The 121,896-nt window shown below is 40.7% G+C and overlaps 1 protein-coding gene across 1 annotated transcript; it reads left to right on the plus strand.

Annotated features, from left to right (window-relative positions):
- Positions 1-8,490: 8,490 nt before the first annotated feature.
- Positions 8,491-121,608, plus strand: dachd (dachshund d). Its single transcript, XM_083921861.1, has 12 exons — positions 8,491-8,609; positions 30,513-31,069; positions 77,920-78,035; positions 84,612-84,764; positions 98,380-98,552; positions 98,693-98,828; positions 98,980-99,111; positions 111,724-111,869; positions 114,297-114,444; positions 115,280-115,423; positions 117,010-117,078; positions 121,053-121,608. Exons 2-12 carry the CDS (start codon positions 30,519-30,521, stop codon positions 121,088-121,090), a joined length of 1,806 nt encoding a protein of 601 aa, XP_083777987.1. The 5' UTR covers positions 8,491-8,609; positions 30,513-30,518; the 3' UTR covers positions 121,091-121,608.
- Positions 121,609-121,896: the final 288 nt, after the last annotated feature.

Consider the following 121,896-nt stretch of genomic DNA (forward strand, 5'->3'; position numbering starts at 1 on the left):
TGAAAATATTCCACTTTGTGTCTGTTTAATCCATGAGAGCCACACACACACACACACACACACACACACACACACACACGCACACGCACACGCACACGCACACGCACACACACACACACACACACACACACACACACACACACACACACACACACACACACACACAGCAGTGTGGCAGCAAGGTCACTCCAAGTATTGATAAATCACCCAGCTGTGATTCCCTCCTGACAGCTCAAACTAACATCAAGCTGGATGGGGGAGAACAAAAGACCATCAAGCGGCCCTTTTCCTGACACTTTTATTCAATCACGGCCAGATTGCTTACGACAGCACCAGCAGCTGTTTCGTCTTCATCTTTCCCCATTTGATAAAGCGTGTCAAGTCATATTTCTGTAAGTACTTCACCTCACCCCATACTGTGCAGATCCGCAGCGATTCGGCATATGCACATTCCACATGAGGGGATCGTCAAATGGGTCAGGGAGTAATGACACCCCTCTGAAGGTCGCAGCACACTGGCGTGGGGGGTGGGAGCAGGTAGGTGGGTGGAGAGGGAGGGGGGGGACGACAAAGCAACAAGCTGAAGGTCAAAGATAAGAACAGCCGCAGAGATATCTAAGATAGCCAGCAGAAATTAAACAATGAGGGAAAGGCAGTCTGGCTTTGATTGCGTGATTGTGTTGTTTAAGAGAGGGGGGGGGGGGGGGGGGTTGGTGCTTGGGATTGTTATTTTGGGATCACCGTCCCATTCAGAGCTCTTCTGTTGACCTTGTTCCTCATGGGATGGAGGTCTGACAGGACAGAGAAATATTGCAGATGTCTATTGTTTGTTTGTGATCAGACATCAGCCTACGCAGAAAATGAGATTTCCATTTCGCAACTGCCTTTTAATGTTTACATTTAGATTGCCTTTACAGGCCCGGGGTTTCCTGTGCAAGTGTCTGATAACAAATACAGGTGTTTTAGTTTATTGTAGAGGGGATGAGGGCCATATTTATAAAGATGATGACTGCATCCAAGGACAGAGTACTCAACACTGCATGGCTCTGATTATTTTCATGCAATTATCTGTGGTCATTAAGCCGTGGACGTTTTTATATAGCTACAGCAAGGCCCCCTATTTGTGGCCTACTGAATTATTCAGCGATAACCTGCACAAACTTTCTGAAAAATGTATACAAATATTAATAAAAAAAAACTACAGCTACAGCTGCTTTTATCTTCTACTTCCAAACAGAAATAGCCTTCCCTGACAGGACAATATAGCATGTATCAAACTTCTATCATACATCATTAGAAGAAGAGTCCTACCACGAGAACCTACGCTGTAGCTCATGCAAACTGTGTCACTGGAAAGTAACACACCTGTGCAAGTCCCACTCCTATAGCACTTTATCTGAAATACGTGTCAGGATAACCTCTTCAGCATCTTTGGTCAGAAAAAAAAACGAGATCTTCTTACTCAGGTGCTATTTTGGCCAAAGTGAACGGACACAAGTTGGGTGGAAAAGGAGACATGTAAATCAGGTGGAATGTAGGAGACGCTCGTATCAAAAATGGGACAGCTCACTCCACTCAGACTTGGCCTGGCTCCCAGGAATGCAGTTAGCTAGCACACAATCACTGCCTATTCACGGTGGCACAGCTGCTGTGGACATATGTTCCCCACCAAAGGAGGAGGACATCAACCAGGCACACCTTGAACAGGTTAGCAGATGAATGGCGTTAAGTCCTTTGACAGTCTGCCCTCGTCTCGTTGTATTTTCCCTTGCTCAACAAATAAGTTCCTCTCCAGTGTGGCCTAAACTTTTCCCAATCATTCATCCATGACAAACTGGGGGCATAAAATATGACAGTAGCAACATTGGAGATTGGAAAACGCAAATCAGTTTTTATGTTTCTTCCGTAAATAAATCAGTGACATCGCTCAATCATTTAGGGTGTTTCAGAGGAACAATGAACCTCAAGGAACAGTAATAAGGAATATTAATAGTAAAAGTGCATACAAAGACTTTTTTCTTAGCTCTCAGCAAATGACCAAATGCGAGAGAAAAGATTACATTTATTCATAGCTGTCTTTCATCAAGAAGCTTAAAACCCAAACTTCCAATGTAACCCCAAATTATATGCATATTGAGCTGACCTCTTTCACCCTTTTTTCTTAAAGCCATGGAGGAGGCGTGATATGCAAAAACCCACAGATCCTTCAGCTCATCATTTAGACGATTTCAGCACTTTTGGTTTTCCAGCTGTCCAAGGGTGATCACGTTAGTCACTAATAGATAAAGAAGAGGCTCCTCCATTAGCATGGAGGTCATATGTGTAATGTAAAAATTCCCAAACCTTGCTGTCACTGCATTCAGAGGAAAAAAACAACGTGATTTACACTTGAAATCACATTTACACTTTGAATTGAGAGACGGAGAAAGCACTAGATAACTGCAATCCATTCTCACATTATCCATTGTTAACACCCGTGCTTTTGTCACCCATCTCTGCAGCTATGACCTATTAGCTTTAGTGAAGTGCTCTGAGGCCACGGAGGCATGTGAAGGTTGTTCACCCATCCAACAGGGCCATTTACAGGAGAGAGACCCCAGAGCTGCACCGCAGCAGCTCTCTAATGACTCTATCAGCTACACTGATGGGAGCAAATGGCACCCAGAGATTTCAACACATCTCCTGATCATGCATTACATTTGCTCTCCTTATTTCCCTTATTGTGTTGTAATGGTAAAACATAAGTATGCATGTAAGGGCATTGTAAAACATTTGAAAATACGCAATAGCAATATCAGATCACATGTGTGCGCACACACACACACACACAGTGCAAGTTTACTCTAAAGCAAGTCTAGCTCAATGGAAGAACAGTGCTGACATCTGGCGTGTGGAAGGATGTCAGGCTTTGTCTTTCCCCATCCAACATCTGTGTGTTACTGCTCTCAAAACCCCTTCGCTATGGGAAACAACAACAACAACAACAACACCCTACATTTACCTAGGCTGTATCGATTCTGAGTTTGCAGTTGCAGGACTAAAACAACTAGTGAACGCACATGGGAAAAGGCCACACTCCATACATTTCTGAAAGAGCGACACACAGCTAGCAAATCGTCTGTGGTTTTAACAAGTCCAGTGAGCTCCTTCAGAGCTTAAGTACAGGCAGGCTTTACCAAAGATCAAATACCACAGAGTTGACAAACCTCTTATATATTATTTGTGGTGTTTCCAGTTCCCTCTGGAGACTATTTTGCCAAGGCACCGTCACTGCATCCGGAGCTTAGCACTGCAGAGACAAGTGCGATTGGTTGAGAGAAATGCAAACAAGCTTGACGTCTTTTTTTATTCTTATCCTAAAATGTATGAGTGGTGTAGCAAAAGTGAGACTTCTCTGAAGTTGTTACAGTATGATGCCACTGCCATCTTAAGTTGCAAACATCTTCAAATGATCTGTTAGCTCTTTAACCCAAATACATTCAGGATAATTATTGTGGGAGGGAAGCAGGGTTGATCTTGCACCACAATCCAACAATTACAGGAAACTATGTGTAAGATAAAAACGGAATATGCGCTTCCCTTTGTGGGAGATGGTGCAAAGTCACAGGAGTATTCATTAAGGCCTTTGTGTCGTGTTTGAAATAGTGCAGTTAAAGGCTTTAGCTGTGGGCATCTCTCTGGTAGAGATATAATGATCCTCCAATTAGAGACAGAATCATGAGACCTGTTTATTAGTCCTAATTCATCTCCTCATTGTGCTGAGCATATCAAATACCACAGAGGAAAAAAAAAATCAACAATTTGCCCACCATAATTACAGATCTATTAATAGTTTCACAACAATGACAAGCAAAGCTATTCACATCATTTCCTACAGTCAAGAACAATGCCGCAGCACTGTCAATGCATCCATTAAAGCCAGCATTTATACCAGCTCAGTGACATCTTGCATTTCAAAGATGACTCTGAGCCACTTCAGATAAATTACACTTTTTCATTAACCAGAATGGTTTGGGTACTATTAATACTAAATGGATTTTCAGACACCTCTCTACATTTGTAGCTTATCATACAATAGCAGGCTTTTGTGGCTGTAAAGGTATTTTCAATTAAGAACAAGAAAATGAAAAGAAAAAAGAAGCCTGAAATGCATTGTTGAGGTTTCTGTTTCAAGAGTCTATAGGTAAAAAAGGATACAAGGCAGTACAATGGCAAATACTGATACCTATCTTTTAAATGCACATTGCACAAAGGTTAATACATTAACACTGGGACTGTCGTTATTATTGATTGGCGATTGAACCCTTTATTCACTATTTTAGCATTACTGTATGTGTATGAGTGTACGTGTACTAGCTGAAAAGGTCCAAATATAAAAAGAAATGTTTCCAAATAACCCTAATCATCATCATCATCATTATTATTATTATTATTATCTTAAATATCAAGCCAACCTTTCACTTTTTTTTGTTTAGCCAATACTTCCCTCCAACCAAGTAAAATTGTAATGCGAGTGCAGGATGGCATTTTCTTTTAAACTTGTATCATGGTAGATTATGTCATGGCACAAGTATTGTGTCATGGTACTGGCCATGGTACGATGTGAATAACAGACCATGCCACTGGTCATGGTGTAAATACAATTATATGGTAACAGCCAAGCCACAAAGAGGGTTATCAAATCATGTGTCCATGCAATGCAGTTTTACTGTATTGGCACTGCATGCTGGTTTGTGCTTAAATAGCACAATGACATTGCATACTGTAGGCTACATGGTGCAGATAGTTTACTGTATGTTACATGTGTCCATAACTAACGTTATGCATGCATTTGTACATCTAGTACCGGTGTTGTGCCGTATTCAGCAGCCCTGCCGTGAAATGCACCCCCTGGCATTATAGGTGATAGCCTGGATCAGAAGGCTGTTGTTTCCACCTATAGGAGTAGTTTATATACAGGTAACCCACAACGGTCAGAACATTGGTTACTTACAGTCTTTAAACTATTTTAAAGAGTTTAAAATCACAAACTTGGATAATAGCGAACACAAAACAACACCTTTATGTGTGTTCTGTGGAAATATACTGCAGCCATAATAACAAAATGAATTAAATGGATCTTTTGAGCAAGTTGAATGTATTTGATTTAGCGTTTCCTAAATATAATCTCAGCTTTTCTTGCAATTCATAGGTTCAAAAGTGTGCTTTTAATGGGGTTACCTGTATATAACCTACTCCTATAGGTGGAAACAACAGCCTTCTGATCCAGAATATCACCTATAATGTGAGGGGGTGCATTTCACGGTAGGGATGCTGAATACGGCACAACACCGTTGCCGCACCAGGTAAACTAGATGAGGCTACTGTGTTTACTGACCGTTAGTTTGAGGTCTGGTATTATGAGGTGTCTGACGTCCTGTAGCATTAAAAGAGGAGCCAGCAGGGTAAGCGCTTGTGAACTTCGGGTAACTTCGGGTAACTCCGGAGACGCGTCACGCACACAAACTTTTCACGGAAGTGCGCCAAGGTGCGTCGCAAGAATATTACGGTAGTGTCGAGGTCTGCTCGAGGTCTGCCTCCACGTCAGATGGTGTTACCCCCCCCCCCACTCAGAAAGGTTCCTACGTTAATGATAGCAATAAAGCGTTAGCTAGAAAACCTCAGCAGGAGTTAGCTTTAAAACTATTCACCTAGAAAATAACATTAAAGCTTGGCCATGCCAGTATTACAAGTACGAAGGGACCCGGTTTTTACCCCCTGTCAGCTAAGGTAACTTTAGAAAAGTTAGCTAATAAAACCGTTAGTTTATGTTTGGCTAAAGGCTTCACCACCTGCTAGTGTTTACTATGTTGCAGATATTTTAAGGTGGATAAAGTTAACCCAAACTGTTGTATTTAATTTTCTACTCTTGCTCTTTTTTCTTAGGCTATTGTCTATTTATATACTATGTCTTATAAAGTTAACTTATTTCATCAAAATATGCAAATTTAAAGGACAATTATTTATAGCTATTTTAAAAAGTATGATGGCGAAATGTTCAATGTGTCTGTCACGTTATGTTTAGCTATAAGAATTTGCAAATTTATAGTTGGGGGAGGGGGGGCACAAACCAAAACTGTTGTGAAAAGTTGATAGTAAATCTAGAAGAAGAAGAAGAATTACTTTATTAATTTTTCACTCTATTATTATTAATCATGTTACACACACACAGGCCCGAAATACACACACATGCACAGACAGGACCTATATACATGCAATTAATGGAGAGATGTTAGAGCGAGGGGGCTGCCAGTGACCACCGCCCCGAACATTTGGGAGTTCGGTGCCTTGCTCAACAGCACCTCGACAGTGCCCAGGAGATGAACTGGCACCTCTCCAGCCACCAGTCCACGCTCATTATATGGTCCACACACAGGGACTCGTACCTATGGACTGAGCTATTGCCACCCCAAATCTAGGTTCATTAAGTTGGCAGATTTCAGTAATTTCAAGTCGTTCAATATTGTAACTTCAAACCTAAAATGGCATTTGTTTTGTTTATGTTTTTTTCCCCCCAGTTGGTGGCTTATGGACTTCTTGACTATTTGACTAACTTTCCCACCCATGGGTTGGTACACAAATTATCTGCAACGCGCACACACTATTTTGGAGGAGCTGCCATTTCACAACTTTGAAGAATTCTGGTATGTATTAGTAGCCTATGCGTTTTCACAGATTCATCTTTTTTCCTGTTCACCATCCCACTAATTTTAGGGGACATTTATTATTATTATTTTTTTTTAGGATGCCCATTAGTGGGTACCATGGTAACAACTATTTGTCCCAGGGTCCACACAAAAGATTTAACAAAACAAAACATTCAACATTTCATAAATACTTCCACATTGTACATACAATAAATAAATAAATAAATACTATCAGTATATAGTAAGTAATTCCACATTATCAGTAAAATCTAGTTCTACTGATACATTCACATTTCCTTCTGAACAAACGTTTGAAACAAGTGATCATTGGACTCGTACCATACCAGTATCAATTCTTAGGTAAACAACACAAATTCAATCCTCATTCATATACTTTATCTACTCACTATCATATGAAGCTTAATATGATTTCTTTTTGAATTAACGCTCATTTTAGTTTCTTTTTAAAACTGATCTTACTTGTAATCTGTGTAAAATGCATTGGTAATATGTTACAATTTGACTTTGACCTATACATCACACGACAGCTCAATTTACTGAGATCTACTAGTTTTGCTGGAAGTTTGGACAGGATGATGAGAGGCAAACATCGGCCATATTGAATATGACCATGCATGGAACATTGGCCATATTCAAATACTTACATTTTACAGTCCAAATATTTTACAGTCAGCTACCAGAAAATATATGTCTTGTACAATTTAATGCTTCCCAGCACAAGAGCCTGGCCATAAATCCTAACTTGGTGAAAGTTAAAATATGACATTTTTCTTGAGACTGTGACAGAGAGGTGTTGATTCACCTTTATGGCTCACGGTACTTTATTGGGTGATTATATTTTCATTGCACGAGGTGACACAACGTCACTATCAACTCCTTCAAAACACCACAGGTACTACTTTGCTGCGAAGAAAGTAACTGATTTCAGGGTCAGGGGAAAGTTTGTCAGCATGAAACCCGTTTGGCAGCCTGTTAATATAAATATAGTCAATAACGGTAAAGTGCTATGTTATGGTTGAACCATAGCAATACAGAGTCATGTTCATGGCATACCCATGATGTTACAATACCGTTTTACTGTACCATCATACAGTCGTAGTTACCTAATCACCATACATTTTTTTTTTACCACAGTAATTTTTATATTTTACAATAAACTAGATATTACAGCAAGATTTTCATAATGCACTTTCACATACTAAGTACACTAAATGACATGACTTCAAATTAGCTTAAGCCCAAATTGCACTTTCCTCAACTACGTGGCTGTGAGTTTCCACCTGCTGTTCATTTTTATCATCTGCCCATGTCACACAGGGGCAGAACAATCCTTTACTGTAGTTATACAACCCTATTGATTTTTTTTTATAAAGGCTAGGATTAGTTTCACTGAGTTCTGGCTTTATAATTATAGTAGCTCATAACTGGTTAGAAAGTAAATATTGATGTGCTCATGGACAATCAATCCTTCTGTTTACTTAACGTTATTCATTCATTTATCTAAGGGTAGGAAGTTTCATTCTTTCTAAATAAATGATTTCCCCTTGTGTCTAAATGTCTGCTTATGACATACATGTTTGTAAGTGTTATGTGACTCATAGTTGTGTTTACATTCTGGATTTAAGGTTAAGAGCATAAAATGCTTGTACTGTAAGAGTGGACTTAACTTAAACAAAATTAATGAAATAGCTCAGTGCATGTGTGTTACTGTTTTATGTGTGATATAGGTAATAGGGGCATCCTAATGAGATAACATGCTTTAAATTTGCAGGGTCTAGGGTTTTCTGAGCAAAGCGACTGCAGCACCTTATGAGCACGGTCCACCCACTCCTCCTGGCTCGTGAGTGTTGGCACGCTGTTCCCAATCCCAAAAATGATGTGACAAGTTGACCTCAAGTCAAGGTAATACTCATTAACAGATAAAACACACATTCATAGTTGTTAACTTTAGAAAGCCACAGCGCCAGTTAAGCAGATGTGAAACTGTATTCAGTACAGCTATGAAGCGCAGTCCCAACTGTCATACACATTTAATGAATCTTTGCTGCCTCTATGAAAAATAGTACAGCTCACAACAGTAGAAGCAGAGGCTGCTGCCAGCTTTTGGAAACAAATTGTAGACCGCACCAGCACATCAGTTTTCTCCTGAACTCCATCATATTACCAGCCAGAATGAGGCCAATGTGTTGGCACAGCAGAGACAATGTGAGGTTGTCTTACCAGTATAGTTGAACTCAGCCCAGATCTTGCCACAACACAATGCAACATTATCCGGTAATGTAACTTGAACAGGGTAGTTCTAAAATGTATCCCATGATTGAGATAGTGGGGGTGCAGTTTTTGGATCTGATAAGCATTAAACTCTCAAAATCTTTTACTCAATTCGGTCTTCCTGGATTGTATTTCTCTTTCACTTGCATTTTCTATAAAACAGGGCTGTTTAAAGTCTGGATGTCCAGCTTATCGGAAACATTATATTTAAAAAAAAAATCCCCAGAATAATTAAACTTCATGGATGGGAATGGGTTTTTTTTTCTATTAGATTATGCAAAACTGGGGTTGGGATGGGTGGACCCTCTAGTAGGGGGGTCTGGGGGTCATTACCTTGCACTGCAGCTGAATTATTGAGATATTGCGAGATCATCGCAACAATCGATTCCAAAGCATGGTAAACGAGAAGGAGTTAACGCGCGCGTGTGCGTGTGCGTGTGCGTGTGTGTGTGCGCTCAGCAGCATGGTAACAATTGAGGAGCTGTGCGTTTATTTGTGCACAAATTGCAAACTCTGTTGTACTTACTGGTACTTGATAATTCACTGCTAAAATATTCTTCTCTGCTTCACCCGCTCTTTTGCCACATTCACTGTCACACACACTTCCTGCGCACTGGTTTTGTATCAACTCTGGCATCTCCCCTGTGCTTTTCGACCCCGTCGGGATTGAGAGATGCTTTGCTCAAGCACCAGCCCAAAACACAGTGTTAGAGATCTTTATTATGAGAAGTGTCAAAATATTTTCGGTTCATTATGAAACTGTAGGCAGGACAAATAAGACTGTGACCGGCTGTCACAGTCTAGGTATTTAATGGGGAAACACTGCGTTCATCCTGGATCTTGTGTTATTTTTTGTTGTTATTATTTGTGAATGATGGTTGTGTTCGGTGTCAGAATCTTATATGATCATATATGATATAATGGGCTTGAGAGACTGATTGACCCAAAAAGAGCATGGTGGTAGCTCTGTAACTTTTCCAAAAGTTTAATGAAACTACATCAAATATTGCCAACAACGATACCTGTAATTATATTCCACATATTGTTTGTTCTGTGGTGCATACTTTTATATACTTTAATACATGAGTAAAATATCCAGCAATGGATATTATTGGCCTACTGGATTGTGACATAAAGGATTTTGATACCATAACTTAATTTTACATAGCAACCTAACTTGAATTAAGTGTTGTAGTGGTATTTATATACATTCATGACATGGTTTGGTAATAAAAGTTAATTAATTATTAATTAGTGAGGTTAATCATTATCACTTACTCTTACTATGCGCCCACTATAAATGTGTTATAATAATAAACAAATTCTTATGAAGTGAAAGCATGTGTTCACCAGGCTTCTAAGTGAGACAGACTGAAGCTCGGCTGTCTGTTGGGACAGGGCAGCTCTACTTTGGACAAATTAATCTCCAGTAAAGATGACTTAGATCAACTTTGAAAAACACTAAGATGAAAACCCATAAAATGATTACGAACGGCGGCCAGAATGACAAGTATTATCAACAAAAATTAATCAGGTGCATCTTTTCATGAACTCAATTAATAATGTGCAACAACGGGGTCTTTTTTCCCTGGAATGAAAATTAATTAGCAGGGGAAGGTCACTCGGAGATGCTGACATCACTCATCAGGCCGCTGTGGCAGTTCTAATTATTTGTCTTCCAGGCTTGGCTGATCAAAAATTATTGCCATACCTGAGCAACATTTAGAAAAAAAGCTTTGTTTAAAGCGCTTTTAATTAGACCTGCTATTTGATTAATGCCGTGTAAGCGCCCAGGATCGGCCCTCTTATCAGCATTTCTGACAAGTTTGCTGGGTATTGTTGTGTGAAAGACATTTTACTGACGCTAACTGACTGTTTAGTATCTAATTCGTTCACTTTAGTTGCAATTAAAAAGCTATTTACTGCGAGGGCACTTGTTGATATTAATATAGATGTTGTAAACTTTGACAAAGCACTCTGTGTTGATACTTGAAATAAATGTGGCATTCATTTATAAGTAAATAAACTTGCATTATGTGGATTAGACCATATAAAGAGTGAAGTTACTAACAATCTACAGTATCACACATGAACACAGGGCTGTTTTGAATTGTGCAATGATCACCCAAGTTGCTCCCTGCACATTCTTAGAGTGAACAAGTGTAGCTCTAAGGTCCCACAATTTATTGCGTTTTTGTCAGCCATAATTAATAACAAAAGACAAAGGTCACAGCAAGCAAACATGATTACCTAACCCCGGCCTGATAACATACCTAGCCGCTACTGTGCTCCTTGGTCACATACTATACAGCAGAGAGAAGACTTCTCACTAGTCAGGGTTATGATCAAGGTTTTTTTCAAGCTCCTGCATGTTTCAACAGAGTTACCATGTTGACTCGTTGCCTGAACTATCTTCAACCCATACTACATCAATTCACATTACCTGCAAATTAGCAAAGTTCTACTTTCAAGCTCACAGTACATTTGATCCAAATAGACTCTAAATGCCATTTCTGTTCCTATTAACCTACGGATCGGTGTGGCAGATATTTTCATGAGGTTGCTGGGGAAAAAACACGAGGCTAATGGCTTGGTTGTGACAGCGCTATTCATGATGATTTATGATTCTGTGTTTAAGTTGATTACTCCACTGCTGACTCGGAATACTATTTCAATTAGTGCACTGAAGGTCACTCCACGAAATCCCTCCATAATCTATTCCTATTAACACTAATGCGCCGAGTATCCATATCTGTTCACCCTTGTTGATTCAAATCATCCCCACTCCTAACGGCCAGCTTGTTTACCAGTTTACTGGTTCGGACGTATCCTAGATGGTAATTTTCTCTCCTCCGTGTATCATTAATGTCTTCAGTCTTGACACATGGCTAGGAGGGACATCTCAATAGAGCTTGGGTGCATTTTTATTGCTTTTATTATTTCTAATTTGTTTTACAGATCAAGTGATATTTATGCTGAATGAAATTGATCCTGAAAGCCCTATAGGCAAACATGGTAATATTGTGAGGTTAGAAAGCAACAACCTCCTATTACTTGTCATCATGAGAACCAAAATAGCCTCAGTGTGATCAAAATTTTAGAGGTCTAAATTAATTTTACATCACTTTCATTCATACTCCCACTCACCCATGCAGAGGAGGAAATTAGCTACCTGTATTTAATCTAATATGTTCCCACTGTAAGCGCTGGTGGACATGATAGACTTAATCAGTTCACACTGAATCAAAAAGCTCACCAGACAGTGCTTTGCGATGAACAATGTATTAAGTTTCAAAGACAGGTCTCTAAGTTTATACCATCTAGAACTAATTATTTTACAGGATACATTACTCTGACAATACAAAAGACCTAGCCATCTGATTTAGTTATTCTGATTGCCAACAAGGCAAGTTATAAATGACACATTTGCAACACATATAGTACTGAAGGTTTATTGCATATTTGCCATCTATACTTCAGTCTTTCTAGTTGTTTGGATTAGCAGCAAAATATATTTTTTTACATTCTAAATAAGCAAACAACAATCAGTTATAAAAAAGGTCAAAACTCTAACAGCTCTTATCAGCCACAACAGGCCTCTTGGCCTTAGGAAAAGAAACATCCTTTTTTGAGAGAAGGGTAAAAGTGCTGACATTGTCACCAGTTGATGGGTCTCTATCCAAGGGATAGGTGAAAACACTTGGGCACAGTGACATCAATTTTCAAGATGATTTAACTCCATGCTCCTGTGTTGGAGGAAAGAAACTTCAGACCCCTGATTTACCTCCGATGACAGCCACACGGCCCCCGAAACAATGTTTCCAAGGCTACTAGCGAATGACGAGTGGTCACGTCTGTACAGCCGTCCCCATTGGTTTGATTTATGTGACCGGGATCCAATAAAAATGGCAATCAAATCAACCCAGCCACTTTACAGGTAGAGGGCTGTCTGATTGAGTTGTCGAAGGCATGGCTGAGGCTCAGAATGATTATGCTAGGAAACGGAGAAGGGTCCATCTCTCCGCACCCAACAAGGACACCATACATCTCCCCATGCAGCTTTCCTACTCCACTGTGAAATGTATCCAAAATAACTGCACACCTACTGCTTGCCTGCCTCCCCTCTCTGAAGGTTATTTGTCGTCTGAAGGACTCTCCCTGTCAGAGTATGATGAATACCATGTACACAGACAAGAGCAGCGTCAGGTCCAGGATTAGCCGGAAAACTCACTGATCTGTGAATAACCTAAAAAAGAGGAGCTGAAGATTAGCAATGATGCTTTTAGGAATGATCCATCAAACTCAACTACCTCAGTCACTCAAATGAATCATCTCACTTGATTCTTTAACCCAGGCGAAGTACGAGTGACTGCCGCGCTACCTGCAGGTCACAGAGATCATTTTGAGGATGTTTATTAAATCAGTGCTATCAATTTTCTTACTGATCATCTTTTATCTGTCCTGTCCTTGGGGATGAGTCAAGCACACAATGATGTTAAAGGTTGCGGTATTCAACTTATGGCTTTTCCATTCAACCTCCAGAGCTCCGCTGGCAATATTGAATTACAGCCATTGCCATAATGTACAAATTGATACCTGAAATACGCCCCATATTGAGAGTGCCTGTCACTGACGTTAACTCAGTTCTGTTAACAGAGCTACTGAACAAAGTAGAACAAAAAAAGGAGCAAACAATAATTGTGAACTATTTGCCTTGGCTTTGAACTAATGACAACTTAGGCAGGCCTGTTTACTGTGCATGAGGAAGCACACATTCAGGAAGTAAATTGGATCAAAGTACAAGCAGCTGCTGAAGTACTTACTCGCTTCGATAAGCAGAGTGAAATCACCATCATTGTTGCATTAGAGTGACTTGCTTCAGTCACCGCCAGGAAAGCAGACAGGAAGAGGAGAGGGGAGCTGATAGTGTACCAGCTCCATGTGTCATGAAGGAGCTGCTGGCTAACAGCCAGCCTGAGAGAGAACAATTGAACATCACTGTAGAGTCTTTTTGTGTTGGAAACACAATCACCTTGTGAGAGAACAGAATGCATTGTACAACAGGTATAAACACATCCTTTGGAATTATAGTAAAGCATGTGCAGTTAAATCAAATCAGTCCACATAGTTCAAGTCATACATTTATGAGTAAGATTTCGTTTTGTGTTTTTGCATTTCCCTGTAATAGTTACCTCAGTATCATTTCATAGAAAAGTATGCTTCCACAAGTCAATAGAATTCATATTTAAAACAAAACATGGAAAAGGCTCGTCAGTTGTGATAAGCAAACATGCAAACAATAGCATAGATATGAACCTGAGGCTCTTTCAATATTTTCTTTTTAAGGGTCAAGGCAGAGTGAAAACAAAAATCCTCTGATCCAAGGGATCCGAAATGACATCATCTTAAGTTTCCACTGAACTCTGAAGACCTTTCCTCTCCAGCAGTGAGGACACAAGGAAAGTTCAAGGATTGAGCAAGTCAGTTGGACTAACATGCCATGGAACAGGAAATAGCCATTCATTGATTTTGTGTGTGTCCAGAAAGATCAATTTTATTCTTCCTTTGTTTTCAGACTACAATGCACTAAAGCTCCTGCAGCAGCAGGATGTGTTTCGTACAAGCACAGTCCAAATGAAGCTATAAATCAAGTGTTGGAGCAGAAACACATAATGTCATCCCCCATAGACTACGGACTGTACACTACAGCACCTCAAACTCCTCCATTCTGCTTTCTTTCTGTCTGCACAAACAGCTTTACAATGTCAGACAATCTAAGTAATTTGACTGTCAAATATGAAAACAAAAAGGTAGCATGATGCACATTACTTTATTTAGATATGTAGGCGTGTTCTTATTCTAAACTTCTCATGAGAAAGTGTGTCATGGTTTGATTATATTGTAATACATTCACTCAACTATGACGAATATGTTATGTTATCTGGTTCAACATCATTCTGTTGTTATGCAGTTTGCTGATTGTGTGTGTGTGTGTGTGTGTGTGTGTGTGTGTGTGTGTGTGTGTGTGTGTTTGTGTGTGTGTGTGTACACTCACGCACGTATGCGTGTGTGCGTGTAAACTGACACTTCTTTAATTGTATTGCACTTGTGCTATCTGGAGCCGGAGTTAACTCGTAAAAGTGAAGTCTCAAGCAGATTCCCAGCGTCTGCCTATTTAAGATTCATAGAAAAGACCATCCACCCCAATCAATATCTACTTGAGATTTAAGTTGCATTATGTGTCCCCTTCACAGGCATGATTTAAAACATCAGCACAAAGTATTCTTAATTTTATTGCCTGCCGTAAATTAAAATTAATGATGCTGACATCCACAATTAACAATGAAAAATGCAGATTCTTATAATTACTTTAGCAGTAATATTGTTTTCAGCCCAGGCTCAAGGTGCTCCTCATATGCTCCTCAACATTCAGTAAAACACAAAAAGACAGCTTCATTACATTTTATTTGCTATAGGAAACAAAAAAAAAGGGTCTAACAAAAATCCACAGCTCATTTGGGAATATCTCGCCATGCATAATTAAGCAAATTTGATTGGAATTAAGCATGACTTCTTTTGGTTGGGTTTTAATGAATGCAAATCAGGCATCTACATCCCTAAGATTAATTTCAGCCAATTAAAAAACAAAGCTTGTTGGAAAGTGTAAAAGTGTTCAAAGCAGGGCAGCAAAGCAGTTTCTCTCTCTCTCTCTTTTCCATTCCCTCTCTCTCCTCATCTCATCTTCATAACTTGCACTCAGGAGAATCCCCCCTTCAACTTTGATCATTAGCATGAAGTTACAGGCAAACAGTATGAATTCAAATGTGGCAGAAATGCACTGCCAAGATCCTTGTGCCTTTTTAATCTCAAAGTCGCACCCCTTAATAGTTTCTTTACACAATTATTGTTTGAGTACTTCTGTTTTAACACTGACAGGACATTTAGGGAATACATTTGTCACACAGTAAATCAAAATATACTCAAATATTGATACTATATGCTAATTTCTTGCTTGGAATGCAAAGGCAAACTTTAAAGCGTTAAATATATCATTGTTCTGGGATTTGACGGGACAAAATATGACAATAATTCTGCATTAGTTTGCCCACAATAATGTTGGCACAACCTGAAATCAACCTTTATCAGTGTTCAAGAGCATTCAATCCATCTGACTTAAGGACTCAGGAGATCTCATCGTGGTATTTTCCATGTGAAGGCACCATTGCACACCAGACCAGTGACAAATAACGCTGCTCACACCAATAACAAATGCCAGTGTCAGGCAGTGTATATGGCTTATGTAGGTGTTAGTCTCATTATGACAGCCTTACATTATCCTCCATCTTAAATGCCATGCTGTTTTTGCACCTATCAGTGCAGCGCACAACAGCAATGAGTAAATCCTGATTACTTGGAGAGTCAGATGCAAACGCTAATGATTGAGGGCAAGCAGGCACCTTCAGGCTAATGCTAATCTGCCTGCACATTGCTCGGAGAACGCAGTGTACATTGATTTGATCTCTCACATCAAAAGACAAACAGTGGTGCAAGTCAGCACATCTCCAGTCAATGTCATTCCTTGAAGTGAATCCCCCACACGTGCATCTTCATGGGCCTTGGGAAGGAGGGAGAGAATAGAGAATTAGGTGATCGGATCTATTGGCATTTCTTTAAAGGAGATTCATGGTGGGAGGACACAGGAAAAGTGAGGAAAAGTGGTTCCCCATTCGCCTGCTAGCCACAGCCAGTTCTGAGAGGCTTGCTGTGTTTAGATTGCATTAATCCCTCTGTCTCTACCTGTTACAGAGCTTTCATTAATGTTGTCTTTTAACATCAAGTCTCCTGCAGAGTGGGGAATAAGTGGAGAGTTCTCAGAACTCTGCAGAAAGTTCAAAGCGCCACAAGAAACCCTTTATGTGTTCCCTTAATCATTCAAAACCCCATCCTAGTATGCCACTTGCGTAGCTCCTCCATATGACGAGAAGAATTAATATTTGGCCTCTGATGCATTCTTTTTGAAAGAATAAAGGAATGTGAAGGAAAAGCATTATCTATTCAAGGAGCGCAGGGAATACTCTGACTGTGTCTCAGTTCTGTTGTAGCTGCTGCGTCTCATTTTGTCTGTAGCAGATCACAGGGCTGCAGACTGGTACGTTTCTGAGGGAGAGTGGAGAGTGGGAAATTGTACTGTTTTATTAGAACCCTGTGGGAGAGTTTTGTAGAGGCAGGCATGCCATTGAGCCTATTTGCATCATGCTAGCAATGAATAGATATGATAATATTGTAATACTTTGGAATCACTCCCACAAAAGTGGTTTATGTGATGATTTTTATGTGGTGAGAGCCTCTAGCAAAAGCCCTCATAATATCAGAAAGATAAGTCCACATCCCTGTTATATTCATTTATTTTAGCTAAAACATATACACCTTTAGATCATAACTTATGATTGTCACTTCAATGTGAAAGAAAATACAAGCCAGAATAATACTTTTCTCTATCATTTGTTCTATTCTGCTTCTTAGCATTTGTGTCTGTTAGTCCTTCCTTGCGTTAATGTATTAACTCTGATGCCTTAGGCTTTTCATTTCATTCAGTAAAGCCTCATTGCTATAGAGTTGGCCTTATGCTTACTTTATGCACCAAAGACCACACATTCAAGTTCACTAGAGCAGACCTACGCGCCTTTTGAAGCATTTGGACCGCGTTATTATGAAAGTATAGTGTTCGTACATTTGTAACTGCAATTGCAACTCAGCCATCAGTGTAAAATGTGCTATTCTAAGTTTCCTGAATGCAACGAGACAGAGAGAGGGAAAAATGTGTGTACCCTTTATTTTCACACATAATAACACAACAGAGATTATTATTCAGGGGGTAAAACCAGTGAATGGCTATTCACAACATTTGTTTCAGACTGCCACACTAAAAAACTTAAAACTGGAGTCATTTTCACAAAGCCTTTTTCTATGCATTCAGCGGTGGCTTTTAAAAGCATTTTAATTAATTTTCATTAAATTGCACTGAATTATTTAAAAGAGGGTACTGTGGAAAATATGTCTGTCTGCTAGGTGTCGGGCTAAATTGTGTGAAGTGAAGAGATGTAACTGGGAGATGGGAAGCCCAAGGGACAAGCAGGAGGACAATGCTGTCTCTTGGGAGAATTTTATGCTGCTGAAGTGAATTTGAATACATAAAGGAGAACTCGGGTAAAAAGGAAAGGGGGGTACAACATAGCCTGTGTTCTCCTGGTCCCTTGTGTGGGAAAAGAGGCAGATTACCCTAGGTTTTTTTTTTCCATTCTGACCCTATTCTCAATGACTAATTTTGCATTTTAAGGTCTGCAATTGTGCCAAGAGTACATTATCTGAAGAATTGCATATTTTACCTCCCCACATCACACTTTCACATGTCAAACGTGCTGTTCCTCAGTGGTAGTTAATCTGTTTCTAATGAAAGTGGCCATTACCATTTCAGAAATCTGTTACAGATACATTGCATTGCAGTTAAAGTGTTGCAAGGATTTATTGCATTCACTAAAGAAGTTGCAAGTTTATGCCTAGTTAGTTCATTTCTCTGCCTCGCTGTCAGCTAGATATCTCAATACCTCAACAGATTAGCGCAAAATTCGGTGGACGGATGGGCCTTGTGCCAAGAAGTGAAGGATTAAATTCTAGTATTGCTCTGGATCCAGGATTTCCTGATACAAGATTGTCTTATGTTAGTTGTAAAACTAATGCACCTGATCCCAACCCTTATTTATAATGTCATAAAATCACAAATGGCATTGGAAGAGGTTTGAACTGTTCATATGCCTCATAGGCCTATTTATACTCTGACTGTGTTTGTATAAACTGATCTGGGATGTTTTTTGTGATACTTCAGTAAAAAAACATGCAGTGCAACATCACACGACAAAAAAAGAAAGCAACATATTCGTATCAGCAGATTTTCCTGCTCAGGCAGGCAACGCCCCGCACATTCTCCCTTCTTAGTTTTCCTGTTTGGTCTGCCCTCTTTACTTTGTGCCTTATCTAAGCATCATTCATTCCTCATCCGTGATCCTGCACTTGGCTGTGGTCTGCGTGGCTTGGCACCCTCCCATTCCTCTTCTACATCACTAAAGACACTGCTCTGCACTGTTCTTTGTCTTCAACTAAAAGCAGAGGGATTGGGGTGTGTAAGGGAATTACTTGTTGATATGCAGCAGCTTCACCTGTTCGAATTACACCTTGCCATAATGTCTTTCTGCGTCCCGATCTGCTACTTAATGCAGTTTATAGTATAACTAGGAGGCCATCAGCAATTCAGTTTTGAAAAGTAAAATATTCTGTTTATTTAGATTATGTAACATTTCTCAAAACCAAATCTGTTCAGGCCTTTTTTTAAATTGTGTAACCAAATGTGTCAGTATTTCTCAAGGAACATTCCATGGGTCATTGTTGGTCATTGTTGAACCAGCACCAAAGGCATCCCAAAGTAAATGAGGAATCATTTTATTTCATACTTATATCTTACCACTATACATCAAAACATCTCTAAGAATGACTTTCACACTCTGGTTGTGTGATGACATGAGAAATACAGTTTAACCTAATAATATATCAGTAGCAGAGATCTTTCTTTTGTACAACAAAACAATGCTTAATGCATCCATTTTGGCATCCTTGGAACAAAACCATCTGTGAAACGTGCAGAAGCATGAAACAGTATTACAATAAGCATGAAGAGATTACAGTTGATGTGTTCTGTGTTCCTGTAGAGGTCACTGTTGTGTGGTACCTCTGTGTCACATTTGGATTCTATCAACAGCCCTAATGCCTTCCCTAATGAAGTCTGCAGCAAGTTGTGTGACATTGAAATAGACTAAGAGAATGTGAGCAAGAGAATAATTACAAAGTTAATTTTGTTTGCAAAGCCATAATGTCTAGTACAAACAACATTTTAAAAGGGAAAAGTTTGTTGCCGCTTAATCTGTACAATGATTAACAGTAATTGTTTTTTGTGCCAGTGTTAATCATGCTGTACTAGTAGTAAGTTAATTTGGACCAAATAAAGAATTTTGTACATATGTCTGAAGGCATCTTAGAATTGTAGGATTAATTTCTCTGGAAGAAACACATTATGTTAATCGCAAAATCCCCATATTTGTGTATCTGGGAGATGATTGTAGTGAGCGATTATCAGTGGGCTTTATTACCAAGAACACAAATGAGACACTATGAATGAGTTCATCCAAGGCATTTGTATGTGCCATTTAACTCTGAAATCCTTGTTTATTAAACTCCAAATGCACATATGAATCAACTCTTTGGCATTAATCACGAAGTACAAGGGCCCAGATGGTACAATCTTAGCCAAGCTTGAATTAATACGAAAGGTTGAATCGCTGCTGCATCGAGATCCTCTCAAGGACCTTTGAAGAATGACATGAATAATCATTGTTGTTGGATGCATAGTTTACTAAGTCAGCAGAGCATAGTAACCTACTGCAAACTGAGAGATATTATAGCGCATCGTGCTGCCCTGCTAAGATTTTCTGATGTATTACAGTGTGGATACTAAAATAAAGAATGACTTCTGGCACTAACTCATAATATAATATTTTAGTATCATATTATGCACCATAGTATCAGTATCATACGGTGATCATGATAACTAAACATTAACATGGCCAATGTGACACACTGATGATGGTTACACACCACTGGTTCCTTCCATTGGCACATACTGCTGGTGCTGTTAGACTGATGAGCAGCGTTGCTTTAGCTTGGCTTGCATAACAGGAGAGTTATTTGAAGTTTGTCTTTTGGTGTTCATGTTAATAACCCAATAATTTGTTGTACTTGATTGGTATCAGTGCTGATACTGACCTTCGCTAATTGGGTACTGGCCAAACATGTGTGATGCACATTAAATGCAATATTTTTTTATAGTATTTAATATTTAATTTAACCTATAATAGCTAAGAAACAAAGTGTAGTTACAGCTTGATGTTAACTAACATGCAGAAAAGTATTCCCAATCAATTAGTTCAACACATTCAGAAATACATATTTTGAACTGGAAATGAAAACAAAACCCTGTTATAAGTGCGAATACCTTGATCGGATTGATCATCAGGGGATAAAAAGTAGATTTAGTTCATGAAGTAGCATTATTAGTATTAATAGATCTTGATATGCAGTCATTTAGTGATAGCAAATTAATGTCTAAAAATGCAGTCGACAAAAGGTCAACCTGACACTATTGATTACCATTTTCAATTGTAATCACTGTAATAAATAGCCCGATCTCACAGCAATAATTGTGCATGAAATGTCCACGATTCCGCACCGCATGCACGTGGCAGCATGTCACATGCCGGCACCAGGTAAAGAAAGGTTTTTTATATCAGCTTTTATCTCATCTGTAGTGTTACCATGAATAATTACCATTACTAGTCAGAAGACTAGAAAGGCACTAGATAAGTACAAGTCCATTTACCAATAATTCCATGTGTCTTACGTATATCAATATCATACAATAATAACAATAAAAGCAAAAGGGAGGTGAAGCAGAAACAGACTAACAAACAAGGGTCAAATGTCAAAGCTGGTGCATGTATGCTACTTTAGTGCAATTAAATGACACAGAAAACTGTGTAGGATCACCTATTACATGAAAATATAACCTGTCACTTTATTTTGTTCTCTACAAAAAACAGTCCCCCACTTTATTATGGCCTCACACTTAATGTATTCCAGCTTTGCTGATTTCCTGGTTCCAAAGGACATTGTATCTAATTTCTTGTCACTTGTCTCCTAAATTCCTGAAGGTACAATTAGCATTTTGTTTGACGAAATGTTGAAAGGTTCATAGATTGATATTTGCAAAAATGTAGCAGGGTGTTTTTTTCCAAATGCAAATTCTGACATTTATTAACTTTTATTACACATACTCTGTTTATGGATTATAAAACTCTGCATAGATTTAATGGAAATAAAGTAAAATTACAATGTTTAAACACAATCAGTGTGGCAAACCAGCAAGTGTGTAATTTAGTGTTGTGTGGCAATGAAATGTTTTACGGGCCCTGATTTATGTCCTGTGCATGGCATTTCTAATGAGAGAGACCAACATTGCAGTGCGCCTGTGTTCCAGGAAACTACATTTACAGCAGATCTTTTTTCTCAAGAGTGTTTTTCCCCTGTGAAATAATGTCAGCACTTTCCCACCTTCAAAGTCCTTTTGTTTCCAGATCTATTAACAATTCTAATTGTACAGGAACACTTGTTAAGTAAGGCTGGTAAATAAAGCAGGAAACGCATTATTTCCTTTTAGTGCAGATTAAAGGTACAGCTATGCTGGGTTGAAACACATTAATGAGGTTTTAAATAAAAATGCTGGCAGGGAATTTACACCGCTGACTGGTTTAACTGCAGTAAGCAGTTGATTTTCCTTGATGTTAAAGGGGAACATTATTTTACCCACTAATGAAAAATACATCTTTCCACCCTCCTATCTGTTAATTAACATGTTTGTGTTAAGGGATTTTCAAAAAGGGATACAATCGCTTTCGATCTGATTAAAGTAAGTGATACATAATAGGGAGGTTGTTTTTCTTGGGTCCTTCTGTTAATTGAATAGCTTTGTATGACTTGGAATGTTTTCCTAGTCACAATAGTTTGCCTGGACCTAGCTGCTCGGGATGCCCCTATCTTAATTACGGATCATTTTCCAAATGTGGTTCAATTTCCTCTGCAGGACAGTTTCTGTTAACTGCTATTTTAAGGCCAATAACAACGTCAAAGCTATGGATGATTAAAGCAATTAAAGTTTCCCTTTGTTTTCTAAGCACAGCGAGATAGGGCTGCGTGTTTGTACAGCATTTATTAAACATTTACTAAATGGAATTGAATCTGTCATCGATGAAGTTTTCCGAGACAATTACCTTTTAGCATGGCAAACACTGTTTCACTCAGCTAACGTCTCACAGCTTATGGCTGTGATTAGCCATTTGATTTCATCAAGCCAAACTAAAATCCTCTAACACACAGAGAGAGAGAGAGGGAGAGAGAGAGAGAGAGGGAGAGAGAGAGAGAGAGAGAGGGAGAGAGAGAGAGAGAGGGAGAGAGAGAGAGGGAGAGAGAGAGAGAGAGAGAGAGAGAGAGAGAGAGTGTGAGAGAGAGAGAGAGAGAGAGAGAGAGAGAGAGAGAGAGAGAGAGAGAGAGAGAGAGATGAGAGAGAGAGAGAGAGAGAGAGAGAGAGAGAGAGAGAGAGAGAGAGAGAGAGAGAGAGAGAGAGAGAGAGAGAGAGAGAGAGAGAGAGAATATAATTTTACCATCGGAATTTCTCAATTAGCATACCACATTTTCTCCATTAGATAAACTGCCTTTAGAGAGCGGGCTGGTTTAATCTGTTTAATGTCCGTGTAAACTATAATCTCCTGATTCTAAAAAGAAATCCCTTAAGGACATCATTCGCATACACTCTTCATAAGACAGTTTTTGAAAGACACGATCGAGTGCAGCTTTTAAAGAGGGATTGAACAGTGATGGGTTGTTATGCCTATCATGCTTTTCTTTTCTGTGGCACATGGATTGTGCAAGTTGTGCTTCCACTTGCTTAAGTTTAGCTAATCATTAGTAATTACGCTTTTACAAGCTTGTCCTTGCTCGACTATCAACTGAGCATACAGCAGGCTATGGTTGCATTTTAGATTGTTCCAATAATATATAGGTTTTGTGGTCGCTCAGTCTTCTGCTTAGTATCTATGAGTATCATGGCAACAGCATGTTGTCTCTGAAGTAATAGACTACATTAAGTCACTCTTCATTAAAGATGGCAGTTACCGTTCTCTGAGAGATTATTTAGAAGCAATATTACAACATGACATGATACATGAATCAAACTTTGATCTCAGATTCAACCAGAAATGTATCAGGCTGTGTCTACATGCACATCACTGCCAATCATAGCAGTGTATATGGATATAGAAATCAAGATTTGTTGTTATCCTATTGAACGATGAGCAGAGAGAAATCAGAGTGTTTACATGCATATCATTGCCTTCCATCATACACTGCAGGCTGTATGAATTAGGGCCAGCAAACACAGCCTCATTCTCCTTGCATCACGCCAAGAGTCACTCCATTGATTACCCTTCCCCGCTCCCAGGAAATGGCTCATGCATCTCGTGTACATTATAACAAATGTTCTCTTTGCATTACAATTGAATTGTGATTGTTATGTTCAATCAATGGGGAAAGGTCACGAGATCGCTCCTGCCAGCGCTTTAATGGAGAAGTCGATGAGGATTCATTTTAATCACTGCGGCTGTGGCAGAATGAGCACAACACTGAGAGACTGTCAATGGCCCGGTAATTACCGCTGTTTATACAGGTTTCTGCTTTAGCAATTTAGATATCCACAAATCTCTCTGTTTCTTGCACCCCAGTTATATTGGAAGCCGCGTGGCATCAAATGAAGTACTGTAGGATGTGGGCCGTGACTACTCTAATTGTTGGTGAGGCTGGCTCTTTGAATATGAAGTGAACTCAATTTGCTCCTCTTTTGAGCAGTCACATTACCAGAAAGCTGTTATTTTACATACTTTGTGTGAAGAAGCATTCTATTAGATCAGCTGAATCCTGCCTGTGACAGTTCAGTTCTATCAAGAGGTGAAGACTGTGTATCTAAACCACCCATATTCACAGGGAACGTCTGTCCAGGTTAACTCTACTATAACTGTGCAAATAAATACTAGTATTCAGTTGTCTTCAATAATGCATTTTTATGTAGACTACATTCCCCATATTCTCACTAAATGTGGAATCTGTTTCTATTTTCTGACTTTTCTAACTTTATTTTTTGTTTTCTCTGTTGCATACTCTCCTTTGGTCAACATTGGTTTCAAATATTCTTTATCACACAAGGTCTTGACTTTAACTTGACTTTGCATAACTTGACCAAAAAAACTGGTGAAAAGTAGTTGCCGAATTTTGTATAAGCAACAACTGTGAACTAGCAATGCGGTTTTTATGTAGACTAGGCCAGGAGCCATAGACTGTATATAAGATGTGGATGCCGCTACTGTGATGTCTACCCATTGGTTTGTGGACTGTCGTTTTGAAGCCAGGAGTTTGGCATTTTGGGCATCACCATCTGTTTTTTTTTAGTTCAGGTGTGACCTTATTTGACAAGTGGCGTAGCTGGGGAAGGGAGCTAAGCATCCTTAAGCTGTGCACTGCTGTCATTTGAAGTGCTAGCTAGCTAAGCTACATGCTAAAGAGGGAAACTTATGATTTTTCTGATCTTCCAATCAGCCAGACTGTTGCCTGCGGGGGAGCTAGCTAATGTTAGCTTTGTTAATAAGGTGTAACTGACTGCTGATCAAGACATTTCGAAAGTGACCACAATGTTGCAATTAAGTGAAAACACACCATGAAAGGGTCGAAGAATTGAACACAGACACCCACACACCCAGAAACAAGTATACACTATTTTAATGTATCAAGTTTACCCTGCTTTATTGTCTGTTTTACTCTAAGTGTGACCATAATTCACAAAATGAACATGCTGTATTGAAGAAGACGAACTAGCAGTCGAGACCATAAACTCATAAGAAAATCTTTACTGAGGTGATAAATCAAGTGAGAAGTAGGGTAAACAGACTTGTGTTTTAACCAGTGCACTTGGCACATTAGAAAGAATGCAGGTTTAAGGCACTTGCGCATTTGGCCTAATTTTCACGTCCATCAAAATTACAGTTTATCGCTGAAACTAATGATTATTTTCATTATTGATGAATAGTTATTTTGAATTTGCTAATTATTTTCTCGATTATTCATTTGGTCTATAAAATGCCAGAAATCCAGGGTGGTGTTTTCAAACACCTTGCGTTATTTGACCAACCGTTCAAAACCCAAATAGATGCAATCTGCAATTATATAAAACTGAAAAACTGAAAACAATTATCTGATTGGAAAAGCTGGAATAAGAGAATTCAATTCAGTTTGAACTTCAGGAATATTTTGAGTAGGAGGACTTAAAAGCTGAAGTCGGCAAGTCCAGCGGATTGAGGAGTGCCTTCAGATTTCAAATGTTTACAACTCTTACGCCCCTCTCCCACTACCAACGAGCTCCTCCGCACTCTCCAACCGAGGGCTCGTCGGTGCACGCGTGCCAGATTCCTGTGAACGCGCCTGTCTGTTCTCTCATCGGCAACTCTACGCAGAGGTAGGCTGGCTAACCTGATAGCAACTGCTGACGTCATTTAGCGTATGCTTAATTTGAGGTGTGTGCCTGTGATATTGTAACATGCGCCAGCGGGAAGGGGGGGCCTGTGGCGCGTGCATGAACTGTGCCTGAGAGTCAGCTCTGCGCTGATTGGACAGGATGACTCGGGCGCTGTGGATTTTTTCAAAACATTTAACCGGCTCTACGTGCACGTAGAGGCACGTTTTTGTTTTTTTTCTAAAGCTGGATGATTTATGTTGTTCTATCGGAGCAGATTGTCAGCTTCAGTGAATATGATTGAACGTATGTTGCAGACTGGGGCTTTAAATGATAAATCTATAATCAAAATAGTTGTTGATTCATATAGAATACAATAATGTTCATATATATTTTGGATTGTGACTGAAAAGTTTGTAGTTGGATCAGAAAAAGACAGAGACTGACACTAAACACTCCATTAGTTTACATCATAAGAGATGTCATACTGTTTTTTGTAATTAAAACGCAATTGATGTGGTCAGTGACAGTGTAGAAAATTATCAGTCAGCCTCCACCATTAGTGCGCTCTCTGACATCTCCCCTTCACCTCAAGTGGCATGTTTGTTTTGGACGGTGTCTAAGGATAGATGGGGTCAAGGCAGCGTAACCTTGGGGAAACAAATATTCATGATCAATAAGTGCTTTATTCCAAGCATCTAAATGATTCTTATGTCTGAGGTGCCCCACCCCCTCTCCTTATTTGCCCATGCGGAAAAAGCAGTCTGAAGATTAATGCAGACTAGGTAAAAGGACATTTTAAAAGACTACACAGTATCACTGCTTTCAAATGTCATGTAATCATAGGTTAGAGGAGAGCGCTGGGCACAGAGAGCTAAGTGATGTTGGAGATAATGAATTGTCTCTGAAATATAATACATCGTGAGTATGATTCTTTGTTCCAAGCTCTGTACACCAACTCTGTTCAATTAAAGTTATTTATCTCTCTTGTTTTTTAAGTTCATCAATTATATTGTGATACACTTAATGTCCATAAGAGGATGATGTATGATTGGTCTAATTATTTCTTATTCACCATGCTTTCTAAAGCATATCAATTTTGTTAATACCATGTAATTAAAACACGTCAGTGCGCTACAAGTTGCTGGCTGTATTAATGACTATGAAAATTATTTTAATTAAATAGCCAATTATAGAAAAATCCTAACCATGAGAATTGACATTTAAATGAATTCAATTTAAATTGCTTTTCAACATTGTTTTATCAAAGCTTTATGGGGTGAATAAATTATTACATCAAACAATATAGTGTGTCATTGATCATACACAAGTCTTGTCCCATATCCATACATTTTAGAACACTTTTCCTGATGCCATACATCATACTGGGTGATTACATTTTGACATAGTCATTTGTTTACTGCAATCTCCTCTGCATGTACTGTACTTCTGTGCACTTTTAGGAAAACTCTGTTAACTGTTTGTTACTTAGTTGACCAAGTATTCAGTCCCACTGGAAACTTCATTCAGGATAATTATTTCCAACTATTTTTGTATGGACAATTTGAAACCGCTACTACTTACATATATGATGTGTTTTTTGTCACAAGTAAACAATTTTCTCAGTAAGCTGTTTTCTTTCAAGATAGGTTTCCACTCAGGATTTCAACGTGCAGTGGTGATTTGAATTATATCAACAAAGTATCGTGGTGTAATGGACAGCACTAGTTTACAGTCTTTATTTTTGTCTTACGCTGTGTTTTCATAACCGGGGTCAGACTCATGCAGCCCACCCAGTCTGTTGAAAGGCCTTTGTATCTAAAACATCATACATATCCTGTGGTGCCTTTTAATACCTATTAGGCTACTCTGGCTCATATATTTTTTCTTGCATAATTTTAATGAAAGTCATTTTTCAGACATTACAAGCACAATGATTTGCAGTTAACCCATGCAAACAAGAGAAATAGTGGGCAAACTGTTGTGACATTCATTGTATATAATGAAATCTTAATATGGTGCATATTTAAGTGAAAGGTTAGCAACATAAAGGGCAAATGGATTGCCTGGCAATGAATTTTAAGCAGCTATTGATTTTACACTACAAGCTACCTCTTTCCCTGAATGATAATTTTTGAAATGGCACACTGCTTATCTTAAAGCTAATCTGACACAACAGGACAACATGAGTACACGGAATATTAAGGTGAATGCACACTACGATAAGCAACACCCTTCCTGATGTGCTTCACACTCATTCCACCTAATGAGAATACATGGTAAGTGCTGATGTACACAGCGCAGTACAAAGCAAATAGACACCTTCGATAGAAAAAAACTGCAAAGCAAAAGTAGAACTAAGAGAGCTGTGACTTAAACTTTTGTGAATGTGTCTCAAGACACGATGGTTATTTGGAAATATAATGTAACCTAATGGGTGCAAAGAAATTGAGGAAGAGAAAAGACACTTTAATCTTTCAAAAGTTCAGTAAGTCCACTTGTAGTTTTCTGCCATATAGTTAAAGTATTTTTACTGGTCCTATCTAAAATTTCTAAGTCTTATTTTTTAATAGTGCGATCTCTGTGAATTGTCCAAAATAGGATACTCCAGCCACATGTTTACATACTTCACTGTTTTACACTGACAGATTAATCTGGTAAGAAAGGCAGGAAGAAAAGGTAATTCATGATGTGCCACAGTGATTGAATACATGTGTAAACTCTATATGAGCTCTTATTTTACGTGGACTCGACCCCTATCCCCTTCATGCAGTGCTGCACTTCCTCCCCTTTGCTTATATCCTTCTTTCCTGTACTGTCTGAGGCTGAGACAAAGTTTGAGAGTTCATGTTCTTGCTGGGTTAAGCTTGACTCAGTAGCATCATAAAAAAGTACATGCTTTGAACAAGCCGGTGTTCTGTCCGGACGGAGGTTGTGCAGTATTTGTACAGTGGTTAAAGATGACACTGCAATACTGTGCAGGACACCCAAAAAGCGAATGTTGATGTAAATGTTGATATTTATTTATGTTTTTATACTTTGACTCAGTATTTGCAAATGTTCACACACCGCCTCCCATTCTTGGATGTAATGAGCTCCGGCAACAAGAAAGTTTGGATTTCTCTTATCCACAGTATTGCCTCTTTATCTACTGCTAATTTGAGTTCATTAACAAGTTTAAGACTATTACCATAGTTTGTTTGACATGGTCATCTGCACACCTCAGTCCTTACATAATGAAGTAATAGTTATGCTTTGAACTTGAAATGGGCGGTGAGTGGAAAAGCTGCATGAATCACTGCACATGTAGGATATTATGACTTTCACAATGCTTTCTGTTGGAGCTTAGTGACTACAGTCAAACTTCAATGAGTAACTGCTCCTTTATATACATGCAGTATACACTGTAATTTATTGTTTTAGTGTGCATACAGAACAAACCTAAAAACAACCACTGCCTCTTGTGTCATGCTCTTAATTCATATAAAAAGCCACTTTGACCGTGCAAATACAATAATCATAAAGGAGTGATTTAATGAGACATATTTTCCTTTTTCACATAGGGTGTACCTTGAACAGTGACTCACACTGGCATGCTCAGTCAGAAAATGTGACACACATGACATCAGAATTAAAGTTTTGATGCTTGGGGGGAAAAAAATAGGTTTGCAAAGGTTTTTATGTGTTTGAACAGTTGCAGGATCAAACAACAGTGCAAACGTTTCTCCAAACATTGTGATGCTTCGAGTGAATAAGATCACTGTGGTGCAGTGGGTTTGCCTGCTGCTCAATAGCAGGTGTAACCTGTGTGGCTGTTAATGTGTTGTTAAAACCAGAAATAACTGTTAACCGAAATGTCAGATATGACTTGAAGTGCATGACTTTTTGGCCACAAACAAACATGCAAATTTGTACAGGATTATTATCGGATACAACCGGGTCTCCTTTCTGTGGAATAAACAATTCTAACAGACCTGAAACATTTCAGTGTAGCCCAAGCCCAGTTATCTGTTCTTCAAAGGCTTCCACTGTCCCCTAGCTCCTCCCTCTCTGTACCGTGTGACAACAACAACTCATCCACAGAGCGGAGCTGCACTTTTCAGCTCATTTTCCTCCTGTCATTCCTCCTCCTATCTTTGATCATTGTCCCGCCGCTCGGCCCCCCCAAAACCCTCACCCAGCACGCCTTTTTTCGGCAGCTCTTTTTAGTTCCCAACTTATCTGAGGAGCTAAACTCTCGTGGATTCTTTCATTTAAGGGTGTCTCGGCAGGCTGGGTTTTATACTTTGAACTTCGGCTACTCTCTTCCCCTCCTGTAGGTGACCATGGCCGTACCGGCTGCTCTGATCCCACCAACTCCTCTGGTCCCACCGCCTCCGATCTCGACTTCCTCCGCGACGACGTCCCCGCCGTCGACAACTTCATCACCTTCTCCATCCCTGGCACCCCCATCCGGACCCGGACAGAACCTGTTCAGATCTGAGCTCCTCGTCACCAGCAGCCCGGGTATCCCGAACGCGGCTCTACCCCCCGGCAAACCCGTGTACTCGACCCCATCGCCTGTTGAAAACATACCGCAAAACAATGAGTGCAAGATGGTCGAGTTGCGCGGTGCCAAAGTGGCCTCTTTCACCGTTGACGGTTGCGAGCTCATCTGCCTTCCTCAGGCTTTCGACCTGTTCCTGAAGCACCTGGTCGGCGGACTGCACACGGTCTACACTAAGCTGAAGCGGCTGGAGATCACGCCGGTGGTGTGTAATGTGGAGCAAGTCCGCATCCTCAGAGGGCTCGGCGCCATCCAACCCGGCGTGAACCGCTGTAAACTCATCTCCAGAAAAGACTTCGAGACTCTGTACAACGACTGCACCAACGCGAGGTTAGTAGAGAGCACTGTGCGGCATTTTGGTTTAAATGTCTTTACTGACAGCCGTGCGTAAAGGCGCGGGAGCAAGGAAGGGGGAGACATTTTCCCCTCATTAAACGAGTGGTTCAAGTGATGTGATTAACTTATTACCAGCATTTAAAAAAAAATGAGCTGTTCGTCTGTCGGTACGTGTGTGAAAATGTGAACGTGGGTTTCACACATCCGAGCAAAATGCTCCGTTTTCCGTTGGACGGGGAGAGGCCAGCGCGCAACATCAGTGACAAAAGTTTAGTGAAAGTTTTTAACACGTGCAGGGCAAAGCTGTGCCATGATGGATAGCTTGTCTGCCTCAGAACAAGTGAATCGATAATGTAGGCTACACAGCGGCTGAGTTTCACAATTGTGTTGAATAAACTCCAGATGCAGAGCTGTCACTGCAAAGACAATAACAGAAAATAAGTCTTATTTTATGAGTCTCATTTTACTGTAATATCTCTTAATTTAAGGAAAGTTTTAGGTGAACTTTATTGAACAGACTGAAAGAAAACCAAGTTGTACCTTATTATATGCCCTCGCCACAGGGAATACAGTTTCAGACATGATAACTCAGAATTTTTAGAAAGTAAACTAAACAAACCAGATTAACAGAATGATTTGTCATGGGCTAATTTTTTATTGAGTAATTGTTTTCTCAGTATTGACAGCCAGTACATTTTTAAGGAAGTTACAGTAAACTCACCTCTCCTGTATGAGTGTATGAAGCCATGTCTTCCACACTGTAAATGCTAGGGATAATTGTCACACATATGAGAATGTACCTTAATCAGGGGTCCTTGATTTATATTAAACAGGGAAATTAATATACAGTAAGTGGGGTAAACAACCATACGTGTGACAATTAATGCATTAACCCATATTACCCAATAAAATATTTTGAGCTTTATATGTTTTAATATGGAGTGATTTAAGCGAAGATCAATATTTGATTAAAAGCCATTTTTACTGTCCTGTTGCTCCCAGCTTTGATGTATCGCTCAGTCTCACAGGATGGTTCAGCCTGGTCAAATTTACCATCTTACCTGTCACTATGATTGATTCCATATTGATCCGCTACCCAGAAATGAGCTGGAAATGCAAATATGATGGAAAGGCTCACATCACTGGGGAATAGCAATAAACACTTTGAGTTACTTGCTTATTTCAGTGTAAAAGCATACAGCCCTTTTAGAGAATGATATTGTGCAATTAAACTTAATTCTGACTTTTAGATGTGTGCTTAGTATCAAAAACACCTGTGACAAAACCCCTCAAATACACATGCACACAGATCATTTTTATGTACCTTTTTGTGCCATTAGGATCTATAAGTATGATGAGATGGAATACATTTTGACCCTCAAAGCACTGCTGTATCTGCAAAGTGCACTATTAGGCCTGGTCAGAAAATGAAAAAAATGAAATAAGTCACACAACATATTGAAGTAGAGAGAGGGATATTATTACAGTGAAACATTTTTATTTAATTTTTTTCCCCATGTAGTTAATTTAAATAAAAAGGTTTTGTAGCTTACATTTTATTTTTTAGTATTGCATGAAGAGAACAGTACCTCCTCTCTTTATGCTTGCTTCCAAACAGTCAGCCTCACACATCTACATACAATATTTGGAGCTTATAAATATGCTTCAGCTCCATATTTCCATTCCTTTTGCAACCATCTCAACAATTCACCTGTGCACTTTGGTGCTCAAGCATCATTTACATAAAGCGTCAAGGGATCACCCCCCCCATAGAGGAAAACGTACAGTGCGGTGATCCTCTCCTCAAGCCTGGCGTGGGGCTTCAGGTGACAAAGTATGTGGTTGAACTCTCCGGGTTGTCAATGGGGGGATGGCCAGCGATGGGGTTAAAGGATAATGCAGTGCCTCGCGTCGCTTTAATGACGCTAAAGTGGTGGGCTATTACAGGCACATGGACAGGACTGTAATTGTCTCTGAAAGCAGCCAGGTACTCCCGGTGCTCGGCTGAAATCAATCACTCACACCCGGCCTGCCCGCCTGCCTGCCCCATTTGGAGAATTACATCATGGAACAGTGAGGCATCCGCTGGATAAAAGGCTTCTGTTACTTAGTAAGAGTTGATTTTATTTGCAGGGATGTGTGCTTTACACTGTCTGTCATTGAATTGCTGCTGACAAAATGATCAGTCTGAGTAAACAGGACACAGGTTGCCCTGTAGGTGAAAACGAGTTCCCTCTCAAAAGTCGATGTTACGTTTTGCCCCGACTGACTGTCAGTTAAAAAGTATCTGAGTTCACCGGCTAACCCACTCAGGTTGCACAACAACAGCCTGCTGCCTGAGATAGTTTAGCTTTTCATCTCGCCCTTTTACCACAATGTCACTACTCTTATTATACAGTGGCAGAGTGGTAACAATGAAGTGAATAATACTCTTGTACAATGGGTCTTACTATTTCACATGCTGTTTTTTTCCCTCCCACGGTCTATTGTGTTAAAACAACACTACTCTCATTTTGCACACAGTGTGAATGTGAATAGCATCACAGAGCACCGCTGCATCCCGCTGTTTCAGTTTTGATGTGGACACAAACAAGCTCCAACCAAATTGTTCCCTACTATGCTTACTTTAGCATAACACTTTTTGAGCACATTAAATGAAAAACAGTGTTGTTCAGAAATGCAGAGTAGGATTTTTCTTTATTACGGTGATGAATTACAAAAAAAAATTGAATTCATAATGAAAAATTCCTTTCACATGAGTGTTTGAACTATGTGTACTTTGCCTAATAAGCAGCCCGGTATTTTAGTAATTATTGTTCATCTTTGAAGGCAGTATGAATATAGTCATTCTTGACCCCTTCATTTTCTTAAGGACTCTCGTGCCAGATTAGCAGTGTTCACTCTCGCTCCCGGACTGATCCAGGTTCAGTAATCTCTCTTACATTATGACTCTGGCCCTCCAGGAGCCCTCCAGGAGCCCTCTGTTCCAGCTACTTGTTTTCCTTTTCATTTTCCCCCTGGTGGGATGGAAAAGGTTCTTATTGCTGCGTGACACTTGAACTCTCTGAAAGGTTATTATAACACGGGGGGCGGTGCAGAGATATCGCATATCTCTCATTGGTCTGCTTTGTGGGGGCAGGCTATCCGATGCTGGGGCGCAGAAATGCAGCACTTAATTGACAATCATTGTCTACCCTTGAAGGTTAACCACACGCCCCAGACAATGTCCCACCACTGGGAATGGGACGGCTTTTCACTTACATGCCCTTCTTAAATAGATTTTCCCCGGCTTGTTTCAGTCAAACAGATCTTACCCTGAAATGTTGCGTGTGACAGGTCACAGTGGTACGACTTCTTCTTTAACAGATATATTTAATTGATACTGATGTGACAGAGAGCGTTATGAGAGCTATCACCTCTCTTGTTCCTATTTCAAGAGTGTTTATGCCTAAACACACATATTTGCAAATGACAGTAATTGTTTTGTTTAGCGCTCAGTGTGAGCTGCCACTGAGGGTGCCAGCTTGTCTCTCTCCCTCCTCTCCTCTGCTGAGCTCTTTTATAATATATTTGTTTTCTACAAGGCACGGATGTGTTTACAGGTACTCAGGGGAGATTTCTGGATTCCATTCAAATCATTCCCAGTCAGAGTGGGTGCTAAGATACCCGTCACCCAGCAACCACATCCAAGAGGGAGCTTGGGCGATAATAACTTCAAAAACAGAGTGACAGATGCCTGATTAGAGAGGGAGAGAGAGAGAGACAGAGAGAGAGAGGGAGAGGGAGAGAGAGAGAGAGAGAGGGAGAGAGAGAGGGCGAGAGAGAGGTAGGGGGTGGGGGGTGGGGGGGGGGGTAGTAGGGGTATACAAAGCTGTTTAAAATCCAAATCTATTCAAGTACTTTCTTGAAAGTCAAATTGGCCCTCATATTGTTTCTTTATGAAGGGAAAAAACATTTTAAGTTCTGTCTGTCTCTCTTTCTCTTTTTTACGTTTTAATCCTTCAGTGGGGCTCTGCTAAATTTGATTAGGTACAGTACATGTGCTCAAGTCAACTGTGCAGTTGGCAGATGGCGGCAAGGTGTTTTTTGCAAACAAATAGTCTCCTTGAAAATCAAAATTGCTTTATTGACTTGACATTCATTCAGCTGGAACAGGTGCAAATTAAACCATTTCTTTAGAAAATCCCAAAGACTAGCACAGTTAACAAAAATAACATTAATTTTCTTCATTTCTTTAAAGATCTTTTTTTTAAAAAAGCTTGCAATGAAGCTGAGCCAATACAGTTGAAAGCCGAGATTTCACTTGTTAAGGAGGCTTTGTTTGACACTGTCTAATGCCATTGGTGGATTTAGAGGCTATTTGCATGGCAAAGAAGCCTGTATTGTTAATTTGCCTGTTGGATGCATTAGTTGTCCAAGCTCCTATCTTATTTGCATGCCTTTACTGGATTGGCAACAGCAATTGAATCACCAATTAATTCCTCTACCAAATGCAATGGTATCACGTTGATCAGCATATTGAAATGACCTATTTTTACTATGCCCACTGACCATAAGGGGGTATTAGCTTTGATTTTTTATAGACAACAGATGTAAGCTGTTTAAAATCTATCTGTCAATATGACTTATCTAGCATATTAAACTAGATTTGCTAACAGTGATTTAACCTGATGATTTTACACTTGAGACTGATTACCTGACAGGCCAGCAATAGATTTTGGGTCACTCTGTTTTCCCTTTTCCTCTTTCCCCAGTCAGAGCTCCCTTGCTCGTCTTTACTCACAGGCTCCTTCACATTACAGCACATTTAGGGAGCATGGCTGAAGACACTGACGCTCGTACCAGGATGTTAAATGCTACTGACAGAAGTTAGAGGGAACAGATGAGATTTTCTGATTGGAGAAGGAATGCAGGCCCTTGCCTGGTTCTGTCTAATATGGTCACATAGAGAAATTGATTTTCCTCAGAAATTAATTAATTTTTCATATAGCCCAAAGCTGGAGTTTAAAAAAGGAGTGCACACTTGCTGGTTTCCTATTTTCCCCCTTTTTTAAAGAATTATTGCCTAATCATATTAATACTTTTGCCCCAAGGATGAAAAGATAATTGTACAAATGCATTTGGAAATATGTATCACTGAGTATTTATGATTAAATTATGCAAATAACTCTACTCCCATCCTTCGTGGGCCCAGATTGTCTAATTAGGATTGATATGGCGAATAGATGTTGGGGAATCTGAATACAAGCATGTCCAAAGAGCAGAAAATTGAAAATGACAAGGCTGGAATCCTTAAAAAGTGTGTAGGTTTTTTTTCCTTCTCTCTGTCTAATTCGGCGTAGCTGTATCAGGAGTTAATTTTCCCCGGCTTCATTTCTCGTCTGAGCTGACAGGAAAAGGAATCCATCAGGGAAGCAATCTCAGATGGGATTCCACAAATTTCCTTCACTTGTTTTTTCTCCCCCTCTTCATTTCGTGGAGGCTATCAGGGATGAATCTTCTCCTGAGTAAACATGCAGATGTTATTCCTCCAGTGTCAATGTTTTTGGAGCTCTCTACTCAATACAAAGGACTCCTCCTAATAATTGAAGTATATTAAGAAAGGAATGTCATCCAACAAAAAGCCCTTTGTAGTTTGGGAATTTCAGTGAATTAATACATATTATATTATGATAGCACAACTTATTTTACTGAAACTTAGGAATCACCCTACGCATATGCACCTTTATTTATATAAAGAGTATATTTGTCAAATATGCAATTACATCTCCTGCTGAATTTAATATGATATAATTAGCTTTTATGTGTTAATGGAAGGTGATTGCAGAGTGGATGCATGCAAAAGCCTTTTTGTTAAAATAACCAAAATATTAAAATATATCAAATTGATTTTCAAAATGTCTTCAATATATTGCAGCGTATTCCTATTTAATAAACCCTGGAAATCTATTTGTTCCCTCTTGTGCAGATTATAGAAAAAACAGCAAAATATCTTTACATGTCTATGCAGATGACACACATATTTATGTACCACGTGACAATGATCCCATACAAGCACTGAGTACGTGCATTCAACAGATAAATGATTGGACTGATGAGAATGTATAAAGGATAAAAAGATTTCTGGATCAGCAGGATTTAGAAAAAGTTGTCCATGCGTTTATCTTTAGTAGGCTTGACTCCTGTAATGCCATCTTTACAGGTCTCTAAATAGTCGATCAGACTTCTGCAGCTGTATCAGCTGCTAGTATCCTCATTAAGACCAGGAGAGGCCAAGTCAGTCTAGTGCTCAGATCTTTACAATGGCATCCTGTTCGTCAAATAGTTGATTTTTAAAACAAACTATTGCTTTATAAAGCACTGAATGGTTTTGGGCCAAAATACATTCATGATCTACATTATGAACGGTTCAGACCTCTGAGATACTCTGGAGCAGGTCCTTCTTACTGCACCAAAGTCAAGACTAAACATGGAGAAGCAGCAGTTAGTTTGTATGCAAATTTGAGATTTGCTCCAACTTTTGGTTCTTGTAAATCACAGCTTAACACTTTTCACATCTTCCACCGTGATTTTTTTTCAACTGTTTAACATTTATTATTCTATTTTTTTGTTTTAGTCTTTAAAAATCCTATTTATGTATTTATATATGTATTTCTATAATTCTGTTATATGTTGTCTTATCTTGTCTTCTTAGGTCCTATGTAAAGCACTTTGAATTGCCTTGACACACAGACAGACAGACAGACTGTACAGTACATTGACACTTGTATGAGCAAACAGTTACATGTAATTTAACAACAGCCGTGTTCCTCGCTGGGCTCAGCGGTACATCACAGAGAAGAAATCAGGGAGGAAATGACATCGGCCTCCACTCTCTTCTTCTGTTGTTAGCTTCAGATGAACGGCATTGCACAGAAACAGCTCCAGTGCCTCCAACAGTATCTATTAAAGGGCTGATTGTTATCTAATCTTTACCTGGCGCTAGCTGGAAAAGCCCTGAAGCTAATGACACTTGAGACTAGCAGCACATTCTATGGTGGTTCAAAGCATCTGCTCAGTCAATACCTTCTGATGAAAAACTAAGAAAAAGGCCCCACAGCTATTTACGTGAAATCTGAATTCACTTAGACACCAGAAACACTTTATGCAGTCAATTTGTTGCATTGAATTATAACTAACAATGTGCATAAAATGAGTTCCTGTTGAGCCAGCAGGCTAGACACTAAACTGCTCTCTCGTGTCTGGTTTTGGTGCTTAGGACTCTGATGTTCAGTTCAGGTTTAAGAAGTAAATCCATTATTTAAATTGAAATTGAGCTAAACCATTACAAGAGAAGAGTTATGATGACAACAAGGCAAATGTGAAAAAATACCATTCCTATTTCCCCCCCCCCCCCCCGCCCCCGTAACATGCCTCTTTCTACTCTAACATATGTTTAGTACAATAAGTGCAATGTAATGTCAGTGTGCCATGAATGCTAAATAACAGTTTGTTCTCTATACATTTAAAGGTCACATCTAAGGGAATGGTTCTAGCAACAGCATTGGACACTTATCAGGATATTGTTCCAGTTCTGTCTTTCAAAATATAGAAAAAATCACTATAACCTTGCTTAGTCTGCTCAATCAAGATCCAGTCATTAATCTTAAGGTCAATGTCAGCTGAATATTTCTTAAATTAGAAACTAAAAAAAAAGTAACAAATTAAAATGTTCCTCTTGTCAAAAAAAACCCGCTATAGAATATAAATGATGAAGACGGAAAGATCTTGTGCTGTGTATGAATGTTTTATCTGTACGGTAGCTTTATTGTCAATACAGAATCATTTCAGTTGTCAGCATTTCAAAGTGAACAAGGCAGCTCGTTCTCTGTATTGTAAAACGATAAGGTCTGCAATTTTGGCTGTTATCCATAGAGATAGCCACACCCAGAGCTGCTTCCTGACGGCATTGCACACCTGTAGAGGTTATGAGCGGGGTATCAATATCACCAGGTCAACACATTTTCATCTAACACTGACATCTCTCTTTGCCTTTCACCCCCTCTCTCTGTTTCTGTCTCTCCTTCTAAGCCTAGTGAGAATATTGGTGGGAGTCTTTATTGGTTGCAGCGCTTGGGTTTCTCTTCCAGTAGACTCAAATGTCACCGTATCCCTGATGTTTCTTTAAAATCGCCTGTGCCACCACTTGCTGTGGCGCCCGGCTATTATTACCCTCCCCTTAAAGAGTGACAGTCGGGTCCTCTGAGACGTGACACAAACCTCTGTGGATGGAGCTGTAGTGCTGTGTCAAGCCAATGCTCCCAGCCAATCAGATAGCACGAAACAGACTCCTGTACACCTGGTATGCTAGGAGGTTTGTAGAAAAGTCAGCACACTATTCATTTTTGTTTTATGCATTAGCAACTTGACTTCGGCTTGCCTCTACATAAAGATAACAAATCCAAATCATAGACTATTGTCAGCTGTAAGAAAAACAGAAAAATAAAGTTTGTGTGATAGGAATCACTGTAACTGTGATTTTAACTCGTCCATACATGTGATGATGCCTTGAAAGCAATGTGTTGGAACAGTTACTTGTGTATGTTCCCAGTAACTCCACAGTAATGCATAAAATACAGTGAGACATGTGTTCTATGTAAATAAACATAGTTACGATAATAAAGCGGCCCTTGGCTGAAATGGTGTGTCCACATATATTAACCCTCTGTAACTTTCACATTAGGAGTGTGTGAGTGTGTTTGCTTATGCAAGTGTATGTGAGTTGCTCCGTGAGAGAGAGAGTATGTGTGTGTGAGTGCGAGAGAGAGGGGGAGAGAGAGAGAAAGAGAGAGAGAGAGAGAGAGAGAGAGAGAGAGAGAGAGAGAGAGAGAGAGAGAGAGAGAGAGAGAGGGAGAGTGTAAAAGAGAGAGACACCCTTGCACAACTTCACATATGAATGGTCTTGTGTGAAAAGGAGGATGAATTGAGTCAAGCTGACATAGCATGCCAATAAGCTTTGTCTCATTTCCAATGCCGTATTCATTTGTGCCACAGAGAGATTTATTGCATGATTGACAATTATGAGAGGGTGACCTAGTTCTTTGTGATGGAACAAAAATGGTTTTCATCAGTTGCCTTTGCTGTCTTTTGCATTGTGTGTGTGTGTGTGTGTGTGTGTGTGTGTGTGTGTGTGTGTGTGTGTGTGTGTGTGTGTGTGTGTGTGTGTGTGTGTGTGTGTGTGTGTGTGTGTGTGTGTGTGTGTGTGTGTGTGTGTGTGTGTGTGCGTGTATATGTGTGTAGGTGTGTATGTGTGTATGTGTGTGTGTGTGTGAGACGCTCCCTGGTAAAGCATAGGGATAGTCTCCGTGCAATGAGACACTTTCCCCCCTCCAACTATTGAAACTCGTGCATTTTTTCTAGTAATGGCTTCATATATTTTGCATAGAATCACATCATCCACTATGTCTGTTCCACAGCAGAAAAAATGAATTTCCTACCCCATTAAGCAATGTGAGCTGTCCAAATGGATCACGTTAAAGTGACATTTTTACGAATGCTCTTCAATCTCTAACTTTGGTGTTGAAGTAAAAAGAAAAGGAAGTAATTTCGTTGTCTGTGAACATATATATCTTCAGCACGCTACCACTACTTACTGTACTGAATTAATGGCTGTTTTATTGTTGTTACCTGATCACTCAAATCACAAATACACTCATATTTTTACTGTTGTGTCAGTAAAGGGCTTCATTTGTGCCGTACATTTCCTGATTTCTTTATTCCTTTATGGTTCATTCTACCTGTCTATTAGCTGTGTGTTTTCTGTGTGGCTGTGTGTCTGTGTGCGTGTGTGTGTGTGTGTGCCCAGTCAAGCTTAGATTACTACGACTGTGAGGAGGAAGTCTCTGCTCCTCCTGGGACTCCTGCTTGACTGGCCCCACAAATGATACAAGCCAGGGTTTAGTTGGGAGTTAATATCCTGCAAAATTGTCCTGCACAGCCTCGGCAGAATGTGGATGATTAAATGACACAAGCATATCAAAAACATTTTTCTCAGACTAGTGGCTGTTAAGTGTTGCGCCGGTGCAGCCCGTCTCCCAAGGTTACCATTAAAAATAAAGGAATATTCAGTGGGAAGTCTGTGTCATTGAGCTATGATTGTGTGCGTCCGTGTGGTTTTGCATGTGTGCACCTGTATGAGTGTGTGTATGTGTGTATGTGTGTGTGTGTGTGTGTGCGTGCGTGTGCGTGTGTGCCTACTTTATATGTTTTGTGTAATGCCCTGTTTGAGTGGTAATAATATCTCAATAGGATTTCAGGGTCTCATTGAGAGGTTTGTTAGAAGGTTGAGAGGACATATGCTAATTGTGGCTGAGAAGACAGAAACACATCCCACAAGAGTTGTCCTTGTACACTGGATGCCAGGCTTTTCCCAGTGACAAAAAAGAGGCTTGAGGCTCCAAAGCGATCCATTTTATTCTTTCTTTTTCAAAGGATGCAATGCTTTGTTTTAACCTCCGCAGGAAAGGAGATGAAAGGCAGTGTAATAAAGCCAAAAGGTCTTTCTGTAGTTATCAAATGGCCTTTCACTCCTGACCTTTAAGATGCCACAGTAGGAACTGGAGACAATGCTAGAAATACAGATCGGATTTCATAGATCAAATGCCTCTTTGTATAGTTTACTAGCATGGAGAAGAAAGAACAACCTTTCACAGCCCATCATTTGAACATAGGAAACCTAAAACCAAACAAAAATTAATTTGGAACATAATGAACTGCCTTGTCAGTGCCTGCACAGATCAAACACTTAAAAAGTAATGCAGCAACAAATACATTTGGTTTCATACATTTATCTGATATTCTCTTGCCACAGCAATGGACTTTGTATAAGGGCATTCATGATCACCTGGGGCTTGTGTGTGTGTGTGTGTGTGTGTGTGTGTGTGTGTGCGTGTGTACATGCATTTACACTACTTTTGCATTGCCTTTTGCATTCAAATGTATGTCATTGACATATAATAGAACCTTCATATAGCAATTGTTTTTCTGTTGCTGCAAGTTAGATGGGCTAATATAATTTCAATTGATGCTTTCCACCAGAAAGGTTTTCACAATTCATACTTTGAAAATATAAACCAAAGAATGGTTAAGCTTTATATGAACAGGATGTGATGCTTAAAGATCTCAAATCCACTGCACTTCTATTAACAGCACTCAGGTAATCTTATGTTTCTGAGCTGTACTTACTGTACTCTGAATTCTTAATGCCTTAATTTACACACATAATCATGTTGCATTATCAGGCTACTGCAACAACACAATTGTGATGATTATATGTGTAACATGGGACATTCAGGATAAGGTGAATGTCAAGTAACAAGCTTCTGCATGGTAACATGCCTACAATACACTTCAGTCCATTTTTTTCAATCACATCCATACTGACTACAGAGACTTCTAATCATGCTCTTAGATGTAGAATGTTATCAGGATGCATGATGGCACCCAGCATTCCTGTCATTCTCGACATTCTACCAAACGGTACTCGCACTCTGAGCATGGAGTGTCGGTGCCTGTGGACCCTGAAGGGCTCTGTGTAAGAGGCCCAGTCAGGGCCCTGCTGGGCCAGGCCTGTTGACAGTTCCTTGGCACTGTTGTCTCAGCAGGAAGACATCAGTTGGAGAAACAGAGAGGCTGAGGATGAAGGCCGTCTGGTCAGCAGAGAGAATGGAGTTGGAGAAGATTAGGCTTCACCCACTGGTCACTTTGTTCCCAGAGCATGCCGAAACCCATCGGCCTCAGTATTGTTAACTGGAAAGGTCAGGTCCAACGACCAGGCTAAGCCTATTAAACAACCTGCACAGCTTCGTCCTGGAAACCTGACTGTGCTTTCTCTTAACTACCTAGCAGGGGAAAAATCAGCTTTGAACAGCTGAGGTCGGCCATACCCTGATGTGAATTGGAGAGTGCAGCTAATTGAAAATACTATAAATATATAGTAATATGAAAGCATTGTAATCATGCTTCTTCATAACACCAGGCAGCAATTTCATATTGCATGTTTTCATTTTCTAAAATACCTACCTACCTACCTAATTGTTTTACGGAGCTCTAAAGTTGATATGTTGTTCAGTATGTGCGCTAGGCTGCCGGAGGTTTGCACTGACAGATCCTGCCAGTGTCGAACAAATCCTCACATTTATATCCTCTCAGTACTAAATGCTTATGTACCGCATTCATAAGGTCGTCTGAGCCCCAACGCACTCCCATAAGTCTCCTTTAGCTGTAGTGATGGCTGATGTCAGGGATGTCTGCTGAATGAAAGGAAACACAGGCAGATAGCGTTTGATCCGTGATGGAGATGAGTCCACATAGGAGTAGAGCTAGTGATTAATAATGGTGCATCTGGGTAAAAAGGATGTCATCCCCTGGACGTCTAATGAAAGCTCTTGAACATATCTGGTAGAGGCGATATGTTGACAGTGGATGATGCAAATGAGGCTAAATGTGAGAGGAAACCTGAAATGAATCACCCCGCTGTCCTGGCGTTTGTGCGTTTGTGTGTGTGTGTGTGTGTGTGTGTGCGTGTGCGTGCATGTGTGTATGTGCCCCGACTAGCAGCCAGCCGTTTACGCCGTACAAAGCTCGGTGTGACACTCTCCCTCCTTTGTCTGAAACTGCTAACTGTATTTAATTTCACATCTTATCGGGCCGGGCTTTGTCTGTCTGTGAGTCTCTGCACAGTGGAGGCGACCCCCGGAGATAAACTCTGTCAGGCTCTGGGGTGATTTATTAAATTCTGATTTCTGTGAAGGACTTTAATGTCGAGGGGGTGGGAAGAGCGGGGAGGGTGTGGGGGGTGGGTGGTTGCGGGGGGGTGTGGGGGAGAAAATATGTCGCAGGTGTCTCTGCCAGCCCCGGGCACTGTTCTCTCTCCATTACCAGTATTGTTAGGTATAGAGAGTCAGGAGAAAAGAGAGAAGTAGGAATCTATGCTGAATTTCCTGTCTTTGTTGTGGCAGTGGGCTTGTTTTTTCCCTCTGTTCCAGGCCAGAACAGCCGTATCAAATCTCACTTGTTTGGACTGGAGATAGCGACCGGAGTGTGGAACGTGGGTTAGTTTCGTCGAGGGCTTGACCTAGCTCGGGTTTAGCGGTTATATTGTAATGCTTCTCCTTCTCTTTTTATGACACCTGAATGGGGGCTCAAGCCCTCCATCCAAATCTTTTAGGTAAATCCTTTGACCTTATCGGCCTCCTTATTCCCCCCGACATTTGAATAAAGCTCGATGTCAAGACACGCAACAATGTTTTTTGAAGATCTCAGCAAATTTTATGGCCAGCTATTATAGCCTATCTGGACCCAGCGCTTCAGTTTAAAATATTTCCTTGTTAAGCACACTTCACAGGTCAATTGTGACTGTGCCTAAGCTCAACATGTTAATTTTAATATCATTTTATTCATCTCAAATCCATCAGCTCCTCCCCCTTGAAACCTATTTTACATTTCTCTTTCATATCACCTTAATCTAAATTGATGTGTTATCATACATGGATCTCAGAGGAGGGGATCAAATAATGACTGTCAGTGGTGCATGGTGAACTGTGTTTTTGAACATAATTCAGTCCTCTACATTATAAAAAACACTTTAAAGCTAAATCACAAGGTGCTTTTCAAATGACCCTTCCCTTTGCGAGAATTGTTTTTTAAACAGTGAACAGAGCTGTAAAAGTGATGTGTTGCTTCCTCTGATATCTGTGAAGCAATTTGATCAAAAGGTAATATTGGTGAGGGGAGCTGCTGGGTCTTGTCTCCTACACGTTACTTCCCAAAGGGCTCTTTTCCCTCTGACACCTCGATTCTCTAAAGTGATGAGTGGATGATAAAGAGTTGTGGATTCCATATATTTATTTATTGCTCGTATTGAAGAAGTTAATAGAAGACTGTGGGCTGTGATGCGTGAAGGGCTGTATGGGACAGGACTTCTTTTCTTAGATGCAGAACTATAGAAAGCTAGGCTGAAGGCATACATCAAACCTCACAGACGTGCGTGTGCACAACTACCCACACAGACAAGGATGCACTATATCAAATAGTTTACCCCCTCTCTTTCTCTTCCCATTTTTCTTTTCAAACCAGGGCATATCCCACTCTCAGGGTGGCTATTAAATCAAACCAAGAAGATGAGTTTGCCAAGCCAGAAACTCAATCCTATTTGCACTTCTACAAAACTAAACAGTCAGAGGCTCAGCAGTCCCCAAATATAGCTCAACAAGAGGAGTTTAAATACACTCTCTCTCTTGCAGAAGCAGAGTTTGTTTGACCTAGTATGCAAACCCTGGTTAGCAGGTTTGATTGAGCGGAGCCGGGGATCGTAGGGCTGGCTCCTCTGATACCTACGTCTCCCTGTCTCCATTGTTCTCTGCAAGTCAGCATCTTTTGTCTTTGCCACTGATTTGTCTTTTGATCTGTGCGAGTGATTTATCTGCATGGAATCGTTTTTCTCTCTGTTCCCCCTCAGGAAATTTGGAATGAGGCTGGCCTAACCTTGCCAGGGCCAAACAAAGCTCGAGAGCTGATCTCATGTATTTTGATGCTGTTTGTGAAAACGACACACACAGCTCAGACTTTGAGAGGGCTAAAAAAAAAAAGGGGGGGGGGGGGGGGGGCATGCTGATGTTGTCCGTTGTTTTGTGTTTTTCTCAAGCAGATGAGTACCTCCAGCTATATTTCCATTTGGAAGTGACATGTTTTTCAAACTCAAAATTATTAAATGGTAGTAAGTGGATTTAAGTGGATACTTGTCATGCAGGCTACTAGGCCGCTCCACACAGAAACCCTCTGGGAGCGTAAACTCTGCTCGCGGTGGCTTAGATCACCTGGTAGGGCTAATGGAAGGGGGACCCTGATGTCTTCCAACTGCAACAGTTTTCCCTCTGTTTGCCTGGTTAAAAAACGCCAGAGGTTGGAGGGATTGGAGTTGACAACCCTGAGGGGATTGGAGCTGTTTGCCTTGTGCGCTTTTTTTTCCACCCGCCCTCATGTGCAGCTGTTATAGCGTCCTCCCTCCTCCTACCAGCTGCCAAAGAGAGAGAGAGAGACACACACATAGTAAGACAGAGAGAGAAAGGGAAAGAGAGCCTTAGTGAGAGGGAAGGGAGGGAAGGAGGCGGGGGGAGTAAACACAACCACTCAACACCTGCTGCCCGGTGAAGAGAAAAGGTGTGTGCAGGAAAGAAGGGCGAGGGGGGGGGACAGAGATACGTGGTTAGGGAGAGGCGACATGAGTACAAAAGCCTGAGAATGTGTTAATGTGGGAGTGAGGATTGTGAAAATACAAAGATTAAAGGCGAGACAGGTGGGGGGGATATGCAGGTAGGCTACAGTATCACACTCTAAACCTTTAGTTTTCCAAGTGCTCCCTCATGCGCACAGTTTGGTTATCTTTAGTTGTAATCTTGGAAAAATATAGATAGACGTCTTTGTTCCGAAGGCAGGAGTCTCATCGCTCCAGATGTTTACGTGCTTTGATCAACATTGTTTTGGGGTTGAGGCCCAGCATGTTTGTCTGAGATCTCAGAGAGAGGAAACTTTTCCTCAGCAACGCTAATTATTTTTCCATCACCACGCCGTCACCAGTGAGAATTCTTCACATCCACATCACCTCCCAGGCAGCAAATAGAGCACACAACACTAGGAAAGCACAAAGCTGTTGTGAGTGTGTTTGCACAATTAATGTTTCGGAGATAGCGTTCTTTCTTCAACAGTATACCTGTGAATTTAACAAATACTATAGTGTGATACCATTTAGACATTAGCGATAAGAACACCTCTGAAAGTTTGTGCATGCAAAGGTATTTGACTCCTGTCCAAAATATGCATATGCGTTTAAATCGAAATGAAGTAAGCAATCTTTTCAATCAGCCATTTTCTCTGTATCAGAGTAGTGCAGAGTTCCCCCCCTCCTGTTCCGTTTGGGGACCCAATTGTCAATTGGCTGACATTATCTAAACAAGAAATATTAAAACTAATTAAAGAAATGTCTCTGTAAAATCTTGATAAGGCTGAGGTTATTTTTTTTTTTTATGTCTCTCTCTCTCTCCGACTACTGCACTGTGCTCTGTTAGGAGACTTGCCACAGGCTTGTCTGAGCAGAGGAAGTTATGAAACTCCTACTGCCATATCATTTGCACAAGGAAGTTTCAGCCTGTTCCTCTGGCTCTGTTGACTGGAGTCCATAAAACAGCTTTATTAAAAATGACACCATTCCACTCTGTATTTGCTCAGTGGCTGCTCATCTAGATTAGGTCACATGTTGCTGTGTAGTGTGGCCAACAATAGCCAGAGTTTATGACAGATAGCAGCTGTCTGGGCTGACTGTGTTGTGATAACATATTGCATACTGTACATCTCTAAATCTGCTGCCTTCTCATCGAGATAATCTGCTTCTGTTTTCAACAGAAAACTGTCTCGACCACAATTCAAAAGCAAGTCAGCGCTGTTCCAATTTCCTGTAACCAACTGCACATGATAGTAAATCATGAAGCTGAAGTGACATGGCAAACGCTGTTCCAAATGTGTGGCTTGTTCTGCAGAATTGATGTAACACTGTAACTTTCTATTGCACAAGTTGAATACTAGTTAAATACTACAATGAAGAAACAGCCCTGTTTCTCAACCAAAGCATCGTTTCAGACCTAAAATCAGTACAATCTAGGTAACACAAAGCACTTCATAGTGTGTCATAAGTGTCTGCGGCAGTGTGTGCACTTCCAGGAGTGCTTGTGTGTGCATGCCCATGGATGTATAACATAACACCACAAAGGGAACACAGAAAGGGAGGGGTGAGCATTCAGAATTATGTTATGGCTGCCTCCTGTTTAGCTTTTCCCAGAGCCCCAGGCGACTGGAAGGCATCAAGGACACCTGGGTGCGACTTTATTAAAGTATGAAATGAGAGGTCAGTGACGCGACGGTCCCACACATGACATCCTGCTGCTGGCCCTTTCTTCCCTGCCTCCTCCCCTCAGCCCAGGGCTCTGATGACTCCTCTATGAAAGTCTGTTTCATTAATCCCCCTGAGGGACCCCTCAACTGCTCTTTCTGCCGCTGATACAAATTTAATTCCTGATAGGTCTGTTAGATGGAAGCAGCGTCTATCACGGCTTTTAATTAATGTGGCACTACTCTCGGTGTATCACAATGTTTATCTGTAATTCATGACCAGGGCGAGGACGGACGGGATTGTTCAAAGATGGCTTGTTTTCCCTTTTTGGTTGAAATGTGAATTTTAATTAGACGCGGTTGTTACTCTGAGGGGTTGTAAAAGGGGATCTGTGCTTGTTAGGCATGTGTGTGCATTGTGTGTGCGCAAGGTAACTGCACGCTTTATCTGTTCACTTACTGTCACATCTTTCCAATATGTTTATTTTTCTTTATTAATGTTCCAGTCTTTCTATGGAAAACAATATAGTGAATAGGTTGTGGAAACACAGGAAACTACAAAAGTGCAATTGACTAAATTCTTTGGGCTTCACTGTAAATCCAGAGCCTGACAATGGGCTGGCCTGACAACTGTTTGCATTGGCAGGCTATTTGTAGCCTAATAGCTGTACAGTATCATTGTCAGCCTCTTATCATGGCAGGCACAGCCCTTTCTGACACCTCAATGGCTTGTGTGTGTGTGTGTGTGTGTGTGTGTGTGTGTGTGTGTGTGTGTGTGTGTGTGTGTGTGTGTGTGTGTGTGTGTGTGTGTGTGTGTGTGTGTGTGTGTGTGTGTGTGTGTGTGTGTGTGTGTGTGTGTGCCTGTGCGTGTGCGTGCGCGTGCGTGCGTCTGTGTTTGCATGCACAACCCTATATCTGCAAATTATTTTAATGCTTCCTTGTTCTTGGTTGTTTTTATCTGTCTACAGCCAAAATGTGTTTGTCTAAGAAAAATGATTTTCTGCCCTTGTTAGCAGCTTTGAGAGAAAATGTCACAGATAAAGGAGAGATCATGAAAAGCCCATCTCCTGCTGTATCCTCAGTCTCTAATAGCGTTGACGGTGCCTTGCGATGGGTCTGATGAAAGATTATCATTTTGCAACGCACTTGTTAGTACCACCCTTGTCCCTCAGTCTCATTCGTGTTGAGCCTAATTTGTATGCTGTCCTTAATGGTTGTGTTTGGGTTAGTTCTGAGCAGCACAAAGCCTTTAATTGTGAGGTTTAACATTTTGCAATTAAAATCTCCCCTCATTGCTCTGAGGAATGAATGAGCCGTCTTTGATGTGCTTTAATCAGCCAAGATGTATTGTAGTTTAAGAGGCATAAAGATGCCAGATACATTTCTGATTTTAAATTGACACACTCTTCCACCTTTGAAGATGATAGTTTATTTTTTTCCTCCCGCTGGCTTAAAGCAGCGAAAGCTCAGTCCCTTGAACCCCACTCTCAGATTCTGGGGCACAGATCTCTATCTCCTATTCTAAAGTGGCCAAACAGGATTAGGAAGAGGATCGCTTCTATTTCACCAGGACCAAGGAAGCGTACACAATGATTCACCAGAGCTTGACTAAAGATCTTAGATGCACACTGTGACTGTATCAGCTGTTATTTTCTCACCTGTTAGAGGGGCTTTTAGTCATCCTCTGTAAGACATGCTGATGTGATCAAAAGAGCATACTCCAGTACAAATTCTTATTTAGATGTGATGCTTTTCCGTCTGTTATTTTTTGTGTTTTTTTTTTCTGCTGCACCATTAGCAAATGCTGGGGAATGCAGACTACGGTACCACTCTCCAGAGGTATCCTTTATTCACCGTATTATCGTTGAACAAAAAAAAACTCATTAAGATCCGGGTGAAAAAAGAAAAATATTCTTATTGGAGAAAAGAGGTGGCAGTTTGATGAAGGCTGATTGAGAGCATCTGGAGGCTGTTTTCAGAGGACATAACCCTGAGTGAGCAACCCTGGCATTTAAGTACGGCCCGCTCCTAGAAACTAAAAATCTCCCAGCAAGCAAATTAACAGGAGCAGAGATTTGGTAATAATGGAGCTTCTCGGCTTTTGTTTCACCGTGACAGATGGACAGTGTGTGTTCAAATTGAATTTGGCTTTAATTGCATTGTGGCGTTTATAATTTATCTGCTCCACAGATTTTGTTTACAGGTTTATGGGGTCTTGAAATGTGTGTTTGCTCTCTTTCCCTCTCCTCTACTTTTCTTCTCTTTTCTCTCTCGTTACTGTGTGTGTGTGTGTGTGTGTGTGTGTGTGTGTGTGCGTGTCTGTGTTCGTGTCAGCCAGATCCTTTTTCATCCTCCACTACAGCAGGATAAAGGACACTGTAATTCTCTGAGAGTGTGGTGTTCATTACCGTAGCAGTTTGCCCTCCAGGGTGAATGTGTTCAATAAGCGAGATTGTCTTTTTTTCCAATATACACTTAAATGGTATAAGATTGCAAATGTAAGCTCCGTAGTGCCCGTCTGCTCCAATGCTCAATGTTCAAATCACTTGGATCACTTGGATAGGTGAACACAATATAATCATATATCTCCCCTTTTGAATAACTCCTGCACATACACACAAGGACACCCATGTTAGCCGACAAGAGGGCACACTGGCACACACTTGGACATAGTACATAGGCACACAAACAGATCCGTTCAGTTGTCTTGTACCAGAGAAAAAGAGCCTACTTAAGTTATTTTCTCCTGCGTGCCTGTGATATTCTACATATCTTGAAGTGCTTCTTCTGTATCCAGGTGGGCTCTGTGATTGCTCCCATACCTTTCATGCAAATAAAGGAAGACACTCAAGAAGTAGAAAAGGCACATTTGTATTTTGTTAGAGAGAGAAACATGATACACAACTAAGCACAATGTATCCACTTTGACATGCTAAGCTTGACAAGCTAGTCTTTGCGATACAGTGATTACTCGAATCTCATTCTAGACACGAATATAAAACCAGTGCTTTGTCTTATTAATTTGTGCAATATTTTAGCTTTTCTGTTTTTTTTTCCTTTGGACAAACCTCCTGCTGCATCTCACAGTGGTGATAAAGATTATATGCTTGTCTCCTGCTCCATATAGCTATCTCTCCTCTCCTTATCCTAGCCTCTGCCACCCTCTAATTGATGCACCCCTGCCAATTTACACTTCAGCCCTGGCTCTGACCCCTATTAACTACCTGGCCTCACTCTCCCAGGGATTGCACTGTGTTCAGGGAGAATCCTGCACCCCCAATCAACTCCTCTTAAGACTGCCGCTAAACACATTTTCATACTTAGCCAGCGAGAGAGCTGCACTTCACACTCTCGCCAACTTTTATCTGGATGAGTGAAAGGGATAAGCCAACCTGTGCTGTTTCTCTAAAAGCATGGCATCCCACAACACAGCAATTTAATATGGCCAAACCTCACAGCCATTTGAAAAAGTTTTTTTTTTCTGTCCTCAGATTACTGTCTTGGTAACACTGCACCAGCCACTTGTCATTGTCTGTTTTTCACTTGTCCTAGATTGGGGGTATTTTGAGGAATGTCCGCTCTGTTCTCTGTAGCTGTCCCAGAAGTCAGCCCATGTGGGTTGTGTGAAAGGAAAGAGAAAGTGGTGTCTGTGTGCTCCAGCAGCAGCATTCAGGCTGAGTGTCTCTATCAGCTATGGCTTATGTGTAGTAGGCTTAGCCTGACATATCTACTCTGGGTTTTTACTTGACCCAATGTTATGTCATCATGGAAGTTCTTTGGGGGTCCCAACTCAGTGCTGATTAAAGGACAGAAGATAATCGTGTGTGTGTGTGTGTGTGTGTGTGTGTGAGAGAGAGTGAGAGAGTGAGACAGAGAGAGAGAGAGAGAGAGAGAGACACAGAGCTGCTGATCGTCTTCTGTTTATGTTTAGATAATATGACCAACTGAAGTGGACATATTTAGAATAGGAATTGCTGGGATGGGGACACTTAAGAGGGGGTTAGTCACGTAGTTGCATTTTTGCAGCAGACATGGTATGTGTACAGGGTAATGAAGTAGGGAATCATTCTGTGTTCTCGATTAACAGTAATCACAAAGCAATTGAAGCGTGAAAAATGAATTTGTTTCTTCCAATGCAGAACAGTCTAAGAAACACACACTGCAAACTTATTAATTATACAGGGCTGTTGAGCTAGCAGAATAATATTTTTAAATGCTGTCATGTTTTGTCTGCTTAATTGTAAGGTATTGCACACAGTTTCTTCCCATTAAAGTGGGAGAAAACCTGGCAGTCAGTTTTAGCTTTTTCCCCTTAGCTCCACTGAGTAGCATTGCGGCTGTTTAGCCACTTTTCTCTGGGCAAATTGTTTTTGTGACCCATGGAATGTTAGAGGAAATGCTTCTTTCTCATTGGCGGTCCCCCGGGTGTGGAGGCCATGGCCTCTGTCATCGGCCCGAGTGCACACACGGGCACACGCACGCAGACTCCCACAAACACACACATACACACACACACTCACTCACTCTTTGCTAGAGGAAAGCAATCCACCACAGGAGAGGGACCTCCAGGCCTTTTTATAGCACCAACCCCCCCCACCCCCCACCCCCCCCAGACTCCCAGACGTGACATCACAACAATTAGGGATCATTTTCAGTGGTATTATCATAACCACACTCACGTGCACTTTGAAGGATACCCACATTCTTTCTTCTTTCTCTATGAATCCCTTACTTTTTTAGTTTTGCTTTCAGTTTGTGTTATCGTTAATTAACCCTTGCTTTGCACAAATAAACAGACACCAGACAGTGATGATTTTTTTTCAACCCCCTTAAAGAGACGTTAAAAAGTAATCACGAACGGTCCCAATTCGAAAAGGATTTCCCTAGAATGTGCAGTGAAATATGCTCCTCAGATCAATTATGTGTTTACAGCCTGTAAGAATCAGCAGCACAATAGAGAAGCTGTCTCTTCTGGACCCCGGAGGCTACCGTAGCAATGTTTCATTAAGTGCACTCACTCCTGTGGCCCCCTATAAACACACATTAATTAAGGCACACAGAAACACAGCCTCTGAGCTTGCACTATGGTAATGATGATATGACCCCAAAAGGAGAGGTACACCAGGGGTCAGGGAATAAAGGCAGGGAGCGTTTAATGCCAGAGCTTGGCTGATCTGCAGAAACACGGTCTTAACTGGTCCAATTCAAATTAGGCCAAGATTTTCTTAACTGGCTAATTTAGATGTGCATGAATGTGGATTCATTTCCAGCAGTGAGCATGGCTATGTTGTGTTTTCCCTCTCCCATAAAAATAATGATAAGGGTCAAGATGATGAATTTTCTCTCTGTCAGCATACAATGCCTGATATAATAATTTATATACACTGAAAAAATGGTCTTATAATAATAATGTGGTAGTCTGTGTGGTAATCTATATAAAACTATAAAAGTTTATTATGCAGTGCTACATAACCAAACAAAGTGTTACAGATCGCAAACGCCAAACAGGTCTCTCAGAATTTTTAATAAACAGGCACGGAACATATGTTCTTTGACATGCTACTATATGAGATTGAAGATATCCAGAGCTGAGAGCTGTACTTTATAGCCTAATAGAAAACTTACCGTGTAGACATGCTGCAGCTGACCTAAGATTAGTGCTTGCTCATCCCTCAAATCACTCTCGTTTCAATAGCAGTCACCTCCCATAGACAATTTAGGTAGATTTGACAGTAGCAAATGGGTGTCATCAATATGATCCCAAACATTGACATTTTCTTTGGTGGGCTAAGTGGAAAGTCCCATCCCATCCTCTCAAGATCTGCAGCTAGAGGCCAGGGGGCTTGTATCCATCTTCGTAACAGTGACTATGTTGGAGGAGGAGGTGAAGGAAGAGGAGGCGAGGAGATGGAGGGGAGGGAGGCAGCATGTCAATGAGCCTGCCCAGTGTCACTGAGCACCACACAGAACAGCCATCTGGAGAATCAAAGACTCCTACCATCTGGCTGCCTCACCCACTCTCTACCCCCACAGAATAAGAATCAGCCAGATAGTACTTTGCCATAACACTCCTTGGACTCTTGGAGGAAAAAAAGGTAAAACTGCATTCAAGTAAAAAAAATGAAAAAATAAAATGCCTGTCATGATTCTTAAAGCCAATAAAAGAAAACAGGCTGTGTGTACACTGTCTTTTTTTTTTTAACCACTGGGAAGATACAGTTGACCCTCATTCATCAAGTCATCATATGTTAAAATCAGACTTTACAATGAACATATGTGCATTCTACTGCCAAACCCGACACTGACTAATTCCATCTTTGACTTACGCTTCAAATCAATCACACATCTGCTTGGAAAACACATGTTCATTTTTCAGGTCTGCGGTATATATATTAGAGTTATGCATAGAGAAGTTTTGCAATAACAGTATTTAAGATTCTCCTCATTCTTCACAACAAAATATACACATTTTTTTTCTTATCATACTTCAGTTATAAAATAAAATATATTAAAAGCTAAATTACTGATAATAAGCACAATTTTCTTTGTCGACCAACGCTTGCCAAACGTGCAGAATTTAAGGGACTGCTAACTGTAAATTATAGACTCTGACGTCTCTATCTATGATGTCACAGCATCCTCAGACTGTAGTTTTTTTTTCTTTTATTGGGGATGGATTTGTCCTTGATTCTTTGCTGATATTAAAGCTCCAAGTCTTTAGTGAAACTCAAAGTGCTGCTTAAAGAGCAAAAACAGTAATTCAATAAAAACTTGAAGCTTAAATGAGTTCTTTAACATTGAACCAGTCTCCCTGAGTGGAGCTTCAAAGTCTTGATTTAAATTATGTATGTTCAGTAAGTATGTATTTGGCAGGAAAGGGTGCAGAAAGGAGGAAGGATGAACGCTGAAAAGTCATCAGCCATATTCCAAAATGCCATTTCTGTGTTGCTGAGGTACCATTGTTTACAGGGCTTTGATGGAGAGGTGCCCTGATCGCCACTAGCTGTTTCTTTTCCTCTCTCTTTTTCTTCCCTCTCTTAGTTTGAGAGAAATCTCCTGACGCTGTAAAATGGGCAATGATGACATATGTGGATGCAGGCCTGTTCATATCTTTGTGGGGCCTTTAGGGAAATAAATATCTGAGAACATTCAGTGAAATGAAGCTCACTCAATAAATCACCATGACACAATAAACACTTCTGGCACATGAGCACCCCCCTACCCACCATCCCCTGGTGCCCAGCCCCCTCACACACATACACACAAACACACACATACGTGTACACACACACACACACACACACACACACACACACACACACACACACATACACACACACACACACACTCGTCTCAGACACCACCTACCTCTCCCCGCCTCTTCTTGTGCTACCAAATGGTGCCTCCCCACAGGCCAGTAAATCAAATCCCAGCACAAATACAGTGGGAATTTATTTGGAATGGGCTTTTGTTCTCTTTTACGCCTGATTGTTAGGCCGACTAGGTCGCATGATAAATTTTGGGCAGGTTGTTTCTTTGCAATAGCTGTGTTTGTTTCCTCCTTAACCTAATGTGAATCAAGCTTCTGTTAAAATCCACTCATTTGCCCATTGTATAGAAAAATACTTTTTAATAGGAGAAATGTAAAGGAAATGATTCGTCCTTCTCTAGAAAAGATGGCAGTACTTTATATGGAAGTGTGTTTTCATCCGACTGTTTTGTGTGCATTTTTGCAAAACCAAAAAGAAAGCAATAGAAACATCAGTAAACAGTTGATGTATTGATAAAATACAAAATTTGATAAAATGCAATGGAAGTAGACTTAGTGAAGTAATCATGACGTACATGAAGCCTTATATTTAAAACGTCCACCAAATCTTACGCTCAACTGTAGAGATGAAAAATTGTGACTGAAAAGTACATCAGATGGATCTGTAGTGATAAGTAACTAAAAAACAGAAATGGACATTTCCATCATGTTTTGCATATTGTTTTTTCCCCTTTTAATTACATCATGTCATTGTACCCTCTTCTTCTGCAGTGGTTTAATGACACCTGACTGGAAAATTAGCGCCACTCGCTGTGATTTTGTGGTGCCCACCTCCTAATATTCATATAACAGAATAACAAATTATCTTTGCATTATCTCTTGACGATTTTCCGGATTATTTTTTTTAAACTCGGCTCAATTTGAATGGAAACTTGGATATAGACACAAGAAAAGTTATTATTATACTAGTCGAAAGGACAATTATACAGTACATTTATTGTTATTCACACACAAAAAAATGAAATAGTAAATGGAAATGGAAAAGACTGTTTGGGCCTTGGCTGTGTTAACATCGTGTCTCGGCACCCCTGGAGCAACACTGTAAGAGGGATGCAGGTCTCAGCTTTTCCCTTGGCTCATGACACCCAGTCAGTCTCCTATGACAGCCGCTGTTTATGCAGAGGTAATATAAGCAGTAATATAACAGACTCTAATTGGTTTATCAGTGTTTGCTATGGTAACCCACATGGAAACAGCCCCTTAAACAATTATATTTTTAAACTGCTGGCCAGAATATATTTTGCTTTATCTATGGGCACTGTGGATATGATTGCTCACTGTTATAAATGGCACATAGTTAGTACACGGAGAGAAAGACATTGTTTACACTAGGCCTCATGCGGTGAATCTGTCCAGTGTAAGGTAATCTGCAGTAATAAGCTCCATTTGTTTTGTTTAGCTTTTAAGCTGAGGGAAAGAGGAAGGGAGAGGGGAGAGCGAAAAAAAAAAATCTCATTTCAAATCCTACCCACCTTCTTATCTCTATTTGTTCAGTTGTTTTTAATGCCACATACTGAAAGAATTTCAATGGCTGTTTTGCCATGAAGTCATTTGTTATCCTTCAGCGGGCTTTCGTCTCCCTATTGTGTGACAGCCCCTGAGTGCTCGAATCCTCCAGATGGAGCAGGTCAGACACACAAAGATACACACACAGAGACACAGACACAGAGACACACACACTCTCTCTCTCACACACACACACACACACACACACACACACCCAGGCAGGTTCACGCACTTTCTTTCTCAATGGTTGACATAGATCTACTTGCCTTGTGACATATACGGAAATGATAATGTCATTTTTGGCAATTTGTCTTTCCCCTACTTTTCTGTTAGTTGGAAATGTGGCTGTTAAGAGCTGCCTGGCAGTTATTCAGCTCGTGTCATGTTTACAAACAGTCCAAATGAAAATGTTTCACGACAATATTCTCATTTTACGCATATTGTCACTTGGACTGGTATTCACTTACAGATTTCCCTTCCAAAGAAATTGTGGAGGCCTAGGAGAACAGATGCATCTGCTTTGTCTCATTTGGCAATTACACTCATCTAAGGAGTTCTGCCCAAAAAAACAAAGCACAATATGAAACACTTTATTCTTGAGATGAAACACATTATGGTTCCTCTCGTTCATTTAGTAAAATACAGTTGATATGTTATACTCTCCCAAAAATTGGTTTATTTTACTGACTTTTTCCTCTTGCTTCTTTTCCATGTGGTGCGCTGCTGTGTCCCTGTTTGGCTCCTCTGATGTACAGGTTAGTATAACCACACCTACACCTAATACTTTGATATATTATTACTTCATATTTTTAAGTTTTTTAAAGTCATTATTATTTATCAATTTATTTTTTAAATATAGGGATTTTAAGATTTCCCATCTCACTCAATTTTTAAACTGACTATATTTTTCTCATGAGCCACTATCTAACCAAGTGCTGTTATGAAAAAACCCCAACGACTCATTTTGTATTATAATACTTAGAATATGTTCTCTGAATGTTTGTGAGAGACAGATGGCTTGCAAGTGCAGTGTCTCTGTTTCTCTGCATGAGAGACAATATACAGCAGAGTTCCAGGAAAATTTACAATACCGTTTTAACAGGAAAACAACAGGTGCAATCCGGTGATCGTTCACTTTCACTCGCCAGTGATGGCAATAAACGTAAGAGCAGGTTCCATAACAAGTAGAACGTAATAACTGTAACAGCCATCCTTAAATGATTTGATTGACTCACGCTAGACCTCATCGCTCTATTTTAAACCTAATGGAGTCTGGGTATAATTTGACCAAGCCTTGATTGACAGCCCCTTTCTCTATCTCAACAGTAACCCCTGACGATGTACATTAGAGTCGGATTAAGGCAAGGTGCTAACACATATTAAAAAATTAAGCCAAGCCAGTGGACTGGCAAAGCTCCTTTTTTTCTCCCCCTTTCCCCCACCGTACCGCATACCTCCTTTTGGATGGTCTAACATTAAAATTTCTATGGCATCAAGTAGTGATAGGGACTTGTTAATTCAGCCGCAGCTTGCCCTTGTGGAGGAAATCAAATGACACAGTGCAGCAGGCCACAGAGGAAAGACTGATAGGACATTATACTACTTACACAGAGCCACAGAGCCTCGCAGTAGATAGGCAAGGATACAACATCAAATATAACAATGCAGCCTTCGTAACTTGGTGCTTAATTTGTCAAAAGGCCTCACTTTTGTCTAGAGCATATTTTACAGTGCCTCAAGCCCTTGGCATATTTAAGAGGACCATGGCAGTTTTTCCTGCGGCAGGATACCACCATTATTGTACTGCTTCAGCTGCTGTAAATAGTAGTAAATCTTTAGTGTTGCATTTATTCTAGCATGACACCAAAGCCTCCCACTCAGAATGATTGAATGCAACTTATTTGATTCTGCTTCCCTTCATTTGGGGATTTTGTGAAGAGTCTGGTTTGAAGACAATGAACTAACAAAAGATTGTTTTAACAGCTGCGTGTCTTTGATTACACGCTTCTTTGAAGTATCACTTTAACTTAGCCTTTGAACTTGGATAGAGATCAGAAATGAATCGAGCTTCTTTTTGATGTAAGAGGAGGGGATTTTATTGTCGAAATGTTCATAAACCGCTTCCAACCGTTTAGAGAACAAGTTCAGTGTTGATTTTTAAATTGAGGCAGTAGAAAGGGAGGGCAGCATGGGGTTTGAAGTGAGGAGAGGAGGGTGAATTTAGGTTTCATGTTCATGTGCACCCAATGACAAGGGAAGGAAAACAGCAGATTATATTTATATATCCGTCAGTAAAGAAGAGTTCTTAGATACAGTCTTCGTGTTCAGTCTCCAGCTCCACTATCGCTTGTGTGGCTCATTAGGACAATATTCCATCCATATGTTTTACTAAATGATCGTTACATTAGTTTTCCCACTTGTGAAACACATGCACGTGCGCAGAATCTGAGTACTTCAACCTTCCTGTAGCAGTTATACTTAATCTCCTTGTTGCTTTTGACAGCAGTAATAATGTGCATTTGAGGTACTTTGTTGTTTTGGACAAAATTCCAATTCTATTAAAGGATTAAGTAATTGAACACTAATCTAAAGGACTTGCGGTTTCTGTTCTTTGGTAATGCCTTTAATCTTGGCACAGTTTTAGAAAAGGCAGTGAAGTACTGCGTCACTGAGGGAAAAGCAGATTAGTTCAATATCATGTATTTTAGGGGAGAACTACACTAGCTTAGATGGATTACTGTTGAATCAGTGAATAGAAATGTAATGACACAAATATTTCTCTATTTGCATAAGCATGCAGCAGTATCAACTCGATGTTTTCAAATTAACAACCCAAAACTGAATCATGGGAATTATGTGGGTTGTCTGTACTGTGACACAAGTAATGCTTTTATGTGTGCTGGTTTGGATCGTGAAATACCCAAACTACACATTTCACACAATACCAAATTTAGAAATATAATACAATCAGCTGTAGACCATTGTATTTTTTCTTCTTCATCATTTCCAAATTAATCATGCTCCAGATCCACTCCTATTGTTCAATTTTACAGTTACCAGTAACAATAAAGAAACAAAAGTTGAAGAAATTGCTTGCCCTACATCTGTCATTGTCATTGAAAGACTGGCCATAATACTTTATTTATATTCTGCTCTGCAGATACTGTATGTGGTTGCTGTTGTAAATGTTCATTGATTCAAGGGCAGACAAATATACCCCCAACACCCTTCATGACCCACATAGAGCAATATGTGCTCTTCACCATCCATTAAAATAACATGAGAGACGCAAATAAACTGTATTATACATTTCGTTACCCTTGCAGCTAACTCAAATTACATTTTCAATGTCGTCCACTCAATCTCCTCTCGTCTTTTGTGCTTTCTTTGATATAAATAGACAGACATTCAGGGGTCTGAAGAGTGGAAGTCAGAAGAATAAAAAAGGAAGAAGAAATTTAGATATTTTTAAATGATGTCCTACATTTTGTCAGCTAAAATCAGGATATTGCCTGAGCGGGTAGAAGCCATGTTCTTCAGTTGTCAAAAGGCAGTAAGTAATGATTAAAATAGCAGTGTGAAACGCGGGGAGATTAAAGTGATGCTAATGATAAGTGAGAGAAGAAAAGGGCAAGCTATATTTTAATTCCTGGGAGAATGGTTAATGACTTCTATTGCCTGAGATTAAACTAAACCTGTCTCATCAGCTTTTTCTGCTCGCTGAGGAAAAAAAAAACCCCTGCACTTTAATTTATTAAACTCTTTTAAGGAAGCACATTGATCTACATAGGTTAAACTTTCAAAATTTGGGCAAAAAGACGCCCCATAAAGCTGTCATGCAGGGCAAAGCTGTTGAGTTGCTCAAGGCACACTATAAAGAATTCATTATCTCCAAACTGCCACATTTAATCAGAAAATATCAATTATTTAAAAGGGGAGTTTGCTCCTGTTTAGAGCATCAGGTCTTACTGACACACTGGATTATACTGACACGTTGAATTTATTTTTCTGCTGTCACTGTGTTAATGCCGTGAACTTTTCCATTTTCAACACCCTTTCTTTATACCTTTGGCTGAGTAAATGTGCATTTGGCCAGTGTAAATGGATCCGTGTAATCTCGTCAACAGTATAATATCATCCAACAAGTAAAATGTTTATCTCCTGCTTTCAGCTTGTTGAAGGGACTAAGACTTGTGCTGTGAAAAATTTTCGCATGGCATTAACACAGAAGCACTGGTGACCTCTGTAATGAAATGTATGGTACTGTTGACATGGCATTACAGCGATTCAACACTGTTCATTAATCTTTGTTTTGCTAGAACCCTTCTGGCATGTCCTTCGCCAAGGTGCGGAGCAATGCCAGAAATTGTAAGGCTCACCACATATTTCTGATGGCAATTAGCATGCATTCCGATCCACTGAGCCCCTCACATAACAGCCCAATCCTTACAGCGGCCAGAGTCTTTATCAACTCCCGGGTGATAGGAGTCATTGAACATTCTGCTGACAGCAGATTATTTTTGTTTTTATACAGATGTCAGGCTTGAGTAGGTGGTGTTTTCCACTCTTTCTGTGGGACCATGGGCCCCGTTGTACTTTCTTTTCATCCGCAGAGGATGGAGCAATTCTACATTTTTATATTTTCTCACTCTGTATCTAAGTCTCCCTATTTGCCTCTCCCTTTATCTTTCCTTATCTTAACCTCTGTCATTTCAGGTCCTGAAATAGGTCTGATATTTAAAGCAGTGGTAAAGAGTAACTGTCATCTCTTAGAGGACAAATAACAACACTCTACTAGTGCTGAATCCTGTGTGCCACTAAATTCTCAGTGGATCTGTCAGCAGGAAGCAGGCATGCAATTAATAAGCCTTTTACCTCTAATATCACAGTTCCGCCAAATGGGGAAAAAATGAAGGGACATTCATATAAGAGAAGATTTCTGCAAATCTCTATGAAGAGCACATTTCTTAAGTGCCAAGTGATGGCCCAAGAACAGTCGTAGTAGCCATGATTCTGATCGATATCATCAATGGCTACAGCTACCGCGCAGAATTTGATCCAGGAGTCTCATGCTAATGTTCGCGCCTGTGTCAGACACAATGTAATCTCTTCTTTTGAATCAATGACACTTCGTTTTACGGTCTCATCGCTTTTCCAGTGTAGACAGTCACACTATTCTCGAATCACTTGAAATCAAGAAAAAAAGCTTCAGTGTGCTGCCAGCTGAGTTAACACTTGTACAAACTTGATGATGGCCAGCTTTCTCAACAGTCTCAAGATGTGCATTGTAGGGTAGATGTGTGCCTCTACAGTGTCTGTGGCACTATGCATAACCTCTAGCTTTTCTTTTTGACAAATTCAAATTTTTCTTTGGAATGGTAATGATTCAAATCTGTAGATTTGCCTGGAGTCAGAGGAAAATGTCTTTGTATTATTTTGTTGACATATTCGGGATGAAATGATCCTCCCCCTTGTTGCGTAAAGTAATATCTCTGTGTTTCTGGGGACACATTACAATAATGCATTAAGAAATCACATTAATAATGCACATATTTTGTCACATATTTATAACTATCCCCCAGACATCAACATGTCACAGTTGTTGTTAGATCCCCTTTGGTTTCAATTAAAATCTCGCTGAGGCAATAAAAATAGCCAATTAAATTGGAGCAGTCTCTTCAGAGGTACAATTGGTCTGATTAGATTAACCTTGAACATCAATTAGGGTTAAAAATAAGCTTAACTGTCTTTTAATAACTGCCCACCATATTTGATGCTAAACTATTCTACACTTGTATCACTCGTTTCCCCTGTATTGATTCCTTAAGTGTCGTTATTTTCCCTTGATTAGCCTGCATTATCTTTCATTTTCTCTCATGCTTATTTGTAGCTTGATTATTTAGACCAGAGTATTTTTTTTATAGCGCTCTTGTTGTGAAACATTGAGACTTCATTATCTAATTACAGGAATGTTTTTCCCAAGTTACAATAGAGATGTAATGATGTATAACAGGCATCGTTCTACATATTAATCAACTCGAGTCTCGAAAGCAGGGTCAAAATCCAGCTTTTACTGCTCTGCAACTTCTCCCGCTGACTCTTCCTCTCCTCTCTTTCACTCTCACACATGCATAAAAATACATGCTCACTTCTCCCTGATAGCTGCAGTGTGTCAAGCTTTTCTCACCACCACCACCACCACCACCACCACCACTACTGCCTGGCTGCCTTTAGTGATCCCATCCCACCTTTTAACTAAGAGCTGAGCATCCATGCGCTAAAAATATGCCTGATGCTAATGTCACACCCCCCTGCCACTTCCAGCACCCAGTTCCCAAAGCCCAGGCTGGTGTGAAGGGAGGGAGCAGAGCAGACATCTTTGTAATTCTTTTAATAACATGTGTAAATGGGCAAGGGGCCTATCGGTCTTTATCAGGCCTGGCGAGCGGAGCAGAGCAGCTGATACCACCTAGGGGCTGGAAAATGCCTGATTCATCTAACAGCCCGTGAAGCTGATTAATTTCACTCTTCATTAAGAATGTGTTGTGGCGTCTTCTCTGGACTTCAGCATATCTCTCTACCGCAACACAGTCTTTTGGTCATCTTTTTTGCTTCTTCTCAAGCCTTTTCTCTCACTTGAGCTCGCCTTCCTTCATTCCTGGGCAGCGTTAGCAGCAGCGGCCACCCTCCTCCTCCTCTCTTTGCGCCCTTGGCAAATGAAAGGTCAAAGACGCTGCAGTGATTAATGAGCAGTAGACTCTGGGATCTCTCTGTCAACCCCCTGCCAGCCCCCCTCCCCTCCTGCCCTCCCCACTCCTTGCATTATTTCATCTGCTAATCTCACACAACACTAGTTAGCATGTGGCGGAGAAAACAGTGTTTTGTCTCTCTGCCGAGCTGTATGGACACCAACTCTGGTGAACTTTTCTTTGAGGCATAAAGGGAGGGAAGAGAGCATTATTGAGGAAGGGGAGGCAGGGGGCAGCGCTCACAGAATATTTTTGGGCCAAAGAAAAGGTGCTGTAGTGTAAATGGTGGGCTCTCCACTCAGCTTTTCATCTCAAGATGTTGCTACTAAGTCTAATGATTTAAGTAGTGAGCTCTCAGCACAAAAACTCCACTTCAGAAGCTTGGCGGTTTTATGGTGTAATTGAATGTGAACGTCACCGCTCCTTTCACAGGATAGATGACACTTCATGGGCTCAGACCAACTGTTTATTTGAAAAAGTAATGAAATATTTACTCTCCATTGCATACAGATTAGCAGCCGTAATTGACTGCGACAGAGGTCTATGCACAAGTATGTGTGCGTTTTATAGTGCGGGAGAGAGAGAGAAAAAGAGAGTTAGAGTTAGAGGGCCCCTCATGTTTGAATGCAGATCTTCAGCACACAATGGGGCTGTTAGTGAGGCTGAGTTTCTGCCTGTCACTTTCTCTCCACATGTTGCTTTTTCTTTCAGAGATAAGTGGGCCTAATGCTGAACAAATAGTGGAAATCAGAAGCCACTGAGAATCATTTGCCTCTCCTTTTCCCATGGCTCCCAGACTCAGACGGAGAGAGTGACGATGAGAGAGGGCGAGCGAGACGGAAAGGGGGGGAAACAGAAGAAGAAGGAAAAAAACCTCAATGAGCAAAACAATTTTGTCACCACAAGCAGATCCAATTGAAAAGTCTCCTGGATGGGGAAGAGCTGGAGTTGTCAGATCAGGCCATGGCAATGAATAGATCCAAGCAGGCTAAATTGGCATCAGGTGTGGGCTTCCCCTGGCCGGTGATAGGCTCCCACATTGTGCTGGCTAGACATTTGGCCATTTTCAAATATAATGGGAGAAATGAATGCAAATGAGTGAGTGGACTGAAATGTATTTAAATGCAGATTGAATGGGGGGCTCTGCGTAGCGCCTGATAACAAGTTGCTTTAGGAGAAGGGCCACATTGTGTTGGATCATCCCTCCAACCCCCACCTCTCCGATCCTCACACCAGCAGTCCTGTTCTCTCTCCCTCTGTTGCACTTGTTTCTCATAAGGGGCCATTGTTCACTGGGTAAACTCTCTCAAAACTATTTACATTACTCATTTATTTGAATTTCAAATATTTTGGGTTCTTTCTTTCTCCCATATATAGCTGACACACATGCAGCCCGCCGCCTTGGGCTATCCAGTAAAACAGTAATTGCAAAAGGACGGGGATGTGGCAGAAAAAAAAGAAAGAGGAAAAAGCTGGAAAAGGAGGGGTTCAATCATTAATGATAATGTTGCTTATGTCCATAGCCTCATTAAAGGGAGTATAGCAGCTAGTAGCATGTGTTTCGCAAACAAGTTCCCCCTGCCCACTGCCGGTCGACCACTAGCCCACGGCGATCCATCTTCTCAAACGTCTCCTTCCCATATTTAAGGAGCTCTCGTTACAGCCTTTCCCAGACCTGTGAATTTATGGTGCACTCCAAGCGGTTAGCATAATCGCTGGGAATGCACTCATTTCAGCGGGAATGTGGGAATTGGGGCAGGAGAGAAAAGGAAAGCTGTTGGTGTGTTAATTGAATTTCATAAGACTCCATTGCAGTAGTTTGCCTTGTTCACATGGCAATGTGGACATCTATGGCTCTTATTCAAATTCCCTCTCACTATTTATTTGTAGTTTTTCCCCCTTGTTTTTCAAAGGCCTAATGGCAAAAATTAGTATTTCTCTAACTTTGATAATAGACTCCAGAGAAATAACTTACCTTTACAAACTGTTCATTTTTCTAGTCTCTGATCTCAGCAAATAGAACAAGAGGGTATATTCTCCTCCTGAACAGCCAAACATCCAAAACAGCTTTTTATTTTTTCCTCATCTGCATTTAAAATACAATTTACATGCAATTAAATTTGATTAATTAGAGACACTAACCTCTGCCCGTCCTGTGTGCACATAATGTATCATGCATTTCAATGTCAACCATTTGGATGTTGTGTTTATCAAGAGCCATCATTGTGTTTAGTTTTCACAAAGGCATAATTTGTGGCATTTAAAAAACAGATTTTGAAATATTTGACATATTGAACCCTTCAACATAATGACAGTCTTGGCTTGAGGGAGTTTACTTAGATAAACAAGTTGTCCAGGACTTAATGTTCCCAGTGGTGTCTGACTGCGTTAGTAACTTTAAATAAGATCATTTTCCGAATGCCAGTTATTTAAAGTTGGCCCTGTTAGCATAGGGGGCAGCTTGGGCAGTGACTGCAGAGATGTTTCAGTGTCCAGAAGTTTCCATGCGGTGATTAATAGTAGGGGTAATGTAGTGGGGAAATGAGTAAACACTCCCTTGCTCCTGGCTTTGTGCTTCAACGGCTTGATGACAAGGGCAGAGCAAGGTGAGAATTAAACAGACCCACAGAAGAAGAGAAAAAGAAAAAAGGAAAGGGAGCAGCGGGCTGGAGGGAGGAGTGAAGCATGACAGACCTGGGCAGTGAGTGGGAGTGAGGAAGGGACGACTGGGAAGAAAGAAGGCCGCCCTGACAAAAGTGGAAGTGGAAGTTTCTCCTGAAGAAGAATAATTAAAAGCGCTCAAGGGAGGGCAGTTTTAATTTCACATGTAAGGGGCTAAAGATTTCATTTAAAGGCGCGGCGAGCGGAGAGGAGGTTAATAAGATGAACAAAGCAGGGAATGTGAGAACATACAGTGTGAGGAAGCGCGTTGGACTTTCACCTGACACGTTTTTAATTATTGAACCTTTGATATTTCGCTGTTGAAGAGAGGGGGTAAAAAGAGAAGATTAACTGATTAATGGTCATGGTAACCTATTACTCACTCACAGGGAAATAGATGTAACTTCAACACAGTAACACGTCTCTTCAGCACTAAACGTCACAGAGTATTGCATCGCTTCCAACACTAAAGCTAAAAGCACACTTGGTTTTTTGCTGGCGGTCTCAGTAGCAGCCAACTGGGAAAAGAACCAGTGCATTGCATAATAAGTCCTTCTAAAAAGTGAACTTGCTTCTACAGTTGAATATGTGCTCTTGATCACTGAAATCTCACTCCATTAGTGCTATCTGAAGCTGATGTATCCCAATTATCATAATAAGATCAGCTTGGTCCCGTACTCCATGGGACTCCAAACTCTCTTACTGCCACAGAATGATCAAAAGGACTTTGTGAACTAGACCCAGAGTCCCAGCTGTGGGCTGATTTGTTCAGTAGTGGTGAAAAAAAGAACTTTAATTGAATATGATGTATTTCTTTTAGTTGTACTTTTGGGCCCAGTCTGCTCTAAGAGAACAACAGAGATATGGCAGCTTGTTTTATCTTGGCTAGATACCGACCCAAGAATACTTTTCTTTACTTAGATCACCGTTCAAGGATATAATACAATTTAATGTTTGCCAAGCTGCACCCTAGCGATAAACTTCCTCTCTGTGATGCCAGCAGCACGCTCCACAGGTCTTGATGTGTCCCCCGTACTCCTCCCTCTTTATGAAATTATTAATATCGTCAGTGTATGCATGGGAATGACTGTTGTACTGCAATCCCTAAATCCAGTTCCGCCACTGCATCGCACTGCACACACACTGTCTGACACTTATGTATTATATGTTTATCAGTCTCTAATGAAACACTGACAAGTTCCCTGCACAAGGGATACTGTGTTCCATTAATTGCCCTTAAGGAACCTTGGGCACTCACAAAAAGGCTGGTCCTATTGCAGCTGACAGCAGAGGGGCCCTCAGCTCCGGCCCCCTGGAGAGGGAAGATATTAAGCGTTAGCAACGTCTGCACTCTCTCCTTCAGTTTCTCTGTCATTCCTTTTCTCTCTCTCTCTCTCTCCCTATATGCATCCGTCTCCCTTGGAAGTAAAAGGTGTCTCATTCTATTTCTTCAGCCACACGTTACTTGACCACGGTGTTTAGCACGGAGCTTGACAAAGAGAGCTCTGTCAGTTAATTTGTCAGAGAGTGTTTGTGATTGATTTATTCATCCAGGGCTCAACAAATGTTTGTCTTGTGATGAATTCCCTGAACCATAATTTACTGCAAATTAAACTCAGGCTTCTAATGACACACCGATATATGTGAACCAATTGATTAGAAAACACTGTTTATTTGGACTTCTTTGAACACCTCCAAGATTTATTAAGCACAAAAGTTGCGATCACACCAAAAAAACAGGTAAGAAACATTTAAGAATGTTTTTTTACCCCATCCTTTTCTATGTTTGAGACCCCTTTTAATTATTGTGGACCTATTAATGGACCTCATTTTAAAGGACTGAGGTGAACTTCCTTTATGACATTTTATATTCACATACTTACTGGAAAATTCTCACTGGTATTACCTTATTTCTGTTATCTGCTGCAAATAATCTGTATTTTCATCTTTATTTCAGCGTTTTGCTCAAAGATATTTTTACCTTTTACGACCTGACTTTGTAGATCTCTTTTTTTTCATATGTGAATAACCCCTTTTTCCTGTTTTCCTTTCAAAAGCGCTGTCTCCCTCATGAGACCTGTGATCTCTCTATTAGAATGTGACAAAACATTTGTTATCACCAGAAATTACGGCCTGTAACATCCTCTAATGTGATTCACAGTTTATTTGCAAGTCCATCGCCGTGTTGAACAAGGGGTTATAGGTGCGTCACACATATGGATAATTTTAAGCAGATGCATCTGGCGTGGCTACCATGCTATGATTAGTTTCCAGAGCATTTGTGAGTGTGTAAACCATTGCTGACATGGATGAAATATAGCTCAGGTTCACTGGGAGTGCAGAGAGAAGAAATGTACCCCATCTGTAATACACTGTGTAGACTAATATCAGCTCCTTTTCTCTGATATTGCAGTGAGATATCGATCTGGTAAAATTGTCCCATATTGGAGCTGTCTGTTGTGATATTCATCATGCTGTCACCTCTCCCCAACACCTACGCGTTATTAGAAACCCGGGTTTGAAGAGGTTGAAGGGTTTTAGTCTCCAAGATGTAGCAAACAATTCATCATGAGAGAGAGAGAGAGAGAGAGAAAGAGAGAGAGGGAGAAAAGAATTCAGGTGAGGTGATGCTTGGGTAAGATTTATGTGTAGTCAGGCTGTACATTAAGAATTATATCATCAAGCGAGAGGACACCAGCAGCTTCACTGCTATCTGCTGAGCAGGCCTATTTGCTCTCCTGCCAGGCTTAAATGGAGTTTTTTTTCTATCTCTTATGAAGCTTTTAAGAGAAATCTGAAGACTCAAGGAGTGTAGTATCTCACCTAAACAGAGTTATTTGTGAAACGCACGACAGCATGTCGAAAGCAATTGTTATGTATGTGGGGATTTCAGTGGGCCTGACATTATAGTTTGCACTCAATGCCAGTCACTCATCAGAAATAAAGCCTGTAACTGGTACGTGCCACCTTCAATTTGGCCCACTTCAGGGTGGGACTCTAGTTGGAGTTCCTGTTATTTCCTCTCTTAGCTTGCAGTGAGAGATTCTTCCGGGAGGATCAGAGAGATGTACACAGACGGAATCCAATTCTTCCGTGTCTTGCAGAGGAGTCAGACTTTGATTCGTCTTTAACTCAGTACAAATGCTCGTCTGGGAATGTGAAGGCTGGGGGCTCCCTCTGAAGTTTTCCCTCTCTCTCTCTCTCTCTCTGTCTCTCTATCTCTCTCTCTCTCTCTCTCTCTCTCTCTCTCTCTCTCCCTCTCTCTCTCTCTATCTATCTCCGGGAAGTGCATGTACTTGCACGCTAGGCTCTGCTCTGTTAGCCACGATGTTATTGTTGTAAACAGCATTTAAAGCACAGCTGGCCAAATTGATCAGGGCTTGCGTTGGAGTGAACTTGAGCAGCAGAGAGTGGGGCTGCATAAACAGGGCTGCTTGTATCTAAATATGCAAACACTCTCACAGCAGTCCACACTCAGGGGAACAGACACTGTTACTTCTGATGGGGAAGCAGTGAGAAACAGACTCGAGCCCTAACCTTTCCGTGTATACAGAGAGAGAGAGAGAAAGAGAGAGAGAGAGAGAAGACAGGAACATTTTTCCTGATTATGTAAACATTTCTTTCCCTCCCTAGATCATTTTTGGACTCCACCAAGTATTTACTTTTCATTAATTATTGAAAAAAAGAAAATCTGGGAAAAAAAGCGAATAAACAGTAGATAATTTTTGTTTAATGTTTCACACAGGATTCCAATCCTCAGTGCAATTATTGCTAATCACCATGGTCTTCCTGTTTAACTTGAACTTGGAGTATGTTTGTGAGTCGTTGCTGTCTCTCTGTCCACATCTTTGTCTCTCTCTCTCTCTCTCTCTCGCTCTCTCTTGCTCCTCCATCTCTGCTGTTAGTCACCGTGTCTCCTCATGTTATGATTACATCACCCTTTCTGTCTGTTGTGTCCATTTAGACCTGAAATTAATCACATCCGACAATCTGGTGGTGCTATTCCCAAAGTTCAAAAGCTTTAGTGGTGAGAGTGATATACAGAGAGAGATGGAGGGAGAGACAGAGCAAGATGGAGCACATCAAGCATGTTGGAGGTACTTACCATTTGTAGAGTACAGTATATTAATTGCTTATCGGTTTTTGATTTCAGAGTCGTTTAGAGTCAATCGAACGCATAATTTTCACAGCTATTGTTCTATGGGGTTTGTTAATTGTCACCCCACTGGCAGAATTAAAAGCAAATTAAAAGCCTTAACTATTGACTCTATCTGAAGTCACTCTCCACAACAATTTCACAAAACAATGGGGAGGATTAATGAAAATGCAGCTTGATTTCTGTTCTCCAAAGCTTTTGCTATGGGGAACCAATTAACTACCCTTCAGGATGACTTTCACTTCTAACTGCCGGTCTGTTCCACTGCCAGAAACTGGGATTAATTCTCAATTAATCCCTCCACCAGAACAACTCTGCCTTTGTCTGCTGGGGAGGACATGAGCATACAACACGGAGGTTACCCCAAGCCTGTTTGGTGGAGGAACTCCACCCCTCCTAAGATTGATACACCCTGTAGACTAGCTCTTCTCAAGCTGAAAATAAGAGCCATTAAAAGGGAATGGTTGACAATGATTTTTGTTTTAGGATTTTGAGCTTTATTAGCCATGCATATTAATGAGTCAATTAATTCCATTCGTCCTCGCGAGTGGTCTGTTTGTTTTTGCCTGACCTTTTATCTTAGATGGGTTCACGCTTGGCTTGGTTTAAGCACTTACTCCATACTGTGTTTCCCATAGCTTCACGTCCAAAAGGGGAGTTTTTATGTGTTTAGCACTAAGATTCTCCCCCTCTCTTTTGTTTTCTCTCTGCAACTCTCTCGTTCTCATCCGTCCACCCTCCCCCTCTATCTTTTTCTCTCTTTCTCCCTCTGTCAGAATGCCTGCTGGATGTATTCCTCTGTAAATGTGACAGGAAATATGCTATTATAGCATGCAGAATATTTGCCTGATGGGATTTGCAATAAAATTACTACATTTCCTTTCCATTAGGGTCTCTAAAACCCCTCTCTCTAATTTATGATTACCCTGGCAAAAAGACATGTTATATACATAAAGAGTAAAGTAGCCCCCAGTCCACATTTAGCCTGTCTTGCTTTCAAAGTTAGTTGAGAGGACAGGAGAAATAATTGAAAAGTGCAGCTGGACTGTGTACAATCTTGTAAGGGATGCCTAGAAAATGAGATTAATCAGTGCACAGACATTGTGGGGAAAAGTTTGCAGTGAATGCCTGACAGTCGTGCTCTTTCTCTCATTTCAAATGTTGGCAGGCTAGCAGGCAGCTCCAAGGGAAATGCGCTCCTTTCATACTTGAGTAATTGATGAATTGTATGCAATATGCAAATGAGAATCCATAAATCTTATGAATGACAGCTTAATTTATGTGAGCCTTAATGAATGCAGGATTAGATTTTAATTAAATATCCTCAAAGGCACCCTGACTGGGTAAGTTTTTAAAGCCTTGTTTTGAAGACTTGTTTCATATGCATCGCAGTTCATGAAAAAGAGAGATCAGTGAGAGTGGTTAGATGAAATTTCCTCGCAGTTTGAAGATAAGACCTGTTCTGTTTTGCTAACCAAAGGCACTTGCAATTAATAAATATTGGAGCAAAATCATATCTAGCAATCTCATTTAGGCTTTCCTGGAACTGCTCATTCTCATACATTTGATTAACTGCATTTACTTTAAGCGCTATCTGATTTCTAACATTTGGTACAGTGTCTTTTTAATTAAGAGAATCATCCATTAGGCATGGAAAAGTCAACCAATTAGGCTTTCCTCATCAGTTCCCGTGATGTAGGAAGTGTGCTTACTCATTATCAGAGTCTGTCGATGTGATACTAAACAATCTTGGACTCTGTAGTTATGGGACGTACAATTATGAAATCAGCTTTTAACATTAATGATGCATGGGAATAATCAGCATTTTATCGTGTTTTAGATCTTTTTTAGATTCTATTTCACAGCTGAGAGGCTTCAAACAGCTCTAATAGAATGTGATTACAAGAGTAAGCTCTTTGTAGCTACTGTAACAGTGATTTTCTCCTGAAGCCCGGCTGCAGTTTCATGACACAGGCTTGAGGAAGAAGCGTGACTGACTCCGAGTTCCTCCGTAGCATCAGACACTGCGATGGTCTCACCCAGCGTGGTTCTAATCAGGCCTGAGCCCAGACAAAGGCACCAGGAAGGCACACACTCTCCCAACTACCACTGATCTCAACTCCGCACATTAGTCCACACAGGGATCAGAGCACAGACAGCACTTTAAAAGGGGTTTTAGCGGGATTGATGCTAACTCTCTGCCGCCTTTGATTTCACACCATTTGATCTTTGATATATTGTTCCATAACAAAGGTTCACAGTTTGCAGGCGGATGCAGCTGTTCCTAGCCCTAATAAATAAAAGTGTTTTTTTTTCTCCTCGCACTCACAGACTCGCTCTAATCCAGCTATCTAGATCAGATAAGCGCGATGTGGCTACCTGTGCGAGGCAGTGTTTGACAGGTGCAAGGGGAAGCTGATTGAGATAATCCAAGAATAGGCTCAATGCAAATACAGATACAAGATGAGGATGAGGATAGATGGATGAATGAAAAAGATGGATGAGTGAATGCATTCCCATGTATCACACTGTGACTCTGAGATTATGATCATCACAACCAATAGACTGCCAAGGTCAGCATGAAGTATAAATCATCTTTTTTTTCTCCGTTTTGTTGGAGGAAATATATATTCCTGTCATTTTCTGTGGGTTTTTTTGGTCAAATTATTATGATTGTTATTTCATATTATGGCGACTAATAATCATTCTTATTATCAGTTAATCTGATGATTAAATTTCAAATAATTTATCAATGATTTTGTCTATTAATTTACTCAAAATGCTCATATTGTCCATCCAGATTAAATCCCGAAGGACATATTACACATATAAAAACAGAGAAAGCACACATTTAGTATGCTAAAAAAAACGAGAACGCTTCATATTTTTGCTTGAGATTGATCGGTCTTTTAATAGTTGTTAATTCATTTTTGAATAATATTTAATATTGTAAGAAGTTTAAAAAAGAAAAGGAAACATGTCGATGGCTTATAAAATACTTCTCGGTTCCTCATCTGTTAGTTTGTATTGACAGGGATGTTATCTGCTCTTCTGGGTCTGCTTTCTTTTATTACCATGAGGCAGCTTTTTCTTCCAAGAAGAGAAAAAAAGAGTGGAGGTTGTTTCCAAAATAACTCATTTGTAGAATTAAAGTTAAAACATTTCATCTTTCCGTCTCAACCAAACTCCATTGTCTTATCCGTGGGGGGTTTAAGTTATCCCTGTCGGTCAACTAACCTCTCAGGTGAGTTGTGTGTATATTGTTAAACAGTTAAATTGAACCGAATAAATAAGAAACTATAATTTCAACATATTCAGACCCCTGCTGGTCTGAGGCCTCTGCATTTCTGCCTGACCTGGCACTTAGAAGGTAAGGTGCTGCTTTGTTTTATCAATAAGACCTTGTTTTCATGGCTGGTCACCAACCCCGGCGAACCAATCAATGGAGCATGCTCTGCTATCGCTGTGAGAGAAATGAAAAATAAACCCCAGATAATCCTTCAGTTAAAAGGTTACTCAGGGCGATAAAAGCTATTTTGTTAATTTATTTACTCTCTGCACTGGAGAGATAAAGAAAAGGAACAATTAGGGAATTCTAGGTGAGAGATTTTAAAAGGGCAATGACATTGGGTTAATATTTTATAAGGCCTGATTGGCAGAGACCTGGAGAGGCCTTTTGTTTACACAAGCCCCAGACGGAATGATTCACTCGCTTGTTTTGGCCGACTGGGCGGAAATGGAATAAATATCTTCATCCTTACCTTTTAGAAACGTCAAACAAAAGACTGAGATAAAAGGTTAATGGCTCAATCATAACCACCAGGAAATAATATTGTGCTCTTTCTCTGCACACCGGAGTCACTATTGACATAATCAGGGTTGAATTCCTAAAGATATCTGAAGATGGGAGGAGCAGATGATTTTTGTGTGTAACTAAATCCACTGAGGGAGTGTGCTCACTTGGGCTAAACATTACATTTGTGGTTTCAATTGATTTATAACAGATCATAATCACTGCATTAACAGCGTTCTGGGTAATAAGATCTCAGTCACTGCTTCCGTCGACAGAAAAGAGTCTGATAGTGAGATGTCAGTATTTTGCTATGAGATCAAAAAACCGTCCTGATATCTCATGCGATATTATGCCTCTTATTATACCTATCACCTCGTGTTGGCTTCCTGTAAACGGGGTGAGAACATGAATTTAATTATTGTGCTTTTATTGCATTGTAGCGCTGAAATTGGACTCGTGTGGAGTGTATTGTTGGGCCCTGTGTAATCTGATTGCCTGTGCAGCGTAGTGTGTTGGATAGTATCGGGTTCCAGCCGACTCTGCTGGGTCAACACACGGCCGGGCCATTAAAGGAAGTCTGGTTCAGGGAAAGTTCACCACTATTTTCTTTTCACCATGGTAGCCAAACAAAAAGGAGAGAATAGATGTGTAACATATTTGTGGCCCCCATCCCAAAGCGGGGCCTATTTTGTTTCCTTAATTGAAGCCAGCGATCTGAGGGCTCTGGATGTCTTTAGTAAAAATATAAATAAAGCAGGGAATCAAATTCTTTCATGATTGACCTCCGATACAGAAATAATATTGTCTACATAAGTCCATTTTAAAACCCAGAGGTTCCTGTTTTCTGAAACATTTTAAAATCAAGAAGAGGAAATGAAAATAAAGATTTGGAAAGACAACAGTAGATGGGGCATGAGAACAACCAAAATTCCAATCATAAATCCAGTTGTGTTAACCTTTTTTTTTCTTCCTTTTTTGCAATAATGGCCTAGTTTGGACTAGTTTCTGTGCCAGGCTATTTAGGGAATCAGCATCTGCTGCTTGATAAATAGCCTGGCTTTTTTGTTTTAGGCCAGGTTGAGTTCCTCTCTGGACCCAGCTTATTCGGCTGGATTTCTCTGACCAGATCTGCAGTGATGTTAGCATGCATACCTCAGCTGTGGCACTTCAGGAACTGAATTACATATTGTTAAGGAATGCACCAAACACAAGGCTGTGATAACATAGCATAAAAGTAGTCACAGCACTGTTCTAAACGCTATGCCTTTTCTGTAATTTTAGACACCTTCTAAGTCGTACGAATTTCTGAGATGCTTTCCTGTTGCTTGGAGGTTCTTCAGTTCAAAGCTCCTTTCAGTTAGTGTGTTGCTTTCATGGTTAGCCAGTGTTATTTGTGTGCAGAGAGTAGCTGAAATGCTATGCTTTAAACACACAGACACATTCTCTTGCAGCCTATCTAAACATTACCTCGACTTAACTGGGTCTTTGTACCTGGGTTCACATCCTTTGACATGATCCAAGGCTGAGGTGACATTTTTTTGTCCATTTGAGGGCCTTTTTGCTTTTAGTATTGTTGGTAAAAAGCCTTTTACCCATCACATACCCTCTATTGAGGTCTTTCATAAATAATTCAGCCAGAGTACAAGTGAAAGTGATGACAGCAAAACTGTGTGCGATCTCTCCTCTCATAAGATCAAAGAGGTGCTTCTATAGAAATAGGAATTACATTTCCAGACGTTCCTACATTGAGCGAGCGCTCATTTCTCTTTCTCCAACTCTCTCTCTCTCTCTGTCTCTGGCCTCCTCTCACTTTCTGTCATTCGCACTCCCTCTCGCTACTTCTTTCTATCACTTCTTGTATTTTCCCTCCAAAGGGACACAGTTGGGTGAATGTCTGCTTTTAGTCCTAAAACCTCCAGAGCCGCTATATGAAAGAGTCAGCACATTCAGACAGATAGAGCGAGTGCACTCTATTAGCAGGACTGAGGTAAATAAACCTCACAAGACATGGCTGAATAAATTCTACTGCTAAGGCTGCGTGTGTATCTGAACTAAAACACTGCATCACTCTGCAGATACCGCCTTTGGGATATGTAGTGAAATGTACTGTAACACAAACAGCCTCATATACTGTGCTGGCATATCAATTCCAGAATGAGCCATCATTGTTAAACACATCTGCTTATCACTTTGTTACATTGATTCATTTAATTGTGAAATTCATTTTTAAAAGTCTGAAAATCACGTTTGAGGAAGATTCAAATCATGACAAAGTAAAAAAACACATTTACATTTTAATAATTTAACAAACAATGTGATGAAATACTTTTTTATGAGTCAAGTGAGTGAGTATTGTATCATGCCACCAAAATGATTAGTACCAATTATTATGTATTTGTGGAGAGATCTAACTTAGAGATTTGACGAAAGAAATTACACGTTACAACAAACTTGACCGTGACATTACAGGAAAAGCATGCTGGCACACTCCATCAAATCTTATTAACAGAATAAAAATGAACTTAAACCGGTCTTCTGAAGGGGCAGGATAGAAGCTCAGCCAACACGTCCCAGGTTTGATTTCCTGCCCTTTTCTTTCTCTGTCAAATTCATCCTGTTTGTCCATGTTTCCTTTCATAGTTACAGCACGCTACGGAAGCCCTTTGGTGTTTTAAAGATGGATTAAACTCAGTTCATATTAGAGAGAACTTAGTATCCCCGGTAAAGCTTGAAAATGGACTATTGTATGTGAAATAATGTATGAAGCCAATATGTCACCTGTGTCAAGTCACCATAATTCATCTTCAGCTGACACATCCAGCTCCTTGTTCATAAAGAATATGCCTCTGTATGATCTTGGCCCCCTCATTATATGCTCATTGCATTTTTTTTTTTTTTTTACCCTGTAGGCTTTTCTTTGTAACTATAAGCCAGCAAAGTAGGTATTGATTGCAACTCGAAGCTGTATTAATAAGTGAATGAGTAAGATGTGTGGAGAGTCAGGGGTGTATCTGCTTTGAAGGCCTTTTCTCCTGCACAGTAAGGTGGCACAGTCATTTATCACGGCTAGATCTGTGCCCCTCGTTTGGTGTAATAAAACTCCCCCATCAGAACCGTCCAACAGGTCTGAATCACTCTGTCACACCACCTTCCAGCTAAGGCACGCATTAAATCAAGCAAGCAGAACATTTCCTAAGGCAGCCATTGCCTTTTAATTTCCTGAAGAACCTTAAAATATCATTCATTACCAGAACTACACATATTTGGTTTTTAAAAGTCTCATAAATCAATAGTGGCCTGACTGCAATAATTATAACAAGTTAACATGTAATTTCCAGGCCGAGGGCCGCGCACTGGATTTTAGCATATGCAAACGAGGCAATTCAAATAGTGTGGGGATATTAATACGGAGGAACAGGTAACGAGGTACGGGTTATGAATTATGCATCAAAAAGTGGTTGATCTTCAATAAAGGAAATGAATTCACCGTGTAATCTAATTAGTTATAGAAGTCTATTATGTTGAGCTGCAAAAAGCAACTGTCCTTGAAAAGAAATTTATTTACAGTACATGTTGGCTCTCTGGAATGGAATTGCATTCTGGAGTGCTCTAAATGTTAACACCCCCCCGCCACCACCACCACATCCACCACCCACACAACCCCTCCTCCCTCTGCCAGTCTCCTTCTCATCTCTCACCCGCGTTCTCCTTCTCTGCCCGGTGTTTTAGCTCCAGACCAGGCCGGCCTCCGAAGAGAACCCAGAGTGTGACATCACAGGAGAACCCCCACATCATGCCCCACTCAGTTCCTGGCCTCATGTCCCCTGGCATGATCCCACCATCAGGTATAGTCTTAGTGTGTAGCGCACTGTCATTGTTGCTTAGGCTCTAATTCACTTTGTCTGGCTTTCGTCTGTCTCTCTTGTTCTTTCTGTCACACACACATACACACACACACACACACACACACACACACACACAATCTCTCCACCGGTGGCCTCCCTGCAGCTTGTCCTCGAAATGGCAACCAGTCCAAAGTGACACATGCACCCAACCACCAGACACCAGCCGCTCACTCGTTTACCAAAAACAGATCCTCTGCTCAACCCCCGGAAACCAAGAGGGGGAGAATAAATTGGAGTGGAGATCTTTTCTCCCAGATTATTCCAGTAGATGTTGCATTTTGCCTTGAGTGCATTCTAATTAGTGCGATTAAATCCACTCCACTGGTATATGTACATAGGCAGTGATGATGCTAAAGCAAGCTTATCGCCACAAGAATCAACAACAACCGTTTGTGCCCTAACTTACCCCTGGGCCAAGTCTTATTGCAACCAATGCTTTTGTTCTATTTGTGGCTGGCTTCATTGTGACTGCTTTGATGTTGGTGGCTGTAAGTGCTCTGATTTGCATTTTTTGCTCTCCTTCTTGATATGTCTTTAATGATATTGTACTGTTGAATGGAGCTCTTTGAATGTTCATACAGTGTACAGTACACACTGTATTTAACCAGCTATTAACTATAGTACTTTACAAAGAGATTAAGCACTGCAGCTGGTTTTCCACAGTATTATTTGGTATATAACAATTTTATAACAATTATCCTACCCTCAGACGTTTTTTTCCATCGCTATAAAAACAGTCTGGAAGTGTTTTTTTTTCTCTCTTTGACCAAGATGCAGCAAAACAGCGTCTGTGAGGGGTTTGAAATACAATATAACACAGATTGGGCCATCCTTGTAATACTGTACAATGGAGGCTCACTGGCTAGAGCTTTGAACTCTGGGGATTAGGTGAGGTCACTGGCTATCTGCGGCATAGTGTAGAAGAAGAACTTAAAGGCCGAAGTGAACACAGACAGAGACAATGATGAGAAAGACCCGTGTTATTTAGTGGAACATAAAGCAACAGAAAAGCCTTTTGATATCGTTCCCTTTAGGCTCAGAGGGACTCTATGATCTTGACATTTAGTCAGGGTATTCAGGGGGCAGAGATAAAATAATTGAGGTTTTCGGTCTTCTCTTAACTGCCTTGAGCTTCCCAACTGTGGCGAGAGAGAACTTTTCCATCAATTTCAGTGTTATAATTAAACCATTTATTGTTTTGATTATAGTATTAAGCATTAAACGTCAAGGAAGTTACAGATTTTGACAGATTCATAATTAAGTATAATTGACCACACATAAGTTAGCATCTAAGTAGGCGACTAATTGATCTCCCTGTCATGTCCAAACGTACTGATTGATGATAAAAAAAACGACATTGAGAAACTGTCTTAAATAGTTACACTATCATGTCATGTCATATTAGTTCATTATTCAGATGAGTTACCGCCCGGCCTTCACACACAGACTGCACAGAATGTGGGCCGGCGGCATTTCCTGAGGCTTCACCAATACTCCAAGACTCCACGAAAAAGCCACCGCACCGTTTAATTTGGGCCGCAGAGAAGCATCGAAAACACTCCATTAAATGTTTGGTTCACAGTCGCCTGTCATTTCTCTCCTGGTGTTACATTTTCAAATGTACGATGCTGGTGCTTCTTCCCCTGCTCCTTATCACGCAGGAGGGCTTGATTGTTGCTCAAATTTAGCAAATGGGCTCACCTTATGATAGATGCAGGACGTTTTTCAAGTATCTAATCCCATAGCCTCAAAAGGCGGCATGCCGTGTCAAAACCAATGTGACATTCTTCACTCAATTTACTCTGTTTGAGGAATGCTGTGACTTCTTCATGCGGACTGTAATTAGCGAATGTTTTTTTTAGACATAGACATTAGTCATAGACACAAATCATATTAGATTAAAATCAATAACCATATTCAACACAGTGGAAAGATGTCTTCTTCACACTCTAACAGGACCAGAGAGGCCTATGTGAAACACATTGTTAACATATGTATCTTTGCCCTTGACACCAGTTCCATTTAGAAAAGGACAACTTAATATGCTTAGGTTTCCATTTAAGGAAATACCCTCTTATATGTGTGTGAATGCACGTTTGTGTATGTGCCAGTGTGCATGCTTGTATTCATGCCCCCCGGTGTGTGTGTGTGTGTGTGTGTGTGTGTGTGTGTGGGGGGGGGGGGGGGGGGGGGGGTCTCACTGGAGCCTTTCCAGTTGCTGATGCATTACAGGCAGATTGGCCCCCAAATCGGATTATTTGCTGTGGACTGACACCACACTGAGATGACATCTCCTTTAAAGTGGAGAGGGCCTCCACTCACACTCTGGCCACTACTTAAGCAGCAGCTTCAATATAATTCATTTATGTCCTGGATATGGCTTCAACCTTTTGAATAACGCAAGAGTACTGCATTTACCATTAGAGAAATGAATGTCACCTACATCTAACCAGGGAGCATCCTGTACTTTACTGATAAAAACAATATGTTCTAGTGTTGTCTGCCTCTGCCTTACTGTATAAGTATGCATGTGGATTACAGTACCTCGGAGAGCTGGTACTGTAGGAGGAGACACATTGTAATATTTATGTTCTTTTGATGTACAATTAGCACGTCAGCTTCTAGAGTGGATCATCTAATCCGGTGCCACTTCAAGCTGCTTTAAAATAGATCCAGTATGCGCCAGGTAATTTAGTGTCAGTTCTTTGTGTCTCTACCCCTCCTCTTTCAGTCCGCTGCTTGTCATAAGGTTAGCGCGCTGTGTAATTGATACTAAATTTGTCATGATGTGGATAGCACAGTTCAAGTGCTGCAGTGTACCTAAGAGTCGCGTTGTTCCCAACCCCAGTTTGTCATTGCTGTGCTGCCACCACTCCATGCATAAAATTAGGCGGCCATGCTCATTGACATGGAGTGTCTCTTCCCTACTTATCCTGCTTGCCCGATAAATAAAGTGTGTTTTCATTGTTGCCCATGGTGCAGTCCCTAACAGAGACAGAACAGAAACACAACAGATAAGCCCCGGCTATTTTTCTTTTTTTTTAATCACCGCTAGAGAAAGTCGTAAAAGTCAGTCTTTTGTGTACTGATGTGAAGTTAATCTGATTTTAATTTAATTATATGAGTTAGTTGCGGAGGGCACAGGCATTGGGGTGTTTGTTGTAAGAATGTTCTGACATTGGCGCAGGTATGGGGCAGCTAGCATGTTAATTAATGATGAAGATCCTGACAATATGCAGAGGCATGACAGCGTTAAGCCAGTCGGCTGCTGCTTCCTTTGCATATTAATAGATCCTTCATTATTATTTAATATGACAGCTGCTCCAAGGGCTACCATCAGACCTTGTCTCTGTTATTTGCTGTTTTGTGCTCCCCATGTGACAGTGCCATGCTATTCTCTATTTGTTGAAATGTTCCCCTTTTCTTTTCTTTGACTGGTGGGGCTCTCTACATGCAGCCATGATGCGCTGTTTGTTTTGTGCTCAGGAGGATTCGGACTCACCCGTATGTCTATATGAGAGAAGTGTCTGAATCTAAAGGTGACTTTGAAAGAATATAAGAGGCAGGTTTGTTTTGTTTGCATAGTAATGAATGCAGATTAGCACTGAGTGGGATTGGTCTTGTTGACGTTTAGACTTCTAGTGGCTTAATAGACTTGTTGCTGGGCGCCAACATCTCCCTGGCTTCCTTATTACATCCACTGTATTAAGGTGTGTGTTATGTGGATATGACAATTGATCTGGTGAAATGGAACAATTATCAGAACAAAGATTTCAATTTAGGGAGTGTGTCACTTAGTCAAAGACCGGGTGGAGGTTGGACAAAATGATAAATGGAAAATGGGAAAGCGATCATTCCATCTGTTTCACTACAGGACAAATCAATTTATTTACTCAATACACATTTGATCAAAAACCTGTCACCTGCTTTTTCTCGGATTAATTCCCTTCTTGTCCCTGTGTGTTTTGTTGTAACAATTTGTTCCTTACAATATAGTCCACTTTAAAAGAAATAATGGTGCGGACACATAGGCTGCAGTGCAATAAACCACAGTGTTCTCACCGCCAAAGTTAGAGAGCATCAGAAAGCACCACTGCGGCACTCCTTTGAGCGGCACCTGATTTGTGGGGGGAATTTATCACACAAACAGCCCAGAGGTGATTTCAATATTTACTCGGCAGTCTGTTCTGCATACGTCTCATTTGGAAAACAGTTGACTCTTGCCCATTATACACAAATGAAGGCTGACCTTCAGACTGGGCAGAGGCTACATTCATTATGTGGAGAAGTATCACCTTCTTATGAGGAAATGGCTTTTTTTCCCCTGCTCTGCCCATGCATATTGAACAGCAGCCAGGGCCCATTGCAAACGAGAGGGCCCTTGCTGACATGATGTATACAGTACGTCAATATGGTACTGATGTATTTTAAGATGCAAACAAGGCTTTAAATTATATGCACCTCCATGTCAGTGGCTCAGAGTGACTCTCGCCATCTGCCTATCAGCTGGGGATGAGAGGAGAGAGGGTGCCCAGGCCGGTATGTTCCTGTGTGCGTGTTTTGTCAGTGTGTGTTTGTGTCCGTCTGTGCGCACATTATCTTATGTATCTATTAGAGCCACATGTTCGATTTCCTACCTCTCCTTGTTCCCGTGTCTCTCCCCTCAGATGCATGGCTAATAGCTGCTCTTGAGTCCCATCACGGAGACGTGACAGCTTAGTGATGATAAACGCAGACGTCGCCTTGTTCTGCGTCAAACGTAAGGCAAACCTGCATATCCAGTACAAGCAGCCTCTGTGAAAGGGCAGGTGATATACCGTATTGTGGATATGAGTGATTTCACTAATAGCTGCATATCATTTCCTCGCCATGCATCTTTGATTTTGTTGCTTGGGTTGGCGAGAGGAGTCGTGGTACTCTCCTGAGACACACCAGGCCTAGAGGAGCTTTAGCACTATCTGTCCCTGCTGTTTGAGACCAGCCTCATGAATAAAGATTTCAGTCACGTTCGATACACCAGAACCCTGGAAATACCACAATGACAAACCAATGCTTTATGATCTCTGCAGTGTGCTCAGCATATGTATGTCTATAATCTCAGACTTACTATATCAATCATATCAAGTCCATTTTGATCTGGGGGTGGACAACCATGTCAAACAATGCTATTCCAGTGTATATTTTAGAGATGGCAGTGGAAATGTGAATGATAATTTGAAATGTGACGTCAATAGTCATTTAGTCTGTTCATGACAACAGCAGCCTCCAGCCTGAGAAGAATGCATGTAGAATTCTCAAAGATATTTGGCATGTCATCAGAATTTGATAGGAAGTGATATGCATTCTAAGTAATGTATTATAATTGTTGTGTTGTCAGATTAAAGCTAACATAGAACAGTGCAATCATTTGTGCAGCCAGTATTACAGAGTAGAGAGGGAAGACTGTCAGGATTAAAAACAAAACACTTTTTTATATTTCTTTATAGTTCTTTCCTGGGAATTGAAAACAGTTTCTTAAATTTAAGGGGCAGTTAAAAAAAAAACACTATTCTTTTTATGTCTTAAAAAAACCCCACCATGTTATGTTATAATCTATCTTCCTCTTTTCATTGGAATTTGTTGGTGCCCATATGCCCAATAGGATCTTTTTTTCCGTCGCCTCATTAATTTCATGAGCATGTCAGGTTTTTGTTTTGAAGAGTGTAATAGAGATTATATTGAATTGCATACATCCCTTAACATTTTTTGTGGAGCATATTCTTTGAATAGTTTTCACACATTGTCCTCCTAGTAATGAATATACTCAAAGCCATTTACAAGTAGAATAAAAGAAAAAAAAACATGAATCCTTGATACATTGTTTATAATTTTCCATTCTGCTTGATGACTGGCCTTGACTCTCAAAAGAGCTGTGTTATTATGAGAGACTTTGAATACCAATGTTAGGCATTATTCAGGGCGATTAGATGTGTTGAATACATTAAAAGGTATCATTGAAATGCCCTTGATAAAAAAATATTTTGAGACACAGTTCTCTCTGTATTTGTTCACATGTTGAAGCTGTCTCACTTTGTCTCACTTTTTATCTCCCTGAAGCCGAAATGTACTTTGTGTATTATGAGTTGTACAATGCTTGCATCATACACTATTATCTTGACTGTGTCTGTCCCCATCAAGGTATAAATACATCAATATATGGCAAGGAATACCAGAGTCTTTGAAACATTCTTAAAAATCAAATGCTGCCATACACACGTATCCATCCCATCAGCATGATAACCTGCTGTGAAGATATCCCCTGTCAGAAGATGAAAAACGAAGCTGTGATCTCATAGGCGCTTATTCCCCATAGTGTATACAATTATTCATTGGTTTATTATTTCAAAAGTCCTTTTTCTTAGTTTTTTTTTTCTCACCAGGGCAGGTTTCTGAAAGGTTTTGCAGGTGCAGTGGCTCAGCCCCAGTGGACATGTAGTGGCCTGTAAGCGCTCTGTCTCTTCTGCCTCTTCTCTCCAGGTCTGACAGCAGCAGCGGCAGCAGCTGCCAACGCAGCCATCGCAGAGGCCATGAAGGTCAAGAAGATCAAGCTGGAGGCGATGAGCGGCTACCACGGCAACGCCAACCACCATGGGGTCGACGTTGAGAATGGAGACCTCAGCTCCAGCGTCGGTGAGGATGCCCTTCACACACACTGTCAAAAAACACATTTGCACTCACAAAAACAAAAGACAAATACTCGTTCTAAACTATTTTACGTCACTGCACAGACACAAACACACACATTAAGACTTATCACCACAAATCATCAGTATGCTATTTAAATAATGGATACAAATCTGCATCAACCTACATTTAAAGTAATGCAGAGTGACTGTTGGGCAGCAATCAATTTTTTTTGGGCAGTTTTCAAGCCTTTATTATATAGGACAGACAGGAAATGGGGTGAGAAAGAGGGGGAGACATACAGAAAAGGGCCGCAGTTCAGACTCGAACTTGCAGCCGCTGCTTCAGGGACCTTCAGCCTCTTTACATGGGGCCACAGCTCTGACCACTGTGCCACCAGCCGCCCCGGGGCAGCAATAACTTTTAAGAAATCTTAAATCCTGTCGTAATTTTTTTTTTTAAACTGAGTTTGGACCATTTAAAACAATCAAGTTTTGTTAGCACCACCTACAGTATAGACAGAATAACACCAAAAATGGCAGGATGGCTCGCAAGGAGTAAATGTGCTTGCCTGTCATCTATATTTGGTTGCAGTCCATGTGTTGGAGGGTCCAGGCAGTTTTTATTAATGAGGCCATTTGTAAAAAATTGGCAACCAATTATTGAAAGATGGTACAAGCGTATCATAAAACTGACAAATAACTTTTCTTTCACGGCTCATGCAAATGTTTAATATTCCAACTTTGGGGACTATGGGAAAAGCTGCTCAAATTTAAAATGGTGACACTGTGTTTAAGCTGAAAAAGTGTTTTATGAATTGCAACATGGTCACGCTAGTTCTCTAGAACACAACCAAAAGCGTATCCCGTGTACCTTAACTCTCAAATCTATTCTTTCAAATTGAATTGAAATCTTTTAAGTAGATGATATTCTGCTCAACAAAAAGCCAAATAAATATACAGGACCAAAACCAAAAACCCCAGAGGTAGTGAATAATCCCTTACAAACCCAAAGAATTGCATGACTGTCTCCACTTTGCAGCTGTCTTTTAATAAAATGGAGAAATATTGTTTTTGTTGGGTTTGTATGCACTGTGAATACCCACCATGGTGAGGTAAGTCTTGTTTTCTTTGGAAGTGTTTGTGTTGAAGGATTAAAAAAACACATGGTTAATAGCTAAGTGAAACTGTGAACACAGTTTCCCAAAGCTATCAGCTTTTAACAAGGCTAATTGAATTGCTGCAAGAGCATTGGTTTTTCACAATGTGCCATTTCAATTAATTATTAGCCCGAAAATGCGGAAGGATTTTCCTAATATCACACAGAACCACTTAGTGTATTAAAGAGAATGATAATGTATGTTAGTGCGGATTCATGAGCCCATTCCAAATTATAAACCAAATGTAATCCCTGTAGCTTTGGTTGCTAAATGGAGATTTTGATTCACTTACAGTAATAAATGGCTCCACTCCTGAATACATTTCATCAGTAATTCTTGACACCACAGAGCTTATGGTGTGCGAGATGAAAACAGGATGTGTTTCTAAGCAGATTTAACAATGCAAAATTCATAAAGTGTGAGGTCATCACTCCTAGAGAATGGAGTATGTAAAAAAAAAAGAATACGAGCCTACGAGGTCACGGAAATAAAGATAAATGTGAGTACCAACAGCAAGGCTACGGCAATGGAGCTAATAAGAAACTGTTTTATCTTTTTACAATTTAAATTGTAACCTTGAGCCCACAGCCAGCCACACGGGCTCCCGGTAGAATCATAATTCTGGGAAGGGGGAGCAGCTCTAGGTGTGGGTGCATGGGCCACAGCATTAGCTCTCTGAGTGAAATATATGGCAGTGACGCCTCTCGGCCCCATCCACAATCAATTGGATTCTTTTCCTTTAATATTTACTCGCAGCGATGAGATGCTCGTCTGCATGGTGATGAACAGTCTGCCACTGGCGTTTGAAGGTGACCTGTCAGTGAGTATGGACAAATCTCTCGCTCGCAGAAATGTAGAAAATAAATCATTAGGGGCAGGCAGTCAGACAGGGGCCTCTCTCTCTCCCTCACTCTCCTCGGATTTAAATCAGCTCAGATTTATGATTTGAATTAATGCTTCGTTTGGTCAAAGAAATGGTCGCCGAGACAAATGATGTTTGGTACTGAAACCATCCTAATATTGATTACTGGGTGTCGCAGCAATCTCTTGTTTATATCAAGCACTCTCCTGTGACAGGGTGGCCAGCAGGAGTCATCCTGATAATACGCCGGAGAAATATGGCCTGCTCGGCACCGCAGGGCCATGAAACACAGCTAGCAGCACGCTGATTTCTTCAACTAGCCCCAGGCTTCCACTTGCATGTTTATTTTTGATAAAAGCATGTTGTAATTTCTCAAGGAAGTACTGATTTACAAGACAGCGGGATTACAGATTAACCCCAAAAGTGTCTCACTCTGGCCTGCTTTCACAAACCGCTTTCGAGTGTGAACGCCTAATATGTCCAACCATTATCCAATTGCAATCCAAACATATAAATCACTTGACTGATATAGCATGGAGTGGGCAGAGAGGGAAATATTTGGCTGCAGCTTTGTTGGGACTGGACTGACTGTTGTTCTGTTCACAGTGCTGACTAGGGTATGACTTCATGCTGTTTTTCTCAGACCACAGCTGCTCTGAGGAAATGGACTGGAATTTTATAATCACTCAGCTTAACTTAAGACTCACTCAAACGGATGTGTTTACTTACACAAATTATGTTGCTAACCATGATCGGAATTGATATGATAAAGAGTATGCTTCTGATAATACCACTAAGGACATAGATCCATTTAATCAGACAGAGCTCCTACATAAACCCATTGGAAAAAAAAAACCTCCTCCGGCAAAAATACAGGTGCCTCATCTCAGTGTTTGTGTGAAGCAGATCTGTGTGGGGAACAAGCCTTAAAGCAAAGCACAACAGAGCCAGCCAGTGAAGGACACTCTGTTCTGTTTGTAGAGGTGGATTGCCTGTCGCTGTCTTTGTGTTGATGTAAATTGAACAGACTAATATTTCCCCCTCACATTAAATATTCATCACAATTAGACCTTCCTGTTTGCATCAATGTTATTAATTATAAGGAAAAAACAGCCAGTTCAACGCTCAGCCAAAATAACCAAACATCCTGAGTGGGGGGTGGGGGCCGGGATAAATGTGTTTGTCGGAGTATATGAGGGAGAGAAATAAAAAAAAATAATGAGTAAGAGACATGATGATGGAGAAACATAAAAATATAAAGAGAAATAGAATGAGAGGCATGTGTGTGTGTAGGGAGGGGTGTGTGTGTGTGTGTGTGTGTGTGTGTGTGTGTGTGTGGGGGCCTTTCTTTGATTATTCCCTCACACCCTTTAGTTGGGCAGAGGGAGCCCTCTCAAAGCACAATGTGGATTGTTCCTGCGCCTCTCAGGAAATGCCACAATTACAGATCACAGACCAAGCAAAACACGTGTGGCGCTGGGCCTTTAGGGGGATAAACAGCCCGCCATTCCCTCCCAGTGCATTGACCCCAGCCACAACCTTCATTACTGGGAGAGAAAATATTGTCAGCTGCCCGCTAACAAACACCTGCCAATTTCAAGAGAAGGAATTGCTTTTTTCAGCCGTGGAAGGAAAATAAAGTGTTTCTTAGACCCACAAAAAAGGAATGGGAAGAAAAGATAAGGCAGCATTCACCCTTGTCTTCTTTTCTCTGTCTCATTTTTTTTTTCTTTTACATCTCCGACTTTCGCCCTCTGTCTCTGTTTGGCCACTGGGTGCTGCCCTGCCACTCATCTGACTCCTCACTACACAACTCTAATGGAGCTGAAATCCTGTTTGTAATTAGATATGGGAATTCCACTGTCATCAGCCAGATGATGCCACGACATGCCGACCAAATAACCCGCCGACAGTGAAAGGAGAAGACACAGCCACTGCTTTCAGTTTTGAATGTACATTTTTAATTAATCCTAAACCTGTAACACCATAACTAAGCTGTATAAGTGGTTACATTCTATCACTTTGATCACTATCAAAAGCTGAAAGCCCTTTGTCTCACATCTGTGGCTTCAGTCCAGGCTGTCTGCGCCCAACCAGGAGTGTGGAGCCACATGGTAGGCTGAAGCTGGACGGCTGGTGACAGGTACCTGGAGTGTTGCCTGACTGAGAGTTGAGAGAAGAGGTTCTGGGTGAGATGATGGGAAAGCATCATTCTCTCTTCCCAGGGTCATCAGGCTAATTTCTGCAAGCCCCACCCTCACACTTACGTATGTTTGCGTGTGTGAATGCATGTTTATGTGTGTGCGTGTGCGTGCACATGCGTGCATGCTCGCGTGAGAGAGAAAGAGGGGGCCTTGGCCCCTGAGAGCGTTCTGTGAGGAGACCACAGCTGTACACTCCCAGCAGCTAATTGGTCCTTATCTAGCTGTCCCATTCATCTTCATTTTTTACCAATTACTGAGCATTATCTGTGTTCTCAGTTGGGTATGGGACTTAATCCTTTTTGGTTAAGCTGGTGCTACAGCTTGCAAATTTCAAATGGAGAAGGGGGGTGATGGGGAGGGAGGGAAAGGTGGAGGGGAAGGGGATGGGTTTGGGGGAGGCAAAAGTCATAGAAAAAAAACAACTCTGAAACTTCCCATCATCCCTCCCTGGCAGGAAGCAATCAATAAACAATGACATCACACGAAGGAGAGAGGAAAAAATGGAAGAGATCAATTATCGGCGTTATAATTCAAGTCCTTGTTTGCAAACGTTGCAGCCTCATTGATTAGGCTGTTCTTGTTGCACTCACCATTATTGACTTGTTAAAACCATATTTTCTCATCATCAGTGGTTTTACGTTTGCGGTCACACAGATAACAACGCTTTAAGGAGGCATCATTAATTATTCAAGATGTATTCATTTTAAAGCACAGCGAGTCCAAATCATCCTGTTTACTCTACAAATAATACAAGTATAGTACATTGCTCATCCAGAAGGTACATCAAGACACTGCAATCTGGGGCAGTTAGCCTTAATTTTCTAAGATCAATGCATAACTAGGCTCCTCTCTATATGGGGTCCGTGCTTGGCCATGCCGCAGAGCTGAGTGGAGTCAGCCTGGAGACCATGCACTAATTACTGGAGTGTTTACTGCTCTGCTGGATAGCATTTGTACCATTTTGGATCATATCAGTGAGTCAATGTGCTCTGTTCTCGACAGATAAATAAGACATTAAGATGACAGTGTGTATGGACGAAATTACGGTGGAAAAAATGATAGTCATCAATTATAAAATAAACACAAGTCTAAAATGGGTAAAATTAGCAGCCACACACGTATGTATACAGAACATGCAGGCGTGTCAGCAGAAACAGACAGTCCTGCACAGAAAAGCAGGACACATATAGAGACACTGCTCGTGCACTTTGATAGGGATCTGTTTGGTCACACTCTCTGCGCCAGCTGTCAGCCCAGCTCCACTGCTGCGATTTAATTAGTCTGTTTATGTCCTTTCTAATAATAAAGCTCTCTGGGTGGAAGGACACATCCAACTAGCTTGCTGCACGCTCCAACCTGCTAGCTGTACTAGTGCTGGTGGCCCAGTGTAGTTAAATGTGGGCCATGATGGAGGATGGTGGCTACTTCCTGCTCTTCTACACGGAACAATGGCCCTAAGGCTCAGATCTAGTATCAGCCCCTACTCAATCCTAACCTTAACCATTAGGGGATAAAGCACATACTGACCTGATATGAGTGTCTAGGGGCAACTTCATCCATCTTCCTCTCTAGCTCTCTTGTGGGAGCCTTTGTCAGCCGAAGCTCTTGAGAGAGACTAGATTGTAGCCATAGGCTGAATAGAATTCATTTCACGAACATATCACAACACCTCTTCACTGCGACAGATTATTGTCTTGTCAGATTTATGCAATTACAATGTGGTTTGTTTTGAATGTCTTTACTCTGGTATCAAGGTTGCACTGGACAAAATAGGGTGTGTTTAAGCTGCAAGTGTTGTGGAAATGGGGAGTAGTGGTATTAACTGAATCAGACACACTGAGCTAGACAGAGAGTGGCAGAGCAGACAGACAGCCTTCCAGCCTGAGTAAAGAGCTTGATGGGTCTCTGTCTCTCTCTTGGGCTTTGGCCCTCACCATCTCTCTATTAGTCTGCCAGGCTCATGGGACCCAGGTGACAGATAAGTGAAGAACGACACACACATTTTAATAGACATTTCAAAAGATAAACCTGATAATCATTTCTCTTTTTAATGAAGTCTAATGTCCTCGTTCTAATTCCAGTTGCGTCGCCTGTTAAGCATCAGCGTAATACTTGAATATGCATGATTGGGAAATTGTGAAGCACACTGATGTTGCTACAAAATACACAAATGCAGACAACTGCAGAAATAGATTACAATAACAGAGGGGATTGATTAAACATTATTTCCGTAATGATCCATATCAAGTTCTATCATCTTTGAGTGGCAGCAGAGTTGCGGTGTTGTAAGAGAGGAATAGACACACGGAAAGAGACAACACGCTAGACAAACCTTGTGTGGTGGAGATATTTGTTTGATTGTCTCTTGTGGTTAGTTCACAATAGCAGGGGCAGAGCTATAAAAAACAACTGACCAGTCGAGTTGTCATCCCTCATCAACATTAGGCCTCATTCTTCATTAATTGGATAGATTAATTTGGAGCGCTTTGATGTGGGGGTGATGCATGCGTTCGGCTGTCCCCTCCTCACTATTCTCTGTCAGGTTGAATTTAGCCAGGGAAGGGGCTGACCTTTGAAAGTGAAGAGATCAACACAATTTGAAAAGACAATGTCACTTGGTGTAAATGTGATATGTGTAATAAATGACATACAACCTTTCAGTGATGATGAGCTTTCGCAGGTTGGAGTAATGTGAAATATGCAGGGTGTGTAATTGCATAGAATGAGGTGCAGTTTTCACATACACAGCTAAGATGGTGCAGCATTAGAGCCTGGATGTAATTTGCTCTTATTTCACTATGATTATGTCTAAGAGGAAACATTAGCATAGTGTAATATTATTACTGTGTACACAATCACAGTGATGACAGTACGATGATGAAAACAGCAAAATTACTCTTTTACTGTGATTACCCTGTAAAAATGTTCCATTGCCTGAGTACGCTGTAATCAGAGGGAGAATCAAAGAGCATTTTTTTTTTGATAGAAATATTTGGTTCTGTTCCACCAAAGCACTCTGTTGGTTGCCTGAACCAAAAGGTGTTTCTTCTCAATTATTATATGGGAACCCTCATCCAAATAGAGCTATCAGACGCTCTGAGGCCAGACATCTTCACCATCACACAGCCTCTCCTCTGGGACCAAGATAAAGAGGGTGAGCGTGGAGCAAGTTCAAACAATGTTAAGGAATTTAACAATCTCAGCATGTCCTTCAGGTGTGAACAAACAGAGGAAGGTAGTTGCTTTAAAAGTTGTGTTTAGAATCCCCAACAAAATGCTCATTCAAACAAAAATAATTGAAATAACCTCAACACAATGTTATTCTTTATTTCATCTATGCACTAACCACGTTTTTTTGGACTGCAGTCATAAAAATTATGTTACAGTCGGTTCACCTTGAACTCATTAGCACTATTGTAAACTATACACTGCATTACTGATTTTCTCTCAGGAGGTGATTGTAATGGAGGAAGTGAGAGCACAGGAGGTAGTGATGCTAATTTTGTAATTAAAACAGATGATCAGATGACCACATGCAAACCGATCCCCACCCCTCTTCCACCAAAGGGATATGACGGCCGAGTGGGACGTGATTGATAACGCTCGTCAATATATTTCATTTCAGGAGCCTTAGTCAAATGACAACTGGTTGTCATTGACTGAAAGCAATCTTTTTAAAAGGGGAGCCTTTGCTAAGTATCAGATGAAAATGATTCCTCTGTCTGCTTGGGTGTCACTGTCTGTAGGAGCTTTATTGATTGGGCTTGAATATATTGCACCCGCAGTAGTAACAGCTGCTAGTAATATCTCTCCTCTCCTTCTGCTCTCCTCTTTTGCTCACAGCACTTTCTGTGCCACGGCTTATTGTCAGTGATCAGATGTTGGTGCTCTCGTGCCGATGTTGCGTATTTATCAAGAGTGATGTGTGACAAATGTAAAGTGAGCTTGGTTCCGGCCCAAATTAGAGAAGTGAACAGTGTTGGCTAATGTGTCCTGAAGGCCTGGCTGTCCTGGCCACCCTCAGCCATGTGCATGATTGCGTTAACTAAACCCACCATTGTCCCCCCCCCCCACACTATACTCTCTGCGTTATCAAGCACAAGGATGTTGGCATTGGTTGGAAAAGGTCATTTACTGTAATGAGATTTGCCACATGCAAGCATATGGCTTGATTATTGCCCTGTTCATTAACATTTTCAGCAAAGAGACAAATAGACAGCTAAAACAGGGGCTAGTGCGGGTGGGGAGATGGTGAGACGTGTTTAGCATTTTCTCTTCAAAGATGGGAAGAACTTTTTGCACAACAGATCTGTCACAGAGATGATTGATCTTTCAATTTTCATAAGGAATGCATGCCATTAGAGCCGAGGATTGGAATTATCCTATAAAAGTTGCCTGCTTTAGATTTTATACACTTAAAGGACAAACACCTCTGTCTGTCTCCTTGATAATTTCTACCACATGTTACACTCCAGTGGTTTGGGTAGAAAAGCAATTATGTTACCTCATCAAACCAGAAATGTTTTCTTATCATGGTTACTCTTACATTGCATTAGGCATCTTGGCAGGAAATCTTCGCCCACCTGAATCATTGGAAAGTAAATCTCTTTATCCTGGTATGCAAAACACATTTTGTTTGTTGATGTGAATTAGCTTGAAATGTGTCCAATCATCGTGGCTCTTGGAATGTTAAGGCCGTTGTTTGCATATGTTTTTTATGTTTGGCTGGCTCCATGTGTGTAACATACCTATGCAGTTATCTATATGGCGTCATTGTCTGATTGTGGAGCAGTATGTTTTCATGTTGTTTACCTCCCCCTTGTTGCCGCGAGATGTATTCTTTTTATATGTCCATCTGCATGCTTGCTCGTGTTTGTGCACATACTGTAAGTGAGTCTACAGCATGTATTTAACAAAGGCAAGATGTTTGCTTTATTATCAACATTAACTGCGTAAACACAAAAGGCTTCAAAGTTTCATTCAATGACACTGTGGGGCTGTGGGTGGCTACATCAAAGCTCAATACCTTCCTCTCTCCCCCCATTTTAATGAGAAACAGGACTCACCAGCCTTGACTGAACCTGCCATCTGTGTGTGTCTGTTTTTTCTTGTTTGCATGTGTGTGTGTGTGTGTGTGTGTGTGTATGTATGTGTGTGTATGTGTGTGTGAGCAGTTGTGTTTCTGTCCATATGTAAGCATGCGCTTGTGTTGTGTAAAGTGGCACCACGATGCCAGACAACATATTTATGGAGGCTGGGCCTTATGTTTGATCTAACGGCTATAAGGCTCCCTCCATCTCACATGGCAGGGCTTCTGATTTTGGAAGAGATTAATAGTTATAGTAAAGATGAATAGCTGATTAGTGCTATGGAGAGACCTCTAAATGTCTTGCCGCATGACAGACACTTTTTCACGAGCCCTTCATTTCCTTTTGGGACTGGTGTGCAAATCCTTGATACGACCACAACAAAGACTCTCCATGTGTGTACCGCCGTCTCACCTTTGTTGGAGAAATGCATACACGACATGGGGGCATTTTACAAGCGCAATTAGGAGGGAAACTGAGATTGTTTTGCAGCGGCGGACTGCATATGCATTGTGCAGTCAGTCAGTTCATTTAGCTGCTTGACTGGAATGGTCCTGTTCAGTTTGACAGATCAGAAGAGAAAAAAAATGTCTCAACACGATGAAAAGCAAAGGCTTAGCAGTGAGCAAATCAGCCCTTTGTCTTGTTCGGTTCAAATCAAAGGATAACCAGGAATGTTTGTTTGACAACAGCATTTACAATGTATTGTTCTGAAGCCCAGAGCCTCCCAAACAAAGACAGATAGGCTTTAAACAAGTCATTTAATTAGCACCGGATCCCCAGCTTTGGCTGCGCCAACCAATTATACATTCCTGAGGCATGTGCAGGTCCTATTTCACAGGAGCGAGAGGCAGATCCTCTCCAGCCCTGTCTCTTACAGTACATCTCTCCCCTTCCATTTAAGAGAAGGTAAATAGCCAAGACAGACAGCTTCATTAGCCAGCGTCTGAAGAGCGCGGGGCCGATTGTCGCTTAAATAGTGCGCTTTTACTGCAGGCCCAGCCGGCGACCTCCGATCAATTACAGCTGACATTATTGTTTGTCGGGAGCTTTTTTTCCTGGACAGAGGGAGTAAAAAACGAGATCAGGTCTGAGCTTTGGCTGGAAATGTAATCTTCCCCCGCTCTTTGGTTATTTCGCTCCACAAACAATAAATCATTCAGTTGAAGAGATAATAAAGTGCCAAGTAGGAGCTAGTTTAATTTTTGTCAGGGGAAATCTGTCCACAACAGAGTTAAGGGTAAGGGGCTGGCTGCTACCTCCGTACCATTTTCAGTGACAATGGCTTAGTTCTTTTTTTCTTATTTTCCTCCAAAGGGTTAGGCGTCATGAAAGGCTGAAGTCCTGTTTAGATGAAGATTAACGGCTGCACAAATCACTGCAGGTTATCATTTCTGTCATCAAAATAAATTACTGCTCTCTTTTTAATCATTTTAAAGCATTCAACATTCAATCTTTTTTGGGTGTGATGCTTTTAAGTGTCGGACCTACCGTCAGTCGTGCGTTTTGGTTCCGATGTAACAGCTTTTTAATCATGCTGTTACCAAGGGCTGTTTTAATTCATTCAATACATCCTCTGTGATTCAGATCTTTGCTTATCCATGCGTGAACTCCCGAGCACTGCACAGCATAATAGCTGAGCTGTTTATATTGGTATTAAGTGATTTGTAGTTTTAATGATGGTAAATAGGAGTTCACCTTTGCAGGTCCCTCAGGCTTACTTCAGGTAAATTACTCCAAATGCATTGTTTATGCCCTTCAGGAGAGAGGGGGGCTTGTGGGAATTTACCTCTCAGGTCTGAACTTCTCATACAGAGATAAACACAAACTGACAATATGTTTCTAACGGTTTGCCCACTGGAATATCTCCATAATATCTAGGTGATTAATGAGTCAGACTAATGTTTGTTGATTCTGTTTTTGGAGAAGAAATACCCCAAAATCCTTGCTTATTAGAAGTACCAAGTTCAAAATCGTTCAGGCCTGTGTACTGCAGTTGCTTTGATTTAGCATGAATAAACCTGGCAAATAGTAGGGAATTGCATATGAATAAAAGAAAGAAAACACTTAAAGTCTTGCAAAAAATGCCAGTTTCCATGAATAAACCAATATCCTTCTCACCTGGCTCCTTTCAGCGAGAAATAAAGGGATTTTGTGGACCCTCATTGGACTGTGGCACATTCCCCTACAGTTGCCTGAATGGGCCTTTATGGGAGAAACACCGCTTTAGGATGGGGTGACATGAAAGGGGCTGGACAGGCACTGAGAGCGAAACTAATACCACTTAGAGAGAACAGAGTTCCAGTGTTTCCCCACCAGGCTGTCTGTCAGGTGGGGATATATCACACAAATGTATATACCATCAAGTACAACGTATAGCAAAGATACAAGAAGAATGTGATTAACAGTAGTCTTGCTTTATTTTTAGATGAGTCTCCTCCTTTTTGTCAGTTTACTGAATTGTTGATTTGGTGATGAAAGGTGGCTACTTGTGTCTTTTTGCATGTAGCTGTGTTTGACTGAATGGATGTAATGTATCCACCTCAAAGGCAGAATAAGTCTCTTCACTCTGGCCCTTGAGTGGCCTTGAAAGGCTGATAGGTAGCCCAAACCTCCCCATGTTGTCCTACAGTAAGTACCCCCGCAATCAGGCCCTCTGTGGTGTTTTTTTAATTGAGCTTAGCCTGCTGAGTGGTAATTGATTCAGTCTGAGCTACAGCAGAGGTGCTGATACAAGGTGCTGCTTGGCTTCCGCCTTTCTTTAATCTCCACTGCTTTATATTGTTTGGGAATACTCGCCACTGAGAAACTGCATGCCATCTTTCTTATGGAAATCAATGCTTCTTTTAGAAGAAGGGGAATGACAGAGAGGAGTACTTTTCATGTCCTTTCATTTTCAACCAGTGTCCTTCTCTTTGGAGGCGTCGCCATGCAGATCTCCTTGCCCTTTGGCTACTGATGTTTTGTTAGAAAAGAAGAGTGGAGTTGTTTTGTGGATCAGCCTTCTGTAGTGCAGTATCTTCTTTTCCCTCTTTTCTTTCACACAGTTTTTTCTAATTCTTTTTTTTACCTTGAACCGGGCTGCCAAGAAAAAGAGACAAAAAAGGAGTGAAAAATCAACAGAGAGGCTCAATCAGATCCAATAGTGTGTATGAGGTTTTCTTTAAAGTATTTGAGGAAAAGCATCTGAGTGGCAGAGGAATGAGACCAAACTGTTCCCAGTCACTTTTGATCCTTCCAGTTCAAAGTCCCCATAGAGCGGAGGGGGAGGAAGGGGGTGTTGTGGTTGGGGGGGGGTACAGACACCTAGCTTTGACCTTCTGTCTGCGCTCATGTCCTTTGAAAGTTGGCTTGTTTTCATTAAGCCATTCAGAAGCACAGTGCAGGGCCACAGTTTGACTAACTACTAACCCCCTATGGTATCTTTATAAGACATTCTTTACATTTTCGGACTACTAATGTCTTCAATTTTCCCAATTAGGCGTCTATTGCCAGACAGCAATTGAATAATTTAAAACATTTGTAAGACATCTCTGATGTTGTAATGGAATAATTTGTGTGCCTATAAAAAAAAAAAGAAAGAAATGAAAATCCCATTATTGTGCGAGCTGAAAGTGTCTTTACTCTTTTGGTCTTGCTCTTTTCTTCTATCTCTCTCTCTCTCTCTCTCTCTCTCTCTCTCTCTCTCTCTCTCTCTCTCTCTCTCTCTCTCTCTCTCTCTGGTCTGGAATATAGGCTGCTATAATTAGCCTGAAGCCATTGCCATACTGTGGTCTGATGGTACTTGTTTGTCATTAGCACATTTAACTAGTCATTTGGGTAATGGGTTTCAAGATTGCCTTTGTTTTTACAGAGATATTTTTTTATATGTAAATATTGAGACAATTTCCATAATGTGCACTTTTTATTCATCATAGAATAATTGATGCATCTTTATTGCTGTGTAAACTTTGGTCTTTGAATGACTGTGTATATAGTTATCATCCCCGTTTTCTTTATTATTATTGCAGTAGTATCTATTATTAACATATGTTGTAAAACATTTATGTGTATTATGTTAACATGGAAAGATACCCGAGAAGCGATTAATTTGGATTGTTCCATTTTTTTTCCTAATGGATGGCGGTGTAAAGCTTTAGTGTTATTGGACACCAATTTTAAAGGGTATCTCAGTGGTGGGAATTACTGATTGCTGAATTAACAGCAGCAGGTTTTGAGTTTTCAGTCAGAGCCTCAGAAGTTTCCCCCGTGGATACCTCACTCATAATATGCATCATTGAGTAACCAACGACCTCTTTATGTGTCTCAGGCCTGGAACTCCCCTTCATGATGATGCCACACCCCCTGATCCCAGTCAGCCTGCCCCCTGCCTCTGTCACCATGGCGATGAGCCAGATGAACCACCTCAGCACCATTGCAAACATGGCCGCCGCAGCACAGGGCCAGAGTCTGCCCTCCAGAATGGTCACCTCTGTTATAAAGGTAAATTTTAAAACTGAAAGCAATAATGTTATCATATGAAATGGTTAAACACAACTCCCCTCCTTCCTGTGCTGTAGTGTTTTAGTCTACATTGGATATTTATTTTTGGGTGTGTGTTTCTGGTGCTGCTGGGGTTTCAGGAACGGCTGCCGGACAGTCCCTCCCCTGCTCCTTCCTTAGAAGACCACAGGAGGCCAGGCAGTCACCCATCGTCTCACCGCAGCAGCAGTGTGTCCAGCTCCCCAGCCCACACAGAAAGCTCCTCAGACAGGATACGTACGTTTGTCACACAGATAAATGGTGAAGAAAAAAGCGAAAGTGCCGTGCAGATTGTTTTTTGTTTTATCCAATTTTTTAAGACGGACTAGAAATACGTCTTGTTAGCAATGTTCCTCATGCCACCCCTGTTTTGTCGTCCTCTCTTCAGCGATACACAATAATGGCTTGTCCATGAACCACGCCTTGCTAGGCCTGTCCCCCAACATTCCACCTGGGCCTAAAGAGGGAGACCTGGCCCACGACATGAGCCATGAAGTAAAAAGGATGCACACTGACAAAGGTGAGCCAGGTTTCATTTAAAAGAAAGTGGTGTAGTCTACATGATACACTGTATGCTGTGGAGGATTTCCACTATGCCCGCTCTATGCCTCACAATATAAGTTAAGGACTTATAATTAGCTTTTAGTTCCTTCTATTCAGTGTTCACAATGTATGAAAATGACAGATGTTATGCAAAACTACATTTGCGCTCCACTGGACCGGCTCCATTTAAGTAGCCTATAATATAAGTTGTTATTCTGAGAATTAAGTCTGATGAGAAAGACAAAGGCTCAAACCATTTAGTCACAATTTCAGTAGTTTGCAATTTTTTTTATATTTCACAATGTTTACAATTTATTTCCAGTTTAAGTTAAGATCACAAAAAAAAAGCAGAGGCAGGAGAATCCAATGAGCTTATAGTGAGAATACGAGCCCAAATTGGCTAAGGTATTTTAAGACTTTGAATATTGATGACACACTTGTAATTATTTGTAATCACCTTCTATATTCTTCTTGCTTCCAATTTACCCCAGTGATAGAGTGCATCACTGTAACAATACTCCTGAGCTACCCAGTTAATTAACCTAAGTTTTCTTTATAGGTTAATGTGTATTTTGTTAAAGACCACAAATCAAAAATGCAGTTAAGAAGAGGTAACATGTATAAATGTTTTGATAAAAAGTCACATACTTTTTCTTTGTTGTAGCTATCTTTGTTTTTGGACATTGTGACTGTGGTAAGCTGCTGTAGATGCTTTACATTTACAACACGTTAGTCTTCATATAACACATGCTATGATGCTGTTTAATGACATCTTACAATAAAAATCAACAGAAAAAAATGCAAAAAAAATCTTTTTTTTATTTAAAAAATGCTCAAATAACTTTCAACTAAATTTCACTCCAGTTTCATGTCCCCATGCACCAATGTCCTCTGCTGTAATAAGGCATTGTTGGTTGCACAGTTCATAACAGTAAACAGATGTGGACAGGTAAGAAAATGTGTTAATAAAAAAAGAAAAGAGCTGCTCTGTGTTGCCTTAAATATTTACAAAAAACGTGTCACTACTGAGTGTTAGCCCTAGGTTTCGTAAAGTCAGATTTCCAGATTTTTTCATCACAGATCTTTTAAAAAAATATATGATTTTTACACGTTTTGTATGTACAAAATGAATACTAATATTTTACCACAAATATGGGAAATAATAAGCCCTTTGTATAACAGTAGACTTGCTGACGTGCTATTTCCTATAAACCTCATTAACTGAACATGAGGAGAAACATTCAGAATGCTGAACCCCACATTGTCCAGAATAAATGTTTTTGTTATTAATTGCTGGCATTATTTCATTAGCGTTTTGCCTTGTAGAAAAAAAAGAAAAGACACAAGATAGAAATCTACTAAGCATGGCAGATTAAATACAAAATGAAGCAAATAATAGATTTTAGTATTCTCTGTTGGTTTTTTAGCAGAGCAGGGGCAGGCTGTGCTGTGCTGTACTGGGTGATTCAGGGTGGGGTGAGGCTGATAATGATATTAAAACCACTATGGAAATCATTGAGCTGTATGTTCCCTATTGGCTGGGCTGACGTGAAGATCAGTGTTAGACCTTCACTCACAGGGTGTGAAGCAGTGAATAGTAATAATTAGCAGGATCATGAGCTGAATTTATGGGTCACAAACTGTCTAACTGTCTGTGCCTGTGTGTGTGTGTGTGTGTGTGTGTGTGTGTGTGTGTGTGTGTGTGTGTGTGTGTGTGTGTGTGTGTGTGTGTGTGTGTGCGCAAACAGCAGTGGAAATAGAAAGAAGAAAAATTCTACATACTACACACATACTAAATTAACTGCATGTATTAGAAATTGTACTTTTTCACTGAAGAGCCTCCTCCATACTCCGATAATCAACACAAATTGAGTGTGATGTCTTAGCAATATTAGAGAAGAAAGCAAATGACCCAGCAATGCACGCCAATTCTAGCTAGTTGACCCACACACATCTACTCACAAACACGCGCTGCATTATCTTTGAGATTGTCAATTCCTAATATGTCACTGGACTTGATTAGGATTCTGAGCTCTCCAGTGTGTGCACCAGAGGTCTCGGGCTGTGGAAAACATTTTTATAAAATAACCCATTAATGCAGAGGAGTGCAACTAAATTAGTTACCAATTTGCTGAGCATGAATTAATGAAGAGAGCTTCTCCCGGCTCCCACAGTTGTAATTTTCATAATAACCCCAGACCTTTATTTGGCAGGTTGTTTAGTTTTTTCGTTTGAAGGTTTTCATTAGTCTAATGAGGACTGTGCAAGGGCGAGCAGTCAGCACAATTTACATGAGGAAGCTATCATAATAAATGAGGCAATTTGAATAACATGCACAGGTTTATGCAGCGAGATAAGAGAGATTGTAGCAGCCAGATTCAGAGGTAACCAATACATTAGAACAAACTAATAACCAAAGTAATTCCAATAAAAGCTTTAAGTGAAGGGAATAAAATTAATGATAGATATATTGAACTGTAATGATATGATACATGATGCATTAGATTAATAAAATAAATGTGTTCCATTGTTAAAGAGGGGTGAGGCCTCGCCATCCGAAGCTTTGTTTATAGTGAGCTTTTTAATTAGGCTTGTTCATCGCATCAGTTTGTTTAGATAAATGAGATAACATTCCAATGGTTTAATGATATCTCTCCACTTGTTTGATCTTTATGATCCTGGCAGAGCATTAAATTAATCTCTTGCAATGCACTCTTAGAGGAGAGCACAGTGAGCGCAGAGGAAGGATGCAGTGCTTTAAATAGCCAGACACCTCAGAGACAGCCACTATAATGTCACATCACTCATATCCTATGAACATGTCTCATCTTTTTCATGTCATCTCTGCTGATGAAGGACAAAGGCTGTTTGTTGTCGTCTAAAAAAGACCATTTCCAAAGTTGTGTCACCCAGTGCAGAGTAACCAGATGGTAGTTTTTTTGGGCTGTTGTTTGAACTTGATTATTTTTTGTCCAAATTTTCCCTTAGAAAAAAAGGGGAGATTAGATGATGCGGGAGAAAAAAGGCTAGTAGAAAGCTAAGTGTTATCTCACATGTGACTAATTGAATTGCTTCAAACAGAAAGTCTGTGGCGATCGCTTCCGACAAGCCTCTGTCTCGTGAAACAGCAGGTAGCTGACAAACAAGGGGGAAATTTGAAAGGTACGGAAGCCTTTGGCTGTAAACTCACTTTGGACTTCAAACACTTGACATCATTTTATTTCCTCGGGGAGAAGGTGTTTGAAACACAAGCCATATGTATGTACATCGAAGTATAAGAGTTTTCTGTAAATACCATGTGGCAGTTTAAGCATTTTGCCAACAACAAATTTCAGCACTTTACCTCAGCCCTCCCACTGCAGTTAAACATGCCACATCTCTTTTACGCAGAGCTAAAATGCCTGACAGGAGAGGCAGAGGCAACTACAGTATGTAAACTGATTCTGTAAACCATATTTTAAAAGCGGGTGATTCACTGGTAATGTGATATTGGCTCTTCCCTGGTAAACGTTATATATCCTTGTTGACACAACAGGAGATGCACTCATAATTTCCTCCCAAGCACAAATGGATGCTTGGGGTGTGTTATGTCACCGAGAGGTGCATCCTTTCATACCTGCTATCAACCGGGCAATCGTTGATGCATTGAGCGCCAGTGTGACCACAATGGACAAAGCTGATTTGCCACGCCTTTCCTTTGTCAGGATGCTACCTAGGTGTCCAGTGGCTGGTGTCTGCAGTCCCAGTTTACAGTCTGAATGATGAAGTGGAGCAGGTAGCGGTGCCACAGTCTATTACATACAGCTGCTTCAGGCAAGGACCTGTGGACACTGATGGGCTCATGTCGAGAGGGGGGTATATTTTTTTTATAAAAAGATGAGAAAGGCAAAAAAAAAGTGATTTCTAGCCTTTGTAGTCTTTGTTCTGCTCCTCCTTTGCATAAGCACTTGCAATGATAAAAAGGAAGTTGGGGGACTTTGGGTCAGGCAAAAGTTTCAGCATCAGTTGCGTGCTCTTTTTGTGCCGTAAATATTTCACTGACATTGATGGTATCTCCGTACAGTATCATTAAAAGTTCGATATGTTCGGTGTAAGCTTGTTCTCTTCATCTTTCTGACTTTAATGCATAGTGTTTTGTTCAGTCCTCCTGATGTCCTTGGCATTGCAAGCTTCAAACACATGCTGACTACCTGACTTTCCTTAAGTCAGGAGGCAAGATCATTAGCCATCACAACCCTGAAATGTGACTTGGCAGACAATAATGCTTTATGATCAAACAACTTGTCAGTGCGTCCTGTTGAAATGAAAGAGTGCAAAAAAATAATTCAATAGAGGATCAATCAAATTTCTCCAGCCCATGTGAGAGAGATTGCTGATGGTGCAGAGAGGGGCTATTCCTCGAGGACATGGGAGTTCATTTGGATATTTGTTCTCCCCCTCATGAATGTTCCATTGCGTGACACCATCTCCTGCTAATCACATTTCACTGAAAAGGGGGGATGCTTTTAGGGACGTTGAAAAGAGAGAGGTTCTTTTTAATCTTTGAAATGCCTCAAAAGTGACAGAATGCTTTCTCCTGCCAAGACGTGAGCCTCGGATGGGGAGATAAATATGCTGTGGTCAGCTAAGTGTATCTAGTGAGCAGAGAGGCAAATTTAATAATGCATTATCATTCACTGGCGAAGGTGAAATCTCCCTGTCCATCAGAAGGCTGAGGCCTGTTTCATGTTACCCTTCACTGCAAATGAACAAGTGCTTTACTCAGCCATACCAGAGATGCACAGTAGGCACCAGTGCTCTACTATATGTGCTGCCCTGGACTGTCAGGAAAACAGGTCTGTAATCAGAACGATCAACTCTCGGTCTTGACTGGAGACATTAATGATCACAGTCTTTATTCCTGATAAAAGTGTTCTGAACAATAACCTTCTTTTTTTTTTATGTTCTTCCTCCCTGGGAACACAAGGTGCGTTTTACATATCTGAGCATCTGCTATTATGCAGATTATGGGAACATATTTACCCGAATGCCCTTGGACAACAGCATTAAACAATTATGAAGATTATGTACAATGCAGAAAATTTGCGATTCAAAACAATTCGTATCTTAGCAGCGGCAACTGTTGCAGACAGATAAGGTTGACCCTGAATATGTATTTCTGTACTTTTGGAGACATTCTGTGGGGTTGTTTGTATAATTTAATATTTACATGTAAACAGTAATTAAGATGATGCTACCAACATGCCAGGGCCAGGCTCTGCCAAGGTAAACACAAGCCCTAGTAGTTTGCCACAGTCCATCATGTTTACAGACTTGCAGAGCCGAGTGCTGTTTGTGTGCTCTTCCTTGGCAAAGCCCATAAAACACAAGCAATTGGATGCCGAGTGTTGAACACAGTCACTCTTATCGTCTGGCAGTCTGCTCGATGACTTGAGGACATTGTGAGTCAAACCTTTAAATTTTCACTCTGCGATAATTACGCCGCTATACTTGAGCTTTTATATCCTTTCACTGAGAAAGTAAATCATTCCTAATAAAGAGTGGAAGAATAGGGGGCGGAGGGAAAAGTGCTTGAGGACTAATTCTCTTCACTCCCTCCCTCTCTGCTCTCTATTCTGCTTTTTGAAAGCCTTTCTCTGAGTATTCCAGTCACCTTGACTTTGCAGCTGCAGCCTTATAGTCTGTTGCTTATCCTTCCTAACCCCAGCCTGTCAATTAGGTGTTTAAAAATTAATCTCTTTAACTGGAAATACCATGCCAGCTTTCTTCTGTCTGTAAATGAAGTGTTATTAATTCACACAGCGCAAAGCCAGTGTTATGAATAATGTTATCAAAACAGATTTCCACACGTTTAACACGTCCATCCTATTAAAACCCCTTAAGTATTTTTATAACTGTGAAACCGGGACTACTAATGGATTTGCATCCATTTTTGAGCTTCTACACCAGGCAGACACAGACCAAGTGCTCCTAAGCCGGGCCTTTTAAAGTTTACATTTCCCACTTCCTCTCTTGTTCTTTCATCTTCATTTAAAAGCAGCTCAGTATATCCAGTCTGGATTAGCGCCAGCCTTCGTCGGAGCTCGTTCAGCAGCAACAGAACGGCATAGCCTCTCCCTGTAGGATTGCAATGCCAGGCAATGACACCAATGTGTCTCCCTGTCCCCCCCTCCCCTCCCAAACCCAGCGAAGCTCTGATCTAGCAGCAGGCTATCTGGCCAACCACACCAAGCTAATACTTGTTCCATTAAAACCTGGTGATTACGGGGGATTTCCTCTCTGTTTGTTTGTTTGAATGCTTAATTATCAATATGTAATTGGCATGTGTATTGTGATGTTGGGTGCATATTCGGTGGCATATTTTACTGGAATGCACATTGCTATCGGGTAGAAACAGGACTCCCCAGTCACTGTCTAAGTTAAGCTGCATGAGAAGTTGCTTTAATGAATTAATAAATGCTAAACAAAGGAGAACTAAACAAAGAGTGAAAAATAAATGGCTTGATGATTAGTGGGTCAGAGAGATTAGTAGGGTATACAGTACAAATGATCCCCTTCTGAAATGGGAATGATTCAGGCAAAATACCCAATCAATAGTTGAGGCCAATTTAATCTCTGGGATTCTTCTGTCAATAAACGGACCCGGTCAACGGAGGTCAATATGCAAAGACAAACTAAACACCTTCAAAGTGGCTCACTATAATGTCCTTCTCGGAGTATTATCTTCTTGACAGTTTGGGCTCACAGTCAATAGGTGAATTACAGAAATCTATTCGAGCCTGGCAGTCATTTTCTTTTCTGTGTCACAAGTTTATTTTAGCTTCTGCACAACGAGCCTTTTGCTCCTGGTTCGACTAAAAAACTGAGGTCATGGATTTATCGCTGCACTCTTTAGCCTTTTACCCCCCCCCCCCCCCCCCGTTCTGTTTCGACCATTCTAACTGGGATAGTCTCTCTGCAAAAAAACATTTTGTCTCCACTACTGTTTCGCTTTAAGAGCTCATTTGAAGGTGTGTGCTGGCAGAAACAAAAGTCCTGTATGCTTTTATGCAGTCATCACAGTCAGCCAAGCCTGTAATCCTCAGAGGTCCGATAATGACATAGCCCCTGCATTTATTACATGGAGGAGAGGAGAGAGGGAAAACGCTGACTTTGAACAAATGAACACTCTGACCTTTATGCAATAAATATGACATGGGCCGCATAAAAAGACAAGATATCTTCCTCCTGAATGGAAGTCAACATGGATTCTGCTCCCTTGCCTCTTGCTTTCTCTGTTTCTATTTCTCTCTCCCCCTCTCTCTCTCTCTTTCTCTCTCTCTCTCTCTCTCTCTCTCTCTCACTGTTTTTTCTCTCCCTCTTTTTCCAGCTAACAGTTAAACAAATGATGAAATCGATTTTAATTGTTTGCACCATAATATTGTAATCTATGCTTCAAAGGCACAATTTGTAGTCCATAATTTGCTCTGCTGTGGTAGTGGTATACATAATGTACATGGAAGAATATTATGGACAATCATCTGTCAGTATTCTAATCTACATGCGTGATTAGATTCTGAAATTTAACCATTAGCGGATGTTCTCTCAGCAATGAATGCAATAAAAGATATTCTTTATCCACAGCAGGAAAAGACAGCTTTAACAGAGAGAATCAACCTTTAACTGTGTCTTTTGTAATCTCTCTGGGATCCCAATTGAGCATCGCAATTGTCTCCTTTTGTCACCTCAGACCGCCTCTCTGACAGTAAAGGATTTATGGTTATTTCCTCCATGCAGCCTGTCCATCTGTGGCTCTATCTTCATGTGGCCTTGAGAATACGATTCAATTTATTAAGGCAAAGCAATGGACTCATTACTTTAAAAAGGTGGCAAGAGAGAGAGTGAGAGAGAGTGAGAAGTGACACACTGAATTGGTTATTAATGGAAAGGCACAGCCATAGGGCAGTTGAAATTTAATGATATCCTACAAGAAAATATGAGGGTGTCACTCTCCAAAAAGTCATGCTAAATGTCAACATTTTAAGGTCCCGGTGCTAATTTTATGCCTGTGCACAGTAATGTTTTGGAGAGCATTTAGGAAACACGGCCCAGTGGCCAGCCTGATTATCCCGCTCACCTTCTCTCCTCTCTCCAAATGGGTTTGTGCAGCAAGCGATTTCATCTCTAAGTGAAGGGAACATTAGGGAGGGGAGAAAGAGAGAGCGATAGAGGAAAACACGCGGTTTGATTTTCATGCTGTGATAAGAGAGTGGGAGCCAAATGTTACCTGTTAATCTAGCCCAAACCGACCGGGGCTCTTGACTTTGTCCCCCAGCAGGGATGGGGCAAACACTCATTTTCCTCTCTCCGTGATGAAAAGGAAATTAGCTTAAATGTGATGAGGGCACATTAGCGTGTGTGTTTGTGTGTGTGTGTGTGTGTGTGTGTGTGTGTGTGTGTGTGTGTGTGTGTGTGTGTGTGTGTGTGTGTGTGTGTGTGTGTGTGTGTGTGTGTGTGTGTGTGTGTGTGTGTGTGTGTGTGTGTGTGTGTGTGTGTATGTGTGTGTGTGTGTGTGTGTGTGTGTGTGTGTGTGACTTTAAGGGTTTTTGTTTGCATACATCTGCATGTGTTTTCTCTTTCTTCACAATGTATACAGGACATACACACATATGCACAACATATGCAAGTGATAATCATTCTAAAGGTGGAGTAGGCTCTGTTGTATAAATTTTTTCTGTCTAAATGCTAAGAATACATTTATTTCAAGCTTGCAATTTAAAAACAATAGACATAAAGTGCTATCTACAGTTACTAAAATAAGGCCAAGGGGTCTTGTTTAAAACTATCATACAGTTGTACAGTTACCATACAGTTATGCTATGTTATAACGATGACCTGGACCAATGAGAACATTCACAGGATCATACAGTGAAAGCAGAAACTTTTCAGAGTGCAGACATCATTTGCAAGATAAGCTGGGCTCATGTTTTTTTAAAGTGCTCAAATTGAATGCAACTACTTTTTTTCCTGCCCAGCTCTGCATCACTGCATTTGTACCAGAAGACAGATATTCCCCTTGACAAGATTTTCCAAATCCAGTGCTTTAAGTGCAGGTGGAATAAGGCTGTGTTAGCTGCTAATGGCTGTCCGATAGGTCATAACTACTCCATTTGAAGGAGGTTGGTTTCTCCGCAGCCCTGGCAGGTCAAATCAAATGTAATTGTGCAGTGAAAAGCAGTGCCTTGCTTTGTGTTGGCTGTGCTGACAACCTCCAGGTTTAGCATTCAGTTCTCCTGCTGGGAGGAACACAGGTTTGCAAGGACAAAGGCTTCACCTGTCAATATATCACAGTGACTGGCCAGCCAAATGTACCTCTGCTCTCCCTCTCTCTGTCCCCCCTCTCTCCCCTATCTCTCTTCCTCTCTGTCAGTCTTTCATTCTCTGCACACCCATTCTATTCCAGCCTCCTCTTCCTCAGACTGTGCCTCACCTATCTATCCATCCATCCATCTTCCGTCTTCAACCATCTATCTCTCATTCCTGGCATCCTTCTCGTCCTCTTTCTCTGTCTTTGTGTGTCTTTCTGTATCTTCCTCTCCTCTCGCTCACACTGCCTTCGTGTGAGGACTCAGCTCAAATGTCCTGAGGGACCCAGTTTCAAACACAGGAACCAGAAACATATGGCACATTTTCAACTCCCAAGGTCAATTACAGCTATTTATCCAGAGATTGCTGCTAAATTTCCCAAGGTTTCTTCTAGATTTACCACAGATTGCAATGTGTGTCTGTCACATTTTAAATCAGGCCAGTTTCCTCTGCTTCTCTCCGCTCCGTATGACTTTCCATCAAATATTTCAAAGGCTTTCAAGTGGGTTTTAGACATGTTTTATCTCTGGTTATCATGTGCCCCATCTTTTTTGCCTCAGTTTTGCTAGGTCCAAGTGCCGCTTGCGACACAAATCTAATAACATGTAAATTGGAGATAAGCCCAGATCCCTCCGAGTGATATTTTTTACATTCATAGTTTGTCAAGTCAATTCCTGGGCCCCTGTTTTAGCAGCACAACACATGAGGAGTGAGAAAATTAACTGGATAGGTGATTCATCATTGCTAGCACACTGTCAAGGACTCCCTCTGCAGCTATTGAGAGCAGGGTGGAGGAGGAGGACAGAGTGAGGAGGGGGGGCGTTGTTTTAAATTATGGCATTTCATTCAGAATGCATTGTATTTACAGCGTCCCATTTTTATTTGTGGCTCCTATTATCCGCCGAAACAGTTGTGCATGAAATGTTATTTGTGACAGGGGTGACCTGCGAGTGTTTTTCCACACAGTATTTCATAGTCGGGGGGCCTTAACTGTACCTTTACCGTACGGTAAGCACAAGAGGCTGTCACAGCTGCTGTTGGCAGCCTTGCTAGTGGAGAAATATCACCTGGAAACAGAGTACTCCATTCCACCGGCCCCCATCACTCCAACGCCTGTCGCTGTAATTAAGTTGAAGTCAATGATTCTGGAGCAATGGTGAGAAATAAACATGCAAACACATGCCAGCATTTGCAGCCAGGCATCGGGAAAAATACGTGGGTTGGGGGGGGGCAATAACATTAGAAGCACAGAAACCACAGATTTAGATCGTGTTTGGGTGGAATTTACATTTGAGTTTCATTAAGCCAGTTTTGATTATATTGATTAAATTAGTCACTTATTAGCTTCCCATTTCCTTTCTCTCTTTTTTTAGATGCCTGTATTTATGCATAGCTCCTGGTGGAAATGTTATCTGACAAGGGGTGCTGTACTGTAGTTGGAGTCTGTCGAACAAAACACGTTGTTTGCTTTTCCCAGAGCATGACAGGTTGTTTCCCCTGCAACAAAGCCATCAAATATTCTGTGTGATCCAACATTGTGTTGGAGGGGAGGCCTGCTGAGTGGGAAGCCAGAGTTTGTTAAAGCAATGATTTATGATTAATGCCAACACTAAATAAGGGACAAAGTGCCTACAGTACAAATCAATTACAAAGCTACAACAGCAGACCTTTCCCCGAGGTCTACTAACGTCTCCAGTTGTTATGGTGATTTTATTGGAGGTGGGTGATGCATGCATATAATACATGCAATACATCTATATCAACCTGAGCTGAAGCCAACTGTAATGCTTTTGATCTTTGATTAGCCATTTTATTGAGATAAAATGGGACTTTCATGTCGTGCCACTGTATAAGGAGAGTGCATTTTATATATCCACCCAGACGCCCACCTCAAAATGCAGACAGTACTGCACCAAACAAAAAAAATTACCACAGGAGTGGCTTCTTAAAGGTAGGCAATTCATTATTTTTATGAAGTCAAATTATAAACAAATTTTAATCCATTAGGCAACCATCCATTCTAATTAATCAACAGGAGTGAACTCCATCTGAAAAGGGAGAAAGGTTGTTTACTCTCTCCACGGACCAGCGGTGCATATTTCACCATCTTCCCCTCTTAGAAAAAAATCGTTCTTCAAATTACAAACCTAAACTGTGAATCCTAACACTCGACTTTTGGCGCAGAGATGTTTCCAGGGCATTTGCAGATGCTTGAAATAATCTCCAATGTTTTTGCTCAATCTGCTCTGAGGATGGGTGAAATAAATACTTTAAACTAATTAATGTAAGACCAGCTGTTCCCAGCACTTGGCTAGCGTTGGTGAATATTGATGGGAGGGAGAGGCAGGGCTGTTCAGCTCCACTCGCTGTTTGTACAAGATTCAGCCTGCCACATAAACAGATATGAATACTGGATGAGAGCAGAGAGGTGCTGTGCACAACACAGCCAGGGTTCCACATTACAAATAAAACTTTTTTCCCCCTTTTCATTAAATTAACAATTAAACAGCTGATGGTGCAGACTTCCTGTGGAGACCTTTTTAGACTGGATGTGTTTAATAAACTGGCTCTGTGCAAGATGGTAGCACTTACAAATTGTTGGCTTGATAAAAGCTCACTGGACAAAAACATGTGTCAGATCTGATGGGGCAACAAACGGCAGTGTCTGACATACTGTTTTAGTTTGACCAAGCTGTATTTGTGTCTGCCGGTTTGCCTCCTGCTTTCTCTCCCTCCCTCTTCTGCTCCTCTTTCCTCCTCTGAGGCCTGGTGGAGAGGCTGGACAGCAGATGGCAGGGCCCTACCCCTCTGCCGGTGATGAATGGAGGATGATGTCATCTTAGGTTTGACAGGCACCCGTGCGTGCATACACAAAGGAAGCCCAAGCCTCTGGGGTCGAACTACGGGCCTGCTTCTGATTTTGGAGTCCACATGACATCTCTTAAATGGAGGAAGCTGGATTTATGTCCTGTTAGATATTGTTTAACCCCACATTCAGGCCTTGAGAAGAAGCAATACAAAGAAATCTCCAAGGGACCAGTCAGTCCACTATTATCAGAGATGAGGAGGGCTGGGATTGGCTGCTGGAGATCAATATAGACCCAGTCATTGCTACTGGTCAATTCACGTCAGGGTCAATATCTGTCAGCATCGACAAAAACTACTCACACCACTTAGTTTGTTTTCAGGTTTCACAAATAGTATTCTATGAAGGATTAATCAATGTTATTATTTTTCTTTGCAGAGGACAACTCAATGTGCACCCCAACAGCAAGAGATAGCTACGAGAGGTTGTCATTGGCTGGACAGGGTCTGCCTCCAGGTTTCCCCTCACCATTTCTCTTCCCAGATGGCTTGTCGTCAATAGAAACTCTCCTCACCAACATACAGGTATTGTCCACTGTCCAATACACATTTTGACATAACTTTCTTTAAAACCCTATTAGGAGCAGTGACTTCAGCATCTTCTGATGGTTTATACAGTAAAGGATTTATGGACTATACCTTTAACCTCATTTAGCAAAGCCTACATTTTGTCATTCTCAAGGTAGCCTGGAGAAATTCACAAAATTGAATTGTTTCAAGCTGCGTTCCTGTAAAAATTCATGAGATTGGGACATATGAAATTATTCTGATGCGCGTGTTATAGAACAAGAACCCGATCCCGTGGCACCCTACAGTATGTGTTTGCCGCTGTGTCATTGTTTGAACTACCACTTGGGGGCGCCTAAGTGGAGTATTAATAAATTCTATACGTAATTGCTTTGAAAATTACATCGTTCAGATCAAGGCTGCTTTGGATTTTTGCGCTAACGTCTAAAAACATGTGTTCAATCAGCAGAAAGTATTGCATCTTCCGAAATGTTAACACGCAACATTGCAGTAATTAAGAGTGTTGAGGTCAGGTTGCATAATTATGCAGACAGAATATTTAACTTCTCTTATTTTCTCCCAACAAGAACCATTGCTTTACATTAACCATAACAGCAACCTTTCGATTAACTTAACTTTCACTGCAATCTTTTCTAAACATTACTCATTCTTGCCCTTGGATATCTTAACTCAAAGTGCACTAAGTAGCTTCTTCTAAAGCATTAAACAGCTGTTGTCCTTGACAATTGAGCGAACGGGGAAAATCTAAAGACCATGGTTAATGAAGATTTTGTTTGTTGTTGTCAAACTTAAGCAAGTTGTTTTGATCACGTCAACTAACCACACCATCACCAAAGGTGTGGTAGAGCCGAAGACACTCATTTGGGTCAAACAATCTATTTTGTTGTCAAGGCTTGATGACTAAATCAGTTTAAATACCCCCGTTTGTGCCCAAAGAGAAAGCTATGTTGGTGTTTTTACATTCAGTTTTCCACAATTGCTAAATTATGTTTGTACTGTAAAAGGAATTGTCACGATGTACACTCTCTACAAGAGCTTGTTTTTTTATAAAGGGCGGATATCAGCCACGTCCTCCTTCCAGTATACTTAACATGAACATCAGGATTACAGATACACTCAACTGTAAATCCGCATACCTTAACAATACCCATCCACTCAGAGTGCCATTTAGCCTTCAGCTCAAACACCCCCAGTCAGAAAGATGAATGTATTTGCCTTCTGTCAGAGTGTAATGATGTGTGTACACTGCTGCCCTTCTCATTGCACTTGTACCGTTGGCATCAGAGTCCTGCTTCTCCTTTGACTCCGTGTGGTAATTAGAAAAGCCACAAGTAAACCCGGCGCGAGCTCCAACACACCACTAAGTCATCTTTGATAATGATCTGCACATTGAATATTTATATACAAATCAACAAAATGAAACCAAGCAGAAAATTAAGATAAAGCAACTTAGAATAAATTGGGGTCAGAAGAATCAACAATTAGTAAGATATAGCCCAGTGCATTGATATAATTGCATATGGATGGGGAATAATTGTGATGAAAATGGCCGCGGTGCTACTGTACAGCTTTCACACGAGAACGCAGCATCTTTCAATTCAGGACTGTCAGGAGTATATTTGGATTGGCAGTAATGTAATTGATACATGATGAGATACTTGTCATTCATATTATTCATTCCTGCTGTGCTGTGTGAGGAGCTTGGAAATGTGCTACAGAGACTAATTCTGTATATCAATTCCAATCCAGTTAGAATTGTCAGCTGTGTTGTTCAGAGGGAAGTATAGAAAGAAACATGAAGATATAAAGAAGCAGCCTGTAGAGTAGAGATGCTGACCTTGCCTATAAACCTTTACTTGTCTACTTAGTAGACTGGAGCTTTGACCCGAACAGTGAGCTCCATCTCAAGCATTTGCTTCTCCTTTCTTACATTTTCTCCTTCAGCCCTCTCAATCAGGCGATGTTCAGTTTGGTTCTGTTCAGATACCGACACTTGTATTTCACAGCTTTGACCAAAAGGGGTCAGACATCCCCAGCACCCTCACATCAGCTGCCATTATTTAAAAAATGTATATTATTTCAAAAACTCTATGGTAGATCTTTGTTCATGTTTCTAGATCTTGTCGGATGTGCGTAGCAGCTGAAATCTAACAACTACTTCACGGATAAAAAAGACCTGCAAGGGTGGTTAAACGGAAATATGTAGCAGCAGCCAGCTTTTGGCCTTGTGTTCTGCTCCACTACTGTGGGCAGTACAAAGAACTGCTGTGACATACTTTCACTGTGGTTTGCTGTCACTTCATCTTGAAGCTCTTAAAAAGCCCACATCACTCTCTCTTTCCCTGCTCCCCGCTCTGGCTTTTTCTTTATATCACTGCATATATATATATATATTTATGTATAGATATGTTTGTGTGTGTGCAGGGCCTGCTCAAAGTGGCTATTGACAACGCGCGGGCTCAGGAGAAGCAGGTGCAGCTGGAAAAGACGGAGCTGAAGATGGAGCTGTTCAGAGAGAGGGAGCTCAGGGAGACTCTGGAGAAGCAGCTTGCCATGGAGCAGAAGAACAGAGGTACTGCTTGACGACTACCTGGCACTGAATCCTTCCTGTCAGTGTGTGTGTGTGTGTGTGTGTGTGTGTGTGTGTGTGTGTGTGTGTGTGTGTGTGTGTGTGTGTGTGTGTGTGTGTGTGTGTGTGTGTGTGTGTGTGTGTGTGTGTGTGTGTGTGTGTGTGTGTGTGTGTGTGTGTGTGTGTGTGTGTGTGTGTGTGTGTGTGTGTGTGTGTTTGAGTGCAGGGCATGCGTAAACGTGTGTACTTTCGCAGCACGCAGCACTTCAGGCTTCACAGGCCTGCGCTCATGTAGATGTGATAGCTTCTGAATGTACATACGCAGCCCTGCATGTATGTTTAATGTTTCTTATCGCAACACTGACATGCACGGCTGCGTTTCTTTGCTTACACATACAGTGATCTGCTTAGCGCCGGTTTTGCTGCTCTAAGTCAGTTAACTTAATTGGTAATACGCATTAACTTAGAGAAATTCACTCTCAGTCTCATGTTAAATGCATCAGTTTCATACGTTAACTGTGTCGTTTATGTTTAATGAGAGAAATTCAGGAAAAATATCCCAATACATTTTTCAATTTGCTTTAATTCCCTCTAGCAGTTTGTTAAGTCGCAGTCAGTATTGTCTTTTATTATGGGAGATCTTTATATTTAATAAAATATTTAGATATAATTGATTCCCCCTTTTTTCTATTATAGTGTTCTACATTTAAAAAATGAGGTTATTATCTTTTCCTGCTACAAAGCAATAGATACAATAATCAGATTCCAGTGTAAAGTGAGGCGCCGCTCATTTGCCCCGTAGCTCATTTATTGTCACTGTGGTCTTTCCCCATTTTAGCAATCATTCAGAAGCGCCTGAAGAAGGAGAAAAAGGCCAAGAGGAAACTCCAAGAAGCTCTGGAGTACGAATCCAAGAGGAGAGAGCAGGTCGAGCAGACTCTGAAGCAGCCCTCGCCCTCTGACAGCATGCGCTCACTCAACGGTCAGATGCTCCACAGTGAGACATTTCACTTTCAGCACTTTGAGACATTTAGTGTTTTTCCCAGTGGGACAAATGATGGTGAAAAGGGTAACACTTTATATTGAGGTCCTTGTAATTAGATCATTAACATTATTATATGTAAATAACACTATTACAGTGTTAATAATAGTATCAAATATGTTTATTGTTAAACTTTAAGAAAATGATAAGCATGTTTAAGAAACACAAATTCTTATGTATTTATGCATTTATTTTTATTTAACTACTGTGCGCTTTTTGGAACCCTAAAAGTGATAACAATGCCTTATTAAGGTTAATAAATCCTTTGTTATGCACTTATATAGGACCTCAATACACAGCGTTACCAAAAAAAAAGCAAATTCCAAATGGGATTTTTTGTGAGAGTAACATTTACCGAAAATAAATATTGTTGTTATAATAATAATAATAACAATAACTGAGGTAACTGACTAACTAACTAACTAAAACTCTAGCGGCCAAAGGTCACAGATAACTTTATCCTTAAAAACATAATTATTTCATAACAATACTAATAAAATAAGTCAGTGCTTTACATTTACAGCAGCTATAAATAGATTAGTGCTGTCTTGTTTAAAATGTGAATACTGTATAAGTGAAACTTTTGAGCTGTTAAAATATACTTTTGCTTTCCACTCTCACGACGTCCTGTGAACATTTGCACCCTGTTCACCAGGCTGCTGCAACTTCTGATTATTCTCATCATGTATTAATCTGTCGATTATGTTCTTCATTATTTATTTAGTTTGTGAAATGTTTTAATAAAACCAATTCTCATCACCGTTCCTCAAAGCCAAAGGTGACGTCTTCACATTTCCTGTTTAAATCCAAAACCCCAAAATGGCAGTTAAACAAAAACTAGAAAGTAATTGGAATGTATGATTGAATTAATTAATTGATGATCAAAAAGGTTGCAGATTAATGTGCTTTATCATGGCAAGCATATTTACAGGAAATGTCAGTGATTGGTAGAGGTGTAAAGTAACTAACCACATGTATAAGCACTAAAAAATAAATACAGTTACATACATTTTGCAGAGTTTAGGTTTCGCACACAATGGGCTCGTAAAATATGATTTACTGCCCTGGTTTAAACTAGCCAGTGTGTCATTGTAGTACACCAGATCGACTGTATACATAAAATTAGTTAGCATAAAAATTGGTGACTACCAGCAGTATACATTACAGTGTGGGGTTATTAGACAAGTTACAAAATCAGAATATAACACTTAATATTTAGTAAGTACAGTTTCATCTTTGACACATTGGCACACTTCACTACCATCACATCTGCTTTTATTCAGTAAACGCTTGAATACAGGGTGACACTTTTAAGGGATTATTATCGGTGTTAAATCACGGATTTGATGATAATCACACAGAGAAGCACTTTTCATTCAATACTCACATTCAGTTACAGAACATGCGGCGGAGATCTAGCTCGAAGGCTTAGCCCCTTGTTTTTGAACCAACGATGCTGTGAAACTGGCCTTGTGATAGGTGGATGTCAGGGATGTTTAACGGCGGTGATCCCTCTCTTCTCTCAGACTCTCTGACCCCTGAGATGGAGAGTGACCGCAGCAGTGGAAGAACAGATGCTGAAAGGACAATACAAGGTACAGGGGCTCAGATGAGACAATAAATCTCTCTCTCTTTTTCTGGCTCTCACTCTTGCTCTCTTTCTCTCTGCACCCACCCCCGCCCCCCTCTTCTCGATTCCTCTCTCGCTCCCTCTCACACACACATACACACACACACACACACACTGCTTCACTTTATGAACATTAGTGTTTCTGTGCCTGCTGTTCAGGCATACAGCTCACCATCTGGGCCACAGCACTAGGTCAAGATCATTGGTTTTCTGTAGAAATAATATTGTTCTTTTACTTGACTTTTAGTGGCTGGGGTGTTTTGCGGAAACATCTTCTCTTTCTTTGTGCAGGTTACCGTACGATACAGTGGATGAAGTAGTGAAACAACTAAGCCAGAGTGTGGCAGAGAAAGAACGAAAGAAGTTGTTTGTTTACAGCTCAGGAAGCATTAATGAGTCATAAAACCACAAAAAGCAGTGGAATCCCCCCTTTGATAGTAATAAACGGGGCAAATCAATCCATTTTATGAATAAGCCTTGTACATTTTTAATGGTTTGTTTGTTTGTTAGCCTTGGGGGTGCAGTATGTGTTTGGGGAAGGGCGCTCTAGTGATAACCTCTGTAGACTGTCTGCTATCTGTGTTTACCCAGATACAAGACACCTTGCAGAGGTTGAATATCCTCATTATTACTCGAACGTCTTCCTTTAATACGCCTCAGCTGCGTCTGCTCAGAACCGCCCTTATCAGTTGGAGAGGTCCCAATTTATCTTGGAAAATGCTCCATGTAATTTGCTGTGAAAAGTGGAAAATATTCATCTTTTTATGCAAGAATAAGTTGGGTCCCTTTTAACTCTTTAATGTGTGATTAGTCTACTTGAACTGATATTTTGTGAAAGGGCAAAAAGAAAGTAAAATGTACTAAAATGAATGATGACTCCCCCTTAATTAAATGTCATTCAGTCACTGCAGGGATCTGAGGCAGTTTGATGTCCAAAAAAAGGAAATCCATATGTCATCATTTAAATGCAAAGATAACTTCCAGATACAGCATAATTATAGCCCTCTATTTCATACCAAATTAGTATATTTAGAAACATGATTTTTTTACGCTAATATGACGAGCTAGCCCTTTTGTACCAAATTAAATGTGTTGAAGCCTCACACTTTTTTCACACAGTGACAGCAGCCATTGTCCTGCTTTAATGTACAGTCTCGTTTGACAAGAGCGATATTTTTTCTTATATCGTTTTTTTTCTTCTTTTTTTTAAAAATATAATCCCTGTCAGGAGAGGTAGGATGCAGCCATATCATTTCTGCCGTCTCTCAATCACTCTGATCATCGCCTTGAAGAGTGGGATGAAGGGGGAAACTGAATTACAGGCTGCATTTGCTGTCTTTGTTCAATTAGAGAAGCATTTGTCTGCCACCCATGTCTCCTCTGCTCTACTCCGCAAGCCTCGCTGTATAATTAACCTCAACTGGCAAAAAATGATGTTGATAAATTGCACAAGCAGAGGAGGGAAAAAACAAGCCTATCACTCGCATGAAAGCCGAGAGAAATGTGTGGGTATATTCTCAAGTCCAAACTCAGGAAGGCGAATGGAAAGGGAGGGAGAAGAAAAAATAATGAGGGCATAATTTTAGAGAACTAATTATTTCTATTTGTCTTTTGTCACACTTCTCTAATTCTGCGATATTAACACAGTCTGTGTTTATTAATTGCTTTTACAGTGTTTTGAATCCCGTCCAAAAGGGAACGTGGCTCTTTTCACAGGCAGGCGAAGCTACTGGGACTGTACCTCGCCAGTACTGCCTGGCAACGGTGCACATGTGAATATCTTCCCCCAGTATCTTCTCTGGTTCCCTGCCGCTTCCCACTCGATGTGTTCGGCAAGTTTACACGACCCTGTGCGCAGAGATAAAGTTCTTTGTTGCAAGATTAAACATCAAAACAGTTAAAGTGAAATTAAAATTAAATGAATGAATGTCACTGAAGCAAAAAAGACTGTAATTAATGGATCCCTTAATTGTCTTCATAAAATATTTGCATGGGCATAATTTGCATAATTTACATGTATTAATTAATCTTTCAAAGGAATTTTATGCTGAGAGAAGCCAAAAATTCCCTTTGTTTTATTTAGCATCTAATGAAATATTTATTCTCTTTAATGAACTTTTCATCTTGATTTGAATATAAAAATACTAAAGTTTTAACATATTTTAATGAGACGGTCGTTCATAAAACAACGTGTCCAGACGTCACCCATTTTTCTAGTCACGTATCCAGTCGAGGCAGATATGACATTTGCACTAATATTGCGCTTTGACTTGAAAATGGATTGGAATCATTGAGATTTGCTTATCAGACCTCCTCACTCATCCCCCCGTCTCTTATGATAATTTGAATCTATTAGAAGTCATATAAACTCCTCGCAACAACGTATTAAATGTCGTCATCCGTCAAATAATCAAATTGTCTTCGTTTTCATTAACACCTCTACAATCTGCTCCAACTGTGATGCTGGGCTTAGGTAGGCAGACTGTAAGGTGAGCGTGTGATGTGTCATCTGCTCCTGACAGGCCATGACAGGCGTGTATGTGTGTGTGTGTGTGGATCAAGTTTTGTATCCCACCCAACACTCTCAGCACTCTCCGGCCCCTCCTCGGCTGTCTGTTCATCCTAGCGCTGCATTCATGCTGTAATGACTTTTACACAGAACTCGGTGGTTGTTGCTTGAATAGAGGCAGCCATAGTGCAATGCCTCTGAGACCTACGGCAGTGCTGGGTAATTAGCCTGTGTGTTTGTACACCCCCTCCCTCCTTCCTTCTTCCCAACACACACATACTGTATACATACACACACACACACACACACACACAACAAGCCTTTGTTGTCTCCACTCTCCCTGCACGGCAATACATACCTAAAACACAGCCAGCAGGGAGAAACAGACTAATGGATGAAATATTGACAATGTAATGATTACAGATTCCAACAATTATTAGTGGTAAAATAAGAAAAAACATTGATTTTTAATTATAGAAAATAACCAGATGCCTTAAGTGTGACTCCCAGCAATTTCACACATTGTTACCAGGTGTATTCCTCACGTCTCTGCAGAATAGGACTCAAGCATTGTCTCTGATGTCCTGCGCAGCGTGTGTCATGTCCAACAACTTGCGCTGCTAAATGTCTTTGTGTGCGTATCTCTTTAACATTGAATTATTTAGGCGTGCTGCCATAGAGAGGTGTGCTTCTTAAAGGCATTACTGTAGCATTCTCCGGCAGAGGAAATGTGAAGGTAATAAACGTCAAACATGCTCCTGAGCTGTGCCTAACAGATGCTTTTACCAGCTCAGCGTCGGAGCAGCACTGCTCGCTCAGGCGAACACTCATACAAGAGTGTTCGCTGGAAATGGACAAAGCTCGTTAGGTTGGAGGTGTCTAGAGATAACGCAGCAGAGGAATGTGCCATTTTCAATAGACAGTATTTCCATGCAGGAAATGTCACTTAGAGAGTTCTTTACATCATGAGTGCAGTATTATGTTCAAACAAGCGTATCAGTAGAGATGTCTTAAACATATGTGGCATACAATTCGGATGCCTGGAGTGTGGTTATCATGACTGCTTTTACACGGGGTGCTTAATAAAATATGCATGTAACAGTGTAATTATATGTGTACGTATATACTGTTTATGATCTTAAATGTAATAATATTTAACTATTTTGGTTAGTCCTTATTTTCCTGCTACCTGACATAACACATTATAATTTCTATATTTATTGCAAGTGCAGTAAATGACCATGGTTGCTTACTTAATCTTATCCTTAAATCGGCTTCTGAATCTACGGTAACACCGCTGAAAGTGAAAGGCTAGAGGGTAACATTTTGAAGTTACGTTTCATCAACAAGCACATCCTGAATAGTGCATTTGCGTCAGCAGGATGTTAGCTCTTGGCTAATCCCTGGCTCCTGTGTGTCCTCTGTTGCAGATGGAAGACTGTTCCTGAAAACCACAGTGATGTACTGATAAGGTCGCGAGGAGCTGGAGGAAATAAAAAAATATCCCTCCCCAAAAAAAGAAGAAGAAAAAAAACGAAAGAAAAGAAAACCCATGAAGATTCTCAAGAGCCCTTATCCGGGCTGATTTAGTAAGAGGAAAGAAGTCAAGCTGCTTGTAGGGGTTCGATGGAAACGCTGTGTTCACCCAAATGCTGGAGGAGGTGTGAATGTAGAATAATAAGTCTTTTTCTCACAGAGGCCAACATTAACTAGTTTGATAGAGAAGGGTTTGACGTAGCGGGTTGGTCAACGTGAAGGATAAACATATATATTGAGCACAGTAAAAATGTACCCGTGGTACACTGTTGGTAACAACTCGTCAATTCACAGCACTGAAGATTTTTATACTGTATCTCAGCCAGCGAGAAAGCTTCGAAAAAGAAATTCGACTGATGTTTTTGTTTTGTATTTCAAATTGAATTTTTGAGAAGCGGAAAAATGACGCGTGGAGATGAACCTTGTGAGAGGGGGGGAAAAAATGTGAATATATCCATGTGTTCATCCAAAAGAGAAGACTGACGTTTGATTTTCATGTTTTCTAAATTAGATGACAATACAATCAAGTTTCCTTTTTACCATTGTTGTACATACAAGATCCGATGATAATGATAGGAAAACTCACCCTATGGAACCCGAGTGGATCGATAAGGTATGTGTATATAACGTTAAGAGGTATTGTGTATGCAGTAGAGCTATTAGGCAAACAATACCACCATTTATATAAACCTACAGTTTTGTTTTGTTCTATTTCTGAGCCATCATTCTTTCCTATAG

This window comes from Echiichthys vipera (genome assembly GCF_963691815.1).
Source record: "Echiichthys vipera genome assembly, chromosome: 10".
In the NCBI taxonomy this organism is placed as follows: domain Eukaryota; kingdom Metazoa; phylum Chordata; class Actinopteri; order Perciformes; family Trachinidae; genus Echiichthys; species Echiichthys vipera.

Coding starts and splice junctions, on each gene's coding strand:
- dachd (XM_083921861.1), top strand. CDS start 30,519: ATGGCCGTACCGGCTGCTCTGATCCCACCAACTCCTCTGGTCCCACCG. Junction 111,870..114,296: donor CTCTCCTCACCAACATACAG/GTATTGTCCACT, acceptor GTGTGTGTGCAG/GGCCTGCTCAAAGTGGCTAT. Junction 115,424..117,009: donor CAGCATGCGCTCACTCAACG/GTCAGATGCTCC, acceptor CTCTTCTCTCAG/ACTCTCTGACCCCTGAGATG.